Below are 121896 nucleotides of genomic sequence, written 5' to 3' on the forward strand. Positions count from 1 at the left end.
CCACCATCCTCCCCTGAGTCTGAGGCCGGGGAGGAGTTGGCCACGCTCCCGGAGGCCCGGTGGCCCTGGCCAGGTGCCCTGGGCACACCAGCCAGCTTGCACATCACTGAGGAGCCAGAGGACATGGAGACCCTGCTCAGAGAGGCCACGGGCAGCAGGAAGCGCAAATGGTCGCCCCCCGCCCGTGACCTCTTCCATCTCCCAGGAAGGCATGTGCTGCCAGAGGAGCAGGAGCCCATGGAGCTGGGCCTTCGCCGGAGGGTGAGGGCGTCTGTGGCCCACATCTCCCGCCTCCTGAAGGGCAGGCCTGAAGGTGACTCCCCCCCTCCGTCCCCTCAGCCCTGGCAGGTGGCCGGTGTCTGGCTCTGAACCTTGGGGCACCTCACCCCTTGTGCTGACCCAGAAGCCATTCTCTAGGGTGGGGGTTCCCTGGGCCACACACATCACCTGCACACAGGTACTTCTGTTCCTGAGGTCACCATATGGCCCAGCGTGGGAACAGAGAGCCCTGCCTGACCTGCCCTGACCCTGGGGCCCATGGCCAGGCCTCCCCAGACACCAGTGGCCCGAGAGTTCCCCATCCCCTGCCCCTGGTGCCCTTGCCCAAGATAGACTGACCCTGACAGGGTGGGAAGGGTGTGGTGTCAGCAGCGGGTTGGACCCCTGGGCTCTGTGCTCTGTGGCCATGCAGGAATCCCACTGTGGGGGGTGGGGGTCCGGGTTCCTCCTCCCCTGCTCCCACACCAATGCCAATAGAGTCAGCATCAGGGGAGCTGACCCCACAGCTGTGACTTCCAGAGGCCTCTTCCTCCCTTCAGGCCCAGAGAAAGAGAGCCCCCCAAGGAAGAAGGCAGGCCTGGCTTCCTTCCGGCTGGGCCTGAAGAGCAGGGACCAAGGTGGGTGTGCTGCCCAGGGGCAGCCATGGGGACCCAACTGCAGGGGGAGGGAGCCCCTCCCTGGTTTCCAGGGCCACTGGAGGGGCCAAGCTTACATCCACAGGGCCTGGGGCCCAGATTAGTGGGGACATGGGGGCGGCTCTGGTGCCCAGCATTGGGGCAGTCCTGGAGGCCTTCCTGGAGGAGGTGCTAGTGTTGAAGGGGAGCTGAGTGGGCATGGGTTTCCCTAGCATCCCCGTCTCGGGGGTGCAGGCCGTGTTTTCAGGTTGGGGGTGGCTTTGAAGGCTTGTCTGGCCCCCTTCCCTAGCGCCATCCTTTCTACGGGAGCTCTCAGACGAAACAGTGGTCCTGGGCCAGTCCGTGACTCTTGCTTGCCAAGTGTCGGCCCAGCCTGCTGCACAGGCCACCTGGACCAAAGGTAAGAAAATGTCCCGGGACAGGTGGCAGGAAGGCAGAGGGTGCCCCCTGGAATAGGGGGAGGCAGGCCCCTGGAGGGCAGGGTACATGTTGGTGCCACTGCCCAGGCCTGCTCTGTCCTGCCGTAGACGGGGCTCTCCTGCAGAGCAGCAGCCACCTCCTCATCTCTGCCACGCTCAAGCACTTCCAGCTGCTCACCATTCTGGTGGTGACTGCTGAGGACCTGGGGGTGTATACGTGCCGTGTGAGCAACACACTGGGGACGGCAGCCACCACGGCTGTCCTCCGGAAGGCAGGTGGGTAGGCCAGGGCCTCTCAGCGGGGTGGGGGTGGGCACTGACCCTGATGGGTGCTTCTAGGGTGCCCGCCGACCACCTCATGCTTTGTGAGTTGGTTTGTGCTGGTCCCCTTCCGGGAGGAGGCCCCTTTAGCATGATGCTCACCACTCGGTCATCTCCCCACCCCAGCACGGCCAGGGCCTGGAGAGTCCGCTCTGCAGACTGGGACGCCCCCAGGTGGGGCATAGCTGTAGGGGATGGTGGGCTCAGGAATCTGGCAGCAGGTGCGGATGGTTGAGGCAGGGCTGGGGGCACTCAGCTGTGGTGGGAAGCCGTGGGGGGCCCACCTCTGACGGCTGCCCATGGGCCCTGCAGAGCGCCCCTCATCTTCTCCACGCCCGGACATTGGGGAGGTGTATGCTGATGCGGTGCTGCTGGTCTGGAAGCCCGTGGAGTCCTACGGACCTGTGACCTACATCGTGCAGTGCAGTCTGGAAGGTAGGAGCCCCCGCTGCCTTGCCTCTTGGGCAGAACCCAGCCACCTCTGTATTCCCTTGGGGAAGGGCCTCTGCACCCCCCGACTCTGGAGTGGGGAGGCCCTGGACTGTCCCTCACCCACTTCCTTGTGGCCCAGGCGGCAGCTGGAGCACCCTGGCTTCCGACATCTTTGACTGCTGCTACCTCACCAGCAAGCTTTCCCCGGGGGGCCTGTATACTTTCCGGACGGCCTGCGTCAGCAAGGCGGGCATGGGACCCTACAGCAGCCCCTCAGAGCAGGTCCTCCTGGGAGGGCCCAGCCACCTGGGTGAGGTGCTTGTCAAGCCTGCTGGCGTGGGGCGGTAGTCCTATCCATTGGCCCTGCCCCTTCACTCAGACCCACCCACTCACTGGTAGGCCTCTGCCCCCAAAGGGCCTGAGGAATGAGAGAAAAAAGTGTGGGGCTTCACAGATGGGGCCCCTGCTAGGGGGCCTGGGAAGGGGTACAGGAGACCAGGTGGGGCGAGCTGGGGCTGTAGGGGTGCCTCCCACTCACTGGCTCCTTCTCCCACAGCCTCGGAGGAAGAGAGCAGCATCCCGCGGCCCACGCAGCCCCTCCCCAGCACGCAGACCTTCACCTTCCAGACACAGATCCGAAGGTGCTGCAGCCCCCCGTCCCCCTCCCCGCTTTCCCTGCTCCCATCCCAGCCTCAGCGTCTCTCCCTGCTTCTCATGCCCACACAGTGCGGTTCCGAGAGCCTCAGCCCCCTCCCCAAGGCTCCAGTCATCTCCCGCTGCCCAGCTTTCCAGCCCCTTCTGGGAAGGAGGGCGTGGGGGTCCTCACCAGCCAGTCCGGTGCTTGCTCGCCCAGGGGCCGCTTCAGCGTCGTGCGGCAGTGCCAGGAGAAGGCCAGCGGGCGCGCACTGGCCGCCAAGATCATCCCCTACCGCCTCGAGGACAGGCCTGACGTGCTGCGGGAATACGAAGCCCTCAAGAGCCTGCGCCACCCGCACCTGGCCCAGCTACAGGCCGCCTACCTCAGCCCCCGGCACCTGGTTCTTATCTTGGAGTTGTGCTTGGGACCGGAGCTGCTCCCCTGCCTGGCGGAGAGGTGAGGCCTCGCCTGGATGCAGGGCCCAGGGGGATGCTCAGCACGTCGGGGCATGGAGGGGCACCCGACACACAGGCGCACCGCCTCTCACCTCGCCGCCCACCTGCTGCCCGGCCTCCACCGCCCGCCAGAGCCAGGGAGCTGTGGGGGGGCGCCCCTCCCAAGCCCACCAGAAGGGCTGGTGTCCCCGCGCACCTTCCGCGGCGTGGACAGGGCTGAGCCCCCTCCCCGTGCCACTCCAGGGTCTCCTACTCAGAATCAGAGGTGAAGGACTACCTGTGGCAGATGTTGAGTGCGGCCCAGTACCTGCACGCGCAGCGCATCCTGCACCTGGACCTCAGGTCGGAGAACATGATCGTCACCGAGTACAACTTACTCAAGGTCGTGGACCTGGGCAATGCTCAGAGTCTCACCCAGGAGAGGATCCTGCCCTCCGAGGGCTTCAAGGACTACGTGGAGACCATGGGTGCGCGGGGAGCAGATGCCAACCTGACCCGGGTGTTGAGAGGGGGAAAAGGGGAGGGGGCAGGAGGAAGCCCCGCCCCCAGACCTGCCCCCCCCCCCCCCCCCCCCGCCCCATTGCCCTGCAAACAGCCAGCCTCTCACCTGTGCTGTCCCCCAGCTCCTGAGCTCCTGGAGGGCCAGAGTGCTCTCCCGCAGACCGACATCTGGGCCATAGGCGTCACAGCCTTCATCATGTAAGTCCCCCAAGCGCAGGGGCTGGGAGACTGGGGATCCATCGAGGTGTCCCGGGAGCCCCCTGTGTGTCCTCCAAATGAGGGTGGCCTCAGACCTCGTGTCCCCCATCCATCTGAGGGTGATCTCAGTTCCCTATGATTCCCTATCCATCGAGGGTGACCCCGGAGCTCCCTGTGGCCCCATCCACCTGAGAGTGACCTGGGTGCCCTGACACCCCGCGTGCAGGCTGAGTGCCGAGTACCCTGTGAACAGTGAAGGGACACGCGACCTGCAGAAAAGCCTGCGCAAGGGGCTGATCCATCTGAGCCGCTGCTACGCAGGGCTGTCTGGCGGCGCTGTGGCTTTTCTCCGGAGCACATTGTGTGCTCACCCGTGGTAAGGTGGACCCGCCAGGGCCAACCCCCTCCGCCTTGCCCCACGTCCACCAATGCCCGCTCCCCCACCTTGCCTACCCACTTCCCGCCTCCCTTCCCTGCCCCACCTCAGCTCCAAGGGCTCAGCAGACACCTTCACCCTCTATCTAGGGGCCGGCCTTGTGCATCAAGCTGCTTGCAGTGCCCGTGGCTAACTGAGGAGGGCCCTGCCGGCTCCCAGCCAGCTGCTGTGACCTTCCCCACAGTGCGCCTGCGTGCTTTCCTGCGTGAGCGAGAGAAGAGGCGGGCACTGCTGTATAAGAAGCACAATCTGGCGCAGGTGCACTGAGCACTGGGCCAGGTGGAATTGGGGGGGGCGAGGAGATCACCTGCTGGGCTTCACCCCCTAGTCTTGCTTCTAGAACTTGCTGTATATGCACAGCATGCCAATAAAAAGCAGAACCAGATGAGGTGTAATCTGTGTCTTTGTTCAGTTTAGTTCGAGGAAAGAAGTCAGGGTCCTGCCACCTCACCTGGGACTTGGGGGGATGACTAAGGAGCGGAACTGCGCTTCCCCATGGAATGAGTGGAAGCGAGGCATCTGGCCCCTAGAATGGAAGAACCAGAGTTGCCAGTGCAGCCTCACCTAGGGTGATCCGATCCTGCGGGTCCCCAGCCTAGCCCCACCCGGGGCCTCCAAGGCACCTCTCCTGGGGCTCCTGGGTGCTGGGAGGTACACAGATCCCAACCAGCTTGGTCTCCACGGTCGCGTCCCTGGCCTGGTGTGGCCTCCAGGACTGGCCACAGCAGCCCTCTGTGGGAAGCAGAAAGGGGCCTGGTGAGTGACCAGCCAGGCCACCCACAGGGGAAGCAGGGGCAGACTCCTGAACCGGGAGGCTTCAGAAGCTGCAGAAAAATCTGAAACCTCACCTCCCTCCAGCCCTCTTACCCCTGCCTCCCACTCCTGCTAGATGTTCTGGACACAAGGGAAATCTCATTTGGAAAGAATGTGTGGGTCTGGCGTTGCATAAGTGCTGGCTGCCTTGTTTTGCCTTGACTGATTCTAATTCTAGTTTCAGCTAGGAATGGCGTCCTGCCAGTATTCTCTTCTGGGGCAGGTCCACTGTGCCCAGGGACTACCTCTGAGCATTCTGCCAAGAGTCCCTCAACAGTCCTATAGCTCCGACCACTCTTGTTCAGACACACAGTGAACACACCTCTGCTCTTAGCCCTCACGGTCTGCATCTGAGCCCACCCCTTCTGCTCCGTCCCATGCTCACCCAGCCGCAGCTGGCCATGTCCACATCAACCCTGGCTCTGTGCATAGGGACCCAGGTGAGACTGAGCAACTTTTCTGAGGCTGCATTTCTTTGGTAACCTCCTCTGTGCTGTGTGTTGGGATGACATATCCTCATCTAAGCCTGTTTAGATCAGATTCTGCAGGGTGGGCCCAGCTTCAGCTTGGTATGTTGAGAGACACTCACCAGGGCTGCACAGAGGCAATGTCTCCTCCAGGATCCCAGCTTCCCTCAGTCCTTGCTGGTGGCTAGCCCAGCTTCCCAAGCCCAGCTTTCCTTTTGAGCTCTGCCTTGTTACTCCGCTTCCTGCGCTTCGTACACAGTGGCTCGCCTCTCCTAATGTCATGTGGCATGATCCATGTCCCTCTTCCCAGGCTGAACTCTGCCAGGTGAACTCACTGGGTCCCAGAGTCCCTGCATTTATCAGGAGTCTTTAGTTGGCAGGTTGTTTCTAAAGATCAAATCTGATGTACTATATCTTGTTTTCTACATTTGTGTTGTATTTTATTTTATTTATTATTATTTTTAAAACAATAGATATTTATTATCTCCCAATTCTGGATGTTAGAAATCCAAAGTCAAGGTGATGGCCAGGTTGGTTCCATCCTGAGGCTGTGAGGGAGAATCTGCTCTGCACCTCCCTTCTAGCATCTGCTGCTTGCCAGCAGTCTTTGCTGTTCCCGGGCATATAGACACAAGGCCCCAATGCCTGTCTCCTTCCCATGGCATTCTCCCTGTGACTTCTGTGTCTGTATTTCTGTCCAAATTTCCCTTTTCTTTTTTTCTTTTTTTTAATTGGAGTTCAATTTGCCAACATATAGCATTATATGGTCTCCTTCATTTGGGGAATAGAAAAAATAGTGAAAGGGAATAAAGGGGAAAGGAGAAAAAATGAGTGGGAAATATCAGAAAGGGAGACAGAACATGAGAGACTCCTTACTCTGGGAAACGAACAAGGGGTGGTGGAAAGGGAGGTGGGCGGGGGGTGGGGATGACTAGGTGTGTTGTATTTTATTATATGGTAACCTTTTTCAGTTAAGTTTTATCTTCTGAGATCATTCTTGAATCACAATGCAGTGAAAGAAACTATATAGAAAGCTCAGGCATCATTTACCCAATTTCCCCCAATAGTAGTATCTCACAAAACTATAGTGTGATGACAACCAGGAAATTGAAATTGATGACACTGATACAGGCTAGCTACAAAATGTTTCTATCACAAGGATTCTTCATGTTACCCCCCTTTTTTGGGTTCAGCCAGATCCACTTCCCTCCCATCTTAACACTTCAACCATGACAACTTATATTTGTTACTTTTGTGATTTTAAGAATGGAGCAACCTGCATGAAACCTTTTGAGATTGGCTCTTTTTCACTTTGCATAATTCTTTGGCAATTCATGAATAGAGTTGCAACTGTTGGTAGTCCATTCCTTTTTACGGGTGAGTAATGTTCCATGGCCTAGACGTACCACAACCTGTGGAGCCACTCACCCACTGATGGCTATTTAGATCCCTCCCAGTTTGGGGCTGTTTCAGATAAGCCTGCTTCATTCAGGTACAGATTTCTGTGTGATTATCATCTTCATTATTCTAGGATAAATGCCTAGCAGTGTGATTGCTGCAGAATGGTTTCATTTGCCATCTGATTATCTTGAGTGGAATATCTGTCCAGGTCTTCTGTCCATTTTCTGATAGGATTGTTTACTTTTGAAATTTGGGGGTTCTGTATGTATCCTGGAGACTAGTCATTTGTCAGATATGTGGTTTACAAATATTTTCTCTCACTTGGCAGCTTATCTTTTCATCATCCTCTTACCAAAGTCTTCCAAAGAGCAAGTCCTAATTTTTTAGAACATTGTAAAGGGCACAACACGGAGGACATAAAATATATCATTTTTAAGCGTATAGTTCAGTGTTGTTATATGTACATTTTTGTGTATCCATCAATGCTAATTATCTCTACAACCCTTTCATCCTGTAAAACTGAAACTGTCCCCATTGAAAACTCCGTTTCCTCTTCTCCCCAGCCCCCAGTAACCACTGCTCTACTTCCTGTTTCTATGAATTTGACTGCTCTAGGGACCTAATATAAATGGAATCATACTGTATCTTTCTTGTGTCTGGCTTATTTCATTCACATAATGTCCTTAAAGTTCATCCATGTTGAGCAGGTGTGAGAATCTCCTTCATTTTAAGTCACTATTTCTTTGAGTACTTTTCCAGCCCGACTGCTGTTCTTCTCTCTTTCCAGGACTTCGATGATACTAATGTTAAATCTTTTGTAATAGTACCACAGGTCCTCGTTCACATTTTTTCACTCTATTCTATGTTACTACAGATTGGGTAAGGTTTTTTTATTTTTAAAGATTTTATTTATTAATGAGAGAGAGAGAGAGAGAGGCAGAGACACAGGCAGAGGGAGAAGCAGGCTCCATGCATGCAGGGAGCCCGATGTGGGACTCGATCCTGGGACTCCAGGATCATGACCTGGGCCAAAGGCAGGCGCCAAACCGCTGAGCCACCCAGAGATCCCTGGATTGGGTAAGTTCTATTGTCCTATCTTCAGGTTCACTGATTCCTTTCTCTGCCCCTTCCATTCCCCAGTTGGACTTTTAGCTTGGTTATTGTATTGTTTAGTCCCCAAAATTTCCATTTGGTTATCCTTTATATCTCTATTCCTTTTTTAAATAATAAATTCATTTTTATTGGGGTTCAATTTGCCAACATACAGAATAACACCTAGTGCTCATCCCATCAAGTGCCCACCTCAGTGCCCGCCACCCAGTCACCCCCACAACCAGCCCTCCTCCCCTTCCACCGCCCCCAGGTCGTTTCCCAGAGTTAGGAGTCTTTCATGTTCTGTCTCCCTTTCGGATATTTCCCACTTATTTTTCTCCTTTCCCCTTTATTCCCTTTCACTATTATTTATATTCCCCAAATGAAAGAGAATATATGTTTGTCCTTCTCCGATTGACTTATTTCACTCAGCATAATACCCTCCAGTTCCATCCACGTCAAAGCAAATGGTGGGTATTTGTCATTTCTAATGGCTGAGTAATATCCCATTGAATACATAGATCACATCTTCTTCATCCATTCATCTTTTGATGGACACCGAGGCTCCTTCCACAATGTGGATATTGTGGACATTGCTGCTACAAACATCAGGGTGCAGGTGTCCCGGCATTTCATTGCATCTGTATCTTTGGGGTAAATCCCCAGCAGTGCAATTGCTGGGTCATAGGGCAGATCTATTTTTAACTCTTTGAGAAACCTCCACACAGTTTTCCAGAGTGGCTGCACCATTTCACATTCCCACCAACAGTGCAAGAGGGTTCCCTTTTCTCCGCATCCTCTCCAACATTTGTGGCTAGGAAGCAGGAGCCTTGTTAATTTTCCCCATTCTCACTGGTGTGAGGTGGAATCTCATTGTGGTTTTGATTCATACAAGGAATTCTAAATAAAATCATAAGTCAATTTTTCTTTGTTTTTCAGTTCTTTTTTTAAATAAATTTATTTTTTATTGGTGTTCAATTTACCAACATACAGAATAACACCCAGTGCTCATCCTGTCAAGTGCCCCCCTCAGTGCCCGTCACCCATTCACCCCCACCCCCTGCCTTCCCCTCCCCTTCCACCACCCCTAGTTCGTTTCCCAGAGTTAGGAGTCTTTATGTTCTGTCTCCCTTTCTGATATTTCCCACACATTTCTTCTCCCTTCCCTTATATTCCCTTTCACTATGATTTATATTCCCCAAATGAATGAGAACATATAATGTGTCCTTCTCTGATTGACTTACTTCACTCAGCATAATACTCTCCAGTTCCATCCACGTTGAAGCAAATGGCGGGTATTTGTCATTTCTAATGGCTGAGTAATATTCCATTGTATACATAAACCACATCTTCTTTATCCATTCATCTTTCGATGGACACCGAGGCTCCTTCCACAGTTTGGCTATTGTGGACATTGCTGCTATAAACATAGGGGTGCAGGTGTCCTGACGTTTCATTGCATCCGTATCTTTGGGGTAAATCCCCAACAGTGCAATTGCTGGGTTGTAGGGCAGGTCTATTTTTAACTCTTTGAGGCACCTCCACACAGTTTTCCAGAGTGGCTGCACCAGTTCACATTCCCACCAACACTGCAAGAGGGTTCCCTTTTCTCTGCATCCTCTCCAACATTTGTGGTTTCCTGCCTTGTTAATTTTCCCCATTCTCATTGGTGTGAGGTGGTATCTCATTGTGGTTTTGATTTGTATTTCCCTGATGGCAAGTGATGCAGAGCATTTTCTCATGTGCTTTTTGGCCATGTCTATGTCTTCCTCTGTGAGAGTTCTCTTCATGTCTTTTGCCCATTTCATGACTGGATTGTTTGTTTCTTTGGTGTTGAGTTTAAGAAGTTCTTGATAGATCTTGGAAACTAGCCCTTTATCTGATACGTCATTTGCAAATATCTTCTCCCATTCTGTAGGTTGTCTTTTAGTTTTGTTGACTGTATCCTTTGCTGTGCAAAAGCTTCTCATAAGTCAATTTTTCATTAGAAAACTTGTAGGTCATTGTAAAAGAAAAGAAAACTGTCAACTAAGCATTCGGTAGCTGACTAAACTGTCCTTCAAAAATGAGGGATAGGGGCACCTGGGTGGCTCAATCAGTTAAGCATCAACTCTTGATTTTGGCTCAGGTCACAATCTCAGGGTCATGAGATTGTTCCCCACATCGGGCTCCATGCTGGGTTTGGAACCTGCTTAAGATTCTCTCTCTTCAAGGGGAACCATCTTGCACTGTTGGTGGGAAGGGGAACTGGTACAGCCACTCTGGAAAGGGAATAAAGGGGAAAGGAGAGAAAATGAGTGGAAATATCAGTGAAGGTGACAAAGCATGAGAGACACCTAACTCTGGAAAGCGAACAAGGGGTAGTGGAAAGGGAGGTGGGCAGGGTGTTGGGGTGACTGGGTGACGGGTAATGAGGGGGGCACTTGGCAGGATGAGCACTGCATGTTATGCTATATGTTGGCAAATTGAACTCCAATAAAATATATAAAAAATAAAAAAAAATAAAAAATCAAGAATAAAAAAAAAAGACTCTCTTCTCTCCCTCTGACACTCCCATCCAAGAAGTGAGAGAGCAATTAAGACATCTCCAGATAAACAAAAGGTTTAGATGAGGTGATGAGTGTAAAGCCTCCACCAGGGGGTTAGTGTCCTAATAAGAAGAGGAAGAGACCAGAGCTCTCCCCATCATGTGAGGACATAGTAAGAAACTGGCTGTCTGTAAGCCAGGAACCAAATCAGTTGGCACCTTGATCTTAGACTTCTCAACCCATAAAAATATGAAAAATAAATGTCTGCTGTGTAGACGCCCCGGTCTATGGTTTGTTGTTATGGTGGCCCAAGCAGACTAAAATAGATACTCAATGGAGAGTTGCTGGCTGGAAGAGGAAATGGGTTATTTTTTGGACAGTCACAATTTAGAATTAAAACCAAGGATTTTAAAGGAGTTTACTGGGCCAGCTTATTAATAATAGCATTTTATTTATTTTTCAAAAAAATTTGAAGTATTTTTTCTTAATATTTATGTAATCTCTACACCTAACATGAGGCTTGAACTCATGACCCTGAGATCAAGAGTTGCATGCTCCACTGACAGCCAGCAAGGCACCTTTAATGATAACATTTTTAAAAATTAAATAACCTATAAATGAGATACGTAGTGTTCTTATTGTAGATCTTGAGCTATTCACTATGTCTTTATAGTCATACAATTAGAGAATCTCAAATAATATTAATTTAGAAATAAAAAGCTGACTGTCTCACAGTACTTTTGTTATACCTACTTCTTATATAGGCAATTATTAATCCAGGATGCTTATGCAAAAATATCTTTTAAAATTAGTTTAGAGAATCATACAGGACCATCCATAGATAAAATTTGAGTAAAATTCACTTTATGCCAAATGAGACAGGAAATATTGAGAAAGTAACTGTCTCCAATGCTCATTATTTTCCGTCCCATCACAAGAAGTTTGAAATCAGGTTGCAGGTGTCTAGAAGTGCTAGGGACTTGGCCAGAGGGTGCAATGGAGACTCTGAGGCAAGGGCATTGAGCTGATGGCTCCAATGTCTGTGACACATCATCCTGATGCCTGAATGGATCCTGGGAGGGCTGTGTGTTGGAAGGGGCAGGGTTCCAGCACAAGTTATGCTGTAGGACACATTTCTCTTCCCAGGTCCATGAAATCTACCTTCTAGTGCCTCTTTCCATGTATGAATAAGGGGAGGAGTGGGGAGACTACACAACCCTTTAAAAATGGCTGACTGAGGAATTCAACAAACCCTCTTCCTGAAAGCTAACAGCAAAATGGGACAAAGTTGTCAAAACAAGTATATAAAGACTGGAAATTGACCAAAAGCATACAAAAAATTGAAAGCATTTATTCAAAAGAGTATTCTGAACCTTGACAAGGAGGGGAGTGCCTGTGGCATGTTAGCCTGGGGTGGCTCCACTCTCCATCTCCACAGGAGAGCACCCACATATGTGAGGCAGACACTGATAGATCTGAAGGGGGATATAGTAATCCAATTACAGTAGGAAATTTCAACATCTCATTTTCAGCAACAGACCAAACAACCAGACTGAACATCTGTAAGGAAACAGAGTACGTGAATAACACTACTGATTAAACTGTGCCCAACAGAAATATACAGAACATTCTACCCAAAAGAAGCAGTGTAGTACCTGCTTCTCAAGTGCACACAGAACATTCTCCAGGATAGATCACATGTTGGGCCACAAAACAAGTCTTAACAAATTTAAAAAGACTGAGTCATACCAACTCACTTTTCTGACCACAGTGGAATGAAACTAGAGATCAACAGCAAAACAAAACAAAACAAAACAACACATATATAGGTAAAAATTACACAAACACTATTTAAAAAAAAAGATTTTTTTTTGAGAGAGATAGTACACAGAGGGAGAGGGAGAAGCAGACTCTCCACTGACCAGAGAGCCTGATGCAGGGCTCGATCCCAGGATACTGGGATGATGAACACTGGGAATATAGCACAAGCAGTGCTAAGAAGGAGGTTTATAGTGGTACATACCTACAAAAGAAATAAAGAAAGAAAGAGAGAGAGAGAGAAAGGAAGAAAGGAGGATCTTAAATCAATAACCTAACTTTACAGCTTAAGGAACTAGAGAAAAAAATAATGAACTAACTCAAAGTTACTAGAAGAAAGGTAACATTTAGAGAAAAAATTAATGAAACAGAATAGAAAACCATTGAAAAAGTATTGAAACTAAGAGCTAATTTTATGAAAAGATCAACAAACTTGACAAACTTGTAGCTAGAATAACTGAGAAAAAAGGAGAGGATTCAAAAAACAAAAATGAAATGGATAAACATTACAATCGATGCCACAGGAATAAAAAGGATCAGCGACACCTGGGTGGCTCAGCGGGTTGGGCGTCTGCCTTTGGCTCAGGGTGTGATCCTGGAGTCCAGGGATCGAGTCCCATGTCAGGCTTCCTGCATGGAGCCTGCTTCTCCCTCTGCCTGTCTCTCTCTCTCTCTCTCTCTGTGTCTCTCATGAATAAATAATTTCAAGAAACTTAAAAAAAATAAAAAGGATCAGAAGAGCCTATTTTGAACAATGAATACCAAAATAAATTGGATAATGCAGAAGAAATGTATAAATTCCTACAGCCATAAAACCTAGCAAGACTGAATCATAAAGAAATAAAAATTCTGAGCAGATCTATAACTCAAAGATATTTAACCAGGAATCAAAACCATCCCAACAAAGAAAAGCTTGAACCAGATGGTTTCAATGGAGGATTTCATCAAACTTTTTAAAAAAGATTTTATTTATTTATTCACAAGACTGGTCTTCAGGATCACGCACTGGGCTGAAGGCGCCACTAAACTGCTGATTCACCTGGGCTGCCCATATTTCATCAAACATTTAAAGAAAAATTAACCCAAACTTTCTCAAAATATTCCAAAAAATTAAAGAGGAAAGAATCCTCCTAAACTCATTTTATGAAGCAGCATGACCCTATTACCAAGGCCAGACAAGAACATGACAAGAAAGGAAAACTAGCAGCCAATATCCTTTATGAATGTTGATGCAGAAATCCTCAACAAAATAAGAGGAAACTAAATTCAACAACACACTAAATTGGATTTATATCTGCAGTGTGAAGATAGTTCAAAATATGAACATTTTAAATAGCATTAAAAAGAACAAAATATTTATGAATAAACTTATCCAGGTAAGTGAAAGACTTGTGTACTATAAAAACTGCAAAATGTTGCTGAAAGTAATTAAAGAAAACCCTAAAATAAATGGAAAGATATCCCATGATCATGGATTGGAAGAATTAATATTGTTAAAATGCCCATTCTACCCAAAGAGATCCCCAGATTCAAGGATATTGCAGAAGGAGAAAAAAATCCTAAAATTCATGCAGAAGCCCAAAGGACCCCAAATAGCCAATGCAATCTTGAGAAAGAAAAGCTGATGGGCTCAAACCTCCTAATTTCAAAACATACCGCAAAGCTACAGTAATCAAAGCCATGAAGTGTTGGCATAAAGACAGACATAGACCAAAGGCACAGGGTAGAAAGCCCAGAAATAAGCTCTTGGATATGTGGCCAAACAATCCTTGATAAGGATGTCAATGGGAAAGTATTTTCTCTTCATTAAATGGTCCTGGGAAAACTGGATATCCACATGTAAAAGAAAGAAGTTGGACTCTTACTTTATACCATATACAGAAAACAACTCAAATGGATGAAATTTCTAAACTAACTCCTAGAATAAAACACATGGGAAATGCTTCCAGACAATGGATTTGGAGGTGGGGCAAGATGGTGGAAGAGTAGGGCAAGTCACCTGTCCCCACCAACTTACTTAGATAATTTTCAAATCATCCTGAAAAGCTACGAATTCAACCTGAGATTTAAAGAGAGAACAACTGGAATGCTACAGTGAGAAGAGTTAGCGCTTCTATCAAGGCAGGAAGATGGAAAAAAATAAAGAAATAAAAACGCATACAAGGGGGAGGGCCCCCATGAGGAGCCGGGCTAAGGCTGGGCCGTGAGTGCCCCCAGGACAGGAAAGCCCAGTCCCTAGGAAGCAGGAGCTTTCCCAATCTTCCCGGATGAAAAGGCGCTCACAGGGAGCTCAGTGGATCCCAGGAGGGGCAGGGATGCCCTCAGGCTCCCAGGGGCACTAACAGAGGAACTGCAACCCGGGGAGAGCCCGCCACACACTGTGGGCTGAGCTCCCTAAGGTGCTGCAGGGTGCACCCCGTTGGGGCCCCAGGAGCAGCTAGGGCAGTGGCTCTGGTGGCAGCTCCACGCAGAGGGGGCTGCGTGGCTCCAGGAGCCCGATTCTAGTGGTGCAGGCCCGGGAGCCCAGGGCGCTGGGGGACATAGCCCAGGATCCGGTGCTCCCCCAGGGACAGGCAGAGGCCAGGAGGACACAGGGCAGCAAGGACGTGCTCCTGCCGCCGGGCGGCTGGAGCTGTGCAGAGCCCCCCCCCTCCCCCCGCCCCCGGAGCATCCAGGCCTCTGTGGGCTGGGAGCTGCAGTAGTTACTGCGGGACCTGACTCCAGAGTTGGGAGAGCTGGCCGCCGCCACTGTTGTTCCTCCTGGTGTAACCTTGTACCTGGGATTGGGCAGGGCCGCCAGGGAGCTGGGGCCTCACAGGATAAACAGCTCCCACTGAGCCATACACCTAGATGGGGGCTGTGCAGTTCCACCAGGTACACACACCTGAGAATCAGCACAGCAGGCCCCTCCCCCAGAAAACCAGCTGGAAGGACAGGGGAAGAGCAAGTTCTTGACCAAGCAGCACTGGAAAGTTCCAGGGGAAGTTGAGGGATTTACAGTATATACAATCAAAGGATACCCCTACTTGTTTTTTTGTTTTGTTTGTCCCCCCCTCTTTTTCCTCTATTTTTCTTCTTTTTCCAGTACAACTTGTTTTTAACTACTCTGCACTGAGCAAAATGACAAGAAAGAACTCACCACAAAAGAAAGAATCAGAAACAGTACTCGCTCCCACAGAGTTACAGAATATAGATTACAATTCCATGTGAGAAAGCCAGTTCGGGGGGATCCTGGGTGGCTTAGCGGTTTGGTGCCTGCCTGGGGCACAATCCTGAAGTCCTGCTATGGAGTCCCGCGTCCGGCTCCCGGCATGGAGCCTGCTTCTCCCTCTGCCTGTGTCTCTCTCTCTCTCTCTATCATGAATAAATAAATTAATTAATTAAAAAAAAGAAAGCCAATTCAGGAGCACAATTATAAAGCTACTTGTGGCTCTAAAAAAAAAAAAAAAAAAAAAAAAAAAAACATAAGGATTCAAGAGACTCCATGACTGCAGAATTTAGATCTAATCAGGCCGAAATTAAAAATCAATTGAATGAGACGCAATCCAAACTGGAGGTCCTAATGACAAGGGTTAATGAGGTAGAAGAATGAGTGAGTGACATAGAAGACAAGTTGATGGCAAGAAAGGAAGCTGAGGAAAAAGAGAAAGAAAACTAAAAGATCATGAGGAAAGGTTAGGGGAAATAAATGACAGTGTCAGAAGGAAAAATCTATGTTTAATTGGGGTTCCAGAGGGCGCCGAAAGGGACAGAGGACGAGAAAGTGTATTTGAACAAATCATAGCTGAGAACTTCCCAACTTGGGAAGGGAAACAGGCATTCAGATTAAGAGGATAGAGAGATCCTCCCCCCCTAAAATCAATAAAAACTGTTTAACACTCCAACATTTCATAGTGAAACTTGCAAATTCCAAAGATAAAGAGAAGATCCTTAAGGCAGCAAGAGACAAGAGATCCCTAACCTTTATGGGGAGAGGTATTAGACTAACAGCAGACCTCTCCACAGGGACCTGGCAGGCCAGAAAGGGCTGGAAGGATATATTCAGGGTCCTAAATAAGAAGAACATTCAGCCAGGAATACTTTATCCAGCAAGGCTCTCATTCAGAATAGAAGGAGAGATAAAGAGCTTCCAAGATAGGCAGAAACTGAAAGAATATGTGACCACCAAACCAGCTCTGCAAGAAATATTAAGGGGGACTCTTTTTTAAAATAAATTTATTTTTTAGTGGTGTTCAATTTGTCAACGTATAGAATAACACCCATTGCTCATCCCGTCAAGCGCCCACCTCAGTGCCTGTCACCCAGTCACCCCCACCCCCTGCCCATCTCCCCTTCCACCACTAAGGGGGAACTCTCTTAAAGAAAGAAGAAGTCCAAGGAAACAATCCAAAAAAACAGGGACTAAATAGGTATTATCATGACACTAAATTCATATCTTTCAATAGTATCTCTGAACGTGAATGGGCTTAATGATCCCATCAGAATGCACAGGGTTTCAGACTGGATAAAAAAAAAAACAAAAAAAAAACAAAAAAAAAAAACACAACATCTATTTGCCGTCTACAAGAGACTCATTTTAGACCTAAGGACACCTCCAGCCTGAAAATAAAAAGTTGGAGAACCATTTATCATTCGAATGGTCCTCAAAATAAAGCAGAGGTAGCCATCCTCATATCAGATAAGTTAAAATTTATCCCAAAGATTGTAGTAAGAGATGAAGAGGGACACTCTATCATACTTAAAGGATCTATCCAACAAGAGGACCTAACAATCATCAATATTTATGCCCCTAATGTGGGAGCTGCCAAGTATATCAATCAATTAATAACCAAAGTTAAGACATACTTGGATAATAATACACTTATACTGGGAGACACGAACATGGCACTTTATGCAATTGATAGATCTTCTAAGCACAACATCTCAAAAGAAACAAGAGCTTTAAATGATACACTGGACCAGATGGATTTCACAGATATTTACAGAACTTTACATCCAAACACAACTGAATACACATTCTTCTCAAGTGCACATGGAACTTTCTCCAGAATAGACCGCATACTGGGTCACAAATCAGGTCGCAACCGGTACCAAAAGATTGGGATCATCCCCTGCATATTTTCAGACCATAATGCTTTGAAATTAGAACTAAATCACAAGAAGAAGTATGGAAGGATTTCAAATACGTGGAGGTTAAAGACCATCCTGCTAAAAGATGAAAGGGTTAACCAGGAAATTAAGGAAGAATTAAAAAGATTCATGGCAACTAATGAGAATGAAGATACAACCGTTCAAAATCTTTGGGATGCAGCAAAAGCAGTCCTAAGGGGGAAATATATCGCAATACAAGCATCCATCCAAAAACTGGAAAGAACTCAAATACAAAAGCTAACCTTACACCTAAGAAAACCAGAGCTGGGGGCATCACCATGCCAGATTTCAGGTTTTACTACAAAGCTGTGGTCATCAAGACAGTGTGGTACTGGCACAAAAACAGACCCATAGATCAATGGAACAGAATAGAGAATCCAGAAGTGGACCCTCAACTCTATGGTCAACTAATATTCGACAAAGCAGGAAGACTATCCACTGGAAAAAAGACAGTGTCTTCAATAAATGCTGCTGGGAAAATTGTCCATCCACATGCAGAAGAATGAAACTAGACCACTCTCTTACACCAGACACAAAGATAAACTCAAAATGGATGAAAGATGTGAGACAAGATTCCATCAAAATCCTAGAGGAGAACACAGGCAACACCCTTTTTGAACTCGGCCACAGTAACTTCTTGCAAGATACATCCATGAAGGCAAAAGAAACAAAAGCAAAAATGAACTATTGGGACTTCATCAAGATAAGAAGCTTTTGCACAGCAAAGGATACAGTCAACAAAACTCAAAGACAACCTACAGGATGGGAGAAGATATTTGCAAATGACGTATCAGATAAAGGGCTAGTTTCCAAGATCTATAAAGAACTTATTAAACTCAACACCAAAGAAACAAACAATCCAATCATGAAATGGGCAAAAGACATGAAGAGAAATCTCACAGAGGAAGACCTAGACATGGCCAACATGCACATGAGAAAATGCTCTGCATCACTTGCCATCAGGGAAGTACAAATCAAAACCACAATGAGATACCACCTCACGCCAGTGAGAATGGGGAAAATTAACAAGACAAGAAACAATAAATGTCGGAGAGGATGTGGAGAAAGGGGAACCCTCTTACACTGTTGGTGGGAATGTGAACTGGTGCAGCCACTCTGGAAAACTGTGTGGAGGTTCCTCAAGGAGTTAAAAATAGACCTGCCCTACCACCCAGCAATTGCACTGCTGGGGATTTATCCCAAAGATTCAGATGCAATGAAACGCCGGGACACCTGCACCCCGATGTTTATAGCAGCAATGGCCACGATAGCCAAACTGTGGAAGGAGCCTCGGTGTCCATGGAAAGATGAATGGATAAAGAAGATGTGGTTTATGTATACAATGGAATATTCCTCAGCCATTAGAAACAACAAATACCCACCATTTGCTTCGACGTGGGTGGAACTGGAAGGTATTATGCTGAGTGAAATAAGTCAATCGGAGAAGGACAAACATTGTATGGTCTCATTTATTTGGGGAATATAAATAATAATGAAAGGGAATAGAGGGGAAGGGAGATGAAATGTGTGGGAAATATCAGAAAGGGAGACAGAACATAAAGACTCCTAACTCTGGGAAACGAACTAGGGGTGGTGGAAGGGGAGGAGGGCAGGGGTGGGGGTGACTGGATGACGAGCACTGAGGGGGGCACTTGACGGGATGAGCACTGGGTGTTATTCTGTATGTTGGTAAATTGAACACCAATAAAAAGTAAATTTGTTATTAAAAAAAACTAGACCTGCCCTATGACCCAGCAATTACACTGCTGGGGATTTACCCCAAAGATACAGATAAAGTGAAACGCCAGGACACCTGCACCCCGATATTTCTAGCAGGAATGTCCACAATAGCCAAACTGTGGAAGGAGCCTCGGTGTCTATCGAAAGATGAATGGATAAAGAAGATGTGATTTATGTACACAATGGAATATTACTCAGCCATTAGAAAGGAGAAATACCCACCATTTGCTTTGACGTGGATGGAACTGGAAGGTATTATGGGGAGAGAGATAAGTTAATCAGAGAAGGACAAACATTGTATGTTCTCATTCATTTGGGGAATATAAATAATAGTGAAAGGGAATAGAGGGGAAAGGAGAAAAAATGAGTGGGAAATATCAGAAAGGGAGACAGAACATGAAAGACCCCTAACTCTGGGAAACGAACTAGGGGTGGTAGAAAGGGAGTTGGGTGGGGGGTGGGGGTGACTGGGTGACGGGCACTGAGTGGGGCACTTGATGGGATGAGTACTGGGCATTATGGTATGTGTTGCCAAATTCAACTCCAACAATAAGTAAATAAAGAAATAACCAGAATGCAAAAGGAAGAGGAGAAAGACAAATATGATTGAACGTTACTTACCAAATGGGAGACTGAACAGATGGCAAGGAGCAAAGGCACAGAAATGGTAATGGAAATTGGAAGAGCTGAGCCTGGGATCGGAAGGCTTCTCTGGAAAATCCCAGAAAACCAGAGGCCAGAGCACAGTCCCGAGTGAGCTGTTGGAGAATTGAGCTGGGCGGGGAACCCGACCAGCAGCACGGAGCACGAGGGTCTTGCGTCCCGGAAAACCGCATCAGGCAACCCCAGGACACCTGGCTGGGACGCGCCTCGCCCGGATTGTAAAATCGTGGATTTAGTAAAAATCCTTGAAAGGTTAACTGAAAACAGCTGGATCCTAGATGTGAAGGTGAGGTGGGGTACTAAGGTCCTCGGGAGGGGTTTTGGGCTGCTCGGCGGGGCAGGGCTGGTGCAGGGGTGCAAGCGGAGGACCCAGGTGGGCAGGGGCATGAGGAGTAGGGTGTGGGGTACTTATGGGGGGGGTCCCAGGGGGATGCGGGCAGGGCAGGAGGAGGTGCAGGGGGTCTTGGGGCTCGGGGGTGGGGTGCATAGGGATGTGTGCGTGGGATGGAATGTGGGGGTGACTGGGGGTTGCACACAGTGGAGGTGGGGCTGAGGGGTCCTCTACCCAGACTCTCCAGCTCCAGGCGCCCCTGGGGCCCCCAGAACGACTCTGGGGTGGTGCAACCTCGGGGGGGGGGTGCTGTGTCGCTGTGGCAGGTGCAGCTGAAGGCGTGGGGGGGGGAGGGAGTGCACCCCTACCAGAGTTTACCCAAACCACCCAACTCTCCGTGTGCAGCAGGTGAAGTTGGGGTACACGCAGGTCTCAGTGGAAGACTTAAAAATCCAGGCAGTGCTCCTTCGACGCCTGGAGGTGAATGGGCACCGCTTCCCCCCACCCCCCCCGCAGACCTGACGCTGGGTCAGAGGCAGCAGTTGTCTCATGAAGGGCGGTAAACCGAGTGAAGATGGTCACTTTGTCTATTGAGTCCATCTCGTGGGTACTTACCTGACCAGGGGAGGTGCAGGATGGCAGGAGGGATGGCAGGGACTGACCACCGGCCAGCACCCCCACAGATGGCTTTAGGTTTTAATTTTTTTTTTTTTTTTTTATTGAACTCATCAACTGGTGCCAGGAGGTTAGCCCGGACACTCAGCTCCTATTTTCTTCACTCCGCCTATCACACCCCATGAGCAGAGAATGTCTGCTTTACTTTCCTACCTGCTCCCTCTCCCATGTCCCCTCGGGACTATGGAGCCAACAGAGAGCAAGGCTTTCGGGCACCAGAAGTGGCAGGCTGACCACACCCCACACGCCCTGGCTCCCTCCATCCTTGCTGTGTCTGCCCCTGGAGCTTTCACCAACTGAGGGCTGAAAGAACCAGTGGAGTGCACCTGCAGCTAGCAGGACATGCCCTGCAGGCCATCACCCGCCCCTCCCCGGGCAGCAGCTCCACAGAGCGGCCCATTGCTGGGCCTAGCCACCGTCACCAGACAGCACCCTTGGGCCCCTGAAGCCAAGCATGTAGGACGTGTGCAAAGGGTGAACAGGTGCATTCAGGCTGCATGCTTGTGAACTGGCATCACTGAGGCTTAGTCACCTGCTGGACTGGATCAAGAGACGCCACCTGGAAATACCCCACTTTGCAAGAGGATTATTTCCAGTTGGAGGCAGTTGAGAGCAGGAAAATTGCCGAGGTAGGTGTGTGAAATGCACATGCAGGAGTGCGCCCCAGATCTCGCCCCTGGGGGCCCTGCCTCCCTCCCCCTACCCAGACTGTCCCCACCCCAGCTGCTGACAGTGGATTACAGACAATGCTTAGTTTATTTACTGAGAACAGTCCTTACAATAAATAAAATCTGGGGCCACAAATGAGCTGCAGCACACCTTCCAGAAAGGTGCCAGTAAGTCGGAACAAAGCAAAGACGACTCCAGACTATGGCAGCGAGGGGGGGGGGCCCTTTAAGGCCTCCCCCCCCCCCCCAGGCAGGGCGGGAAGCGCCCAGGCCAGCAGGGAGAAAACCGCAAAGGGAAGGGCAGGGTACTCTGGCAAGGGGTTCTGAGCGTGGCTCCAGGACAGACACCGGCCGGCCTGCACACCTGTCGCATCTGAACATCTGCACCTGGAGCCAGGGAGGAGCCTTTTCCAGAAGAGAGTCTATGCCCAGGGGGTCCTGGCCTCTGGGCCCCACAACCTCTGCTGCTGGCTTCTCAGGGCTTTTCTATCACAGGGGACCTGGCTACTCCAGGGCAAGCACACCCTGCCCCATGGACAGGTGTAGACACAGGTGAGTGGCCTTGGAGCAGCCTCCTGAGCATGGCTTTCTGGAGGTGCCGGGCCCCAAGCCCAAGGCCTGGCACTGGCGAGTGGGAGTGTCTCTGCGCCCCATGGCCGGACATAGGATGAAGCACAACCCGCATGTGCGGGCACATGCTCCCAGCAATGAAAACAGTCAGTTTTTTAGCACATGCGTATGTCTGCCAGGCGCTGGGAGTGCTGCCTTTGCCCAGAAGACAGCACTACCTGCCCAGGTGCACAAACAGCTGGAAGGCCCCTCACTGGGGGGCCAGTGCGTCCCCAGGCCCGCCTTTCAGCCTACAGATGGTCATGGGGGTGGGGCTGCTAGACAGAGGTGAGAAGAGAGCCCGCAGGGTCCCTGAGAAGGGGGTCTCAGGGAAGGCATATAAGAGGGACCCGTCAGAGGCACTGTAGAAGGACAGGTGTCCAGCCTCATAGTCCAGGAAGATGCCCACACGCTGTGGCGGGTCCCGCAGGGGGGCGAAGGCCCGCTCCGAGGAGTTGTAGTAGCTGCCCAGGAACACCAGGATCCAGAAGCCGTTGCCCGCGAACAGCTCGCCCTTCTCCTTGCGGTTGGCATCCTCCCTGCAGACACCCAGTGCCCAGCTGGCCCGCTCGCCCACCTCCACCTCCCAGTAGTGGCGGCCCGATGTGAGGGGCTCCCGGCCCAGTACGCAGGGCCCTGGGTCAAATCGCTCGGGGCTGTCAGGCAGGGCCTGCCGCAGGTCCCCCCGGCGCACGCTCCTCCTATCCTCCGACAGCACCAGCTCAGGGTTGGCGGTGTCAGGATCCAGGGTCACGTCCCCTGCAGAGAAGCGAGGTCACCCTGTGAGCTGGCAGGCCTGCCGTGCCCCCCCGTGGTCAGGGCACCCCCCCTGCGATGGGCTGAAGCACTTGCCTGTGAGCCTACTGTGCCCTACGCTGCTCCTACTTGGAAAACATCACCTCACAGCTTGTCCCTGCACCTCAGAATGTTCTAAAAAGCAGTCCCTGTTCTGCTGCAAAGCAGCCTCCTTTGGAGGACTGAGGAAACCGCAGGTGCTTCCTACATGTTTCCACTCCTGGAGCCAGGTGTACTCCCTATGCCTGGGGCCCGTGGGGGTATGGTCTCGCCTCTGCTGTTCGCACCCATGTCCACCAAGAGCCCTGGCTGGTGCCCGACAGCCTGGACCCCCAGGGTCCGCTCCCACTGCAGACCTACCACCCCCCGCTGCGTGTCAGCAGGTGCCCCGAGACCAGAGCGCACCCACCTCGAAACCTGCGCAGTGCCTCCACCAGCCCCGGGACCCTGCACACCGTCTTCATCTCCATGGGCACCACCTCAGGCAGCTGCAGCTTCACGTCCTGTACCCTGCAGGGGCAGTGCAGGCGTCACCCCCCATGGCAGCCCACCTTGTACCCCGCCCGCCTTCCCTGGGGAGGGGCTGGGGCTCCTACCTGCGCAGGGTGTCCCTGATATCCTGTGGAGAGACACACGCGGCATCAGCGCCCATCCCCTGACCCTCCCTGTGCCCCAGTCACCAGTGCCCCCCAAACTTTGCTCTGCCCACTGTCAGACACACACGTGATCAGAAAGCACGGAGAAGGGGTGGGCGATCCCTCCTGTGCAGCTCAGACACAGGGACCCTGGAGACACTGTGGGCACAGCCAGCCCTGCGGACCTGGCCTCACTTCCTGCACATGCTTGGAGGATGTGTGGTGTTGCCTACTGGCTTATGCACTCAGAGCCCCCAGGCCCCCTGGTGGTGGGACAGGTCTGCGGTACATCCAGGCAACCATGTATGTAGGGGGGGCGGGGGGGCGCCTGCACCTACAGCCTGTGTTCCCAAGGCCTCTGACGGTGTATGCCCGCCTCCCAGGAGACACTTGTCCCTTGGATGCTCCACGCTCCTGTAAGGGCACATACTTGCACTTCACGGCACCATGGGCTGTGTCCCTGGGCTGCAGATCTTGGAGCCTGATCCCCAGGACCTCAGAAGGGGGCTGTGTTTGGAGATGGGGTCTTTACAGAGGTGGCTGAGGTACACAAGTTCACTAGAGTGGCCCTGATCCCACATGACCCGAGTCCTTATGAGAACAGGGGTCTGGGGCTCCAACACGCACACGCGGGTGACCGTGTGAGGACATGGGCAGGGACGCAGGGACTCACCAGGGAGAGAGGCCTCGGGAAGAGGCAGCCCTGCCCAGGCCTGGCTCTGGGGCCAGGAGACAACCAGCTTGTGTTATGCAGACCTCCCAGCCTATGGTGTTCGTTCCACAGCTGGAGCTGATGGGGACACTTGACAATGGCTGCTGAGGGAAGTCTTTGGTCTTTTGAGAACGGCAGGGACCTGGCTCACCTCACCAATCACATCAGTTTACCCGTAGCGAGTCTAACCACGCACCAGCTATCAGGCCAGACCCCAGATGCACACGGTGCCTCACCAGCTTTCCCCTGATGTGGGAGTGGTGGTCCGACAAGGCACAGAGGCCTGAAAACGGAAAGGGAGACTGCGGGCTTCTCAAGATACTGTGCAAGCCTGGAAGTGATGTGTGCAAAGGGCCCAGGGCACAAGAAGCTTGGTGTGTGCAGCAGGCAAAGCAGAAACAACCTGTCCTTGCTAGTTCTGCTGGGTGGGTAGCCCACCTCGCAGCCCTGGGAAGCCAAGGGGGTCATCCTGGTCGCCACAAGGCCCAACCCACTCAGGAACAGCGTGGGTGGACACACTGTACCAGGCCCTCCCTGCCCCAAGGGTCATGTGGGGGTCGTGATCTTAAGGAAGGGAGTTGGCATCCATGCAGACCACCTGGCCCTCAGACACACATGTCCCTGGAGGAAACGGCTCTACACCGATACAGGATGGCTACGGGCAAGCCCGGGGCGGGGAGGCTGGGACCTGGGGTCGTGGGCTCCTGGAAGTCACCGGACCCTCACTTCCTCTGTCCACAAGGGTACCCCTGAACCTGCGAGGGCACCCACCCCCCCAACCCAAGTGTAGGCACCTGGCCTGGCCCCAGCCTGGCATTGAGGTTCCAGTGAACAGGTGCTGCAGGTGCCACCGCAGACCCCACCCCCACCCCGTGCTTGGGCAGGGGGGCTCCTCCCAGCAGCTGGTCACCCAGGCCAAGACCCGGGGCTGGAAGGTGTGAGCAGGTGAGGGCAGGGGCACGGTGGGCAGGTGGGGGCACAGGTGGCCACTTGGTAGTGTGAGATGCAGGAGTGTGGCAGGCCGGCTGAGACCACCCATGCACTTAGACATGTCAGCGGAGACCCGCGACGACCTTTCATACAGGCCTGGGGATGTCATCTCACTCCTGGGGCCCACCTCGCCTCCTTCCAGAACCCCCACTTCCTCTGCCTTCCCCCAATACCCCTGGCTGGCTGCCCAGATCCCACTTCACTGACCACAGCCACTGCTTCTGTGACCTATCTCAGTCCTCGTCAGACACTCCCGTCGTACTTCCTGTTTCCCACACTTGAAACCGCCTGGCGTCTGAGCAGTGGCAGGAGGGGCGAGTTCACACCCCTAGAGGGCAGCCAGGACCTCTGCCTGGCCCCTGAGGGACGGCTCACCCTCTGAGGCAGTGCCCTGGGCTGTGCACAAAGCGGCCTCTCGCCGGCCCAGGGGCCAGGAGTCCTGCAGATTGTCGGGCGACTAGGGGCTGACGCGGGACTCCTGTGGGACGTCTGGTAGCCTTCCCTCCCCATACAGTGGACCCGGCCCTCTGCAGCCAACCTGGTGGCCCCACGGACCCTGGACGTGCCCCATGGACCCCCACACAGCCCTGCCACAGCACAACCACGCTCCAGGACGGCACGGCAGCCACTCTGCGTGGCTCCCCAGGGGCCCCTACACACCTGGCTGGGCACACTTGCCCGAACTACCCCCCCCTCCAGGGAGGGTAGCTCACCTGCAGCAGCCCCAGCGCCGGCAGCTGGCAGCGCCCCTCCAGCTCTGCGATGAGCTCGGCCAGCTGCGCGCTCTGCTGCCCTAGGCGGGTGGCGCTGTCCCGCAGGGGCGGGAGCACCTCTAGCTCCTCCTCCTCCAGACGCTGCAGCAGGCGCTGCTCCTCCTCTGCCAGCAGCCGGCGCAGCCGCTCAAACTCTGCCAGCACGTTCTGCCGCTGGCTCTCCACCATCTTCTGCAGGGGGAGGGGACAGCTGAGGCCTGGGCACCCCCGGCCCCACCCTTCCCCCAGGGCCAGAGCAGGGTCCCTCCGAGGGGGGGCTCCGGGCCGCCACGCCCTTCCCGACCTAGGGCCCCGGCCACCTGCCTGCCACAGGGCACAGGTCTCCTCAGCCTGTGCCTGGAACAGCAGCGCATCCTCCATCTGCTTCCGCAGATGCTCCAGGGATTTCTCCAGCTTTCCCTGCGGGACAGAGGCAAGCGTGACCTGGGCTGAGCTAGTCCTGTCCCCCTCGCGGCCAGCGCCTACATCCCAGGCCCCCTGCCAGTGCTCCCGACCTCTCTCCCTGCGTCTGGGACCCCCACTGCGCCAAGCCCGCTCTGGGCCCCCGCAGGCCCTGGCCAGGGTCCTCGGCCATCTGACCCTCCACCCCACATCTAGCCGGGTAAAGCCTGCGAAGTGGCGCTGTGGGGACCCCGTGCCCCTGGGTGTGCAAGTGTCGGGCACAGCCTGTGAGACACAGGCAGATTCGCTGGTGTCCTCAGGACAAAGGCCGGCTGGGGGTCAGCAGATGCCACCCGGAGTCGGCCACTTTGACACAAGCACCATCTGGAGTCCAGGAGACAGGGAGCAGCACTTAGGAAGAGCACTCTGCCCTCCTCCTGTCTGCCTCCCTGGGGTTGCACCAGAGAGGGGAGATGACTGTCACAGATGAGTTTGCCTGAATGGGCGTCATGACTCATAACCCACATCTTCATCAGTTTCCCCCATGTGCCTCCTTGTTCTTAGTGGCCCTAGAAGCCCAAATCGTGTTCCCTGTTTCTGGCCACTTCTCCCCAATTTATCAATCTATGTTAAAATGGAACATAAACTCAGTCTAACTAGGTTTTTTCACCTTTTCTCTGTGAAGCCCTTGTGCCATATGAAATTTAAGTGACTCAAAATTATCCATCTTTTCACTTATTACTCTGCCTTTGTTAGTTTAATTTGCAAGCCTCCTGCACAGCACCTAACAGGTTAGATCAAGGTTTTCTCTCCCTTATAACAGGAGAGAGGTAAGTGCTTCCCCAAGGGTCTTTATCAGGCCAGCTGGGAGGGGCCTCTGGAGGGCTGCCAGTCACTCTCTGCTTGGTGGCAGCAGTACACACTTGCTGGGCTGACACATAGGATGGGGTATCCAGCATGTGTTGTGCCTCAGAGTGAGAGGCAAGAGTACAGAGATCTGTGTGAGGACGAGCCCACCTAGGCACAGTGGGCACAAGCTTGTTCTGGTGCCCCAGGGCTTGTTCCGGAACAGCGACAGACCAGCTGAGTACTGGACCAGCCCAGCCGACCCACGCTGCTGGCACGAAATGCAGCACAGACCCTGGTGTGAAGGCTGGAAGGGTGCCACCCATGTCCTCGGTACCTGGGTCCCCGAGGAGCCAATGACAGCAGCCAGCTGAGCATCTACCCTGAGGCTCCTTAGCAGAGGGCTGAGGCTGGTTTGGATTTTAAAGGAATGCATTTCCAGAACAGATGGGGGCATCCCAGCCTTCAACGCGGTGGATCCCTGCCGTGTCAGATGGCAGAGGAGCCCCAGGACCCCACTCACAAAGCCAGGCGGCCACGCTGCCCGGTCTGCACTCCACTCACCCCAGCTTGGCCCACCCGGCCCATCCATCCCTTGTCCACCCCGCAGCCCGGCCTGGCCCACAGCCTCTGAGGGCTGAGTCCCTGTGCGTCTGCGTCCCTGCGAGGCCAGCTGCCTCCAAGCTTCCATCCCCGCCACGGTCACCCACGCCTGCCCGGGGCGCTCCAGACTCGCCAGGTGCGGTCACAGCAGGACCCGCTCCTCCCGGAGGCCACGCCTACCCTGATCTCCAGGCTGGGGCCTCACGGGTGACTGCCGTCGGGGTCCGGGAGGTGCGCCTGCGGGACTGGGTGCACGCGCATCTGGGCCCCTGCACCGGGCAGAGGCGCCCCACCCCGCGCACCTTGAGGTCCTCGGCGGCGTCCTGCAGCGGGCGCACGCGGTGCGTCCAGTGCTCCCCCGAGCGCTCGCAGGCGGCGCACAGCAGGCGCAGCTCGTCGCCGCAGAAGGCGGCCAGGGGCTCGCGGTGCGCGGCGCACACGCCCTGCGGGACCGGGGACGGCGGGTGCAGGCGCCGCGCCATCTCGGCCATCTTGGCGAGCGGGCGGTTGGGCCGCAGGTTCCTCTGCGGGGACAGCTCGCGGCACTCGGGGCAGGCGTACGGGCCCTCGGGCTGGCCCCAGCAGCGCCGGATGCACTCGCGGCAGAAGTTGTGGCCGCAGTCGGTCATCACCGGGTCGGTGAAGTAGTCGAGGCAGATGGCGCAGGTGGCCTCCTCCTGGAGGTTGGTGGACAGGTCGGGGGCGGCCATGGCTCGGGGGGGCGGCGGCGGCGGGCGCGGGCGCGGGGCTCCCGGGCGCGACAGGAAGAGGCGCCGCAGCGGAAGCAGGAAGCAGCCAGTTTTTTTTTTTTTTTTTTTTTTGGAACAACCCGCTTTCCCCTCGGATTGGCCGCGGCCTGTCACGCGGCCCGCGGGCCCCGGAATCGGAGGCAGTTCGCCCGCGGGCCGGCGGTGGCGCGCGCTGCAGCCCCGGACGCCTGTGCTCGCGTCCCCGCAGGGCCGCTCCCTGGAGGGAGGGGCGGGCGCAGAACCCTGGCCCCCGGGGCGCCCCGCACGCCCCTGGGTTCCACGCGCGGCTCAGCCACTGCGAGGACGAGGGGCCCTGAGGCCGCGGCGCGCGCTCCCGGGCACCCCCGGGCCGGGCACGCTGGTGCCAAGTGGACGGAGGGGCTCCGTCCTTGGGGGGGGTACAGGGTGGAATTCGGGGTGTCCAGACCGCCCCAGGGCTGCGAATGGGCCTGAAGCTGCAGGGAGCGCCGCGTGGGAAGGAGTCTCTCCCACCCGTGATCCTCACCCTTTGCGCCCTGGCTTGCGGAACATCAGGGCTGGACAGCTTGGAGGTTTTTAGCTGGATTCAATTTGAAAGGTTTCATTTTACCGTGACACCCTCCCCCGCCCCCAACACCCAGCCCAAAGGTGCAAACATGGGATTTACGGAGCACAAGGTGGGTCCCGAGGTCGTGGAGGAGGGCGGACCACAGCGGCACCGGTGCGCTTGCAGCATCCCTCACGTGGCCTGTGAGACCACAGGGGGCTAAGGGCAAGTGCACCTCACCGCCTGCTCTGGGTGGCCCTGTTAGAATCGGTGCTCTCTGGAGCCCAGTGCTTTCAGAGTTTCCTTTATGAAGTATGTGTGAACACGGCCTTCTTAACATTTAAACTGCTTTAATCACAATGATATCTCAGCTTTGTGAAATCACCCTGCCTGCTGGTGGCTCCCAAAGACTCCGCCAGAGATAAGCCTGGCAGGTGGCCTGTGCTGAGCTGGACCACCTCACCTTCCGGAGGGATCAGGGCTGACCCTTCCCCTCCCAGCCTGGGCCCCTAACCCTTCACCCACAGGGTCACTGTAGAGATGACCATCTGGCCTGATTTGGGGGCCCCCAGGCAGAAAAACGGTTGCAGGGGGCCAGAGAACTTGGGCTCGGCATAGGTGTGCAAGTGGGACCCATCCTTCACGTTGTAGAAGGACACCTCCCCTGCTTCGAAGTCCAGGAAGATGCCTACGTGGCTGGGGGGCTCCGCTAGTGTGATGGGGGTCAGGCTGGGCATGGTGGGCATGTACTTCTTCCCCTTGCACAGCTGCACCACCCAGAACCCATTCTCAGGGCACTTGGGGACCCTGTCCCTCCGGCTCACGTTGTCCCTGCACACACCCAGGGCCCAGAGTGCATCGCCAGTGAGGTTCATGCCCACCTCCCAGTAGTGCCTTCCGGAGGAGAAGGCCTCCTGGCCCACAGCACAAGGGTAGGCCAGGAATCTGTCTTTGCCATGGGGCATGGACTCCAGCGGGGGCGTGAGGTAGCGCCTCTGGCGGCTCTCGTACAAGAGGAGGTAGGGGTACGCAGTGGCAGGGTCCGGCACCACGTCCTCTGCAGACAGGCCGGGGGCCAAGGGAGAGGGGGGCTGAATCATCCCTGGTCTCCCTAACCATCCCCAAGGCAGAGTCCAGGGAACCTGGGTCACTGCTTTGGTCCCTACCCCACCTGCCCATGTTGGTGGTGCTACGGAGACGGGAGCTAGGCGGCCCTTGGGCATCTCAACACGTGTTCCAATGGGGACAGAAAGGGGAGCATCGCCCTGGAGTGCCAGGTCAGGGTACTGTTTGTGAATGTCCAGTAGAGGACAGTCGCTCCAACTGGTGGCTCACTGAGCGACTAGGGGAGGGATGGGCACAACCCAGAGCACTGGGGCCCCCGCTTACCTTGAAAGTTCTTGAGCACCTCTATCTGCCCGGGAACCTTGCAGACAGTCCTCAGAATGGTAGGGGTGGCCTCTGGATACTGCACTCTCAGGCTGTTCTTCCTCCAGTGGACACAGGTTTCACTGTCCCCACCAGTCCCGTGCGGAGCCCTCCCTGCGCCCATCACCGCCTCCCCGGCAGGTGGCCCCATACCGGCTCAGGAGATCCTTCATGTCCTGGGAGACACGGGGAGGGGTGGGGGGGGAAGGAGAGATGGGGCTTCATGTTTGCACGTCCAGTCTGCAGAGCTAGAAGGGCTTTATGACGTCTTCCTGTGGCCCCGTGCCCACTTTCCAGAGCCTACCCCTGCCCCGGCCACACACGGGGATCCTGCTCTCCCCGGTATGACACTGAGGACACTAGAAGCTATCCTGCTCAGGAGGGGCGGTGAAGGGGGGAAATGGTGGCCCAGGGATGGGACCGACAACCATCCAGTGGGGCCTTTTTCACTCCACCCTGGCCTTGAGTGAGGCAGAGGTCAGTGTACTAGCAGACCAGTTGCTTTTTATTTTTTATTTTATTTTTATTTTTTATTTTTATTTTTTTTTTTACCAGTTGCTTTTTAATAGAAGAAAGAAGGTTCCCCAAAGTCTGGGCAGCTGTCTCACTTACCACCTACAGCAGGCCGCTTCCTGGGCACAAAACCCAGAGGAGGTCAGGACAACAGACCAGACCCGGGGACAGACCCTGGCTGGCAGGGCATATGGCAGCCTGCACGGGGCATCTGCTTCTGCTGTGTAAACGTGCCCGTGTGTGTGTGATCTGTATTGCTGTGGATCCCACCACTCCATGTGCTTGACAGATCTCCCACACTTGGCCACCTCAACCCCTGCTCTCAGGGCCTCGGGGGCCAGCCCGTCCCTGGCAGGCCAGCTGGGCCCTCTTGACTTTCTCTTTGGGGGCAGTGACAGTGAAGCTCATCCTGCCCGGGAAGTCATGGGTACCTATCTGGGCCACCTCCCTGGGCTGCACAGGCCTGGAGCCTGTCATAGGTGGACTGTCCCTCCAGAGTCATCGCCGGAGTCCCCACCCCCAGGACCTCAGTAGGTGAGAGGTAGTTACAGTACAGTGAGGTCACTAAGGTGGGCCCAATCCCGTAGGATCCGTGTCCTTGAGGCAAGAGGAGTTTAGGATGCAGACACACAGAGAAACGGCCAGGTGAGGACATGGGGAGCAAATGGCCATGTACACGCCCAGGGAGGGAGGCCTCAGGAGGAACCAGCGCTGCCCACGCCCGGAGCACAGACTCTCAGCCTCTGGGACCCGGAGACAATAAAGTCTGTTGTTAGGGCCTCGTCTACAAGGAGGCGGTCTTCCCTACCCAGCCTCAGCTGACTGGAGTCCGAGCTTCCCTTGTTTGAATCAGTTCCTGCAGTTGGCCCACCCTGACCACACCTGCGCCTGAGCTCCTCCCCCACCAGCCAGGTGAGCAGGGGTGCTGAGGCCCCTCCCAGGTGAGCAGGGTGCTGAGCTCCTCCCCTCCCCCCCAGGTGAGCAGGGGTGTCGAGGCCTCCTCCCAGGTGAGCAGGGGCACCTGCTTCACCTGCAGCATCTGTAGCGGTGTGTGCTGGTTCTTGTCTTCCAACTGCAGCAGGAGCATCTCCAGGGCGTGGCCCTGCTTCTCAAGTGCTGCGGAGCTCTCCCGTAACTTGGCCACTACCTCGTCCTCCTCCTCCTTCAGGGCCTGGAGGAGGCGCTGCTCCTCCTCCACCAGGAGGAGGCCCATCTTCTCAAACTCCATCAGGATGCGCTGCCTCTGCTCCTTTACCTTCTCCTGCAGGGTCCCGTGGAGGGCAGTGGGCAGAGGTGTGCTCAGGCCCTGGCCTGGGGATCTGCTGCCCCAGTGTCCCCCATCTCTCTGGCCGGCTGCACCCACCAGCTTGAATGCTGGCAGTGCCCCCACTGCAGGGCCCTGGTGACCCACAGAAAAGGAGCCACCCAGGCAGGAGTGCAAGCATTTCTGTGGGGTGACCTGCTGAGCCCCAAACAGCAGTGTGCCGGCACCTGTGCACCCTCATCCACTGTGTCTGGACACAGCCAGCCTGGGCTGAGCACACATTCTGGATCCTGCTTCTGGTGGGAATCTGGGCTCTGTGTGTGTGCGTGTGTGTGTGTGTGCATGTGCGCACACGCTTATCCACACAGGACAGCAAGCCCCCGCCCCCTGAGGGCCTTCTGCAGGCTCTCCCACCCTGGCCACCGGCACCTGCCTGCCACTCCGCCAAGGTCTGTTTCTCCCTGGCCTGCATCTCTCTTGTCTTCATCATCTCCTCCCGAAGGGACCCAATGTCCGCCTCCAACTTCAGCTGTGGGGCACACAGACCACAGGATGTGGGGTCTGAGGCCCCCCCCTAGCCTGGCCAACAGATGCACCTGCTAACACCCTTCTGCGTAACTGTCCCTGTATCTACTCTGTGCTGTGGTTTGCATGTATCCTCCCAAGGTTGTGGCTGAGTCCTAACCCCAGCACCTCGGAGGGAGGAGCTAGGGCCTCTTGGGGGGCCATGAAATCATGAGGGTGGGCCCCCGGGACAGGGCCCCTCGCCCCTCCCTTCGAGTGAAGACAGGGAAAAGGATGAGCTCTCCCCCAGTGGCGCCGGAGCCCTGGCTGGCTGGGACCCCTCAACAACTGTGGCCCAACCACTGCATCACCATGGAGGGTGCAGACACGAGGGCCGTGGGTGCCGGCAGTCGCCCCCCCGACCTGTCTGCTGAGGCTTGTGCCTGGCCTCCTTGTGCCCCCCCCACCTCCGGCCGTCCATCCCCGGCCCTGGCCGCACCTTGTACTCCTGCACAGCCTCCTCGATGGGGACCACCGTGTGGGGCCGGTGCTCCCGCGACTCCCTGCACATGACACAGATGGGGCTCTGGTCGTCCTCACAGAAGAGCTTGAGGAGCTCCTGGTGCGCCTTGCACAGGTCCCTGCTCTGGAAGGCCGGGTGCTGGCGTGCCATCTCCGCCACCTTGGTCAGCAGGCGGTTGGGCCGCAAGTTCCTCTGGGGGGACAGCTCGCGACACTCGGGGCAGGGGAAGGAGCCCCTCCGCTTCCTGCCCCCCTTCCTACTTTTGGCCTTCTCCCACATTAGGCGGATGCACTCCCGGCAGAAGTTGTGGCCACAGGCGGTCATCATGGGGTCCGTGAAGTAGTCAAGGCAGATGGAGCAGGTGGCTTCCTCCTGCAGCTTTCTGGCGAGTTCCAAGGCATCCATGTCTCCTGGGGCAGGAACAGAAAGAACGTCCCTCACACCCTCTGCCCGGGAGCCCTGGGCTCTCCACGGCCAAGCCCTGTCTTTGGCCAGCCCCGCTACTTTAGGGGGGATCATCGTGCCAAGTTGGCTGAGAGTGCCCCCCCATGACGTCAGATCTAGCTCCTCAGGTCCCCGCTGCCCTGTCTAGAAGCCTTTAGGCCAGTCTGGAAAGAATCCCCCTCCCTATGTCCCCTCTTAGTGATTTTCCATGGCTGACCACCCCCTCTGCTCTTTAGCCTTAAGTCCCCCACCCCATCCTGCGAGCCGGTTCTGCGGGATCCCTCTCCCTGAATGGCAATAACCCTGAATAAATCTGTGTCTCCTGTTCCAACTATGGAGCGGCTCTGGTCCTGGACAACGTGCCTGCACATGTGCACAGAGCATACAGACAAGCACAAGTGCAGCTGCAGGCCTACACGTTGAGGCACATGCACACATGCACAGACATAGTATACACACACATGCTCACACACAGCACACGTGCACACAGTACACACACATGTACACAGTATACACACATGAACACAGCACATGCACACACAGGATACACATGCAGTACACACAGATGCACATATAGTATACACACAGGCACGGACACAGTATATGCACATGCACAGACACAGTATATATACACACATGCGCACACAGTATACACACATGTGCACACATAGTATACACACGTGCACCTGATATACACATGTGCACATGATATACACATACAATATACACATATGCACACAGTACACACACATATACACAGTATACGCATGTGCACAAACACTATACATGTGCACACAATATATACACACATGTGCACACACATGCCCAGAGGCACACATGCGCACACACACAAACATATACACATGCACAGAGGCACCTACACGTGCACACACATAGTTCGGGTGGATTTACCCCTGACCTCATGTTGTGACCTTAGGCATCCCATTCCCTGACAAGGGTTCCATTTCTCTGGTGCTGTCTCTGCAGAGACTTTGTAGTCAGTCTCTCCCTTGGCTCTCAGCCACAGGAAGGGGGGGGGCTGCCTACCTGCAGAAGCCGGGGAAGGGGGGCAGTCTGGTGAACTGGGGTCTGGCTCAGAATCCAGGGGCAGCAACTGGGGCCAGTGGAGATGACTGGCTGCCCTGCTTGCGGGAATGCTCCTTTGTAGACTGGGAGGGGGGCTACGTGTCTATAACCAGCTTCAACGCGGGATCTGCTCCCCGGGTAGCAGGGCAGGCGGTTGGACCTGAGCCTCCCCGCCCACTGGGTGGCCACCTGCTGCCCCGCGGGTCTATGGGGATGTACTCACAGGGAGGGGCCGCAGGCCGCACCTTGCCGGGTGCCCCCAGCCACGCGCGCCCCCGGCACCCCCAGAAAGCCTGCGTCTGTGTGCTGAACGCCATCTGGGTGACGGCTGCGGGGGCGCAGGGGCCGCGGAGGGTGCAGGGCTTTGTGGCGTCAGCAGGGGCGGGGGCGGTCAAAGGGCAGGGGCGGGGGAGGCTAGTTCCGGGTTGTGGGCTGAAGATGGGGTGGAGAGGGCTGGGGGGGCCAGCAGCCTGAGGGTGGGGGCGGAGGGGGGGCCAGCGCAGAGTGGGCCAGGGGTGGGAGGGACGGAGGGGGCTCTGGCCGTCCCCGCGGGGAGGGGGAGAAGGTATGGTAGAGAGTGGATGGGGAGGGGGTTGTGAGCCGTGGGGCAGGAGGTAGATTTCTTGTGGGGAAGAGAGGGGAGCAGAAGAGAGAGCAGGTGTGGGAGCCCGGTTGGGGGAGGTGAAGGGGTGTCTGGGGGGGCAGTGAGGGGGGTCACTGGGGGAAGGCAGGAGGGGTTGCCCGGTTGCTGGAAGTGAAGGAGTCTCTGTGGGGGAGGTGAAGGGGGACCATGGGGTGGGGGGAGGTATGGGGGTGCCCCATTGTGGGAGGTGAGGGGCTTCTCAGCCCTGCCTGCAGGCGGCCCACGTCTATGGTGTGGCTTTAATGGTGGTTAGCATGGGGAGGAGGGTGGAGAGTGGAGCCGGGGGGTCCAGATCCCAGGTTCGGGAAGGAGGACTGGACCCCAGGGGCATGGGCAGGGCGGACCCCGGTGTGTGCTGCACGTGCCCCGCTGGTTTGTCTCAGCAGAGGAACGTGTGATGTGAAGCAAACCCTGCACACGGCCGCACTCACCTCCACCTGCTGTTTTTTTGCTTGGGAGGAAATGTCTGGAGCCTGTCAGTTAAGCCGCCAGCAGACCGAGTAACAGGAAACCCCTGCATTTATTCTGTACGCACTGGGGAGGCAGCAACGGAAGAAGCTGGCTTGTTAAGGGGTTGGGACTCTTAGGAACCCTGCCTCGTGGAAGGGAGGGAGACGGCCTCTGTGAGGCCAACAAGCAGGCTCCTTTAGGAAACGCAAGTGGGTCTTGAGAACAGGAGGCAAGAAAGCTTGCGACCCAGTTCGTCTACACAGCTGAGCAGTCCTTCCATGTCTTTCTGGTGGGAACCGCTCTGGCAGGGCCCAGCTGTGCATAGTCCTCAGGAGCAGCTCCCAGGAGGCTCTGATTTGCATCTGCAGAGTCTTAAGTGACTTTATCTTAAAATACGATGGCAACTCTGGGGTCTGCAGTGGCCCCCACACTGCCCATGCCTCTCCAGACCTGGGTTCCTCACGTGAGAGGCACGCACCAGGATTCAGGGCTTTCTCTGCCCGTGGCTCCCTCCTCTGATCCCACCTATTCTCCCAACGCTGTCTCTTAGAGAATTTGGTTTGAATGAGGATCCAAAGGAGGCGACGAGGTCTTAAGGCCTTTACATTTGCTTCCTCTTCTCCAGTATTTTCCCTCCTCCTCCACCATCTGCAGGACAGTGACTGTAGACGTCGGCAGGGCGCCCTCTGGGCCTGTCGCCTGCTTCCACAGAGCATTCCTGAGCTTGACGCTTCCTCCTGGGAATGCCCTTGCCACTTGTGGTGGGAGATTTGCTTCAGAGCCGAGTTGTGCAAAGGGCCACATACTAGGATCCCTTCCTTTCCCTCCAGGGAGGTGGTCAGTGCCGGGCTGGAATTTATAACCCTGACATCAAGAGTTAGATGCCCAACCAACCGGGCCACACAGGAGGCCCCTATTATGTTGTTTGCTCCACACCTGTCTGCCTGGCCTCTCTCTACCAGATTGTAGCGCCAGTACCTGCACTGCTGTCACATGTCTTCCAGACCCTGGTTTCCAAATTTCTTGCTAATGTGATTGTTTCTGATATGTCATTACCATAAAAATTGCTGTATCTGTCAGGATTTTGTGTCAGAAACAAACAGTCCTGCATCCTGGATGCAGCATATTGCCACTGCATAGGTGATTTCTCATACTTACTGCATGTGCCCCATGGGCCTTAACCGGGGTGGGGAGGGGGGAAATCTTCCCTTCTACCCTCTTAGATCCTATACCTGAGGTCTGTGAATTAAACAGATAAGTGCCAGATTAATAGGCAAGAAGGCATACATATTTTATCTTAGGTTCTTAGTATGTATGGGACAGAAAAGAAGTAAAAACACAAATTGGCTTTTATTCCATTTTATTTTATTGTTTTAAAGATTTTATTTGTTCATGAGAGACACACAGAGAGAGAGGCAGAGACACAGGCAGAGGGAGAAGCAGGCTCCATGCAGGGAGCTTGATGCAGGACTCGATCCCAGGACCCTGGGGTCATGACCTGAGCCCAAGGCAGACGCTCAACCACTGAGTCTCCCAGGTGTCCCAACTTCCATACCATTTTAACAAAGGGTGATAAGTTGTGGAGAAGCACCTCAACAGAGGAAACGGGGTATGGGCATCAGGGGGTGAATTGTGGGAAGGTGACTGGGGGGAATTAAAGATAGGTAAGAGTTGTTTATCTCAGGCCCATCTGGTGATGAGACTTACTGTCCTCTTTCTGTCACAGGAGACGGGCACCTTTGCAAATGGAAATTTTTGTACAAATGGGAATTTCTGCTTTGCTTTTAGGCAGAACAGGTGGAAGGGCAGAGAGCTCCTCCTGTGTGTGCTGTTTGTTGATCGCCTTCAGCTCAAAGTCATCAGTATGCCACGGTGGTGTATTTCGACATTGCACATCCTGATCCCCTCCAGCCTCTGGGTAATCACACTGCAGCATGTCCTCACTCAGAAGGCCAGTTCAGGCCTCTACTGTAGGATGGGGCTCACCGGCTCAAAGCTAGCTATTCTGGAAAATGCAGGAAGGCTGCTCCTCTGGTTTCATGAGGCCCTCACTTCATCTGAGGCACTGGGACCAGAGCCACTGGGCTCTGCAGAGATGGCGGCATCTGTTTGGGCTTAGCAGGTGGTGGCAGCCTCTGCAGGCCACGTCTCTGCTCCTTCCCGCATCCTGGTCCCGGCAGCTGAGAGCATGAGGGCTTTTGTGCTTTGGGGTCTTATGTTAGCCTTTTCCAGGTGACCCTCTTCATAGCAACGAACTGCACATGGCCCTCAGTCCAGTTTGCACCCTCTCCCCTTGGACAGTGGTGGGTGTGGGTCAAAGCTCTGAAGCGTCCAGGGTTGCGTCCCCTGGCCACCTGCCCCCATCCTGAGGGGCTGCCCAAGGTCACCTCATCAACACACAGGTGTGGTGGGCAGGGCCTTGCTATAATAACAGCCATGAAATCACTTAGAAACTTCCAAAGGTTTTGAGCCCAAATGTATATTTCTTATCGTAAACTACAGGATCACGGCTGCCTTCTCCCCATGTGCTCACATGGCCATCCCTCTGCACGTGTCTGTGTCCTAACCTCCTCCTCTCAGAACAGCGGTCCTATGGGATCAAGACTTACCATATTGACCTCATTTCCTCTTGCTATCACATCAAAGGCCCTGTCTCCAAATTCAGTCTCATTCTGAGGTCCTGTGAGTTGGGGAGCAGCAAGGGATTTTGCAGGGTCTGGGGGTACACACAATTCGGCCCATCACAGACAGTGACACACTGAGCGTCCCCTTGGCTGGCCTGTCTGATGTGATTCTCTGACGATCCTCTGGGCCAGGTGTCGACACTCTTATGCCCGAGGGCTCATGGCCTAACTTGGAGCAGGTGTGTACACCTGGCCACATACTCAGGTAAGAAGGCCTGCAGGACAGGCTGAGTGGGAAAGGGGGGATGGGGGACAGGGGCTGGCAAGTGACCAGGAGTCCTCTGCTGGTCTGAAAGCCCCCTGGGAACTCCCTGGGTGCAATGTGAAAGTGGCCCCTGTGCTCAGGGGCCAGGGAGAGATCCCAGAGACTGGCTGGCGAAGGGCCGTTGTAATAAAGCAAAGGCATGTACACACAAGCCTTGGGTTGGGTGCCTGCAGGACCGGCGGACCCCACACCGCCTGCCAGATCTTATGAGCTTGGAGAGGCCTTACCTGGGCTCAGGCACGTATGCCAGGCAGGCGTTGCACGTCAGCATCTCAAGGCTCTGTCCTTGGAGCGGCCCCTGGGAGCAGGAAAGACAAGTAGGGCCCATGTGCCTAGGTAAAGGGATAGCAGTGGGGAGCCTTGGAGTGCCCTGATCCAGCTCTAAGGTTGCCAGGTGATCACGTCTCTTTGATGTCCTTCCCCAAAATTGTCCCATAAGAAGGGTCGGGGTTGAGGACAAGAAGAAAGTCCTCTGATTTCTCCTGACTCCCCAGTCGGGAAGCTGAGCCTGGTCTCTGCTGTGCTCCTGTCATAGGGCAGCCCCAGCCACTTATCCCCAAGGAGAGCACCGGCCCCCTGGGGAATCCCCTCTAATGCAGCAGTGGTGCCCTCCCCTCCCTGATGGCCTGTCAGGGGCTCTGAACAAGGACTGTTTGCTGTGTGAGGAAGTCGCTGGAGTCCCTGCGGCCCATCTGTTCCTTCAGTGTGGCCTGGAATGGTTTACGGGATGCAAATGGGTCCACAGCCCATGAGGAGCAGGATCAGAAACACACAATTCATTGTATTAAATAGGAAGCTCACCTACCAGACTATAGTAGGCCTGCACTATGGAGAAGAGAAGGAGCTTCCTGGGGAGCCTGGGAGGCTCAGTCGGTTCAATATCTGGCTTCCTGCCTAGGTCGAGATCCCAACCCCTGCCCAGTGTCCCAGGATCCAGTGCTCCAGCTCAGTGCTCCTGCTTGAGTGAACCTGCTTCTCCCTGTCTGCCTGCCACTCCTCCTCTTGGTGCTCTCTCAAATAAAATCTAAAAACCCCAGGAAAGTAGCAATCCCTGGCCCGTGGGACACAGCTGAGCCACCACATACTCCTCCCACCCTCTCCCTCCCTCCCATTAACCAGTGTGGACTCAGTGTAGCTGGTCTCATCAATTCCATGTGTGTCTGACCTCCAGCCAGTGATCATGTGCTGGCCTGGTCTGCCTTCATTTACATTAAGAACTTCCATTCTTGGGGCACCGGGTGGCTCCGTGGAGGATTGTCTGCCTTGGGCTCAGGGCATGATCCCAGGGTCCTGGGATCGAGTCCCACATTGCGCTCCCCACGGGGGGCCTGCTTCTCCCTCTGCCTGTGTCTCTGGGTCTTATAAATACATAAAATCTTGAAAGAGCTCCCACTCTTGATGTCCTCATGGAGGGTCCTCTCCGCCCGCCACACTGCACTCAGCCCATCCCCTCAGGGCACACATGGCCTGGCGACCTGGGCTCAGGACCAACCATGTCTAGCTAACTGCAGTGTGCCCATATGCCAGGGACGGGCAGACACAGGTGCAGGTCCTGACAGGTCTATAAAACTAATCAGGCCTTCCAGGGGCTGGGGTCTTCTCAGACCTCAAAGCTACCAGCGACACCCAGCAGCCCTGCTGTTGGGCTGCACCTGCTCTGCTGGGGAGCTCGGCTATACCCGGCGCAGGGAACCACGTGCTTCCTGCCCTGCTGCCGTCTGCGTCCCTGTGGTTGTCTCACTTGGGCTCTGCCGTGTCTGCAGGGTGCTAGAACATTCTCCAGAGAGCAAGGCTGTGGCTGTGCACACATCTCTGAGGGCCAGAGGCCCCAGAAGGGACAGGGCTGTGGGCTCAGACACCTGTCAGAGGGGCTTCCTTGACCCTCCAAGCATGTGCCCAGAGGGACCGGTTTTCTCCTGGTCCACCTGGTCTCCTGTTCTTCCCATTGCTCCTGCCTCAGCCCTCAGGTGGACACGCAATGCCAGGGTCACGACAGTCCGGATCATCTGCCATAGGTCATCTGCAGGTCCTCCAAGCATAGCTCACCTCCTTACCCAAGGCCATAGGACATGGGGTTGCAGCCAGCACCCGCCAGGAAGAGCCCTCCACACCCACCCTCCATCTCAGCCTTACAGCGGCCTGGGTCAGCCCTGGGTTCATGGCCGACTCACTCCCGGTCCCAGGTGGGAGGCTTCCTGCTGCCTGCCAGCACTCCCCACGGAGCTGGGAGGTAGGTTCCCACGGGCGTGCCCCGGGGCCTGCCTCTGCCCAGCTAACTTCCCAGACCAGGGACCCTCCTGGAGGGCTCACAAACCGCGGGCGGGGTGCTCCAGTTCCCGCTCTAGCCCCCTAACCAGAGCCGGAAACAAGAACCAGTCGGAAGACACGGGTTGGCACAGCCCCCTTTGTGGGTCGGTGGTGGCTCTGAAAAGAGCCTTTGGGGGGAGTTCTGCAGGGCGGCATGGGGATGCGCGCGGGGCCTAGGCGCGCTCCCCGCGGATGCGGCGCGCCGGCTGGCTGGCCTGGGGCGTGACGGTGACGCGCTTGGCGTGGATGGCGCACAGGTTGGTGTCCTCGAAGAGCCCCACCAGGTAGGCCTCGCACGCCTCCTGCAGCGCCATGGCGGCCGAGCTCTGGAAGCGCAGGTCGGTCTTGAAGTCCTGCGCGATCTTGCGCGGATCAGCAGCTCCGTGGACTTGTGGTAGCGCCGGATCTCGCGCGGGGCCACCGGGCCGGGCCGGTAGCGGTAGCGGTGCGGCTTCTTGACGGCGCCGGTGGCCGGTGCGCTCTTGCGGGCCGCCTTGGGGGCCAGCTGCTTGCGCGGGGCCTTGCCGCCCGTCGACTTGCGCGCCGCCCGCCTCGCGCGAGCCCCGGCTCCCGGCATTGGCTACTGTCGTGGCGTGGCAGGGCCCGTTTTTTATAGAGGCTGCTGCTTTCCTATTGGTCGGCCCCGGGGTGGCGCCATGTCAGGCTGCACTCTGATTGGTCCGCGCCAGCTCCACCCCCGCGGCCCGCTCCTAATTTGCACACGGCTCGCGTGTGACCACCTGTTCCCACGCCTGCTGCCTGGCGGGTCAGGGGTCAGGGGCAGGTCACCTTGCAAGGGCTCCTGGGCCGGGTGGATAAGGGGCCTATGAGACAGGGGTCGGGGGCCAGGGGTTTGGGGTCTGTTGGGTCAGAGGTCAGGGACGGGTCATTTCCCCGGGAGTGCTGGGCCGGTCGGTCAGTCAGGGTCCTGTGGGTCATGGGTCGGGGTCTGGTCACCTCCCCATGGGCATTGCCCCTGCCCACATAGCTCCTCCCTTTCCCCCCCCAGCACTCCTCTTGGCTCACCAACGCTCTAGCTCCAGAGAGGGAAGAACCTTTTAGAAGGCTGCATTCTGAGTTGGCCTTTCTGTGGTGATAATGTTGAGTTTCCCCACCAGTGTCGACAGGGGTCCCTTCGCTCTGGTGGCCTGCCTAGAGCCCCTGTCTGCTGGCTTCATCGGGGATGCCTTCTTGCTAGGTCACGATAGGTGGCACACCCTCAGTGTCCCCATCCTTCCCTCCTGGGAGATGAGCACACTGCCTCTCCCCACAGGGGGATCCCAACACGATGCTCGTGTGCACCGATCGCGTGCCGACCCCTGGCACCCCCTGATGCTTGGCCTGCCCCAGGGTCCAGCCTCCCCATGCTCCCCCTTCAGCCCTCAGCATTTCTAGTCCTGTTCGTGCTCTCTGGGGAGAAGTGTCCTTGTTGCCTGACCCTCAGGGCCCTTGCACACTTTGAGGTTGTGGCTCAAGGGTGGCCAGGTGCACCATCCCAAGACATGCACCTTCCATGTAAGAGCTTTCTGAGCTAAAGGTACGTGGAAGACAGTAGGTGAGAGGGGAGGGCACGGAACCCCCTTTTCTGCCTGGAAACAGAGCTGACTCCCCTGTGAAAGGTGACGGGTCTATGCTCAGGGAGAGGAAACGTTGCCATCATGGACGGGAAGCGAGAACCACTGGGGACCACGCTCTCAGACCTCGTGGATTGGCTCTTACCTACCTTTGGTCTTGCAGATGTCTCCACTGATGTCCACAAGTGCCCTGCTTTTGAACCTCGTGGAGGAGCATGTGGCTTCAACAACTTCTGTGGGTCCTCATTTCCTTCTGAAGGCTCCTGAGTCACAATAAAACTGAAATGCTTGGGGCCTCGGGGTGGCTTGCATGGTTAAGCCTCAGACTTTTTTTTTTTTTTTTTTAAGATTTTATTTATTCATGAGACACACAGAGAGAGGCAGAGACTCAGGCAGAGGGAGAAGCAGGCTCCCCATCGAGCAGAGAGCCCGATGTGGGACTCGACCTCAGGACCCCGGGATCATGACCTGAACTGAAGACAGATGCTCAACCACTGAGCCACCCAGGCATCCCTAAGCAGCAGACTCTTGATTTCGGCTCAGGCTACAGTCTTGGGGTTCCGGAACAAGCCACATGTGGGACTAGGTGCTCGGTGTGGAGTCCGCTGGAGATTCCCCCTCTCCCTCTGCCCTTCCCCCCACTCACACTTACTTTCTCCCTAAGATAAATCCATAAAATCTTAAAACAGAAAACTTAAATGCTTCCGTCTTGTTAATCTGTTTTTTGTACAGAGCCCCTGCCAAGACCTAAGGAGAATAAGGAGTTCTCCTGCCCTGCAAGTCTCTGGGGGGATGATGGCAGATGGATGAAGGGTTCGTGGCATTGGCTGTGCCTTCCACAGGAGAACCCAGGAAGCCGGCCCTGGGGCTCAGGCTGCATGGCTCTGCAGGACCCCTCGGTTCCTCCAGAGCATTTGGGTGCCTTGTCTGAGGGCCCACTTTTCTGACCACAAGAGCTTTTTGTTCTGTTTTTAAGTTTTTGTTTCTAGATTCTCAGGGGACTCGAGTCCACTACCTGGGCACGTGGTGGAATGTCACCTGGTTCCCTTTGAACACAATACATGGACTTGGGGGCCACCTCGTGTGCGCCCACCCCTGCCCCCCACCAGATTGGAAACCAGAATCTGTATTCCTTGCATGTGTTGATGCAAACTGAGCAAGCCCTTTTAAAATTGTTTTTAAAGATTTTATTTAGTTATGTTAGAGAGACAGAGTGCTCGGGTAGGGGGTGGTGTTGGTGCAGAAGGAGACACTCAAGCAGACTCTGTGCTGACCTCAGAGCTGACATGGGGTTTGATCCCACAACCTTGAGCTGAAGGCAAGAGTGGGATGCTTCTTCACTAACTGGGCCACACACCCAGGTGCCCCTGTCTTTTTTTATTATTATTATTATTATTATTATAAAAAAGGAAAAGAGTTCTGCTGGAGGAGTCAGGCAGCTGCTTCCAAAAGAAGTGCATGCTCCAAGGAGGGGACACTGGCCACAGGGTTAGGTCTGTTTTCTTTGTTGTTGTTGTTGTTGTTGTTGTTGTTGTTGTAGGTCTGTTTTCTTACATAGATTACAAGGTACCGTGATGAAGGACATCCAGAAAGTCAGACTTTATCTCATGTGTTTAGCGTGTGCAAGGCTGTGGGCCTTTAACATGGGAGCCCCCGACGATTTCTGTTTTTCTTTCCAATGGGTATGCTCTGTTTTGGTTACATATATATTAATGAAGCAGGCGTACTCTGAGTCGGTTCGACCTTGGTAAAGGTCAAAGTATAGCTTCCCGGGAGCCAGGAGCAGGGCCCACACACATGAAAAGCTGAGTTTCTTCATCACCTGTAAAACTGCTTTTTAGTTGGTGCAGTTGACAGTTTTCATGATCTCAGCAACTGAGTTCCCTGTGCTTCCGACTCCCTCAGGGGTGCCAAGGTCCAGGGAACAATCACCCCCTAAGGAAACTTCCTGAGGGCGCCTGGGGGGTTCTGTCAGTGAGGTATCTGCCTTGGGCTCAGGTCATGATCCTGGGGTCCTGGGATGGAGCCCCACATGGAGTCCCACATGGAGTCCTTAGTCAGCGGGAGCCTGCTTCTCTGTATCCCTCTGCACGTTCTTTCTCAAATAAATGGATAAAGTCTTTAAAAAACCCCAAAAACAAAACAAAAAGAACCTTCCCAAGAGGAGAGATATCCTCTCTCTAAAGACACTTTCAGATGCAAACAGTCCCTCCCGGAAGTTTTGGCTTGTCTGGGACGCGTGCATTTTATGGATGCGGTTGTGTTTGCTCTGTGCATACATTTGGTGCCAATCACTGTGATGAGAACAAAGGCAAGTGTCATGTAGCTACGGTGATACTCCCTTATGATGTGCAGCGAGCAGCGTGCCATCCCTCAAGGAACTTGAGGCTGCCTTAAGGTTGATGTTTTATTACAGGCTGAACTGGACCTCTGGGGTCCCTGAGACCTCACTTTCAGCCTCCAGAAATCCCCTAGAAATTAGATTGTCTCCACGCTCCCTGCACAACCTTAGAAGGATGTCAAGAGCCACCCTCCGAAACACTGGGCAGCATTCTCTGCCTGCAGGTCCAGTCCCCGTGCTCTAATATAAACACCTTTTCTGCAGCAAAGACTTCTCCACAATTCTTCCTAGACAGTTGCATTCAGTGGCTCTGCCTCAACTACACAGCCTCTAGCCTGTGGTGGAGGAAAGCCCTCCCCAGTCTGGAAAGTTCTTTCCTTGCTCTCCACCACTCACGGTGTTGGGAGTTGCACGTACAACTCAGGAAATGCAGGGCCTTGTGTAGCACTTTGTGGTGGATCCTTTGGGCCCTGGAGGTCACGGGGTTTGACCTTGCATATCTTCTCTGTGGGGTGTTCCCATAAGCCCGCAACACGTGGGGCTTCCCTGGGTAGGAACTCCCTGTTGTGGCTCAGAGTGGGGTCTCCCAGCAGCAGATGGCCCTGGATTAGCAGGTACACAGGCTTTTCAGGACCTCACAGGTGTGGTGGACGTGTGGGCTTCCAGCTATCCCTGGAACCTTCCTGTACCCCAACTGATACCCTGTGGCCCGGCCCCTCGTGGGAGACACCTGCTGACCGTTGGCCAGCCCTGCCTTCCCATGCTCCGGGTCTGGAGCACAATGGGCACTCAGTTCCCTTGCCTAGTACCCCACAAGGAGACCGTATTCGGTGCCAGGGGCCTGGGGTGTGTCCCACTGTCCCAGCGTCACCCACCGTCACCCACTGTGCCACCAAAGTACCTCCAAACCTGCACACAGACCCTGCCTGGTTGTCTAGCCGTGACAAGGTTCCCATAACAGGGTCTGTTCCCTGTGAAGACCCATTTCATAAGAGGGTCTGCTTGGAATTGTCTCCATAGTGCTGATTCCCCTCGGCCCCACAGTAGGAAAGAATTCAGGCTCAGGGTTCAAAACATTTTCCATGATGTTTTGTAACTTTTTCCTTTTTAGGAGGTATTGTTTTTCTGTGTTGGTGAATAGGTGACAAGAATTTAATTCTTCTTGGATTTTTGGGGGCCTCATGAACCCCTCTGGCAGTTCGGTGACATTTAAAAATGCATACAATGAAATATCTCAGAATGTTTTGAAATGCATAACATTTTTCAAAACTGCAAAGCAAATCAGTGATACTGAATTAAATTGTCAAAATATATACTAAATTGGGGCACCTGGATGGCTCCGTGGTGAGAGTCTCCCTTGGGCTCAGGGTGTGATCCTGGGGTCCCAGGATCGAGTCCCACATCGGGCTCCCTGCATAGAGCCTGCTTCTCCCTCTGCCTCTCTGTGTCTCTCATGAATAAATAAATAAATAAATAAATGCGTTCACAAAATTAATTTCTGATATACTCACATGCGTAATATATGTGTGGTTGTATGGATACATATATAAATGCGCATCTTTATCACTGCGGTAAATGCCAAGTACTACTAGGGAAGGAGTAGTAACTACTGTCACCTGGAAGTGGTTGTAGGCATTAAGGATGGTTGGAGATCTCTGCCATGCTGTGGTGTGAGGAGCCCATCTGCGGTCCTCCGTTTAGCATATCCATTATGATTCTTTTATTTTTATATAAATTTATTTTTTATTGGTGTTCAATTTGCCAACATATAGAACAACACCCAGTGCTCATCCCGTCAAGTGCCCACCTCAGTGCCCGTCACCCAGTCACCACCACCTCCCCTTCCACCACCCCTGGCTCGTTTCCCAGAGTTAGGAGTCTTTCATGTTCCATCTCTCTTTCTGATATTTCCCACTCATTTTTTCTCCTTTCCCCTTTATTCCCTTTCATTATTTTTTATATTTCCCAAATGAATTAGACCATATGTTTGTCCTTCTCCGATTGACTTATTTCACTCAGCATAATACCCTCCAGTTCCATCCACGTCGAAGCAAATGGTGGGTATTTGTCATTTCTAATGGCTGAGTAATATTCCATTGTATACATAAACCACATCTTCTTTATCCATTCATCTTTCCATGGACACCGAGGCTCCTTCCACAGTTTGGCTATTGTGGACATTGCTGCTAGAAACATCGGGGTGCAGTGTCCCGGCGTTTCATTGGAGAAAGGGGAACCTTCCTGCACTGTTGGTGGGAATGTGAACTGGTGCAGCCACTCTGGAAAACTGTGAGGAGGTTCCTCAAAGAGTTAAAAATAGACCTGCCCTACGACCCAGCAATTGCACTGCTGGGGATTTACCCCAAATTTACTCCATTATGATTCTACGTACACTTCTTTTTAAGTTACTTCCCTAGAGTTTGAAATATACATTTATAACCAATCTAAGTCCCCTTTACTTTTTTGGGTATTTATGTTATTTTTTATTTAAAAAATATTTTGTTTATTTATTTATTTAGAGGGTGCATCAGCATGGGGGAGGGGCAGAGGGGAAGAGAGAGAGAATCTCAAGCAGATGATGCAATAAGCATGGAGCCCCATGTGAGGCTCGATCTCATAACCCTGGGATCTCCACCTGAGCCAAAGGCAGGTGCTTCACCCACTGAGCCACCCAGGTGCCCCTGAATGTTTGTTTTTTGCTTACTTTTATTTGAGTATGGATACATAGTACTGCATGAGTTTCAGGTGTCCTAGGTCCACTGTAAATAACACTACTTTGCTTCCTGGCAGTTCAGACAACTCACAGGTGGACGTGCTGAAGCACCCCCATCCCCCCACCTCCCTGAGAGCTCTGGGCCCCTCCTCCAGAGGCTCTTGTCCGCACATTGTTGCTGTTCCTTCTCTGCACAGTTGTAAGACCATTCAAGAACGGAGAAGTAGATTTTTTTTAAAAGATTTTATTTATTCATGAGAGATACAGAGAGAGAGAGACAGAGACACAGGCAGAGGGAGAAGCAGGCCCATGAGGGGAGCCCGATGTGTGACTTGATCTTGGGACCCCGGTGTCACGCCCTGAGTGGAAGGCAGATGCTCAACCACTGAGCCCCCCAGGGGCCCCAATCACAGTTATTTTAAATTCCAGTCTGATCATTCCAATACGTGAGTCAACCTGCGTCTAGTTCTGACGCCTGTTTTTCTCTTCAGACTGTGTTTTGCTTGCCTTTGGGTGTGTCTGGTGATTTCTGGTTGAAAGGCAGACATGACACATGTAACCGGTGATAAGAGCCATACTGAATCAGCTCTGAGGGTGAGGATCTGTGGTGTTCTAGTTGTGGGGTTGGGCTGTGCTTTGTGTCTACTGTGGCGACAGGCCCCAGTAGCTTCTAATACCCCTGGAGTTCTTTTTGTCCCTAAAACCTCAGTGTGAGATGGAGTGGCTCTCTGGCTCTCCTGCTGTGACCTGCTGCCATGAGCTGCAGCCCTGCTGAGTGCTGGTAGGCTGTGGGCAGGGGCAGCATGCTAGAACACTCTGATTCATTCTCAGTGTCTTTGTGGACCTGTGTTGCTGGGCTGTGACCTTCACAGTGCATCATAGCTGATTTGCCTTCTGCAGGTAAGGCAGGGTGGCCAGGGGGCTTGGGTTGGATGAATGCCCTGCCCTGGGGGGCTGATGCTCTGCTGGATCTGAGGTGGAGTGGGGGATCTTTCTCGTATTTTATCCAGAAAACATGGGGGGACTCCTGGAGGTAAAACCCAGCTAATGTGTGTGATGTTGTGATTCACAATAAGAAATACACATTTGGTCCTAGCACCCAGTACTAGAAAAACCTCCTAAAATACCTGGAATTTCCAAGAACCATACAAGTGTCTTTGTTAAGTACTGAGGTGACCTTGGGGAGCCCCTCAGGATGGGGGCGGGTGGCCAGGGGACCCAACCCTGGGAGCAGAGGGTTGGATGCTTCAGTCCCACCCCTTGACCTCTGGGAGGGAAGAGGGGATCAGTCACCAATGCCCAGTGACGTAACCAATCACACCCACATCATGAGGCCCCATGAAAACCTGGGAGGTCGGACTTGGGGAGCTTGGAGCTGGTGAGCATGTGGAGACGTGAGGAGAGTGACCTGCCCCAGGGCTGGCCCCGGGTCACAGCCTTGGATAATAAGCTGGTAACATGGGGTGTTTCTCTGAGATCTGAACCACTCGAGCAAGTTCAGTAACCCGAGGAGGGGCCGTGGGAGCCTCTGGTCTGTAGCCAGGGGGTCACGGGGGCGACCCCTGGACTTTTGGCTGGAGTCTGCTGTGAGGTGGCCTGTGGGGTGTGACTCCACGTGGATGGGGCCAGAGCGGAGTTAATTGCCTGGTGTTGGGCACAGCACAGCCGTCGGACCTGGACATAGCGCGGTGGCAGGAGTCCGTGCTGAAGACCCTGCAGACTGCTGCTCTGGGCTCGTCCAACACTCAGCCTCTGGGCGTCATCGAGAATGACCTGGAGTGCTGGTACTTGTGGGTGGCTCCAGCTCCCCTGCCCCATGTAAGCAGATCTCACCTGTGACATTCTGCCTGTACCTGTGTCTCCTGATGTTGGAGGCACTCTGTGACCACAGTTCTCTGGGGAGTCCACAGAGTTGTTAATTTTCAGTTTCATGCAAAGATGGGAAAGACAACTTTCCAGCTTTCTAGTGTTGAGCTGAAACGTGGGCTCTGCAATGAGACGTGGATACCTGTGTTTATCCTGGGGACCCAGCTGCACATTACCAGCCCCACCCAGCATGCAGCGTGGCTTTGTCCTGCTAAGGGAGGGACATGCCAGCCATGGTTAGATGGTCAGCTTATAGCCAGGTTCACCTTAGGGTTGCCGTCCCGGCCCCGTCCAGGTGACGACCCCCTGGACCTGAGGATGCTTTCTTCTCTTTGCTGACATTCACCTTAAGGAAGACCACGGAGTCCAACATTGGCACAGGGCCCAGGAGAGGTGGGGTGGGCCTGACCAGAGCACATGGACCCTAATTCTGCTCATCACTGGGCCACCTAGAAAAATTCGGGAATGCAGAAAGCACCTGGTGTCGCTTCATTTTATGGGGAGGCTTGATGTTCTGTAGGGTGCCTGGATTGCACATGATTCTGGGTGCGTCTATGTTTCTGCATGAGATTCACTGGTGAATGGGTGGCCTCGGAATAGCACATGGCTCACCCCAATGCGGGGGTAGAGGGGCACCACCCAGGCCGCTGAGGGCCTGGAGAGAAGGAGGAAGCAGGAGCTGGCCCCCTTTGTCTGGCTGAGGAGCCAGGACATCCTTGTTGTCTTTGGTGCTCCTCGATCTCTGACCTTCAGACTCAGAGCCAATAATTATATATGTGTAATACATGTATCTATTTTTTATTAAATGGCTTCATAAAAGGAACATACCTATATGTGCATATCTATATATCTTATTAATTCTATTTCTAGGCAGCAGCCTAACTAATACATACCTTTTCAGACAAATGTGAAAATAAATGAAACAAAAGCCTCCTTGAACATGGGGCTGGTGCATTTGAGAGCATGCTAGAAGAAATGAATGCAGCTTTCTTAGTAGGGGTGGTGGTGAGCTGGAGGAGGGGCCAGGGCACATCAGTGAAGTCAGGAAAACTGGGTTGGATCGTATAGGGTACAGGCCATTGAATTTTTAAGTATTTTAGGAGAGATGAATGCTTCTATGGATGGCACCTCCTTTAGAGCATGCTCCCCCAGGCCATTCCACTGTCTCATCCTTTGAGGGGCAGATGAGCTGGCCAGGCACACTGGATCCAGGGTCCAAGCCTGTCACCAAGTACACCAGCTCCAAGTGAGGTTTCAGAACGGCCGAACATGTGTCAGAACCAGCGGCTCTCTCCAGAGATCCCTCCAGCTTTCATTCTGGTGTCTGATGACACAGGACCTTCGACTGCTCCTTTTTTTTTTTTTTTTAATTTTATTTTTAAGTCGTCTCTACACTCAGCATGGGGCTTGAGCCCCCAACCCTGAGATCAAGAGTCACACGCTCCACCAACTGACCCATCTTCTGTTTCTTTCAATCGTGTTTAACCATCTATAGACTTACAGACATTTCTTCATTCCATTCTGCACACATTTTCATCAAGGTTATTTGTAGGTTTAAATTTTTTAAAAATATTTTAATTTTGATGTATTTATGTATTTATTTGGCTATATTGAATTGGTTTCCTTTTAAAAAAATATTTTATTTATTTATTCATGAGAGACACAGAGAGAGGGTCAGAGATAGGCAGAAGGAGAAGCAGTCTCCCTTCAGGGAGTCTGTCCTGGGACTTGATCCCAGGATTCCAGGATAATGCCCTGGGCCGAAGGCAGGCGCTAAATCGCTGAGCCACCCAGGGATCCCCGAATGGGTTTCCTTATTACATTTTCTGTTCCTTGCTCGTAGTTGACTACTGCATTGGCGCAGTTGACTTGTATTTGTGTAACTGTAATCTGTCATTCCTTGTTGTTTCTGCATGTTGGGTACCTGTTAGAAGTCGGTTCTTCACTCAGTACTGAATGACAGAGGACATTTCCAGAATGCAGGTGAATAGAGATGAAATGAGGGGCTTCTCTGATTTGTTTCCAGCTCTAACAGTAGCCATACTAAAGGAACTTCCCGGCAAAATGATTCTGGGCTTCCACTGATCCTAACTTACAGATGATTAATTTTTAAAAAAATGATAAAAGATTAATGATACTCATAAGCCTTTTCTCTTTGGATCTAAGTGAGGTGACTTATATTCCCGATAATACTGAACCATTCTATCATTCTTTCAAGAAATTCAAATTTGCCGTTGTCATTCTTTCACGATCCTGGAATCAATCAGCTAATATTTAAGGTAGAATCTTTCTGTCCTTATTTATAAGTGATGCTAGTCTGTACTTTTGGGTGGGGGGTGCTGTCGGTGGGTCATCTTTATCCATTGTAATAACAGCATTCTACTTTTTTTTTCAGAAGGAAAAAATGAGGTTTTCCTGCATTCTTTATTTTGTGGAATTTATCAGTAGTATTTTATGTTTCTTACTAGTTTAACAGTAATTTGCCAGGAGGCCTGGCATTTTTTTTTTCAATACTTCAGCCCTTTAAAAATCCCCACTGTGTTTGAAATGATTACCAGCAATTTAGCTATGAGCACATATTAGAGCTGTACTACGGTCTTACTGCAAGACGTACACTCAATCTCAGTCCAAAGGAGAACTTTCTTTTAGGAGAGATATTTACAAGAAAAAAATGTTAGAAAACCATTGTTAACCTAGATTAAAAACAGTTCGGTGACATCCCTGAGATCTTAAGTATAAAGAACATCCATTTTGGAAAGGAAGAAAATCAAACTTCCCCTGTTTGCAGATAGTATGGTCTTTTTAAAAAATATTTTAAAAAATGTATTCATGAAAGACAGAGAGAGAGAGAGGCAGAGACATAAGCAGAGGGAGAAGCAGGCTCCATGCAAGGAGCCCAATGTGGGACTCAATCCCAGGACCCCAGGGTCAGGACCTGAGCCAAAGGCAGACACTCAACTGCTGAGCCATCCAGGCATCCCAATATGGTCTTGTATATAGAAAAGTCTTATTCTTTTAAAGAATTTATCTGTTGTCTCTCTATTTCCTTGTATAGGATCTTCACAACTTTTATCCCCTTTCCAAATGACAGATAAAATCCTAATGGGATTATGTTGAATTTATAGATCAGTTTAGGAGAAAATAGATTTTTTTTTCAAATTTATTTTAATAGCCAAGGAAGCAGGTCTCTTTCTATCAACCTCTCAGTGAGCTTTCTATTTTCATGAAAAGAATCCCACTTTTTCCAAGAGTATCCTTGTTTATCTTATTTAATATAATGAGAGAAATTTTTGCCATTCGATTTTTTTACTGACTCATTTGCAGACAGGACAGATAATTTAGTACGTGGCTCAATTTCTGAGTGAGCCCGTTCAATCTAGTTTGTTTGGCTCTCAAACATTAACATGCATCTGAGCAGAGAGCTGGGCCTCATTCCCTTGGTGACTCAATGGGTCTGGAGTGACCCGAGTTTGCATTCCTAACGAATCCCCAGGTGACCTGATGTTGGCCCAAGACCACACTCTGCAAACACTGCTCTGGGATGCCCAGGTATTTGATATTCTCATATACGTTGAAGTGTATATCGTTTCCCTAAAAATACTAACAAACAACAACAACAACAACAACAACGAAAAACCACGAAAACACGCCCAAACCCTCTTCCTCTCCATTCTCTGATATTCCGGAATAAAGATGATACTGGATTTCTTTGTCAGTCGGAAGGTGATGGATTTCACCACTGCCGTCCTACTGGGGCTTCATCACCATAAGGCCCCGTGAATTCATCAGCACCAGGTGACGGGCACTTAGGCGGGCGCGTGATGGGATGAGCACTGGGCGTTATACTATATATTGGCAAATTGAACTTAAATTAAAAAATTTTTTTTTAAAACAAAACAATAAAAACCATCAGGAATCCCAGCTACAGCCTCCACTTCCCCCAGTCAAGCGCCCGGCTCTCCGGGGAGGGCCCGGAGCAGCGCTTCTTGGAGGGTGTCTAGGGCCATCTCTGCTCTGGTTGGCTGACTTCCCCAGCAATCTTATCCAATCAGAGAGCAGAGCTGCCTCTGGCTATTTACATATGCTCTGTAACCCAATCACATGCTGGGTTTCCCCAAGTCCTCGTTTGCATACAGGCCGTATAAATAGAACCACGGGGGGCCGGCCCACCGCAGGACCTGCTCTGTCAGCTCAGCGAGTGTGTCTGCGCGGGAGAAGCTTGGCGGTGGGAAGGGTGGGCATCCCAGGGGGCTTTGCTTCTTTCCACGGTGAGCTCGGGGACCCCCTGTAGGAACCCCAAGCCTCCAGCTCCTTGCCACCCAGACTGCATGCTGCTCCCATAGCATCTGTCCTCCCAGAGAGCAGCTTAAAGCAAAGCCCATGTATTCTGCCGCTATGCAGGCGGGAAGTCCAGGCTCAACTGGGCTCATGTCAAGGTGACTTGAAGGTTGCTCTCCTGTCTGAGGGCTCTGGATGACTGAGCGCGGGCTCACTGAGTTGCTGGCTGGGAGGAGGTCCCTTTGCAGCTGACCGGGTGTGAGCCCAGCAGACCCTGGTGGTCCCCCCAGTGGTGGCGAGCTGACCCCTCCTGCTTCAGGTGTGCCTGATCTCTGTGCTGGGTCTGTCACTCCAGCTGAATCAAGCTTTCTGCTGTTAAGCCTCCTGTAATTAGATGGGGGAATCTAGGATGATCTCCTTATCTCCAGATCTGTGGCCTTAAGACTCCTGCCAAGTCCCTTGGGGGTGGGGGCTGCAGTCTGCCCCCCAGAGACCCTGTCAGATTTCCCCTTAGCACTTGTGCCATCATCCATTTCTCAAATCAGTGAGGTTCCGCAGTAGAAACAGAGCTCATTCCTCCCTAGGTGGGCTCACACGAGTTAGCAGGACTCATACCAGCGTGTGAACATTTCCAGATGGCTTGACCACTCGGAGCGTGATAGAGCTGGAAGGTATGTTTGCTTTGGGAAATGGCCCAATGAAGCAGGGGTGTGTTGGGGAGCCCCAACACTGAAAGAAAGGCATGTCATGTCTGAGTTTTCCCGGGGTGGGAATACTTGCCTGCCAGAATGAACGAACACAACAGTCATGGGGGATGCATGGGATGTTGGTGTGAGACCACATTACGGTTGCACACAGATGCAGAATGTGTTCACAGCAGAATTCGTCTGCTCCCTGTGGAAAGAAATGAGAGGACTCGTGGGATGTATGCCACACACGTCTATGGCTGTGGCTCTGGTGATGACCCTACAATGATGAGGGTCTTGCTAAATTAGGTGGTCTCAAGTCTTTGTGGTTCACACTCAAAACAAACAAAAACACAGTTGACCCCAGGACAATGCAGGGTTAGGGTGTTGATCCCCTGAGCCGTTCACAATCCGTGTATGACTTGATTCCTCCAAGACTTACTCACTAAGAGCCTACCGTTAACAGGAAGCCTTACCGAAAACATCAACAATTGATTAACAGGTATTTTGTACATTATATGTATTATATACAGGATTCTTACAATAAAGTAAGCTAGAGAAAAGAAACTGTTATTAAGAAAAATGTAAGAGAAAATACATTTGCTGTTGTACTGTACTGTGTTTATAAAAATAATTGGTGTATAAATGTACCTGCACAGTTCAAACCTGTGTTTTTCAAGGATCAACTCTGATGTGTTACATAACTGTTTTTTTTTTTCCTTTAAAACCTGGGAAGTTTCAAACACAAAGGTAAACACAATAGTAAAATGGACTGGATTTCAGCAATTAGCAGCCAAAGAGCAATTTCGACTCATTTATATCTCTACCCTTCTCTTGCTCAGATTATTTTGAAAAATAACATCCAAAATATTGTATCATTTCATGCATAAATACTTGCCCGAGCTCCTAGGTCCTCCCAGTACATTGAAAGGATTTTGTTTAATAATTCAAGGAAATGATTAATCACACTCCTCAACAGATGTCGGATCCTACCTTCCACTGTTTATCAGTAACAAACCTTCTCAACAGTACATTACACAGAGCTTATTCACATTGATAAAGGAAAAAATTCAGCTTCTAACATGTGTGGGCCCTTCTCCTGGGCTCCTGGGGAAGCTATACTTTAACATTTACGGAGGTAAATATGATTTGGTGAAACCTCAAAGCATGGGCTCTATTTCTGTATGTCTGCTTCATATAAAAACAAAAACCAAAAAACCAAAAAAGGAGCATTCCAAACATAAAAATTAGGAAAACAAAATCCTCCCTGGTTCTCATGTTAAAGGCACACAGTCTTAAACAGAGTAAAAGCACAGGACAAAGTCTGTGACTTTCTGGATGTCCTTCATCATGGTGCCTTGTACTCTACGTAAGAAAACAGACCTAACCCTGCAGCCAGTGTCCCTTTCTTGGAGCGGACGACTGAGTACCAGGTGGCCACCCTGACTTGGGCTGCAATAAAACTCTTTTCCTTTCTCTTTAACATTTTTTTAAAAGGGTTGTTCCTTTTGGGTTGACAGCATGACTATTTTCAGAAGGCAGTAGCAAAGCAATCTTATAAAGCCATTAACATTAACATGAGCAAAGCATTTAGCCAGACTCCTGGTGTACTGATTTGTTAGAGTTGATGTAACAAATCCCGCACCCAGGGCAGCTTGGACCACAGGCATGTATTGTCTCTGGGTCCCGGAGGCTGGAAGTCTGCACTCCAGGCGTGGGCAGGGCTGGTTCCTCCTGAGGCCTCCCTCCCTGGGCGTGTAGATGGCCATCTGCTCCCTGTGTCCTCACCTGGCCGTCCCTCTGCATGTCCCCATCCTACACCTCTTGCTGCAAGGACACGGATCCTATGGGATCGGGTCCACCCTAGTGACCTCAGACTTCCTTTAGACAGACCCGCACTGTCAACTCTTTCCTGGGTCCCTAGCCTGCCAGAGGATGTCAGATTTACCAGCGCCACAGTCAGGGGAACCAGTTCCTTGAAATGCCTCTCCCTCTGTATATTCTATTGCCTCTGTTTCTCTGGAGAAGCCCAGCTGATAAAACTTGGAATTACCTACCATTGTCTCTCATCTTTCACCCCTGGTTATAAATAGGCCAAGGTCTTTTCTGAGCTTATTATTATTACTATGATTATTACTATTTTGGTAATACTTTGGCCTGGGCAGCGAATAGCACCTACTTATGCTACTCACGCTCCATATTAAAACGGACGAAGGGCTTGTTACACGAGAAGATGAGCAGGTTTCCTGCCATGGGATGTATGGACCCCTTTTGCCATCCATCGTTTCTTCTGTGATAATGCTGCCTAGAAACAGCTCCAAACCTCGGGCTCCGTGGCTGCTGGCTCCAGGCTGCCCTCCGACGCGCGTCTTCTCTCACTGGGCTCAGGGAGCAGGAACTCCCTGGACGTGCAGGTGTCCCATGCAGGGCAGGAGGGAACGAACGACTGGCAGTAGCTCGCTGCACCTGAAGTTCTTGCTCCAGAAACGAGGTCCCGTCCCTTCCACTCACCTGCCATCAGCCAGTGGCACACACAAACTGGCGGGGGCTTATGACAGGGGTTAACGATCTTCCCATCCCCCACCCAGTTCCTGAGCAGGAGGCCACAATTCCAAGGTCAGGTGTCACAGGGCCATGCTCCCTCCTCCGAAGGCTTTGGGGCAAATCTCTTCCTGCCTTTTCCAGCTCCGGGGCCTCAGGTGTCTCCTGGCTTGTGGCCACATCACCCCAGTCTCTACCTGCATGTTCACCTCCTTCTCATTGTGCGTCCACACTCCCTCTGCCTTCCTTCAACAGATGAGTGATTTGGGCCCAGGATAATCCAGGAGAAGCTCCTCCTCTCAGGATGCTGGATTTCCTCTCTTCCCCCACAGGGATTAATAGTCACAGGCTCTGGGATGAGTAAGAGATTATGTTGCTGAGTGGCAGTCTTAAGAGCCAGCCACACACTGCCACACCCAAGGTCAGCGCAGCAGGTGGCTGGGGGTGAGGCCTGGGGCTCTCCACAAGGGGACATTTGCTGAACTCCAAGCAGCACACAGAGATTTAGTGCAGGGCAAACCCACCTCCTCTCAGGGAGCGGAAACGAAGCAAGCAGCACATTGGTGACCTTTCTTAAACTTGTATTGGTAAATGGAGTGACCCTGATGGGAAAGCTGTCCAGGTGGCCCAGCTGGCTCTGCCACAGAGAACGGCCACAGAAGAAAGGAATGTTACCATTGGCGGTGGCTCCAAAGAAAATGTGTCCTTACCCATTGTTGGTTGTGGAAACCGCAGAGGACCAGCCATGATCAGAGGACTCTATAGATCGGTCTGTGTGCACAGGAGGGACACACACCTGTGTCACCCTGAGGAGAGAACAGTGGACAAGAAGAGCAGACAACACTTACTCCTTGCCCTGTCCCCCATGGCCACTGCCAGGCCTGTGCCCAGCTCACCCAGCTCTTCAATGATGGTGAATACTAATTTCCACCAAGAGCGAAACAAGCCCTGTGGAGTGTGGTTGCATTCACACCCTGAATGCAAAAACCAAAACCAAAATAGCCAAATTCATGTTTTTTTTTTTTTTGTTTGTTTGTTTTTTAAAGATTGTACTTATTTACAAGAGACACACAGGGAGAGGCAGAGGGAGAAGCAGCTCTCCACAGGGAGCCCGATGTGGGACTTGATCCCAGGACCCTGGGATCGCCCTGAGCCTAAGGCAGATGCTTAGCCGCTGAACCACCCAGGCGTCCCACCAAAATCATGTTTTGAGTAAAAAACAACAAAAAAAACCCCACCCTCAATCCAATGTGTTTGGCAAGGTCACTAAACATTTCTCCAGGCCTCAGAGGACATTGCATGTCCCACTGGTTTAAGTCAGTTGTGACCCCATCTACATGGAGACAGCGTCAGACCCCACAGGCTTGGGGCTCAGTCCCCTAAGAGCACCTCCACCTGCCCCCCATCAGTCATCAACGGCAAGTCCAGGCCCAGGGGTAATTAGAATGTTCAGTTTCTACAAAGAGGAAATAAGGTTGTGTTACATTTTCACATATTTTGTTTGACATATTTGGCTATTTGGTTCTTAAGCACGCCCACCTGGACCCGCACGTACCCCGGTATGCAGGGAGGATGGAAACAGCGTGTCCGGTGATGGGAGGCGCCCCGAGTGGAGGGCAGGGGCGAGGGGAGAGCCCGCAGCTCCGGGGTCATCGCTCGCCACACCGCTGCATGCCAGAGCCAAGGCCCGGGTGGGCTGCCAGGGCGCAGAACACGGCAGGTGCCCCAGATTCTTAGCCAGGGCAGTAGTGGGGAGGCGGGGTGCCACGGGAGCCCCTCGGTCGCCCTAGGAGCCTGCGGGGCAGTGGCTTGCATTCTGGGTCCCCGATTTCCTTGCCTTGGTGACTCCTTCCCAAGCACACCTGGAGTTGGCCGTTCGCAGCCCCTGGGCAGTTTCCGGGCAGGGACCTGACAGCTAGAGCTGCTCCAGCCAGGCATGCGCGGGCCTGTGAAGACGGCAGGTCACAGTGTCAGCCAAGTGTCGATCACGTGGACGCACACCTCGAGTCCTGCACACTGGTACGGTCGCTTGCCCGGCCGCACCTCTGTGAATGCACAGCTGTCCTCGGGCATCAGGGTGGATTGGGCTTGTCTTGCCGTGTGTGTGTGTGGGGGGGGGGGTAGGGGGGTGGAATTGAGAGTCCCGCATAGCATCCCTCACCATGAGGGGCGGGGAGCAGAGCGGTGCCATGGGGAGCAGCCTGTCGGGCTTGCCTGCATAAGGGGGCCTCCAACTGCCTGATGGAGGGCATGCTGGAGGCTGATGCGCCCTCCAAGGTCACGATAGGCCTTGGCCGGGAGGGGCTCATAGGCCCATCAAGCCCAAACCAGGTGGTTTATTAAATCCATTTAAGACTCAGGGCAGGAGCAAGGTGGAAGAGATGGGGTGAGCTGCCAAATAGGACAGGGCTCTCTGCGGAGTAGATCCCATGCACACCTGTGTCCAGTCCTCCCAGCTGCCTCAAGCCTTCCCGCTGACGGTGGGGCCTCCCATGCATGTTTGAGTCCAGTCAGTCTTCACCCCAGAATGACCTCCTCATCTCAAGATCCTTTAGTTAGCCCACATACGATCACACTCACAAGTTCTAGGCATTAGGACAGGGCCATGTGTATTTGGGGTGGGGAGCACATTGCAGGTGGGAGCCAGAACTAGGATGTCTCCAGTGACCCAGAGAGGATCTGCACCCCGACACTCCCGATTTGCTGATGGTCTCCTGGTGGGTGTCCCTGGCTAGGGGAGGACCAGGAGGTGCTGCTGTGGGGGTGTGCCTGGGATGCAGGGGGCAGCCTGGCACTGGGAGAAAGGAGAGCTCCCAGGTGGAGTGGAGACATGGCTGCCGTGGGCCACATCAGGCCCCACTGATGGGCCGGCTGGAAGGAGAGCAGGAGGACAGAGGAAGCCTCTTGTTGCAGCACAGGACCTGTGTGCACCACAGCGTGGCTCTCACGGCTGCCCCATGTGGAGGTTTCCCCATCAGGGGACCCATGAGCCCCAGCATGGGGCATGAGTCCTGGTGTGCAGGCTGACCCTCAGCGGTCCTGGGGACTTTTTTTTCCCCCAGAAGGTGTAAGGAAGCCTGAATTTTCCTTGGAGAGACACTATATGTCAGAAGAAACAAGGTGCCCAGCCGCGGGAAGGAGGCCCCCAGACCAGTGCCTTCCCGGCTGACTCCACACTGACCCACCAGGTTAATCCACCCCCCTCCCACCTTCCAGCTGCCCCCCTAGGTCATCCCCCTCAGTGAACCCCCCCCCCCCCAGCTGATCCCCAATACCCACGAGCCAGCTTCCAGCATGGTCGGCAGCCACCAGCTTTCCTGGGGAGGCTGGCTCCAACCACTGACCCTGAGACCCAGCACTTGGAACATTTTGGGCTGATCCATCATCCCTCAGGAGGAAACAGTCAAGACAGAACCCCAGAAGGGCTGCCCCCTCTGGGACAAGCTGAGGACAGGGCAGTGGGTAAGAGAGGGCGTCCTGGAGGCCTGGGGGCAGTGTTGACAGGAGGGGAGATCACAGCGCCAGGATGCTGATTCCCCGGAGAGCACTGCAGCCAAGCCACCTGTGGGGAGGGAAGTGGGCATGGGGCGGGGGTTGGGGGGAGTGGGATTTTAAAGCTTTCGCTGGGTGGGCATGGGAGAAAAGCAGAGCCTTGGTGAGGCTTGGTCAGAAATGCAGGGAAACAGACCCTGCTGGGAGCACGAGGTCAATTGTGATGACCAGGCCTAGGACCTCCAGGCGACAGAGTTCCTCAGCGCAGCCCACACCTGACAGCCCTCAAGCTGGCTGGCCCAGTCCTCCTCAAGGCGTGTCCCCTAATGGCCTAATTCAGGGTCTAAGCGAACACAGGGGTTCAGGGAGTCCTTTATGCTTGCCCACTTGGGAGATTTATTTTTTATTTTTATTTTTATTTTATTTATTTATTCAAGAGAGACACAGAAAGAGAGAGGCAAAGACACAGGCAGATGGAGAAGCAGATACCTCAGGGGGAGCCTGATGCGGACTCAATCCCAGGACCCCGGGGATCATGACCTGAGCTTTATGGTATCATAAAGGTATGACTTTATTGACTGAGCCCGCCAGGTGCCCCACTTGGGAAATTCTTAAACATGTTGGTAAAAAGATGAGACTGAACGGAGCAAGGAGGAGAGAGCAAATGTTGGGCTGGGGCAGGGTACAGACCCAGGCCCAGGGCAGGAGCCAGTCAGAGTGGCGGAGAGTTCTGGAAGCTGGGACCACTTTCCAGGCAATGGGCCTGGGTGGTTCTGCATTCTTGCTGTGGGGCTTTGTACCTGTTTGGCTCACCTCTCACAGGGATGGGGGCAGAACAGTGGCAATAATCCCAGGATAGGGGAGGGAGTGTGTCCTGCCACAGCAGTGTGCCCCCCTCTTCGCCCAGCCCCTGACAACTGAGGGAGCTGCCTCCACCTCTGTGGAGCTGCCCATTCCAGCTGTTTCTTATAAGGGGAGTCACCCCTACATGGCCTCTTTGTCAGGTTGTCTCACCAACGCATTTGTCAGGCTCAACCATGGCTGACAGGCACTCTGTTTGGACAGACCACACGTTTGTGCGTTCACCTGCGGGGACATCGGGGCTGCTCCCACCTTTGGGATGCATGGCATCGTGCTGCTCAGACTGTGACTGGCCCCTGCGTACACCTGGGGGTAGACTTGCTGGGCCAGGTGGTGCCTTCCCACTGAAGCCAGGGTCTGCTGGCCTTTGTCTCACAGCGGTGGGCTGGCTCTGATGTTTCTTCACCTTTCGGAACCAGGTAACCCCTGACAGATGATGAGATGGCAGGCCAGAGCTGTCCAGTGGAACCTTCCCGGTGGCGGAGCTGTTCTGTACCCGTGCCGTACCACGTGCTGTCAGCTGGCCACCTGTGGCGATGGCAGCTGAAAACCTGTGTCCCTGCCTTCAGTGCTTAATCACGGAAAACCGAATGTCCCTTGGTGTTTGGTGCTCTGTATGGGGAACAGCTCAGCTGTGGAGACAACAAAAGAAGGCTGCCTCTAAGGGCAGTGTCAGCCACCTCCCTGCCCCACTCTCAGAGTCTCGAGGAATGAGGAAATTGGGAGCTCTGCGGAGATACCCTGGCATCCCAAAGCCCCCTGCACCCTGGAAAGTGTTTCTTAAACACCACTGAGGGGAGTGAAGACATTCAATGACCTACATTAATACTGATGCTTAGACACAAATGTGGGCCAGAGTTGAAGACTGTCACTGGGAACCTAATGGCCAGCTTGATTTCCAGAGGCTCCATGGTCTCCTGGACAGTCCTTGCGGCTGCACAGAGATGGGGCTTGCTGGGTTGTATGCTCTGGACCTACCTCACTGTGGGGAGTCCTGTGCTTGGGTCCACGCGGACAGAGCATGCGTGCACATCCCTGGTGTGAACTACTTTCACACCACTAAGATATTTTTTTAGGCCCAGCAGATGTGCGGTTAGCCCTAGATGGTGTCTGGGGAGCCCTGGTTTGAGTAGACCTAATTTTAGTAAGTCAAATACAAATTACATAATATTCCTGAATTCACTTACTGGCCTCTCTTTATTGCTATAAAATTAACAAAAACAATGACATTGATAACAGGAGTAACAAACAGTTATCAGGCCTTTTCTGTGGCAGACATTGTTTTAAAGGAATTATCACGAATGAAACACTTAACCCCTCCTGCCCCGTGAGGTGGGTGCTAATTCTCCAGACTTTGCCAGAACCCTGGGAACTGTCCCACTCCCCCTTTATTGCAGAATGTAGAGCTCATGAACAGGCGTCCTCCTAAATAGCCACACGTGTATTACATAATCCGATCCTCAGTGTTGACTTTCCACGCACTAAATTCACAAACCTGGTTTTCCTGACCAAACTCCATGGACAAAATTATCTTACTCTGATTTTAGCCATAGGGTTAAGGGATTCGGATTTACGTGTGACCAACCCAGATTGAACAGTTGAATGGCTTTGAACATTTTACTTACATTAAGATTTAAAAGTCTACGCTTTTCTTTTTTTTAATGTTTATTTATTTATGATAGTTACACAGAGAGAAAGAGAGAGAGGCAGAAACACAGGCAGAGGGAGAAGCAGGCTCCATGCACCGGGAGCCCGACGTGGGATTCGATCCCAGGTCTCCAGGATCGCGCCCTGGGCCAAAGGCAGGCACCAAACCCCTGCGCCACCCAGGGATCCCAAGTCTACGCTTTTTAAAAATAGGATTTTTAAAATGCTGCAAATGGTTTTCGAACACAAACCCTTTGCAAGACATTCACACCCAGACTAGATCATAACTCGGTTGGACCTCACGTTTCTAGTTTGCAATGTCCACTCGCTCAGTCAAGCATCTTTATGTTTGAAAGTGTAAGTCGTTAAGGTTTATGGAGGGGCCCCCCAAAAGCAGATGCTCTGCATAAGCTGCCCATCTGCAACACCAGGTGCGTGGGAAGCGGACAGCCTGTATTGAAGTCTACAGGAGCCAGAGGACCACTCTGCGCATCCATCCAGAGGCAGTGATCTCCAGCCATGGCTGACCCTTCCCGAAACTACCCGGGGCGCGGAGGAGGGAGGAGGCTGGGTGGAAGGCCAAGGCCGCCCACGTGTCCGGCGCAAACCCGCACAGGCGCCCACCAGGTGCGCGGGCGCACCCAGGTCTTGCCCAGCTTCCCCGTGCGCCTCGCAGGAGGCGGCGGCGCTTGGACAGGCTCAGGCTGCGTGCTCAGTGCGGCTCTTTTGCGGAGACTGTGGGTGGCTCTTAAAAGAGCCTTTGGTGTCAAGGGGCCCTTGGGGCGCACAGCCGTGGCCGGCCCGCCTCTGCGGCCTCACTTGCTCTTGGCCTTGTGGTGGCTCTCGGTCTTCTTGGGCAGCAGCACGGCCTGGATGTTGGGCAGGACGCCGCCCTGCGCGATGGTCACGCGGCCCAGCAGCTTGTTGAGCTCCTCGTCGTTGCGGATGGCCAGCTGCAGGTGGCGCGGGATGATGCGCGTCTTCTTGTTGTCGCGGGCCGCGTTGCCCGCCAGCTCCAGGATCTCGGCCGTCAGGTACTCCAGCACGGCCGCCAGGTACACCGGCGCGCCCGCCCCGACCCGCTCCGAGTAGTTGCCCTTGCGGAGGAGACGGTGCACGCGACCCACCGGGAACTGCAGCCCCGCCCGGGACGAGCGGGACTTGGCCTTGGCGCGCGCCTTGCCGCCCTGCTTGCCTCGGCCAGACATCTCCGCGAGGGGCACGAAGAGAGAGGGAACCGGGAGAGAACGCCCACAGAAACCGCGCTGGCAGGCCCGCCGAGCGCTTATATCTGGTCCGGGGGTAGTGGCGCGGGCTTCCTCCCATTGGACAGCGCCGGTCACCAATCAGAAGCGCAGGCCGCCATCCCCTGATTTGCATGCGCCTGTCCGGGGATGACGTTGAGCAGCATCCAAGCCTATCAGGAACGAGCAGCTTTGGATCCTTCATTTGCATACGGGATGTATAAATGCCGGCTGCAGAGCTCTGCTCTTTTTGTTTGGAGAGGTTTGCGACCATGCCTGATCCGTCTAAGTCGGCCCCCGCGCCCAAGAAGGGCTCCAAAAAGGCCGTCACCAAGGCGCAGAAGAAGGACGGCAAGAAGCGCAAGCGCAGCCGCAAGGAGAGCTACTCCATCTACGTGTACAAGGTGCTGAAGCAGGTGCACCCCGACACCGGCATCTCGTCCAAGGCCATGGGCATCATGAACTCGTTCGTCAACGACATCTTTGAGCGCATCGCCAGCGAGGCCTCCCGCCTGGCGCATTACAACAAGCGCTCGACCATCACGTCCCGCGAGGTGCAGACGGCCGTGCGCCTGCTGCTGCCCGGCGAGCTGGCCAAGCACGCGGTGTCCGAGGGCACCAAGGCCGTCACCAAGTACACCAGCTCCAAGTGAGGCGCACCGGCCACCCCGGAACACAAAGGCTCTTTTCAGAGCCACCCACACGATCGGAAAAAGGGTTTCGAACACGGTGAAGGGTTGTCCTGTGAACCCGTTCGGTTCCGGGACCCCAGGTGGTTGTCCTGGGTCTGCGCGCGCCTAGGTGTCTGAGAGCGGGATGAGGGAGTGCGGATCTGCGCTCCCCGAGGTGTGCGGTGTTAACAGCCCCCCCCCCCCCCCCCAGTGGCCAGGGCTGTTGACGCACCGCCAGTCCAAGCGGGCGTCTCTCGCTCCACGTCCCTTGCTGACCTCCGAGTGCGCCTGCGCGCGGGAACCGCCCCCCCTGGCCCCCCGCCCTGGCCTGTTCGCGCGTGGACCGCCTGAGGCTCTCGCTTGCCTGCGCAGGCAGTGCGCCCGTGGGGGAGGGGCGCGGGTCACCTTTTTCAGGAGGACATCGTGCCAGTTCCCCCTCCCACCTGCCACGTTCCTGATGAATGAAACCCGGAGATGAGAACTTGGTTGCTGCGCAGCCCCGGGGGGCGGGGAGGGGGCGAGGGGGGCGGGGGCGGGACCTGCATCCGCCGAGACCCGCGTCCCCCACTGGACCAGAGACCTCCGTCCTCACGCAGTGAACATTTCCCGGAGGATATGTTAGTGGCTGGATCGTGCAACTGGCAAAATATAATCCGAAAAAGAGATGGAAGCGTTCCTAGAGTAGGAGGCAGATGTGCTAAGCCAACCCCTGCTGCGGCAGCTTTAGACTAAATGGGGCCGGGGTAAGTCGGTTCTAGAGGAAAATTATTCCTTCTGTAATTCCTCCCATTCTGGGCGGGGGGAGGGAGCTCTCTCCCGTATCAGCCACATTGTTATTTTCTGGGAAGCGTTAGTGACGCAGAATTCTCTCTCTCTTTAAAGATCTTATTTATTTATTCATGAGAGACCGAGAGAGGCAGAGACAGGCAGAGGGAGAAGCAGGCTCCATGCAGGGAGCCCGACGTGGGTTCTTGATCCTGAGCCTCCAGGATCACGCCCTGGGCTGAAGTCAGCGCTAAACCGCCGAGCCACCCGGGCTGCCACCCTCTCTCTTTGAAAGAATTTACGGCATTTATTTGGAAAGTGTCGCCTTGCCTTTGGCGCGAAGAGTCTTCAATTGGGAAAGGACGTCGCTTTGCCTTTTCCTTTGGTTTTGTTACGTGTAAATCAGCGGTTTGCTATCAATCACTCTCTTGAGCCGTTCTGAGACTCCTGTATTGAGAGGCCATGTCCTCGTCCCAAGCGGGGGACAGAAGCTCAATGAAAAAGGGTAAATCCTCTCTCTGAAGGAAGCCGGTTGGGTGGTGGATGCCAGGCTGGGCAGGAGGTCTGGGCGGGAATGTCCCACCGAGCCCTTCCTTCGCCCAGTGGCTGGAAGCCCAGCCACCCATTCCTTTTCCCACCTGAATCCAGTCTAAAGGGATGTAAAACCTCACATTTTTCATCTAAAATATTTTTATCCTTAGTTCTGATAGTTACAAGGACACAAATCCCAACAGGACGTTTTAAGAAAGCAAAATGGCCCACAGCAATTTTTAAAGAGAATTTGGAATATTTTAAAAGTTCTTGATCTTTTATACATTTTCAAAGTCCTTTTTATTGAGAGGTGGTTGACACACGATCACATCAATCTTTTCAAGGTATATATTGTAATAGCAATTTGATACCATAATCAATTCATAAAACATGATCAGATTTCTTCATTAACAGTGAGATGGTGTAGATGACCCTTTTTTTCTCTCGGAACTCATTCTCATTGCACTTGTCTCAGAATTTCACCCAAATGTAAGATATATTTTGACAGTGTCTTATCTACTACTTATCAAAAAAATTTTAAAAAACGTATGTAAATTGAAATTTAAAAATACTTGTAGGGGGGCAAAAAGTGTTTAAAAAATCATCTGAACAGTATGCGATCATGAAAACATACGTTTTGGTAGGTAGCAAAGATAGACAATTGTAAGTAATTGTCAATTAGAATTTTAGGGAGACCTAGGTCTTCAGTGAGATTGATGGTGGTTCTCTACCCTATTGGCTGTTTATGCATCCATGGGCACGGATGGTATTGTTATGATTACAGTGATAGCGGTGTGCATCATTGCTTTCCCTTTCTTTTTTAGATACATGCTCTGAAACAATATTTACCAAAAAGAAAAACAAAACAAAACCCAAACAAAACCATAGATACAGAAATTTTGGCATGGGTATTTTACTCAATTCTTTCCTTTCTAGTTATAATCCCCAAATTTGGAAACAGTGATGTATCATCAAAATCAACGCCTTGAATCCTAAGAGATGTCTAATTCATATGGAACACCTAGAATCCAGTCTTCCACTATGAAGCAGGGGCCTCCTGATGGGCCTGAGCCCCCAGCCTTGTACCCAGGTTGATCAGGAGTCAGTCTCTTCATGAGCACTTCTGGTCACAGGAATGTAGTCTCCCAGAGCCACCTAATTCTCTGCTTGGCTTAATTTCACTATAATGAGACTGGTCTCCAGCAATGTGTGACTGTGCTAGCAGTAGGCAACAATACTGTTTATTTAGTTCCAAAAATGAAATCAAGAAGCAAAATAAAGAGTTCCCAAATACAATAGTATGAACATGTTTCATTGTGGATGAAGCAAAATGTTAATTTCTCAGTCCTTTGGCTGCTCTGGCACACAGAAGTTAAAAAAATAAAAATAAAGACTGCCTCTGTTTACAGTATGGTGGAGGCTGCAGAGGCAGCCAGCAGCAGCCCCAGGCACAGAACGGACCTGGCTGGCCCTCTCCGACCAAGGAACCCATTCAGGGAGATGCAGGGTGACACAGTCTCTGCTGTTGAGAATTTATCATCAGGAAGATGGAAGGACACTGAATGCTGAGCCCACCTCTAAATCTGCTGCGACAGAGGGACACGTGATTTACGATTGGCTGGAGGCTGCTGAACGGGTATGCCACGTACTGGCAGTGCACAGGCTTGGAGAGTGAGGACCCAACACAGCTGCAGAAACCTCTGGGTTTGAGATAACGCGGAATCACTCAGATCTGGAAGCCCCGAGGGATTTTGCAGGGATCCCATGTGAGCCTCTCCCCACCCACCTCAGCTAAAAATCTCAAGTCAAATTTGCTAACTGCTCTGTGGTAAACCAAAGATGCAGAGGGAGGGCTGTCCCTTTCATAAAAGCTACAAAAGCAAAGAAAGAACTGACTATAAGTGGTGAAATGTTTTTGGAGATGGGGGAGTCCCTGAGGTACAGGACTGGCTCGGCCCAGCCCACCGCGGGCACCCAGGCGCACCCAAACCCAGGGAGGTCAGAACACTCTGGGTGGTGTTCTCAGAGATGTGGCAGTCTGAGGCACAGGGGGAGGTTTTCAGGGTGACGGCAGCCTGGCCCAGCCTGTCAGGCCTGCCCTTATGCAGCAGGCTGATTGCACCCACTTTGCATGTGCTTGACCTGTTTTTTTTTCTTTTTTTTCTTTCCTTAAAAGCCCTCCATTCCTTTCCTGAAAAAGGCTTTTGCCCTTTGGTGGGTTTATAATAAAAGTATTCACGATTTTCGGGGGGGAAAAAAAAAGCAAACAACCATGATCTAATAGGAAGAATTCTAGGGGACCAAGAGGATGGAGCCACTATGCTCCCACAGTCCTCTTTCCAACAGAAGCGCACAACGCCGAGAATAGCTGCTTCAATTCATCGCCGGGTTAGGGGCCACGGCCACACGACAGCACTCAGGGCCTAGCGGAGGTGGCGCGCAGCGAACCTCGGTCTCACCCACGAAGGGACACGGGGGGGCTGGTGGGGAGGTCGCCCGAGGCCTTCCTGGAGGTGGTGCGCATCCTCACCTCACCGGGTCCCCGTCTCCGGGGTCTGGCTCGGGGGGACACCCCTGTACAGGAGCTCTGCTTCGGGCCAGGTCCCGCCGTCCGCTCCCCCAGGCCGTCACAACCAGCCCGGGTGGCACGCTCCTTTGTGAGCACAGGTGGCTCTGAAAAGAGCCTTTGTGTTCCGGGGTGGCCGGTGCGCCTCACTTGGAGCTGGTGTACTTGGTGACGGCCTTGGTGCCCTCGGACACCGCGTGCTTGGCCAGCTCGCCGGGCAGCAGCAGGCGCACGGCCGTCTGCACCTCGCGGGACGTGATGGTCGAGCGCTTGTTGTAATGCGCCAGGCGGGAGGCCTCGCTGGCGATGCGCTCAAAGATGTCGTTGACGAACGAGTTCATGATGCCCATGGCCTTGGACGAGATGCCGGTGTCGGGGTGCACCTGCTTCAGCACCTTGTACACGTAGATGGAGTAGCTCTCCTTGCGGCTGCGCTTGCGCTTCTTGCCATCCTTCTTCTGCGCCTTGGTGACGGCCTTCTTGGAGCCCTTCTTGGGCGCGGGGGCCGATCGGGAGGGCTCGGCAGGGCAGGGAGGCGCGGAGGCGGCGGGGGTCGGGGGAACGGCGCGGCGGGGACACCGGCCCTGGAGGCGGCGGGGAGATGCTAGCAGCTACGCCGGCAGCGATATTTATCTATCGTCTCCATATTCAAATGAAGGCTCCAAACTCTGGGATCCGATTGGCCGGCCGGCCGCGCGCGTGGGCGGCCAGGGATTTATGTAAATAGCGGACGCCGGCTCTTCTTTCCTATTGGACGGTAACCCAACCAATCCGGAGGCGCTTGTGCGGCGCGCAGGGAGGTGGCTGGAGCATCTTTGTTAGAGCCGGGAAAGCTGGGGCCTTTGTTCAGCGTAGGTCCTGCGTGGGGCAAAATACGAATAGGGACACGGATGCTGAAACAAGGGATTAGAAGCCGGTGTAATCCCGCGCCTGCATCTCCTCTGGGCGAGGGGCAGACACATTTCTGAGGCCGAGGGCTAGGGAGGAGAAGCTGAAGCTTATTGAGCAGAATGATGCTAACTTCTTTATTTTCCATCATCTCCGCCCCCCCCCCCCCCCCCCCCGCCGAGCTATGTCAGAATTCGTGAGTAAATCCTAATAACTTTTTAGGAAACGCAAGATTACGTTAAGGTACTCGGATTGGAAGTGCAGCATGGGAGCCAATTCTCAGCTGGAGGCAGGAAACAAGTGGGATTCAAGGGCAACAGTCGTCCTTGGTGTTGTGTTTCAGCTCTGACTACCCCCCTTTGAAGGGGCACATGATATCACCTACTCTACTGAAATAGCCTCGGCTAGGGGCACCTGCCTGGCACAGAGGGTTGCCTGGCACAGGGTTGCACTCCACTCTTGGTTTCTGCTCAGGTGCTGATCTGGGGTCGTGACCCCAGGTCATGACCTCGGTTGGTGGGGTTGAATCATCTGGCTCCTCGCTCAGCAGGGACTCTGCTTGAAGAATCTCTCCCTCTGCCCCTCCCTCACCACTTGCGGGCATGCTTAGGCTCTATTTCAATCAATCAATATAAATACATAATACATACATACTTACTACACTTAAATAGTATTACTCGCTAACCAGGCATCAGAACACCGGCTCATTGATCTGTTATACGAAAAGTGGAGGCCTATTCAAAATATTAAGAATTTATCAGTCAAAATTGATTCAAATCGGGCAGCACCTCATTTAACAGATAGGAGCTCCAAGGAGCTGAACAAAATGAAAATCTTATATAAGAAGAACTGAGCATGAACTGAGCTTCCAACAAAGCAAAGAAAGTGTTACTGAAAGGTCACCTTCCTTTACCTGGACAGCAGGAGCCCATCAGGCCAATGACCTCACTAGTGCTGATGAGGGGACTCCTGACTGACTCCATTTCTGGGACAGCTGACACTTTGAGTAAATTAAGTCTTGGCGCTTAGCATAAGGCACTCCATTTTGGACCTGTTGTCTTGTTTTTATCAGAAGTCATCAGTTGCTTTCTCATTAAATTAATTCCTATAAACACGGGTTAAGTTTTCCTATATGTTAAATGACAAGAGAGAAAAAAAGGGGGTTAGGCATTCACATTTCTAACTTGTTTCAGCATCACCTGGGAAGTTTGTTAGAAATGCAGAATCCTGGGGTATTAACTCAGACTCTATATTTTAAACAGCTCTGGTCTGGGGGTCCTTCCCCCGGCCACTTTAACCATCCAGGGCATTATCCAAGCAGACCAGGAGACTTGGTGATGCCCACAAGTCGAGATGGCTCTCAGCTTCAGAGAGTTAACAAGATGCCTTCAAGATACCAACACAAATGCCCTCCACATGCAAATATGTCTTCTGAGATCCCTGGGCCTCTTGGCATTGTGGGTGCCCTGAGAGGCTTTGCACATACTCAGCATTAACCATTTTATGTTTACCTTAAAAATAGGTAGTTGATTTAACAAACATTTCTATAGAGCTCATTACAAGCCAGGAAGCACTTAATAAATCCTTAATTCAATGTAGGGCCCATAACAGCCTTTTCAGGCATGCACTATTATCAACTCTGTTTTATAGATGATTAATAAAAGGCTGAGGAAAACATGTCCCAAGTTAAACAGCCTGTCAGGGGTCAACAGCCTTTCTAGGGGTCAACCCCTAGAAATCAGGCAGATTGGCACCAAGAACCAAGACAAGTGCAACATAGAATTTTTAAATATTTGGATAGTGAATTTCATTTCATTTTGAACAAGGAAAGACCACCATTTATGATGTGGTGTGTAGAAGAAAAATATTAAAACACAAATGCGTTGCTCTGTGTTCAAGTTTCTGGCAAGAAAAAATCAGAGGGGCATCTGAGTGGCTCAGTGGTTGAGCGTCTGCCTCAGGCTCAGGGCATGATCTCAGGGTCCTGGGATCGAGTCCCACATCGGGCTCCCGTAGGGAGCCTGCTTCTCCCTTTGCCTATGTCTCTGCCTCTCTCTGTGTGTGTCTCTCATGAATAAATAAATAAAACCTAAAAATAAATAAATAAATAAATAAATAAATAAATAAATAAATAAAACCTTTTTTAAAAAGTCAGAAATCTTATAACTTCTAATGCCGTAGAAAGGTGGAAGTGCTATAGATGAAATTGCACTCACTTCCACAATTGCTGACTCCATTAAAAAAAAAAAGAGAGAGTCTTTGAATATACGCGCCTTAAGACAATAGATGAGCTTGTTTCTGGATCATTTATCCAAAGCACTTTTGTGGACATCATTATTTTGTTCCCTGGGAGACTTAATGAGTAATGTATAGAAATGATTCATCTTGCCTCCTGGCAGCCTTGGAAGATGTCTGAAGCCTGATCTTGCACAGGAGGTGCAGTCCAAGTAGGAATCACTTCCCTTTCACCTATGGATTTAGTTGGCACAAATTTCTCTGACATTCTCGAAACAACGTTCAGAAGCAGTCTTTCGGTGTCAGCTGAGGTTCGCTGGCAGCAGACGTGAATGCGTTTGCGATGTTGGGGAGGGGACAGTTTACCTCCACCCTCCTAGGCTTCGATAGCTGGTTCCATGAAGTGAGCCGACAACAGGCAGAGTAACAGGAGAAAAGGTACATGAATTTACTACTTTTTAATATTACCTGCGTGGAGGCATCATAGGGGTAGAAAGTGAGGTTGGAGAGCTTATCCACCATCTTCACAGGGGAGGTGGGTGCGGGCCTCTGAGAGGCAGTGACCAGTTTGCAGGAAAGACGACTGGGCTCTTTGGAGACCAGATGGCAGGTGTGCTGGTTTGTAATAAAGTCTGTGGTTGTGGCCTGGACCTCTTTCTTGTCTCCTGTGATGATTGCGGGAGGGGATTGATGCCCGTTAGGGACTTTTGGGAGGAACTGTCTTTAGGCAGATAAGGGGGGTTCAGAGAAAGGCTCTACCAGCCTGTGTTATTTTTCGAGCATCCTCAGGCCCAAGTAATCAGTATCCCAAAGGCATGTGCTTTGGGGTGGCACATCCTGAACATCTTCAGTCCCAGACATGTGGCTCAGAGAACCTGTGACCAAGGAGTGGGAGTTCTGGGGATGACGTGCTTTGAGTATGTCACAGCACCAGTGACATGATTTGCAGGGTCTGGTGCAAAATGAGAATTTTGGCATCTTGGGCCAGGACTGTTGAGGATTTTAGGAGGGGTCCAGCAGAGCATTGGAGCAAGCATGGGACGCTTCTCAGGGCAGCCCTGGTGTTGGCCCACATTGCTGGCCCTTGAAGGTGGCCATGTGCCCCTAGGCCTGCAGGCCCCATGTAGGGGGGAGTTCCTAGCCACATGTGCCCCTCGCAGTCCCCTCACCCGCCCTGGTCCTCGCAACCCTGGGAACGCTGGTCCTCCCACCAGGTCCGGCTGGGGTTTCTTGGCTTCCTTGTGGTTTGGGAAGCCTTGGAGGAAGACTTGCAGTGGGATAGGAGGGGAACATTTGTAGAAATGGCCTTGAGTAAGAAGCTGTGTTTCTGTGTTGGTGCTAAGATTTGGGAGTTGCTCTACCCCCACAGAGTGGCTGGAAAATCAGGACCTGACTCTCTTGGGTTGCTACCATGGAATGAATGTGTGTCTTCCCCAAATTTGTATTCAAAACCCTAATCCCCAGTGGCATGGCATCAGGAGGCAGGGCCTTTGGGAGGAGAGTAGGGTTATGTGGGGTCCTGGTGCTGGGGGCCCCTGTGGTGGGATTAGTGTCCTTATAAGAAGAGGCAGGACAGCCCTTGCTTCTCTCCGTGTGTGTTCCATGTGAGGACATGGTGAGAAGGGAACCCTCTGCATGCCTGGGAGAGAGACCGCATCAGGAACCCAACTGGCTGATCTTGGATTTTCAGCCCCTGGAACCAGGATGAGTAAATAGATGCCTGTTGGTTCAGTGGCCTGGTCGGTGCTGTTTGTCACAGCAGCCTGTGCTGACTGGGAGAGCTGGCTTGGGGTCAGGAGCCACGGCATATTGGCAGATGGAACACAGGAGGGCAAGCTGAGATTTCCCAAGAAGAAATGGAGGGAGGAGGGAAGGGGAGGGAGGCAGAGTGATGAGAGAAAAACCCTCCACCATCCGGACTTACAAGTCCAGGTCCGATGTCTGCTCAGACCAAGCATGCACTGTGCACCTGCTTCATGGATGAGTGGCCTAAAGAGAACTTTATTTCTGTCCTGAAGCTGTGGATCAATGCTCTCACTCCCAGCACTCCTGGATGTTAAAACGTGTGATTTCTGTCTGCGTGTTAGTTTATGACTTTCGTGAAGTCTTACAAAGGAGTCCTTCTGACTTGCTGACTTGCGGCTCTGTGTGCAAGCTCTACGCCCTATGGATGCTGTCCACTTGCAGGAGCCCCTCCTTCCCTGTGTGTGCCGGGCAGCCATCCTAACCTGGGCCTGCATACCACTCTGGTCCCTTGTTGAGAGTCTAAAACATTGGTTGATTTTGTGCTGATGAAAAAGGCCAAAAGGAACACAGAAAAAGAAAGACAAGCAATGAAACGGTGGCCTGAAGCTTAGCCATTAGGGTCAGACAGCTGTGCTTGGGAGGAACGACCTAGAAGAAAAATTTACAAAGGGGTTTAGGGTGCCTGCGGGGCTCAGGCAGTGAGGTGTCCAACTCTTGGTTTCAGCTCAGGTCATGGTCTTGGGGTCATGAGAGCCCGAGACCCCACACTGGGCTCTGAGCTCAGTGCAGATTCCTTGTTTGTCTCCTTTCCCCTCTATCCCTCACCCCTTGTTCACTCTCTCTCTCTGTCAATTTAAATAAATAATATCTTTAAAATAAAATAAAAGAAAATAAATGGGGTTTGGATGATTTAAAAAAATCGAAACTTTTTTCTGTTAGCAATTCTAGTGTATAGTGCCTGGTGCTGGTAGCCGTTCCATAAATATGTTGAATAAATGATTGAATAAAATAATTATGTTTATTATTGTAAATTATCATCGTGTATTTTTTTTTTTTTTTTAGAGAAGGAGAGAGGGAGAAGGAGAGGGAGAGGGCAAGTCTCAAGCCGACTCCATGCCCGGCTCAGAGCCCTATTCAGGGCCAGATCTCACGACCCTGAGATCATGACCTGAGCTGAAATCTGGAGCCTGATGCTTGACCACTTGTTTTCTCTGCCTACCATCCTGTTTTCTCCCCTGGGGTGGGGCTAGTGAGTGGCCAGCTTTCTCCCCACTGCAGCCAGGAAGACTGCTTGCTAAAACATTCTCACAAACGAGAATTTGCCATAGATGAAACATTGCAATAGCAAACACAGAGGCGTTTGCTTTTCCTCCCTTTCTCTCCAAACTGGAAGAGCCTGCAGAGGGGCAGGGGGAGGGCTCTGTCAGGAGGCAGCACCCTGGGTTCAAAAAAGATACGAGTAGGGAGAAGATTTCACTGTGGGGTTGGGAGCTGCAGGGCGGCGTGTGGGGGCAATTCCAGTGCAGGGCGTCAGATCCCAGAGGGCGGGTAGACCTCACTAAATGCTTGTAGGTTTGCAAAGGAAGCCAGCTTAGCCAGCCTGGGTGCTACTGCCAGTAGACGGAGCCTGTTCTGCCCCCCCCCCCCCCGTGGCTGGGAGTGCTGGGGGGCCCTGCCTCCACATGAGAAGGACCCCAGGTGAGACGTGTGCTGCTCGCATCCTGTGCAAGGAGACTGGCAGAGCTGCCTTTGTGCTCCCTTCCACGTTATTTCAGCAAGCAGAAGAGGCGGGTCTGCAGTCAACCCCAGTGCCTGATGTGGACCCTGGCTCAGGGGTGTGACAGGATCAGGGACAGGCAGCAGGAGCTGTGTTGGATGAGCACCTGTGGGAGGTCTGATGCCCACCCCAGGACAGACTGTGGTTGTCCCCAGCTGGGGTCAGGGGCATAATGGGCTCTGGAGGCCACCCTGTCCCACAGGCCTTTTGGTTCTTCGCTGCTCTTTCACAGGACCAAGCTCTGCTCCTCGTGTGCATATGGCATATTTTTCTTACTTTCTCTGCACGACCCACACAAGTCAATGACCAAGTTGGCTCTCCCAGAATGGACTCTTAAACCAGTGGATCAGGAATCACATGGTTGGCACTGGAGAGGAAATCTGCTGGTGGATCCCTGCCATCTTCTCCCTAGAGAAAAGTGACCGTGTAGTAACCACTGGTTTTTTGCATGTATGACTTCCTTGTCTCCATTCCCTTCTGCCTACAGAAGTCCTGCATTTTGTACGGCTCCTCCAAATGGCTTCCCATGTGCAGGATTGCATGCTGCCTGAGTTGAATCCATCTGTGCTCAAATACACTCTTACGATGTTTATCTTTCCACGGTGCTAGTGTCAGAAATGGGACCCCCCCCACCCCAGGAAGGCCCTGATGGCTGGCAGAGCAGCAGGCAACCAGGTGTGGGTCCCTGCTGAGCCCCTCTGACCCTGCTGCCCTCTTGCCACCTCTGCTGGCCATGGCTGAGGCCCACTCAGGTCCTGGTCTGAGCTTCCGGATGGGAAATGGCTGAAAATCAGATGGGCTCCGACGTGAGGCCTCAGGTGAGTCAGATTTTGTTTAAAGGCTGAAAAAACAGTAAACGTCACCAAAGACAGTCTTATTTCTTTTTTAAAGTTTTTATTTTAATCCCAGTTAGTTAGCACACAGTGTGATAATCGTGTCAGGTGCACAATGTAGTGAGTCAGCACTTCCACACGTCACCTGGTGCTCACGATGACAGGTGCCCTCCCTCATCCCCATCACCTGTTTCCCTATCGCCCTGCCCACCTCCCCTCAGGTGCCCATCATTGTGTTCTCTGTAGTTCAGAGTCTGTTTCTTGGTTTGTTTATCTCTCTCTTATTTGCCCTTTGCTCCTTTGTTTTGTTTCCTAAATTCCACCTATGAGTGAGGTCATATGGTATTTGTCTTTCTCCGATTGACTTATGTCAGTCACAGCATCACACACTCTAGCTCCATCCACGTTGTTGCAAATAGCAGGATCTCACCTTTTGTTTATGTCTAAGTAATATTCCCTTGTGTGTGTGTGCTTTCTTCATTCATCAGCCCATGGATGTCTGGGCTGAATAGTCTAATTGTTGTTGATAACATTGCTCAGGGTGCAATGTGCCTTCACATCTGTATTTTTGTATCCTCGGGTAAATGCCCAGTAGTTCAATTGCTGCGTTGTACGGTAGTTCAATTTTTAACTTTGTAGGAACTTTCATCCTGTTTTCAAGTGGCTGCACCAGTTCACATTCCCACCAACAGTGCAAGAGGGTTCCCCTTCCCCCACATCATCGCCACACCTGTTGTTTCTTGATTTGTTAATTTTAGCCATCCTGACAGGTATGAGGTGGTATCTTGTGGTTTGGATGTGTATTTCCCAGGTTATGGGTGTTGTTGATCATCTTCTCATGTGCCTGTTGGCCACCTGGATCTCCAAAGATAATCTTGAGACACAGAACTTTTATCCTGGATGAGCTTGTCCATTATGAGGTGTCCCAGAGCAAAAGGGGTCTCAGTGAAGTACTCACCACAAAGGCTAGACAGAAAATTATTTTTCCTCCTTTACAGCTTCTGGTGACCAGGATGAGGCTGCTGGGACACTCGGCTCACTCCAGAACCTGCTGATGAGGTCCCAGGAGCAAAGGTAGAAGCTGGCCCAGGGTGAGAAGACTTACCAGATCTCTGTGATGCCTGGTCCAGGGAGGAAGGTAAAATCTCACATTGTTCCTTACTTCCCAAACTCACATTGAGGAGAAAACATTTGTAAAAATTAGAACTCTGAATGGTGACTTATGGGTTTCCTTCTGGGTACCCAGGGGTTGGTTGTTGATCCTTTCTCTCCCCAGGGACAGCTGTTGCCTTATTTTTGGCTTCTGTTGTGCCCTGGGAACTTAGTTTGGCAACTGGCAGGTTGGGGACCCCAAAAATGGCCTCCCAGAAATGTGGGTTGTGTCCCACTTACAGCTGGGGTACTGCCCACTGTCCGCAGCTTCCAGAAACATTGTCCAAATCTTCCTTTCGTTGGGAGTGGCAGTGCATCTCGGGAGGGCAGCATATTTCGCCTATTTTCGGGGAAGCATCTTCAATCCCAAGGGTTGCTTAATATCACCAAGAAAACCTATTCTTTGGCCCACCTGGAACCTGACAAGATATTTATTTTTTAATTATTATATTTAATAAATTTATTTATATTGGTGTTCAATTTGTCAACATACAGAATAACACCCAGTGCTCATCCCGTCAAGTGCCCACTTCAGTGCCCGCCACCCATTCACCCCCACCCCCCGCCCTCCTCCCCTTCCACCACCCCTAGTTCGTTTCCCAGAGTTAGGAGTCTTTATGTTCTGTCTCCCTTTCTGATATTTCCCACTTATTTTTTCTCCTTTCCCCTTTATTCCCTTTCACTATTTTTTATATTCCCCAAAAGAATGAGACTATATAATGTTTGTCCTTCTCCAATTGACTTACTTCACTCAGCATAATACCCTCCAGTTCCATCCATGTTGAAGCAAATGGTGGGTATTTGTCATTTCTAATAGCTGAGTAATATTCCATTGTATACAAAAACCACATCTTCTTTATCCATTCATCTTTCCATGGACACCGAGGCTCCTTCCACAGTTTGGCTATTGTGGACATTGCTGCTAGAAACATCGGGGTGCAGGTGTCCCGGTTTCATTGCATCTGTATCTTTGGGGTAAATCCCCAGCAGTGCAATTGCTGGGTGGTAGGGCAGGTCTATTTTTAACTCTTTGAGGAACCTCCACACAGTTTTCCAGAGTGGCTGCACCAGTTCACATTCCCACCAACAGTGTAAGAGGGTTCCCTTTTCTCCGCATCCTCTCCAACATTTGTGGTTTCCTGCCTTGTTAATTTTCCCCATTCTCACTGGTGTGAGGTGATATCTCATTGTGGTTTTGATTTGTATTTCCCTGATGGCAAGTGATGCAGAGCATTTCCTCATGTGCTTGTTGGCCATGTCTAGGTCTTCCTCTGTGAGATTTCTCTTCATGGCTTTTACCCATTTCATGACTGGATTGTTTGTTTCTTTGCTGTTGAGTTTAATAAGTTCTTTATAGATCTTGGAAACTAGCCCTTTATCTGATACGTCATTTGCAAATATCTGCTCCCATTCTGTAGGTTGTCTTTGAGTTTTGTTGACTGTATCCTTTGCTGTGCAAAAGCTTCTTATCTTGATGAAGTCCCAATAGTTCATTTTTGCTTTTGTTTCTTTTGCCTTCGTGGATGTATCTTGCAAGAAGTTACTGTGGCTGAGTTCAAAAAGGGTGTTGCCTGTGTTCTCCTCTAGGATTTTGACGGAATCTTGTCTCACATTTAGATCTTACATCCATTTTGAGTTTATCTTTGTGTATGGTGAAAGAGAGTGGTCTAGTTTCATTCCTCTGCATGTGAATGTCCAATTTTCCCAGCACCATTTATTGAAAATACTGCCTTTTTTCCAGTGGATAGTCTTTCCTCATTTTTCGAATATTAGTTGACCATAAAGTTCAGGGTCCACTTCTGGGTTCTCTATTCTATTCTCTATTCCATTGATCGATGTGTCTGTTTTTGTGCCAGTACCACACTGTTTTGATGACCACAGCTTTGTAGTACAACCTGAAATCTGGCATTGTGATGCTCCCAGCTATGGTTTTCTTTTTTAAAATTCCCCTGGCTATTCAGGGTCTTTTCTGATTCCACACAAATCTTAAAACAATTTGTTCTAACTCTCTGAAGAAAGTCCATGGTATTTTGATAGGGATTGCATCGAACGTGTAAATTGCCCTGGGTAAGATTGACATTTTCACAATATTAATTCTGCCAATCCATGAGCATGGAATATTTTTCCATCTCTTTGTGTCTTCCTCAATTTCTTTCAGAAGCGTTCTATAGTTTTTAGGGTAGAGATACTGTACCTCTTTGGTGAGGTTTATTCCTAGGTATCTTATGCTTTTGGGTGCAATTGTAAATGGGATTGAATCCTTAATTTCTCTTTCTTCCGTCTGATTGTTAGTGTATAGAAATGCCACTGACTGCTGGGCATTGATTTTGTATCCTGCCACACTGCCGAATTGCTGTATGAGTTCTAGCAATCTTGGGGTGGAGGCTTTTGGATTTTCTACGTAGAGTATCATGTCATCGGCGATGAGGGAGAGTTTGACTTCTTCTTTGCCAATTTGAATGCCTTTAATGTCTTTTTGTTGTCTGATTGCTGAGGCTAGGACTTCCAGTACTATGTTGAATAGCAGTGGTGAGAGTGGACATCCCTGTCTTGTTCCTGATCTTAAGGGAAAGGCTCCCAGTGCTTCCCCATTGAGAATGATATTTGCTGTGGGCTTTTCGTAGATGGCTTTTAAGATGTTGAGGAATGTTCCCTCTATCCCTCCACTCTAAAGAGTTTTGAGCAGGAATGGATGCTGTATTTTGTCAAATGCTTTCTCTGCATCTAATGAGAGGATCCTATGATTCTTGGTTTTTCTCTTGCTGATATGATGAATCACATGGATTGCTTTACGAGTGTTGAACCAGCTTTGTTTCCTGGGGATAAATCCTACTTGGTCGTGGTGAATAATTTTCTTAATGTACTGTTGGCTCCTATTGGCTAGTATCTTGTTGAGAATTTTTGCATCCATGTTCATCAGGGATATTGGTCTGTAATTCTCCTTTTTGGCGGGGTCTTTGTCTGGTTTTCGAATTAAGGTGATACTGGCTTCATAGAACAAGTTTGGAAGTACTCCATCTCTTTCTATCTTTCCAAACAGCTTTAGTAGAATAGGTATGGTCTTCTTTAACCGTTTGATAGAATTCCCCAGGGAAGCCATCTGGCCCTGGACTTTTGTGTCTTGGGAGGTTGTTGATGACTGCTTCAATTTCCTCCCTGGTTATTGCCCTTTCAGGTTTTCTATTTCTTCCTGTTCCAGTTTTGGTACTTTGTGTCTTTCCAGAAATGCATCCATTTCTTCTAGATTGCCTAATTTATTGGCGTATAGCTGTTCATAATATGTTTTTAAAATCGTTTGTATTTCCTTGGTGTTGGTAGTGATCTCTCCTTTCTCATTCATGATTTTATTAATTTGAGTCTTCTCTCTCTTCTTGTTAATAAGGCTGGCTAATGGTTTATCTACCTTATTAATTCTTTCAAAGAACCAACTCCCGGTTTTGTTGATCTGTTCCACAGTTCTTCTGGTCTTGATTTCATTGATTTCTGCTCGAATCTTTATTAACTCTCTTCTTCTGCTGGGTGTAGAATCTATTTGCTGTTTTTTTCTCTAGCTCCTTTATGTGTAAGGTTAGCTTTTGTATTTGAGTTCTTTCCAGTTTTTGGATAAAAAAATAATTTGTATTGCGATGTATTTCCCCCTCAGGTCTGCTTTTGCTGTATCCCAAAGATTTTGAACGGTTGTATCTTCATTCTCATTAGTTTCCATGAATTTTTTTAATTCTTCCTTAATTTCCTGGTTGACCCTTTCATCTTTTAGCAGGATGGACCTTAAGCTCCTCGTGTTTGAAGTCCTTCACAACTTCCTGTTGTGATTTAGTTCTAATTTCAAAGCATTATGGTCTGAGAATACGCAGGGGACAATCCCAATCTTTTGGTATCAGTTCAGACCCGATTTGTGACCCAGTATGTGGTCTATTCTGGAGAAAGTTCCATGTGCACTTGAGAAGAATGTGTATTCAGTTGCATTTGGATGTAAAGTTCTGTAGATATCTGTGAAATCCATCTGGTCCAGTGTATCATTTAAAGCTCTTTTTTTCTTTGGAGATGTTGTGCTTCAAAGACCTATCGAGTGTAGAAAGCGCTAGATTGAAGTCACCAAGTATAAGTGTATTATTATCTAAGTATGTCTTAACTTTGGTTATTAATTGATTGATATATATAAGGCAGCTCCCACATTCAGGGTATATATATTGATGATTGTTAGGTCCTCTTTTGGATAGATCCTTTAAGTATGATATAGCTGACAAGATATTTTAAAAGATTTTTCTTTTTCGCATGGCTCTGTGGTCCCAGGTTGGCAAACTGGAAGCTGATATTTGGAGTCTGGGAGGAAGTTTTGTTTAAGACTTCTGTCTGTTAAGTTAAAATAAAACCACATACCCAGAGAGAAAGAAGATCATCTGGAGGCCTTTTTTTTTTTTAAATGTTTGTATATATTACCAATGATCACAATAAGTCTAGATATCATCTGTCACCGCACAGTTACAATTTTTTTTTCTTTTGATGAGAACTTACAACATCTCTCTTAGCAACTTTCAAATATGCTCTACTGGGACGCCTGGGTAGCTCAGTCGTTTAGCATCTGCCTTCAGCCCAGGGCATGATCCCGGAGTCCTGGGGTAGAGTCTCATGTTGGGCTCCCTGCATGGTGCCTGCCTCTCCCACTGCCCACGTCTCCGCCTCTCTCTCTCTGTGTCTCTCATGAACAAACAAACAAAATCTTAAAAAAACAAAGCAAATATGCTCTACTGTGTTGTTAACTGTAGTTCATCATATTATATATTGTCTCCATGATTTATTTTATAACTGGCTTAAAAAGTTGTTTTGGGTTTTTTGTTTTTGTTTTTTTTTTTACAGATTTATTTATTTTAGAGAATGCACTAGTGGCGGGGGGGGGGGGCAGACCCCCTGCTGAGCAGGGTTTTTTTTTTTCCCAACAAGGGGCTCTATCCCAGGACCCTGAGCTCATGACCTGAGCTGAACCCAGGAGTTGGACAATTAGCTCAGAGTGATGTTCCTGTTTAAATGGCCCTTTGATCCTTGGAGCGTCAGAGCGGGAGAGAAGAGGTGGAGGGTCAGAGATAGTAAAATTTGGAATATGAATTAGATTTAGATGTAAAATATTTACAAATTTGGTCATTACCGTGGGGGTTTTAGTTTCCATAATAAAGGTCCTAAAAGCAGCAAGGAAGAATAATCAAAAGTTGGCTTTGGTAACATCTAGATGACCTTCCTGCCATTGATCCTTTTTCTTCCCATTTTAGTCCATTGCTAGCTGGGCTAACCTTTAAATGCCTTCCTTTATTGTTATATAACTGTACAGGCAAATGCAAAGATTTTCAAATTTGACCTTGTTTAGTTTTTCCAAATGTATTTTACTACTACCTAGTCTAAACCCTTATGCCAGCCTGGGAAATCTTTGTCAAGCAAATAGTTGAAATAGTGAGACTAGTTGAATTCTCATTGGGAGGATAGGACTATAGAGAAATGAACTTTAGGGGCACCTGGCTGGCTCAGTTGGTTGGGTGACCAATTCTTGATTCAGGCTCAAGTCACAATCTTGGGGTCCTGAGATCAAGTCCCGCATTGGGCTTGAGCTCAGCTTGGAGTCTATTTGTCTGGAGGCCTTTTAGGGAAGGATTTGCTGAAATGTTCCAAAGACTCACAGCTGTAAATCCTGAACATAGGGGTCTGTTGCTTCCCATTGTAGTTGGGGGATCTCCCTGACATCAATAAGCAAACTGAGGGTAGTGCAGTTGCTTGCATGGCTGGGGCAGCCCCTTGATGTCACTCAGGCTGTAACACACCTCTTTGGGGAACTAAAAACCACTCTCCTTATCTGACAAGTCTTTGCAAAACCAGAAATACAGCTCTAGAAACAATTCAGGAACCACCTGCCTTTATGATTCCCGAATGTCCTCTATTCATCTCAAGAAGCCTGCAGACACTGTAAAAGATCAGGACTTTGGAAGCAGAACTGTCCTGCTCTGAAGGAAAAATTAAAATAATCATTACCCTAGAGTTCTGATAATAGGCAAACACACCCCAAACTCCTAGGAGGAAACTTCCTTTCTGTCTTCTGTCCCTTGAGATGATAGTCTTACCTTGTCCTTGAAACAGAGACACCCCAGGAGGTTATCCAAACGCTGCCTACAGAACCCCAGAGACTCAAAGGGAAAGAGGGGAAGGGAGCTGTTTAAAAAACATAAAAAACAGTGAAAGGGAATAAAGGTGTAAGGAGAAAAAATGAGTGGAAATATCAGAAAGGGAGACAGAACATGAAAGACTCCTAACTCTGGGAAACGAACAGGGGTGGTGGAAGGGGAGGTGGGCGGGGGGTGGGGGTGAATGGGTGATGGGCACTGAGGGGGGCACTTGACGGGATGAACACTGGGTGTTATTCTAAATGTTGGCAAATTGAACACCAATAAAAAATAAATTTATAAAAAAAATAAAACACAAACCGTTATAAACATTCTTTTGCCCCAAACCAAGTCCACAGCTGCCCTGAGATTACTTGTCCAGGGCAAATATAAACCTTGGCAGTCTCTCCCGCAGGTGTTAGTGTAAAGTATTGGCAATCTGCCCTCCGAGCCCACAATCCCAACATCTGCCAGAAACACCTGTTCCCTTATCAACTAGTGAGTTTACATGATCCTACCTACTTCATGGTTAAAATTTTAAGTTGAAAACCATAAGATCTGTTTGTATATGTGTGTGCATTTATGTACGTCTGTGTATGCGTGTTACAAACATGTGATGGATCTCTACTTCTGGAGAGTGGTGCCAAAGTCAGTTTATAAGCCGCTCTGGTTAATGGGCCGAAAAGCAAACAAGCGTTGATAGAGATGAAGTACACTCTCAAAAATATACAAACTAAGCCATGTATTTTTCAACTTCATGCGATCCAGGATCATCATTGGTAATTACAAGCCAGCTTAAGTTTTATTGCTTTCACTTAAAAAGGCATTTCTTTAGAGTTGACGGCATTAAATATGATACTTTTACTCTACCTCGGTTTACTAAATACGCTCATGTTATTTCTTTTACAGAATTTAGATAATGGGGAGCTGCTGAATATCTTGTAAGGTTGTCATGGCTAATCCAACCATAATGCTTAAGAGCAAGTGGATGCAAATAAGACAAGGCTTTATAAATGAGCTTTTCAACACTTATTACACTTTATGGTACATCTACTTAAAAATAGCTTCCAAGTCCTTTTTGGCAGTCAGAAACCTTACAGTGATACTGAGATAAGTTGAATGATGGGTGTTCACTGAAAATCCAGATCATTTCTAAATATGAGAAACCACAGGGCAACCCCAGGTGGCTCAGCAGTTTAGCGCCGCCTTCAGCCTAGGGCGTGATCCTGGAAACCCGGGATCGAGTCCCATGTTGAGCTCCCTGCATGGAGCCTGCTTCTCCCTCTGCTTGTGTCTTTGCCTCTCTCCTTCTCTGTGTCTCTCATGAATAAATAAGTAAAATCTTTTTTTTTTTTTTAAAGAGAAACCACAGAGATGTGAATTACTGAACATAGATTTGTCTACTTCTGGCTTCTCTTTACAGAAGGATGAAGGCTATTTGGGTCTCGTAGTAAACATGTTTGGTGCCACATGGGAAAGCTGATATGAGGAGAATACATGTCTACTAACTATGAAACAGGGATGCCTGGGCGGCTCAGCGGTTGAGCATCTGCCTTCGGCTCAGGGCATGACCCTGGGGTCCTGGGATCGTGTCCCACATTGGGCTCCCTATGGGGACCCTGCTTCTCCCTCTGCCTATGTCTCTGCTTCATTCTGTGTCTCTCATGAATAAATACATAAAATTTTTTTTTTTAATGTCAGAAAAGGACAAAGAGAATGAGCAATTTAAAAAAATGTGAGCCCAGAATAGTGGCCTGGGAATATCACAGAGGAAAAAACAAACAAAACCCCAACACAAGACACCTTCTGGAATGGAGAGTGGTGCTCCTGCCCCGCATTCTGACTGGGTCTCTCAGTTAAGCTGGGGTCTGGGGGGGTTGATTGTGAAAACAAGACAGCAGGCCTCAGGTGGAGTCCCTTATGCCCAGCCCCAGGTCACCAAACTGAGACTTAAAGATAGGCCACACAGGTCCCTCTCCAGAGGAAGATGTCCTTGTAATGTCCTGCTTTCTGCCCCAGGATGACTTCCTAGTTCCCACCCCATTGTCCTCTGAGTCCTTGATCTTCTAGGGCTCTCTGCTAGACTGGATACCCCCCAGTTCCAATCAGTGTTTTCTCAAGTAAATTCTATTTTCTTTTTCCTAAGATTTTATTTATTTATTCATGAGAGACATGGAGAGAGGCAGAGACACCGGCACAGGGAGAAGCAGGCTCCCCATGGGGAGCCCGATGTGGGACTCAATCCTAGGACCCCAGGATCACGCCTGGAGCCACCCAGGTGTCCCTGCTCAAGTAAATTCTTAACATTTTCAGTAGGCCTCAATTTACCTTTTAACAGAGGACAAATAGAAAACAGAACACACGTGTGTCAATTCACAAAACTTGAGATTTTATGAGAATGATTTTTCCATACGTTATATATTTATACATTTGAGATTTTGGTAGATGTGGTCTGGATCAGGGAAGGGAAAGCTGTGGAGGGATGGGCAGGAGGGGTAGGAAAGGGAGATGGGGGCATGGGAGGGGACCTGGGGGTGCGGGGTCGGGAGGATGGGTGGTGGATGGGTGGGGGGGTCTAGGAGGGGAGGGCGGAGGGTGGGAGGGTCATAAGGGAGATTGGGTGGGGGAGGCCAGGATGGTGCAGGGAGGGGTCTGGGCACGCCCCAGCTTCCCCCACAAGACCTCCCTGAGGACCCCAGGCCCGCACAGCTCAGTCCTAGGTCCCCCCTTACCTCCTGGACAGCCACATAGCCCATGTCACCCACTGCCTGGGAATCACGAGAGGATCCAAAGATGGGGTGAAAACATTACGGAGCAAAGGTGAATAACATACAAACAATTCGAAGCTCAGAAACCAAACTGGGTGGGGGGAGGGGGTGCAGCAAAGGCAATGGCATCAAGGGAAGATTCGGAAAGCACCAGAAGGCGCCTTGGCCAATCCAGGAGGAGGAAGTTTGCATTCATCGATGGAGATGGGCTGTTCCAATGAATCTCCTGCTCCGGAGAGGGGTGGGGGGCTCCCGGGACTGCATGAACTGGGGGGGCCGTGAGGGGGTCCTCTGCTCCCCACCTCTGCGCCTCCTGCCCCACCTGCACACCTGCCCCCAACCTCTGCGCCTCCTGCCCCGCCTGCACTTCTGAGGCCTGTGCCGGGTAGCCCTGCAAGCCCACACCTCTGCACCCCTGCATCGCCGCCCAGAGGGTCCCTGTCCCCCCAGGGGCCCCCAGCATGTGCCGCACCCATGGGTGGCCAGCTGGAGAGGGTCACCCGGGTTGGAACTCTCTTCTGAGAGCTACTGGTGGCACCAATTAAGTGACTTGTATGGTTTTCCCAACGATCTTGGCTCTTCTTTCATCGTCTTGGGAGAGATGGAGCTTCTCAGACACATTTGGGAGTGGGTGCCGATGGAGGTTCAGGATTGGAATTCTGGATGCTAGGTCAGCCTGGACTGGGCACCGGGCTGCCACCAGGTAGCCCTCAGAGGCTCGGGTCGTGTCCTGCATCCATGGTCAGCCCTCTGCTGGAATACCCAGTAAATTCTCATACCGAACAGAACCTTCTGTCACTTCTCCGCAGTGGGAACGGTCTCCCCAAGTGGCTTTTCAGGGGCACTGGGAACATAGGGGCCCGGTTGCTGTCGGCTACTGCCTTGGTTGCCTTCGGGTCCCTGCTGCCATGCCACCTGTATGGGTCCAGCAGGTACCTGCCCACATCCTGTGCCCCCTCCGGGCCTGGACTGCCCGCCCACCTGTAGAACCCCCATGGTTTCTTCCCCCTTAGGCAGGCAGGCTTTCCTTTTCGTTGGTTGCTTGGCCACTGTTCCCACCCGTGATTCTAACACCACCAGCAGCTCTAGCTTTCCTGGTACCTCTTCACGGAAAACTCCAGTTCTTTCCCAAGGACACCAATGCTCTGTTGATTCCAACTTGCCTCTGTCTGCAGGTTGATACTCATTTTCTTTCAATGGCTTGTTTCTTCCCCCAACCAGTCACTGTCTTTACAGGTAAGAGGTTTTAATGCCTTTTGCAACTTCCTCCGATCACACAAAGGGGCTGCATTCTGCTGCCACAGCCAGAAAGGTAGAAAAACCTGTCCTCTGGCCTCCCTGCCACCTCGTGTTCAGAGCCTGCTCACACCCCCCTCCTGTGTGAGCCCTGCCTATCTCCATGGCCCTTGGACATCCGCCCAAAATCCTGAGCTGAAAAAAAAAAAAAAAAATCCTGACCTGGCAGCCAGTTGTGGTCTCTGCTGACTCTTGCCGGGCCTCTCCTTGCTGCTTGAACATACAGGGGTCTTACTACTGTCACTCAGGTGTGCCCAGGTCAGCAGAGGCAGAGGAAGGTGCCCAAGGCACATGTAGGGCCACACAGTGGAGCAGCTCTGGGCCCAGGAGGCAGAGGGCTGGGGAAGTGTAGGCAAGGCCTTCCCTGTGGTTTCTACCAGGATGGTGAAAGCAGGCAGAGCTGGCCAGCTGGCGGGTGGCCAGCTTGGTATGTCAGGGGCTCTGGGGAGCACGGCTGCCCCACCGTCCAGCACCTGTCTGCGGCGACGCGGGCCGAGGTGGCAGCCGGTGAGCATGTGGGCTCTGCGTGGGTGAGTGTGCAGGCCGAAGGCATGGTCCTGGATTTAGGTTTCCAGTCTGGAGGACTGGCCAGCCCCACCCAGCAGTCCTTGCAGATGTCAGGGCACCAGGCTGCGGGCACTAGGGGCGCTGTGATTCCTGGTACCTGCGGTGTTCTTCCTTCCAGGGCTCCCTGTCCTCCTTCTCCTGCAATGGGGGCTACTTCTGGGGGTTTCCAGGGTCTAGTCCACCCTGGGTGTCCCTCTTCTCTTCACGTTTGTCCAGGAGTCCTTGTGCTCTGGGAACGTGACCCAGGAGGTCAAGCCTGTGCTGGACGGTGGTGGTAAGAGATGGGTGGTCTGGGGCATGCAGCCCAGGGCCTGGTTCTTGAGGAACAGATCAGAACTGGAGGCCTGTGCTCGTGACCCACCGCTCCTCGGGTCTCCCGGTCTACAGCTGAGCTGTCCACCTGCGTGTCCCTCAGGTGTGCTGTCTCTGGAGATATAACTGTTATCCACATGGGTCAGCATGTTATCCTTGGAGTAAGAATCCCCCTTTCCCAAATGGAGCTGGGAAGGAAGTATGTTGGTATTCTTGCCCGCCATCAGGGCTGGAGTGTGACAGCAGCTGATTCTGTTCCCCCCAAATCCCCCCGCCCACCCCCAGGACCTTGGAGTGACTATGCTTGGTAAGTGGATCCTGAAACATGTGATGAAGGTAAAACGAGCTCACTATGGTAGGTCCTAACCTACAGGACTGGTGTCCTTATGAGATCAGGATGCAGACGCGCATAGGGATGGCAGGTGAGGACACTGGGAGCAGAGGGCCATCTACATGTCGAGGGAGGGAGGCTTCGAGAGGAATGAGCCCTGCCCATGCCCAGAGCGCAGACTCCCAGCCGCCGGGAACCGGAGACAATAAATGTCTGTTTTGACCTACACAGGCCATTGTATTTGTGCGTGAGACAAAATTTTAGGAGTTTTAGAAGAAATTTGGCAGGTGGATCTGAGTCTGGAGGAGGAGCGAGGTCCAAGGCAGCACCTTTTGGGTTCAGTCCATATGCTTGTCAGCATGCAGGTTACAGCAGTGACGTGCCCCGAGAGGCACGGGAGCTCTGCGCCCCTACCCCCTAGCCTAGCCCTTGTGTCTCCTCCATCTGGCTGTCCCCGAGTCACACTTTTTAAAATAATAAACCAGGAAGCTAGCAAGTGAAATATTTCCCTGAGCTCTGTGAACCACTCCAGCAAATGACTGGAGCCCGAGGAGGGGGCCGTGGGAGCCTCTGCCCATTGGTCAGAAGCACTTGTGACACTTGGACTTGCCATTTGGAATGGGGATGGCCTTGGGGGACTAGCCCCGAACCTGTGGAGTCCATATAGACAGCGTCAGAATTGAGTGTGCGGTAGGAGCTCCAGCTGGTGTTGCAGCCTTGCTTGAAGCCAGGGAAGCCACACATTCTCAGAAGCGTGTGTCACTGTCATGTGAGACTCAGGGGGACCCGGGAGGAAGCACTGTCCCAGGCTATCCTCTCTCCTCCATCCACATAGCCTTGCCAATCCTGACATCATACAGTTTCTCTATTTTTGTTGGTCTTATCAAGGTACAAGCTGGTCTCTCATTGTCGCATAAATCTGCATTTCTCTGGTGACTTCAGTACCGGAGCAAGCATGACCATCTGCACCCACTTCCTTTAGAGTATCCTAGTCTGCAAACCAAAGTCCTGCCCTTGGCTTATTTTTTCGCTCTTGTTCCCATTTTGTTGATTTGCAAGAGTTTCTGGCATTCTCTCCATGTTAATCCCTTCTCGAGGATTTGGCCTGAGATTTGCCTTTCATCTGTCTCCAGTTTGTCAACTTTGTCAAAGTATCCTCAATGGGACAGACTTTTATTATTCTTTCTCACTGAGGTATATTCGACAGAAACACTGTCGGTCTCGGTGTACAACATCGTGCTTCAGTGTTTGGATAGACTGCGAAATGATGACCACGGGATGTCTGGCTAACATGCATCTGCCCATATGGTGACAGATTTTATCTTCTTGTGATGAGAACTTTGAAAATCTATTCTCTTAGCAACTTTCAGATACTCAATATAGAATCACTAAGAGGATGAATGTCCTTAATTCTCCTGTCATTTGTTCCAGTTTTTGCCTTCATTCTGTGCTTTCCGAGTTTGTTGAAGTTATTCTGTGCCTCTGGGTAACAAGCATACCGTCCTACATTTTTGTCTGTGAATTTCATGGTATTTGGTCCTGCGACCGGTGACTGCTTCATCTTGAGTTATATCCACTTAGGACAGGACCTTTACATCACTAAGTTTTCTCTGTATCTCAGTACTGACTTCTTCCTTGTTAAAAAAAAAAAAAAATCACAATTAATGCAGAACTTCATTCCTCCTCCATTAGGTGAATATAATCATAGATTTAAAGAGTTTGCATTGTAATGCGTTGCTTTATTTTTTCTGCTTAATGATTTCTGCATTTATATCTATTTTTCTCTTCATGTTTACTTCAGTGTACTCTTCCTTCAAGACTGAGTTGGATGGTATGTTCAGTGTCCACAACAAATTACCACAAAGCAGGTGCCTTGAAGTAGCACATGTTGACTGTCATGGTTCTGGAGGCCTGCAGTCTGAGATCAGGGTGGTGCTGCAGGTTCCCTGTGCATATTCTGTGCCTCTTGTAGCGTCTCCTGGCTGCCATCACAGCAAGCTCTGTCTCCACCATCACGTGGCCTCCCCACCCCACCCCCTGGTGTTTGGTCCAAGTTCCCCTCTTAAAAGGACACCAGTTATTGGCTTAGGGCCACATGAGTCCAGTAGGACACCATCTTAACCTGGTTGTGTCTACCAAGAACTTCTTTCCAAGTGAGGTCACAATGACAGGTTCCAGGGGTAGGACTTCTACATTTCAGGTTATCTTTTTGTTGGATACAACAAACCCATAACAAATGGGTAGTTCCTCCCTCTGCCCCATGTATGAGTTTAAAGAAACATTTCCTTTTAAGTAAAGCTCATCTGGGTCCCACATGTTAACATGCAGTAACTTCAGTATAAATTACTTCTAGGTGCTTCCAGTATCTCTCACTCTCTACCATTTTTTTTTAAAAAAGATCTTATCTATTTATTTGATAGAGAGCGAGAGGGCACAAGCAGGGGGAGCAGCAGAGGGAGAGGGAGAAGCAGGGTCCTGCTAAGAGGGAGCCTGATGGAGGACTCAGACCTGAGCTGAAGGCAGATGCTCCACTCACAGAGCCACCAAGGCTCTCCTTCTCCCATGTTTTTATCTTAAGCTCTGGCAACAAAGAATTTAAGGTAAAACTTGGTTAAAAAAATATCAAAGAAGGACATCACATTCTAGCACAATGAACACTATAATCTTCAGCACAGAGGCACCTCATTCCATCATGAAATATACCAGCTGCTCAAAATTTGGTGGAATGGGTAAATCCAAATCCACATTGTTGCAGATTTGAACACCTGTTGCTCAGACACTAATATATCAGATACAAAGCAAGCTTAGAAATCCAAGGGCTGAATGATATAGCAAAGGGCCTCTAGCTTTTAGAACTGCAGCTAGCAAGCAGGGAACTCACTTCATTTGTGCACATGGGGAGTTTTACCATCTGTTTAGTCATGTGAAACAGCTTGTTAAATTCCCAGATACCATGTTCTGCGTCCCTACTGTGGTGAAGTTACAGTCACCAACCAAAGGTTAGTGGCAAATTCTATATACTTGGACACTAGATAATATATGGCTAGATAATATTTCAGTTAAAAACAAAATCATATTGGAGTTAAAAAATATTTAGATTCCAGGGCACTTGGGTGGCTGAGTCAGCTAAACACCTGCATTGGGCTTAGGTCGTGATCCCAGCGGGGAGCCTGCTTCTCCCTCCCCCTCTGCCTGCTGCTCCCCTGCTTGTGCTGTCAAATAAATAAATAATCTTTTAAAAATATTTAGATTCTAATAAAAAGAAATACTACTTATAGGACGTGATTGGGCTTACCTGAGCTTATCAGTGAATGCAACTTTATTTATTTATTTATTTATTATTTTTTTGAATGCAACTTTAAACACACACAGGAAATGAGTTTTCAAGTGGATGCTTCTGAAAACTTAAGAGAATTCTGCAGCAGGACTCCCACAGATAATACCATGATTGCAATTTACATTGGTTACCTACGCACCTTTTTCTTTTATCAGTACTTGCAATTTGTTTGATTGCTAATAAATTCCTATCCTCATTTTTTCCCTCTTTGATCCCAGTGTGGGGCAATAATTATTCTTGAAGTAGAAAGATCCAAAGGGAAATAAGGCGATATTTATTTAAGGTAGTCTTCCACTTTTGTGGAGGCCATCACCTGGATGGCCTTGATTTTCAGTGTCTCTTCTGAACCCAGAGAAACATTCTGCTTGGGATGAGCACTGGGTGTTATACGTTGCCAAACTGAAATTAAATAAAAAAAAACATTAAATTTTATGTACACTTAAAAAAAGAAACATTTTGCTTACTTGATTATCAGTTTATTATAAAAGAATATAACTCAGGAGCAGCCAGAAGATTTTACCCACTTACTGAGGGCACTTGAGATGCCCTGTGGAAGTAGAGAGGACATGGAGGTAATATACCAAGCAGCAAAACCACAGGAATAAACAGCTGTCCACTCGCAGGATTGGTGGTTCATTGGCAGTTATAGAGCTCTTCTGAAGAGCACATAATCTGAGTACTGACAGCCCGGTGACACAGACTACAAGGACCAGAGGAAGGGGCTCCATATCCAACAGACAATTATGTCCTAGTGGCCACTTTGGGTTCCATCCCTGGGATGGTGAAGCCATGTGAGGGAGCTAGGAGGGGCTCAGGGTTCTCATCACTCCAGGGCCCGCGATGGAGAAGGGGCGGCGGGGTCCCTTCTGCCCCAAAGGAGGTTCCCTCCTCATGTCCCATCTCTTTGCACAGGGGGCAGAGAGTGGATGGCTTCTCCCCTTGGGGATGTGCGTTTCTCCAGCATCTGGGTCTCCCAAAGTGTAAGTGGCTTCCAGTGGGGGACTTTCCCCAAAGGACCTGGGCCAGGGAGGCCAGTGGCCAGGCTGTAGGGCTGCTGGCCTGTGTCTGTCCTCCCATTGCTCCTATCTCTCCAGCCCTTTCCTCCTCCAAATCCCTGCTAGAAGGCACGGAAGAGGCTACCTCTAGATGAGGCAGGGGAGCTTCTGAAGTTGCCTTCTGACGTGTGGGGTGGATTGTGTGAGGAATGGTTGGCCATTCCAAGCCGGCCAGCCTCACATTCTGGGTTCAAACTGGTATGGGCACTTAGCACTTCCTGGGAGCCTTCCTCGGGTTTTGTTTCATGCCGTCCAGTAGGGTGATGGAATTGTGACCTCTTGCCCATCTAGAGGCAAGAGACAGTAACAATCCTTTGGGGCGAGAGGTGTCCCTGCTGAACCCTGAAAGTTGCCCTGAAGAGCCTGGGACCCAGAGATGTCTCTATGGAACCCTCCACTATAGTTTCTGATCAGACAAGCAACCCTAACCTGTAAACCTCTTTGGCCTGGCAAGCCTCCCCAAGATGGACCCCAGTCCACTGATGTGTATCCTTGGAAGAGGGGGAACCCTATTTCCTGTTCTAAGATAGCACCTAGTTTGGCAAACCACCGCTTCTTTCTCCTTCCCAAACTCCCCCCCAGGCCAATGATTAGGTCTCCCCACCAATGCCTGAAGGGGCAATGGAGGCAATCCCTTTGTCCTCAGGCAAAATACAGAATCAAATATAAGTGATCAGAGATTTCAGACTTGAAAATTATGGTGTCTCCATGCACAGGGTTTGGGAAGATGCATAGGAGGCGCCTCAAGGGACACGGCAGCTAGACTACCTGGACATGAGAAGTCGGCTTGCAGGGGATGTCACCCTCAGAACAGTGCAGACCCCTAGGGAAGGGCTGAAGGCTTCTTCTTGGGAAGCTGCACAGGACCTCCCCAGGCTCCCAAAGCCAAGGTCTATTACAAAGGGTAAGTGGGGGGAAGAGAGGGGTTGGGTGAGCGTGAGAGGGAGAGAGAGGGAGGGAGGGAGACAGAGAGCCCACCACAAGCTCCGGATCCACAGGGCCTCTTGCCAGAGAATGCAGGGATTCCGATGCCCACCCAAGGACCCGGACTGAGAGCCCAACAGGGGACTTCAAGGAGACCCGCTGAAGACCTGACTGGGCAGGAGCACACAGCCTGCCCAGCGGCCGCGGGGGAGCCCAGGGCTGCGGCAGAGGGGCGCTCGGTGCGGGAACCCCCAATCCCGAGGACCCGGGCCCCACCGACCACAGGCCAGCGGACGTCCCCTGTCGCCCTCGGGAGAACTCGGAGCCACCGTCTTAGGAAAGCAGGCGTTTCGTAGCAGTCGTAGGTCCACTCCCGCGCTGTTCCAGCCCCGCCGCTGTCGCCCCAGCGCCGCCCGCGCCGCTCCCTCCGCTGCGCCATTCTCGCCCTTTCCGGGCCGCGGGAAGCCGCTCGGTAAACGGATTCTAAGGAGGCCGCGGAGCTGCGGGGCAGTGGTCCGGGGAGAGCGCGGGCGCGGCCCCAGGGCTCTCCAGTCTCGGGCCGCTGGAAACTCCCCCTCGCCTCGGGCTCGCGTCTACCGCGCCCCGCCCCGCCCCGCCCTGCCCCGCCCCGCCCCGCCGCGGCCCGCAGCTCCCCTCCGTGCGCCCCGCGCCCCCGCAGCCTGCTGCACCAAGGAGGTATCCTGACAGTGAAAAATTAATTTCCGATTCCTTTTCCGCAGGCCTACTGTGGGGTTTGCCCCGAGTCAGATTTTTGTTTTAAAGTAAATTGTCCCCCAGACGTGAGGTGGACCTCAGGACCGCGGGGCGGCGCTCCTCCAGCAGCCTGCCGCCTCGGGGCAGCCCCGCCAGCCGAGCGGACAGGGCCTCTCCCGGGCTCCGGACGGTCTGGGCTCCGGACGGTCTGGGCTCTGGACAGGCCAGCTCACAAACAGATGCCTTTACTTCTGTTCTCATGGTCTATTTTTGTTGTTGCTTAAAAAACGAACTACTTTGGCACAGTCTTATGGACAATGCTGTTTTTTTTTCATCACTGCCAATTTAATCCCAACACATTTCATGTTAATCCATTGAGAACATGACCTCAAGAGAATGGAAGGTGGTTCAGAACCCAGCCAGCTGAATTGGGACCTCTGCCCTTTGGTGGGGAGGTGTGGGGGGGGGGGGGAATCCAAGACCCCCCCAAGCCCAGCAACTGTCCTGCTGTCCTGGGGGTGTTTATGGAATGTCATTCTGAGCAATACTTCAGATCATCACTCTGCTTCTGCCTCTGACCTGGAAGTGGGAGTCTTCCATATTCTGGATGGTTCTAGAGGAAGATGAGGGAGAGCCCACAGAGCTGCTTTGCCCTGTCATACAGCAACCCTGAATCTCTCACCTGGAGGGTGCAGAGGGAGGGGGACAAATACCAGGTGATACCTTTGAGCCTGTCTTGGGGAGTCAGGATCCCATACAACACAATTTGAATTCTGCTACTACGATTGTTAAATTTTAGAGCATGCAGTTGATGTCACAGAATTGCTTGATGGCAAAAAGCCCACGTTGGAATTTGGAGCAGATCTAGGGGCTATGAAGCAACATTTGCTACTCCTTATTTCCAGAAGTCTCTCATGCACACATTCTCTTTCTCTTTTTCATGTATCAGTTTCAGAGGTAGAATTCTGAGATGCATCAGTTGCAAATAATACCCAGTGCTCATCACATCCTGTACTCTCCTTAATGCCTGTCACCCAGGTACCCCATCACTCACCCATCTCCCCTCCAGCGACCCTCAGTTTGTTTCCCAAAGTTAAGAGTCTCTTATGGTTTGTCTCTCAATTTTCATCTGATTTTATTTTTCCTTCCCTTCTCCTATGTTCATCTGTTTTCTTTCTTAAATTCCACATGAGTGAAATCATGGTATTTGTCTTTCTCTGACTTATTTCACTTAACATAATACACTATAGTTTCACCCAAGTCATTGCAAATGACAGGATTTCATTCTTTTTGATGGCTGAGTAATACCCCACTGTGTATATAGACCACATCTTCTTTATCCAGTCATCTGTTGATGGACATCTGGGCTCTTTCCATTGTTTGGCTGTTGTGGACATTGCTGCTATAAACATTGGGATGCAACTCATGCACACATTTTCGGATGGATGACTACTACAACTTGTTCATTCTCTATTACTGGAAATTTGAGGTTTTTGGTTTTTTCCCCAAATAGTGATGTGACAAACATTTCTCAAAACCAAACCAAGCCAAATCAGGAAAGGTTTTATTTCCATTTGGGTTTATTTTAATAGATCATATTTTGGAAAAAGAAATTGCAAAGGTTATTAAAATTCTGAAGGTCCTGACTACATATTGCTACCTTGTCTCCCAGAAGCAATATTTGCAAAATCCAGGTTTTTTTTTTTTGGGGGGGGTGTCTGCTAACTTAATGGTGAAGAAAAATCTTATTTTATGTTCCTATTTCTTAACCTGGCCAGAGTGTATTTTTCCCCCACATCTATGATCTGAACAAAAGGTTCATAACAGCTGTGATTTGGTTTCAAAAAGGAAAGAAAACATATAGAAACCTAATAGAAGATTGCTCGCTTTGGCAGCACATATAGAAACCTAATAGAAGAGGAAAGGAAGCTACACATAGACGAAGGTGATAGTAGGCAACAAATGCGAATAAGACAGAACTACATCAAGTCAGGTACCAGAACATCCAACCTCACTAGCTGAGGAAGCCCGCTGGAGACAGCCAGGCTGGAGTCCACACTGAGAGCCCTGGGTGGCGTGTCCTCCCCTGAGGTAAGACTTCTAACTGACCGTCTCCAAAGGGCTGTGTTTATAGGGCAAATGTCGGGGTCTGAAGCTAGGCATCTGTTCCCCTAGGAAGAGCGAGCTGCATTTTCACTGCAATATGTACTATATTTTCAAGGATCCTGGGCTAGGTGTGTCTGCCTACCCTCCTGGAACCCATCCTGGAGGGCCAGCCCTGCCTGCAGCAGGACAGGATGCAAGACAAGATTTGAGGCTCTATGTGTCCAGACCAGAAGGGCCGGTGCCGACCTGGAGGCCAGATGACATATTTTAAATAACCAGTCTCTCAAGATCATGCACACAGCCTGAGTCTCACAAACCACATCTTAGCCTGCCTGTGCATGTGCAGGTGCAGGTGGTCAGTCCCGCTGAGCAGATCACAGAAACCTCTATCCATACACAACAATCTATTCAGTAATTGTTTTTTTCTGTGAACTGACACATCCTATGGGGGGGGAGGGGCTATTTCTCAATTATATTTTTTCTGTACCAAATTTTATGAACTTTTGTATGTTTGTAGTTCAAACTTTGCAAGTTTGGCTTTTGACCATTCCTGTTCCTATTTACTGTTCTACTCACTGAATATCATGGAATTTGTTGAACTCCTTCCTTCCTCTCTCTGTTCTCTTCACTAGGTTCTTTTTGTTGTTGTTGTTGTTTAGGGTTTTATTTATTTATTCATGAGAGACAGAGAGAAAGAGAGGCAGAGACACAGGCAGAGGGAGAAGCTCCATGCAGGGAGCCCAATGCAGGACTCCATCCCAGGACATGGGGATAATGCTCTGAGCGGGAGGCAGAAGCTGAACAGCTGAGCCACCCAGGCATCTCATCTCCATTAGGTTCTTAGTTTACCCAACTAATTGGGTGCGCTGGGTTTGAAGCCTTCTTCTGACCATTATGGAACAGAACTAACCTTACTTCGCTAGTTACACTTTCCATGCATTCTCAGGTCTATGCCAAATTTTAATAACACAAAACTGGAAGCAATGTAACACAATCTGCATCTGTATGGAATAACAAACTAATTTTTTAACACTTAAAAATTATGTAGTGCTAAGTTACAGTAATTTTTTATTTCAACTGCATGCTTGCTTGTTTTGAAAATAACTGTGGAGGCTGAGAAAATTAGGGCCATTCAAGTTTAACATTGGCACAAGCACACTGTAGCTTTGGTAGCAGTCTCAGACCACTGCGACCAGGCTACTGTGACCAGGTACTGAACTCTACCTTTCCCTGGCTACAGAAAAAAACAAAAACAACAACAACAACAAATCGCGCCCTTATTAGAATAAGGAAGCAAGAGCTTGTGAGACCTCTTTACTGGAGACTCTCACACCCCCACCATTACTGAAAAATCCCACCTTCCTCCTAGACCAGCCCATAAAAACCCAGTTGGAGCCCACCTCGGGGTCCAAGTCCCTGCTCCGCTGTGTCGGGTGTACTTGGACCCAAGCTCGAGCTGGTTAATAAACCCTCATGTGTTTGCATCGGTGTCGGCTCCTTGGTGGTTTCTCGGATTCGCAACCTTGGGCACAATACAACCAACCAGATTGCTCCTCTCTCCAAATTTTTCCCCCTAAAGAAATGCTAACAAATGTCTGGGATCCTGGAGCTTTGGGTCTCATGGGACATACTCATTCCCTGCCTCCGGATTCCTCCGCTAGGGACGCGCGGGACAGTGGGCTGGAGGCCTGTTATGCCCGGGGACAGGACCGGTCCCGTGCGGGGCGGTTCACGCGAGGAGGCGCGTGCAGAGCGGATGCAGCAGGAGAGGGAACACTCGGGGAACCGCATGCAGAGAGGATGCGCCGGGAGAGGGCCCACGCGTCGAGGGGATGCACCGGGAGCGGGCCCAGGCGGGGCGGCGCGTGCAGAACCGGTGCACACGCGGGGGTCCCACGTCAGCCGTTTTCAGCCCGGCCCCAGCCCAGCCCCAGCCCCAGCCCCAGCCCCAGCCCCAGCCCCAGCCCAGCGTGGGCGGGGAGCTCGCAGCTCAGGTCCTAGCAGCTTACAAAAACACTTTTATAATGAAATCTTCGTAAAAAAAAATAGGGGCAGCCCGGCTGGCTCAGCGGTTTAGCGCCTGCCTTTGGCCCACGGCCGATCGGGTCCCACGTCGGGCTCCCTGCGTGGAGCCTGCTTCTCCCTCTGCCTCTCTCTCTCGCTCTCCCCTCCCCCTCCCGCCGTGTCTCTCATGAATAAATACATAAAGTCTTAAATAAAAATAAAACGGCTTCCCTCTCGTCCAGGTGTCATTTCCGGGCTAAGCGATAACCCTGGGAAGATTTCGGCCCGTGAGAAGGCGGGCAGGCGGGCCGGCCCGCGGACTGGAGAGCGACCCGCGGGAGGCGGGAGGCGGGAGGCGGGAGCACCGCTGCCAGGACCCCGGAGCGCGGCGCGCACCCCTGCCAGGACCTCGTGCGGAGGCGCGGCCGGCCGGGCTCCGCGAGCGTCAGGCACACCGCTGCCAGGACCCTGCGTGCGGCGCCCCTCCGTCACCGCCCGCGCGTCCCCGCCGCCGTCCGCGTCCCGGCCTGCGCCGCGCCGTGCCCTGCGGCCGCGCTCCCCAGCGCCCTTCTCGGTCCGTGCCCGCCGCCTCTCCGCCGGCCGCGCCCGCCCGCAGGGCCCCCGCCGCCGCCGCCCTGGCGCTCCCCGCGGGCCCAGCCGAGGCCGCCTGCGCCCTGTGCCAGCGCGCGCCCCGAGAGCCGGTGCGCGCCGACTGCGGCCACCGCTTCTGCCGGGCGTGCGTGGTGCGCTTTTGGGCCGAGGAGGACGGGCCCTTCCCGTGCCCCGAGTGCGCCGACGACTGCTGGCAGCGCGCGGTGGAGCCCGGCCGCCCGCCCCTCAGCCGCCGGCTGCTGGCGCTCGAGGAGGCGGCCGCGGCGCCCGCGCGCGACGGCCCGGCCTCCGAGGCGGCCCTGCAGCTGCTGTGCCGCGCCGACGGGGGCCCGCTGTGCGCCGCCTGCCGCATGGCCGCGGGGCCCGAGCCGCCCGAGTGGGAGCCGCGCTGGAGGAAGGCGCTGCGCGGCAAGGTGCGCGCGGGCGGGACCGGCCGCCGCCCCGGACAGGGCCCCGGACGGGGCCCCGTTTCCCTCTCCTCCGCCCTCAGACGGTGGCCCGCACCCCCTCCCCACCCCGGCCCCTGCCCCGCGCCCCCCGCCCCCCGCCCGGTGCTCTGACCCCCGGCATCCTCGGATGGCGCCCGGCCCCTCCTCCCCAGCCGTTCACCCCTCACCCTTAGACGTTGTCCTGTCCCCGCTCTCCAACCCGGGTCCGCGCCCCAGACTGCTCTGCTCCCTGTCCCCTGCCCTGCCTCCCAGTCCCCACCCTCCGCTGGCTTCCCTTCCCCCATTCCGAACCTGGGTCCCTGTCTCCAGATGGCATCCTGCCACCCGCCCCCAGGGTTCCCTGTCTCCCCATCCGGAACCCAGGCCCCTCTCCCGGAGGGACGGTATCCTGTCTCCCCTCTCAATCTTCAGAATGGTGTCCGATCCTCCGTCCAAGCCCCGCCCCGCCCCGCCCGGTCGGAAGGTGCCGGGTCCTCTCTCCAACCAGGGTCCCTTCCCCAGGACGTGCTTTGTTCCCCCTCGCCCATCCCCGGACATCGCCCCCTCGCCTTATCCCGCACCCCTGAAGGGCGTTCTGTGCACGCTCCCGTCCCTGGACCATTCTCCTCCTCCACCTCGCACACGCAGCCCCTGTTCCATTTTCGGAGGGTTCTACCACTACCCCCGTCCGAGGTGGGCGTTCATCTGTTGGCCCCGCCTCCACGTGTGATGTCACCCCGCAGCAGCCCCACCCCCGCGGGCTGGACCGGGCGGCAAGCGTGGGCTGGCAGCTGCTGTGGTCCAGGTGCCCCCTCCCTTCACCCAGATGCTTCCCCACTCCATCCTGAAAGCTTGGCTGTTGCAGTCGACCAGTGCATGGGGCACCTGACCCTAGGTAGAAACCCACAGTGGAAGAGTCTGGCTGTAGCTGGGGGCCTGGGGACACCCCCTAAAGGGGGGTCACATTATGTCATTAAAGACAGCCTGGGCTCCCCTGAGCACCCTGGGGGTGGATTGGAGCTGGGCTATGCTCCTGCTGGGGGAACCCACAGGTGTAGGGTCTGGGGACCCTAGGTGACAGGAACGCTAGGGAGCCCACGGGATAGTCTCATATCCAGTTGCCTGATTGTATTCCTAGCAGGTGCATTTGTCAGGCTTCTTTCTGCAGAGAGCTTAATGGGCCTGCAGAGACCCCCCTCTGGTACCTGCAGCCCCTTTCTGTGGAGTCTGACAGGTCAAGATCACACACTGAGCCTGTCCCCAGACTGGCTGGGGGACCCTGGGCCTTCTGACTGTGTGTCCACCAGCGACCCGCGTGTCTTTTTAGGAGAACAAGGGGTCGGTGGAGATCATGAGAAAAGACCTGAACGATGCACGGGACCTGCATGGCCAGGCCGAGTCTGCTGCAGCCGTGTGGAAGGCAAGTGGCGTAGGCCTGGGGCGCACCCAAGGAGGGGATGTGGGTGTGGGCCCTGACCCGGATCGGTGGGGGTGCGGCTGGGTGCTGCACACTGCAGCAAACCCCCCTCCCCGGGGTGGGTAGCAGTGGGGCGGGAGGCCCCAGGGTGGATCCCGGGGCACAGGTGTCCCTGCCGTCTGCTTCCTGCCCTGCAGGGACATGTGATGGACCGCCGGAAGAAAGCCCTCACCGACTACAAGAAGCTGCGGGCCTTCTTTGCCGAGGAAGAGGCGCGTTTTCTGCAGGAGGCGGATAAAGACGAGGGGTCCTTGGAGGATGAGGACTCAGACCCGGCTGAGCGCTTTGGGTCCCTGCTGCAGGCTGTGTCGGAGCTGGAGCATAGGCACCGCAACCTGGGCCTCAGCATGCTGCTCCAGGTGGGCACCCCCTTACTGCAGACCCCAAGGGAGGGCGAGGAGGCAACTCACTAGGGCACAGGGCTTCCCACCAGCCAGGCAGCTCCTGCTCAAGGTTGGATGGGAGGACTGACTCTGGGACTCTGGCCTGTAAACACCCCTTGTCTATGGCAGGTCTGGCAGCCCCTGCCCTTTTGTCTTCAGGTCCCTGGGGTGCTGTTCCAATTCTGGAACGGCTGAGTAATCAGCTCCCAGGGGTGGAGTGGCTGCACTGAGGCTCCAGCCTGGGGGAGATGCCAGAAGCTGGGGGCGCCTCAAGGCCTGGGTCTCTCCTCCCCCCTCCTTCCCCTCCCCCTGCAGTGAGCTCCTGCCCCCTCTGCTGGCTCCAGGCCCCAGAAGCTGCACCCACCGTGGCCTGGCCCGCCATTGCTGCCTCCTGGACCCACAGCATCCTTCACCTTCGAGGGTCTGCTCCTAGGTGTACACGCAGGATGTGTACCACAGGTGCCCACCATGGGTTGTGCCAGAGAGTATCCCTGTTCCCTCTTCCTCTGGGCATTCATGTTCCCCAGGCTCCACACATGTGACCCTAGAGACCTATAGCCGGGGCACCGTTCACCCCAGTGTATCATGACTCTTCATAAAGCTCTTGTCGCTGCCGCCGAGTCTCATTGGCCTGGGGTCTCCGTGGCCGGCAGTGTCTTGGGCAGCCTGGGTCGTCCACCCCATTGAAAAGCCACCCACCATGGGGCCGTTCCACTGGATGTGCAGACCTGCTAGGGGTACATATGAGGTGTATGTGCAGGGAAAGAGGCTCAGGGCATCAGGGTGGGGAGGGCAGGCAGGCGGCTCAGACCTGCTTCTGGCTTGAGCCCCCAACAGCATGGGTCCCACAGAGCCTATACCTCTAGCGCCAGCTCTGTCTTCAGGAACTTTGTGGGGTCCGTGTCTGGGGCACTGTGTCCTTGAAGCTGTCACCCCTCTGCCTCCCAGTGTCCACATGGCTGTGCTCATTTCTCTGCACCACCTGCCCCTGGGTGACCTGGACCTGCCTCAACCTCACCCTCCTTTCCCCGACCCCTGCCAACCTGCCTGTCCTTGGCTGACCCGAGTGTTTTTCCTGGGGCAGAGGAACCGTTCAGGGCGCTGGTCACCCCCAGGCCTGGATAAGGTGTCTCATCTCCCTCTGCTCCTGGCCTCCTCTGCTTCAGTTTCCTTCCGTAGATGAATGTAGTGGGAACACGACTTGTGGGAGCAGCACGATGTAAATTCATGCAAGTGACAGTGAGGCAGTGGGGACGAGGGATCCCGGAATGTTGACTCAGAGCCATTAAAGACGGTGGAGGCTGGGTGTCCTACGCGATGGCTCGGAGTTAGGGTCAGCAGGTGCATTTCCAGAGGAGGCCTCCCATCACCGTCCCTGTGCGGCCGTCTGGTTTCTGTGATGTTGGGGGTGGCATGCCCGGCACTGGTCTGCAGTCAGGGAGCCCAGTAAAGAGGGCTTGCTATAGCCAGTTTGCCTGGCGCCCCTCCTTTCTGTCTCCTCCACAGCCCAGCCAGTGTCCAGGGAGGCCCTGTGTCCATGCTGGGGCCTAAAGGGGGCCCCCGTGATGGGCCCCGTGCCTCTGCTATGACGTCAGGGGGAGACCTGCTTATGTCTAGTCCAGCTGCCCACCCAGTTTGTGCTTGGAGACCTGCTGGAAGGCCTGCCTGTGCTCTGTGGGCAGAGCCTAAGACCATGGCCATGAAATCCTGATAAATAATCCTGACTCCTCTGAACAGGGGCAGTGCTAGAGGTGATCCTGTTCTAGACCCTGGTCGGGGAGAGGAGGGCGGGCACCAGAGGTAGCCACCTGGCCTGGGCCTAGCAGGCCAGGAACATTCCAATGCAGATGGCCCTTGACTCCGCCAGGCCCACTGTCCCCTCAGTAGCTCCTCTGGGCACTGGGGGTGAAGGCTCCCAGCTGGCCCTCACATGCCCCTCTGCCGCGGGCCCCTAGTCCCCGTGAAATAGTACTGCTCTTCTGGGGGCCAGCACTGCCAGCTAGCTTCATCACCTTCCAGCCTGCACACAAACTGCACCGTACAGGAGCCGTGTGGTGGGCTGCGCAAGCTCTGCCTGAGGATGCAGGTGCATGTGCTTCCCTGTGGCTTTCTGCCTGACTGGGCATGCGGCCTGCTGCATGTTCCAGCTGGGCGCAGGAGCACGACATGGTGGCAAACCAGGCTGGGCTCTGCCTGGAGGAGGAGCAACAAGACCAGGGGTCTCTCTGGCTCCTTCATTCAGGGCCTATTGCTTTTCCCTCCACCTCCTGTTACTGTCCCAGTGCAGGTGGCAGGGACCTGTGGCCTGTTTCGGGGTTCCCAGTCCAGGGGAGCAGGGCATCACCTGGAGGGTCCTTTCACAGGGAGTGGAGGAGCTATGTGGTCACACGGTGGAGCACAGTGGCACAGGGAGAGATGCCCCCCCGCCTTGTGGTTCTCAGATGCTAGGGTAGGGCCGGTGATCTGACCCTCCACCAGCCTTAGGCCGCAAGTGAGAAACCCAGGGGCTGGGAGTCAAGATGTGGTGAGGGGCTGTGGACTAAAGAGTCAGGTCAGCTGGGAGGTCGGGGGGGACCCCATGCCAAGGACCCCACCCCTAAGTAGCTCCCAGAGCCTGTGGAAGGTGCTGTGCTCACCGTGATGGTTTATCTGGGGGAGGATAGGGGTTAGCGTGAGCTGAAGGGCGAGGTAGGAGGCAGAGTCCAGGAAGGGTGCCAGGCATGGAGTTGGGACAGTGTTGCTTTCCTGGGGTTGGCACATGACCCCACCTGTGGAGCATGGCCCACCAGGAAAGCCCTGGGGCCTTGGGGTGCAGAGCCCTGATGGGGTCCATGGCGTCCACACTGCAGACTCTGCACTGACCTTAGGAGATCTAGCAGAGGACCAAAGAAAGCCCCACCCCACCTCACATGGGCAGAGCACCTGGAGTGGCTTCTGGCTCTTGGGACCCCAGGGCTCCAGTTCAGAGGTCACCTCCCAGCAGCAATTCCTTGATGGACCCTGTGCTCCTCTGTGACACTGTGCTTCAGCCCCACTCTGATGTGCCACAGATGCCAGCATGGTTTTGGGGGGTGGTGTGCCCAGGACTGGGACTGACCCTTGTTGAGAGGTTGGATGGGACCAGGGTCCCTGTTACGGGTGGGGCCAGATGGGGCCAAGTACCACTGGGTGCCAGCGTGGGAGGCTGGGCTGTGGAGCTGGTTCTGCTGATATGTGCACACATGGTGCCCTGACCAGATGTGCTTGCCCGAGGCTGGTGGAGATGTCCCTGGAGAGGCCAATCTGGGGATGCCATGGTGGATGGAAGCACAGCTCCTCACAGGCGGCAGGTCAAGGGACTGGGATTGCTGGGGCCCAGCTCTGCAGACCTGTGTGCTCACCCCACCCCCAATGCATCCATGGTGGGTGTGCAAGCCATGGTGGGGCAGGGTCACATCACTTTCATGCCTTGGACAGGCAGGCTGGAGCCACCCAGCTCTTGGAGAGGTTCCCTCAGGCTTCCAAAGAATGCCCCTGAGCCGCCCCCCACCCCCACCCCCACCCCCGGCCCCTGCACTGCTGCTGGGTTCTGTAGCACCAGCTGCCAGATGTCCTGGGATTTAAGTCATAACGATTGGTGGCCCAGTGACCCCACCAGCATGTGTTGCATTCCCAAGATGTCCTCTCCAGGCCACAGGGCAATGCACGCGTGGGTGTTCTATGCACCGTCCTGGTGGGGGGCAGGTGGGGGCAGGGCAGACACCAGTGCCCCTCACTGGGGATGGAGGCCATGGAGTAGTCCACAGCCCTGGTGACACAGAGGAGTGGCTTAGGGCACTGTGGTGAGTCACGAAAATAAAGTGACGTATAAGACCAAGCCCTGTTTGCCTAGATTTCAAATGCATGCACACACGACAATTCGTGGTTGCATGACCACTCCAGACAGACCATTGGAAGCTGTTGTCGGTGGCAGACAGACAGAATGAGGACAAGAGGAATAAGAGTGAAGCAGGAGAAAAGGAACCAAGGGGACGCAGTAGGAAAGGGAAATGGGGGTCCCTAGCTCAGAACTGCGCACCAGGGAAGACAGTGGGGGTCAGGGCAGTTTAGGGCACTCTGGGGTTTCTGTAACCTGGGGCTAGTTAGGCATGTAATGGGCACACTGTGTGTGTGGGTGGGTCGGTGGGTGGGTGGGTGGGTGGGTGTAAGGAGCCTGGTCCCTGGAGAAGGTGGGTGGCTTCCATAAATGAACAAAGAATACTGGTTCCAGTGAACGAGTCTGGTGGCTCAGTGCTGCAGCTTCCTTGGAGCTCTGGCTCCACACCATTCAGATTTCTGGGGACCATCCTCTGGACTCCCCACTGTGACATTCCTTGGGAGGCTGTGCACTTCCACTTTGGAAGGACTTTTCTTTTTCCTTCTTCTCGTCTTTAGACTCTAGCCAGGCAGGGACCCCCAGTGGCTGCAGCGTCCAAAAGCCCCCTGCCCTGGGCCTCCCTTCCCAGGCTGTCCTCAGTGTGGCACAGCCCAGTGGCTATTCCAAGAGCATCCGAAGACCTGCAGCAGTGCCTGCCTAGCATTTTCTCAGGCAAGGCCCCAGACAAACCTGACTACAGAAAGTGAGGTTCTTTTGGGCAGAAGAAAGCAGAAAAGCAGCTCTGTAGGCACCAGGGTCCCTGTGTTGGGGCTCACCAAAGTTGAGGCGCTTCATTTCTTAATGCTGAAGACCTCATTTAAATGAGACCAAGACTAAGTTTCCCCCCCGCCCCACACACCCCTTCGCCTTACTTTCGGACTCCGGTCCATTATGAAGAGGGACATGCTAGTGAACCACTCTAGTTGACAAGTATGAAATCATTTAGAATGAAGAAATGTCGGTTAAAACATCAGCACAACAGATAACTGAGTAGGTCAACTAGTTGGATGCGGCGGCCACCTTCAAAGTCTAGTTTCTATGGGGCACTTCTGCGCAAGTGGGAGGGTAAAGTTAAATACAAGGTCACGGAGGACGGGGCGCATTGGCTACAGGTACAGACGGGGGACAGCGGGATCTTGGAAATATTCTCAGTCCCAACGCGAACCCCGGAGTTTGTCCTGTGGCCAGGGATGGTGTCTTCCTCTGCATAGACAACCTCTCCGGGTTGCCTCGCGCACAGACTTCTTTTTTTCCCTTGGTTTTAGGGACTTTATTTTGAGGGCTAGGCCCCGGAGTGCCACCCCTTAGCTCCCGAGGCCGGGCTGGGCGCCAGGCGTCCGTGGCACGGCGACCAGCAGAAAGGCGGCCTCCCCACCGGGGCAGGACAGGACCGTCCCTTCGCCTGACACGCCGACGGCGGCCTCCGGGAGGCTCCGGGTTGGCCCGCACAGCCCGAGCTCACAGCCCGAGCTCCCTCAGCACCGGAGGGACGCGGCTCCGGGGCTGTATGCAAATTAAGCGACTGCCCAGGTCTCGTCTGATTGGAAGGGCTGCGGGGCGGAGCAGCCAATGGGGCTCCCGGACTGCGCGGAGCCCGCGCCCCATTGGTGAGCGCAGCATGCCGCGGGCGCTCCCGGTATATATATTTTCTCGCCGGCGCCCGGCTCGCGTTAGTGCGGCCGCGGGGAGCAGGGAGGCGGGGCGTGCGCCCGGTGAGGGTGTCCTGGTCCTTCCGCTACGGCCGGGAGCCCAGCCTGCAGCCCGCCTTCCGCGGCCGCCAGGGGCCCAGCCTGCAGCTCGCTTTTCGCTCTGGATGCTCAGCCTGCGCGCGGGGCGGAGACCTGCGCAACATCCAGGCAGTGCCGCTGCTAGAGGTCTCCCGGCCTCATCCCCTCTTGTCCTGCCTTTGTGCAGCCAAAGTCTGAGGGCCAGGGCTGGCGCAAGAGCTAACAACCGCCCTGGGCCCGGACCTCTTGTCTCGGAGCAGGGGCCGCGGCTCGCTGAGCTCCCGACCCCACCCCACCCCTACCCCCACCCCCGGTACAAGCCCTACGGAATCCACCCTGGTCCTCCACGGCCGGCCGCCGCCCCTCTTCAGCAAGACTCCTCCGGGGCTTCCTCTTCTTGGGAACTTTGCCGGTCCCGTAAAACTTAGGTTACGTGTTTGTCGGTTTTTGTCCTGTGACTGTCTCTGGCAGTTTCATTTTGAGACGCAGCCAGGGACTCGGGAGGAGTGCTTCCAGTTACCCACTTCCTGTGCTTTCGCCTGGTGGTGTCAGCGTCACAGCGGAGAGCCCCGCGCGGGTGGAGTCCGGGTCTTTCCACGTGGCCATGGCCTGGAACGCTCTGGCACAAATGGTCCTAGCGGTGAGACCTACTCTACTCTCCGAGGGGCGAGGGCGAGGGGCCCAGACCACCTGTGCCGTCAGTCCGCACGCCCTGGCTGGCGGGAGGCCGGCCCATGCAACCCCGAAAATGTGTGAGCTTCCAGGATAGATTTTGGTGCCCAAGGGCCACCCCTGGTTTTAGCAGGATGCAGAAATTGCAGGTGACCTTCCTCTGGACTGCCAACCGTCAGGCCGGGTCACACACAGTCTGAGCTCTTCCAGAATCTTCTAGTCACATGGGCCACGGACTGGCCAGTTCTGGATGGAGACAGAGGCTGCGAAATCTATGGGTGCCTGTTGGCTCAGTTCTATAAGAAACCTAGGTCCACAGGTCAACTTGCCAGCCCCCAAAAAGCAGTTTTAAAAGAACCCAAATTGTTCTGGGGCCTTGCTCCTGCCTGGTGCTCCTGGGCGCCTTATGTCCTGGTTGCTGCTATGCCTTCTGCACCTTGCAGGCAGATGCCCAGACCCTAAACTTCCTGAGAAGTTTGTGCTGACCTGTGTGTCTCACCTGCAGGCAGCCAGACTGCCTTGAGTAGGTAGGTTTCAGCTGACTTTCTTTTCTCTTGCAACAATTTCTTCATTTTTTTTAGTCTGCATTTTTTTTCTCCCAGTTGCCACTGGTCCTGCTTTTGTTGCATTCTGTGTTTCCAGAACTATAGTCCATTGCTGCCAGAACACCACTGCAAGTGTTCATGCATTTAAGAAGAGGCTATTGGAGCTTGGAGGCGCTACGTGACCCATCAGAGCAGCAGAGCCTAATGGGTGACGTGCAACAACTAAGCCTGTCTGTCCATGGTGGGTGCGTTGCTGAGTCCTCAGCAGTGCTACGTGTTTGTCACCCTCAGGGATCCCACTGATAATTGCCTTACATGATAGGGTCATGGGACCATGGGCTCTCATCCATCAGAAATGGAATCGAATCCTCACAGGAGATTTTGGCAGAGACCAGACTCTCTGGGAAGGTATCTGGTCTGGATCCAGGGGATAAGAAGCTCCTGCCTGCCACACATGTGTATAGAATCCCAGATGCCTGTGTCTGTCTTCAAACGCCTCATGCCCTGTGAGTCTGGGGGGAAGCACTTTGTAGACACACAGAGGCCCAGTGATGCATCCCGAGTCCCTCTTTGTGGTGGGCCGGGTTCCCAAGAAGACGGGTTGGTTGGAAAGGCTCAGGGCAGGCACAGGCCAGGAGATTGCTGTGAATGACAGCTCCTGCTAGGGCAAAATGCCTCACGGGGAACCCAGACACCCAGTCACAGCATATGGAGAACCTGGACATGTGTGAGATTGGAGCCTGAAGGCATCTACGTTGATGGAACAGGGACTCAGGGGCCATCCTGCAAATGTCCCCACATTGAACTGTAGAGTAAGGGATTGCCATAGTTGTGTGTGTGTGTGTGTGTGCGCGTGTGTGTGTCTTAATTGGGGTGAAACTCATATAAAGTTAATCACTTCACTTTTAAACAATTCAAAGACAGTCTATGGAATAGGAAAAAAATATTTGCAAACCGTGTATCAGATAATGGATTGAATATCCAAAACATACAAAGAAGTCATACAACTCAATAGCAGAAACAGAAACAAACACATAAACAACCTCCCCCCCACCAGTAACCCAATTAAAAAAATGGGCAGAGGACCCAAATAGATGTTTTCAACAGAAGACATCCAGATGGCCAGCAGACACATGAGAAGATGCTCTACATCCCTCACCATCAGGGAAATACAAATCAAAACCACAATGAGATGCCATATCACACCTGTCAGGATGGCTAAAATTAACACGTTGGGAAATGACAGGTGTTGGTGAGGATGTGGAGAAAAGGGAAACTCTTACCTGCTGGTGGGAATGCAGGCTGGTGCAGTACTGTGGAAAACAGTGTGGAGGGTCCCCAAGGAGTTACACATAGAGCTACCCTATGACCTAGCAATGGCAGTTTGGGGAATAGATCCAAAGGTAACAAAAACAATAACAGGAAAGGCTATCTGCACCCCCGTGTTCCTGGCACCATTGTTTATAATGGCCAAGACGAGGAAACAGCCCAGGTGCCCGTGGATGGAGAATAGATAAAGGAGAATGAGGTGTGCATACACACACACACACAACACACACACTCAATGGGATCGTATTCAGCCACAGGGAGACCTCGAGTGCATTACACTAAGTGAGGTAAGTTATGCAAAGACAAATGCCATATGATCTCACTTATGTGTGGGATGTGACAGAAAAGGAAGAAAAAGACTCCAACTCAGAGAGAAAGAGATCAGACTTGTGGTTCCCAGGGGTGGGGTCGGGGGCCGGGTTGGGACGAAGGTGTGATGTGCCCTGTGGTGACTGTGGCTGACACCTATGTGGGAAGATTCAGGCAAGTTAGCTCCCAAGAGGTCCAGTCACGAAGAGAGACATCTTTCCCTTATTATTACTCTTTCTACTGCATCTATAGGAGCAGGTATCTGTGGCTGAACATGTGTAAATGAAGCCGTCATGCCCTGGGTCTTCAACTGACACGGTGATGTATCTCTCAACAACCCTGAAGGAAGTATTTTAGGAAATACACAATGATGTGTCGCACAAGAAGGAAAGATGGCTTGTGTCCTGAGGACATTTGTGTACTATTTGAAATAAAGGGGGAAGCATGTAGAAAAGGTTTAGGAACACGGTGACCTGGAATTAGAACTGTCACACCTTTCTCTAAGGCTGAAAGTAGGTCTCTATTGAATATTAAGCTAATTTCTGGATGTAAATAGGTCTCCCTCTGTGGCCCCTGTCTTGGCTTGCAGGCGACCGTCACCTGGGCGAGCGCTCACAGGATGTCTTTTTTGTTGGAGCGTGGGAGAGAAGAAAGGAGAGTGGGCTCTCTGGTCCATGCCCCTCTTCATAAGGATACCAATCCTGCATAGGGACCCCATCCCATGACCTCATCCACCCCTCATGTCCTCCTGAAGGCCCCACATCCTGAGCCATGCTGCTGAGGGTTAGCGCTGCAGCTGTGCATCCTGTGGGGACACATCCAGTTCTGCACCCTGGCTTTAGGATGTCCAGCTGCTCCTGTGTTTCAGACTTTGCACCACGTGGTCTCCTGGGGTTGGTGCACAGCTGCTAGGGTGGATGGGTGCTGGACCTCACAGACCTGCCCTGGAAGGGGAGTGGGAATCACCAAGTGCCTCGTGTGCTGTGAAGAATCCAAGGCTCCCCGTGTCTGGGGGTGGAAAGAGCCCTCTGCATGTCACCGCATGTGGGCCCGGGAGGCAGGAGGCTGCGGCCCAGCCACAGAGGGGTCCTGGTGCATGGGCCCCGTGCCCCACCTGGGCTCAGCACCCTGAAGCCTTCTCAGGAGGCCTGCACATTTCCAAGCCCCACACGCTGACGGCATGGCCCCCACCCCATCCACCCTGCTGTGTATAATCTCCCTGAGAACTGCATGCTCCATGGCTTCCAGGAACCCCCTGATGCCAAACCCTCTATCAGGCCCTACAGCTGCCCCAAAGCCTGGGTCCTTAAAATCTGCAGACCGGTGTCCTGCAGAGGACGTCCCAAGTGGGAATGTTATCAGTCAGTAGCATTTGCGTGGATGGGGCCTCACCTCTCCTTCAGGGACCAGTCAGAGGAAGCCCTGTTCCCAGAGGAGGAGACATTCCGAGGAGCTGAGTCGCTAGTGAGCGCAGTGTGTTCACGGAAAACCTGGAGCTTCCTGTTTGATCTCAGAGGCTCAGCTGTATTCTCCTTAAGGGTGGAGTGGTTTTCTGTCAATGCCAACGTGCCAAGACGGCACCCTCAGGCCCACCTGAAAGCCAGTGATGACAACAGCAGGACCACTGCCAGAGACATGGTCTCTGCAGTCGGTCAGCATGTGCCAGTGTGGCCAACATCCTGGTTTCATCCTACTCGGGCGAGATCCTGGCGTGACTTGGGCTCAGTCCCTTCCCCAAGTGTCCTGTGCTGGCATTGTCATTCAGGTTGAGGCAGAGCCACCAGACCTGCCAGTTGGTCCTTGCTCCTGGCCCTAGGATGAGGATGTCTGCCCTGGCCTTGTGGAAGGGAGAGGGAGCAGCATGTGCATGGGGGCAGCTCCTTGCACCCAACATCCCACACCCTAGGAGGCCCTCAGAGTGTGTAAGGACCCGCCGGGGGCCAGGCTCTGTGTCCTGCCTCTATGGGACCAGTCCGCTGGTCTGGAGGGGCCACAGCAGGAGGGGCGCACAGTGTACCATGTGTAAGACCTGGAATCCAGATGCACATGAGTCTGTGGAGGCACATGCATGTGTCAGCCTGCGTGGGACACCATGACGGACTCAGGGCGTGAACACAGCACATGTTCCTCCAAGTTCAGGAGGCCAGTGTCCATGACCAAGGTGTGGCCGACACAAGGTTTGGGGGACCTGCCCCAGCATATTCTCAGAGCGGCGCACAGGGTGGTAATGTGGGTGGAGCTCTGAGGGTCCCCGAGGACACTGACCCCATCACAGGGCTCCACCATCAGGACCCTGTCTCCTCCAGAGCCACCACAATCCCATGGCAGTTAGGTTTCAACACGTAGGTGTTTGGAACTACAGACATTCTGTCCTACATGTTTATGTACACAGGTGCGAGTGTACTCCTGAACTCACGCGCCCATGCATGTTGGATCCTTTCAACCGATCCACTAGTGCTGCTCACGGAGCCAAGCGGGCAGCTGTGGCTGGCATAGGGGACTGGCAGGAGGAGAGCAAGGTCGCCTGACATGGAGGTCACAGGAGGGTGAGCCCAGGGATGGGGTGCAGGACGGTTCAGAGCACCAGGCGGAAAGCACCCACAAGAGGCAGGTGCTAGGTGTCGGCTTCACTTCCCCCGGCAGCCACGCTCAGGACTCTGCCACCTGACCCCTGTGACCCACGCTCAGCACTCTGCCACCTGACCCCTGTGGCCCACGCTCAACATTGCGACACCTGCCCCGTGTGACCCACCCTCAGCATTGCGACACCTGCCCCGTAGAAGCCACCCTCAGCACTCTGACACCTGCCCCCTGTGACCCACCCTCAGCACTCTGACACCTGCCCCCTGTGACCCACCCTCAGCACTCTGACACCTGACCCCTGTGACCCACTCTGACACCTGCCTCATGCTTCTCACCCTTCTTGCTGCGATACCAGCCCTATGTGCCCCCACCAGCCCTATGTGGCCCCGTAGGAGCCACCCTCAACACTCTGACACCTGCCCCCTGTGACCCACCCTTAGCACTCCAACATCGGCCCCATGTGACCCACTCTGACACCTGCCTCATGTTTCTCACCCTTCTTGCTGCGATACCAGCCCTATGTGCCCCCACTCAGTACTCTGAAACTGGTTGCTTGTGACCCCCCTCCAGGCAAGGCCCTGGGACACCAGATTGGTGTCTTCCAGGTCACTCTGTTTTGAGCGGAGCTGGAGTAGGCATCACTCTCACAGCTCAAAAGGGACCACCTCCAATTCAGATGCCAATTGCACAGGGAGCAGTTCCTCTGGGGACCCAAAACTACTGCCTGAGTTGACTGCAGGTTGGCGGTCCCCATGGCCCCCACCCCGGATTCCATCACGTGCTGGAGCAGCTCATGGATTCCAGGGACACAGTCATGGGTGCATACCAGTTTCTTGCACAATGAAGGACGTGATGCAGGACACTCATGAGCAGTCATGTGGACAAGCATGCGGGCCAGGTCTGGGAGGCCCAGAGCATGAGAGCATCCTTCCCTGTGGACTCGGGGTGCTCCTCCCTCCCTGCACTGGGAGGTGTGAACCCAGAAGCTCTCCAAATGCCCTGCTCCTGGGATTCCCGTGGGAGCTTTATCAAAGAGGCACAAAGGATGAGGAACCTGCCCCTGGGGTGGACGTGGGACTGGAAGTTCCAGGCTTCTGGTCCAGCTTCACCCTCCTGGTGACCAGCCATCACCCTGGAGCCCACCCAGAGTGGCCTGCTTAGAGTGCAGGCTGCTGCTATTGCCAGGGCCTTCCCAGGGGGCCAGGAGCTCCCTCACATGCTCTGGCCACCTAGGGGCTGCACAGGTCAGCTGCCCAGGATGTGGGGCACAGGCCAGTGCTCACTCCATACTGCTTCACAGCAGGGCAGAGAGGAAGACGGAAGGTCCCTGTAGGGATGCCACTGACAGAAAACCTAGTCTGCTGTGACCTCCAGGATAAGCCCGGAACTTTGCACAAAATCCTGGGATGTTGTTGGCATGTCCCTATGCCAAGGGCTCACCAGGCCTTGTGGAACTTGGAAGCAGAGCCCTGGGCACACACAGAGGCAAGTATCCCATCCCAGCCTTTCCCAGCAGGTCTATGCTGTCCCAGGTCATGTGGGACCACTAGGGCCGAGCGGAGCATTGTCTAGGGTCCCCCGAGATGGTAGCACTAACACGCTGATCCTCAATCTAGCCTTGGGATATGTATGTTGCCTCTAAGAGTGTGTTGCTCTTAGGGGTCCTCCCAAGAAACAGAGCCAGTAGGATGTGTGTGTTACTAAATATAGAAATATATGGAGAGAGATTAATTGTATCTTGAGGGACTGGCTCATTCAGTTGTGGGACTGGTTAAGTCTGAATTCAGCACAAACTAATGGGATGAAGCCCCAGGAAGAGCTGATGTTGGGACTTGAGTCCAAAGAGTATCTGAGGCCGAATTCCCTCTTTCTCAGGAACCTCAGTCTTTGCTCCTGTAGCCTTCGACTGACTGGGTGAGGCCCACCCCCGTTATGGAGGGTAATCTGCTTTACTCAGAGTCTAGTGATTTAGACATTAGTCTAAAAAACCCCAACAACATAACAAATCTCAGCAGTGATATCTAGACTGGGGTTGGGCTTAATTTCTGGGCACTGTGTTGTGGCCAAGCCGACACATGAAATTAGCTATCACAAGGAGTCAAGGAGGTTATAAGGCCTCAGTTGTCGGAAAGCTGGGAAGAGGATGGAAGACGACTAAGGCAAGGGCTGTGCCCAGACTTCCATCGTTGCGAGGTTCTATTGTCTACCCATTGGAAGGAAACAAACAAGTACATTTAGAAAGAATGGGAAGAGCTAAGACCTAGAATCCGAGGGACATGTCACAACAGACCATGTCTGGACCAGGAGCCCAGAAACGAGGTGGAGGCCCCAGCCTGTCCTTGCAGGGGCTGGTGCTGCTCCATGGACAGAGGTGCCTAAGTCTTTTCCAGGATCGTCTCCTGTGTGCCCCAGTGTACCATACTCTGCCACACTTGCTCGGACGGTGGGCCACACCCAACCTTGCATGGCAGTGATGGCAGGCCAGCCTCCTAGGGGGTCCCCAGGTCCACCATTTGTTTAGGGGTGCACGGCATGGTGGGACACAGAGCCGGCCATCCAGCCCACTCCATCCTGTCATCCTGAGCGTCACCCCCCCCTCAGGGGGCCTTCAGGAGACCTACTTGTGCACAGACCCCTCCCCTGCCCCTGCCTCCCACAGACCCAGTGGGTATCATCCTTGCTGTCGTCCTTGGACCTCCCAAGGGACGTCAGGGAGGATGTGGAGGATGGGCCAGCACTGAGCTGGCCTGAAGACTCAGGACATGGGATACAGGTGCTCAGCCTCCTCTGGGCAGAAGACACAGCCCCACGGAGGGGCCCTTGGGGTCTGAGGGTCAGGGCGAGGAAGGGACATTTGGTTCCTCAGGCGCACAGCCTGCCCCATGTGCCAGAAGTGGGGAGAAGGTGCGCTGAGGCTGCAGGATTCAGGAAGTGTCATTATAGTTGATTAGCTGACAAAGCAGTGGGAACATGCGAGCCTTGGTCAGAACCTGCGGCACCTCAGGGAGCCCCTTCCGGCCCTGCGGGAGATCCTGTGGGATTTCAAGCTCTCTCGAGGCTCTCTTATGCTCTACTCCGCCTGGCAGATTTTGGGGTCACCTCTGGCAGGTGTGTGCCCAGCTGCTGCCAGCAAGGCTTCCACTGACCTCCCCGCTGAAAATCAGCCCCTCCCCCTTCTACGGTATTTTCATAGCAGTTACCACCAGAGAACACCTTACTTATGAACAAACTCAATGGTGAAAATTCCCACTTATAGAATAGGGGGTTGGGCTTCAAGGATTTTATTTTTTGTCCTGTTCTGTTTGCTGCTCTGTCCCTGGTGCCTGCCATGCTGACGAGGCTTCATGTACGCAGCACAAAAACGTCATAGTCGTAATTGAAGTGTGCGAGATCCATCTCCTTTACCGATGTGGATGTCAAGGTCCAGGAAGTCATATACTTAGGGTGGGCTCAGGACTCCTGTTTAATGGAGCCTGTTTAGGAGGACACCCAGCTTCATCCCTTTGGCCACACATACCGTGGGAAATAGGCCTCTGAGATTGGGGGGGTCTCCATGCCCACAGCCCACTGCCCCCCAGCTCCTTTCCAGCACACTTCTCGGTCTTGGAAAAGTGGGGACAGTGCTAGCATCCTTTCTGAGCTGTTGTAGGGGAAGCTGCTTTGTGAGGGTCCAGTATGACTTTGCAGGGTGTGGCTTTAGGGCAGGCTTCTGGGGGGCAGGGAGCATCGTAATGCATGGGCAGGAAGTCCCACACTTCACATTGTTAGCAAGGGCTGGAGAGGAAATGACAGGCAGGATTCCACTACAAAACTGTGAAATCACTCCACTCGCCAGCTAAGGATGAAAAGACAGCCTACGCTATATATTAGATGTACATCGCAGTGGATGAGCTAACTTTCTGTCACGCTGCTGATGAGTCCTGGGTGGCCGTGCCAGGGAGGACAGAATTATTTCCAAAGCATGAGCGGGACAAAAGCTGTCTTTTGGACCTTGGTTGGGAGCCCAAGGAGAATTGGCGGCAGTGACTTGCTGGCCTGCACCTGTCTGCTCAGTGGCTCCTGCCTGAAGAAACTGTCCCAGGCTTACTGGGCTGATGGCCTCAGAGGCCACCCTGTCACTCACATGCACACACACGTGTGGCGTGCCGATCCCATCTCCATGGACTCACGTTCAATTTGCCTAAAAATGTTGTTTTTAATCTTCGCAAGTTACCAGGGCCATGCATTCTCAAGAAACTCAGTATCATTTCACATGACCTTCAACCTTACTGCTGCGTGTGTATGATTTACATTATGAGTACACCCACAGTCACAGGAAAGCAGGACAGATGGCCACAGTATGTGTTTGAGAAATCAAGACATTGTAGGAAGCTAGAAACAATGATATAGTATCACTTCACGTGTTTGTTCCAGGGCTCTGCTCTAAATAACTGGGAAGCAGAAGGTGGTTTTAGATTTCCTGCCTACAGAGAGGAGCAACCGTGCAAATGAGGTGTGCTAACTCATTGAGCAGGAAAACCCTGCATGCATGGCTCAGGGAGGCAACTTCAAAGCAGATAAAGCACCCACAAGACCCTCCAGTGCTCGCTGATCCTGCACAGGGCGTGCGTGAGCCAGATGGAGCAGGGGCCCAAGCCAGGGAGGACCTAGTGCTCTTGGGCCACAGTGCTTGCGGGCTTCCCCCCCCCCCGCTCCCCCCCCCCCCCCCCCCCCCGCATACCTTGGGGCGGGAGAATCCTCATCTGCCTCCTGCTAGTCTCCCCGCAGTGGGGGGAAGGAGATGGGGTGGACTGTGAGGTCGCCTGGCAGCAGGCCGGGGACAAGCAATTAAGTCCCACGACGCGGTCTCCAGGGGCCTGTGCACCTCTCTGTGTCCAGAAGAGGCTGTTGGCTTTTTCCTGTCTGCAGGAATGTGGGGAAAGGTCCCTGTGGAGAGTAAAAATAGCTACCTATTGATAACAGGAGGGGTAAAGGAAGGCTGTTCCCGGAATAGAGAAGGGCCTGGGCGCATGTCCAAGTATATGCTTCTTAAGTGATGGGAGTGCACTGGAATCCCACTGTCCAGACAAAAGGGGGCCCTGCAGCTCTGTCTCTCCCTGGTGTGAGCCACACCCTCCCCACACCTTCGTTCCCAGAGGCCAAGGGATGTCTGCAGAACCCACTGTATGGGCCCTTGCCAAGGCACACTGCCGGTTCCCGGAGCCTTCTGAGGTCTTCTTAGCTTCTCACCCAGAGTGGGGCTCGGCCCGCAAGCAGGCCTGGCCTCCTGCAGCCATGCGCCACTGAGGGATGGTGCTCCTAACCTAAGAGGAGCCCTTCACAAATGACTCCCGGATCCCTGGGTGGCTCAGCAGTTGAGTGTCTGCCTTTGGCCCAGGGCGTGATCCTGGAGTCCTGGGATCAAGTCCCACATCAGGCTCCCTGCATGGAGCCTGCTTCTCCCTCTGCCTATGTCTCTGCCCCTCTCTCTCTCTCTGTGTCTCTCATGAATAAATAAATAAAATCTTTAAAAAAAATGAGGACCCCACCAGGTTTTCAGGCAGGAGAGATGGCAAATTGTTGCAGTAGAGACACATGGCATGCTTACTCCCTTCTCTCCTGTACTCCTGGTTAGGGATGGATGCAGCCAGAGCCAGCGTTGGACCCCCCGCCCCCACAGTGGCAGGCAGTTGGATGACCAGCACCTTTGCTTTGATGGATCAGTGAACCCCAGGCCTGATGCCACTGGATGCACTTCTGGTTTGTAGAACCTGTAAGTATTACCTGGAGGAAGAAGCTTGTTTGCGATGGAGTCAGGAAGAGCCCGGGCTATGTTACCTCCTACCTGGAATTCCTTTGAGGTCTGTATCCTGAGTTCTGTGATGAGTTCCAGTCCTTGTGACTTTTGTTTGCTAGCCCATCAATTATTCATCAACCAAGTGAGTTGACTTTGTTGACTTACCGCCCTGCAAAACATGTCATGGTGTTTGATCCCTGAGTCCACTTACTGGCTCGTCCTTAGTTTGTTTTCTTTCTCACAGAAAAGAATTGCCATAAGAAGAAGTCCAACTCTCCCTCTTTGCAGATGATGTGATATTGTACCTAGAAAACCCAAAAGACTCCACCCCAAGATTGCTAGAACTCATACAGCAATTCGGCAGTGCGGCAGGATACAAAATCAATGCCCAGAAATCAGTGGCATTTCTAGACGCTAACAATGAGACTGAAGAAAGAGAAATTAAGGAGTCAATCCCATTTACAATTAGATACCTAGGAATAAACCTAACCAAAGAGGTAAAGGATCTATACCCTAAAAACTATAGAACACTTAGGAAAGAAATTGAGGAAGACACAAAGAGATGCAAAAATATTCCATGCTCATGGATTGGAAGAATTAATATTGTGAAAATGTCAATGCTACCCAGGGCAATTTACACATTTAATGCAATCCCTATCAAAATACCATGGACTCTCTTCAGAGAGTTGGAACAAATCATCTTAAGATTTGTGTGGAATCAGAAGGGACCCCTAATAGCCAGAGGAATATTGAAAAAGAAAACCAGGGGATCCCTGGGTGGCTCAGTGGTTTAGCGCCTACCTTTGGCCCAGGGCGTGATGCTGGCATCCCCAGATAGTGTCCCACATCGGGGTCCTTGCATGGGGCCTGCTTCTCCCTCTGCCTGTGTCTCTGCCTTTCTCTCTCTCTCTCTCTCTGTCTGTCTCTGATGAAAAAATAAATAAAATCTTTAAAAAAATAAAAGAAGAAAAAAGAAAACCATATCTGGGGGCATCACAATGCCAGATTTCAGGTTGTACTACAAAGCTGTGGTCATAAAGACAGTGTGGTACTGGCACAAATACAGACACATAGATCAATGGAACAGAATAGAGAACCCAGAAATGGACCCTGAACTTTATGGTCAACTCATATTCGGTAAAGGAGGAAAGACTATCCACTGGAAGAAAGACAGTCTCTTCAATAGATGGTGCTGGGAAAATTGGACATCCACATGCAGAAGAATGAAACTAGACCACTCTCTTTCACCATACACAAAGAGAAACTCAAAATGGATGAAAGATCTAAATGTGAGACAAGATTCCATCAAAATCCTAGAGGAGAACACAGGCAACACCCTTTTTGAACTCGGCCACAGTAACTTCTTGCAAGATACATCCACGAAGGCAAAAGAAACAAAAGCAAAAATGAACTATTGGGACTTCATCAAGATAAGAAGCTTTTGCACAGCAAAGGATACAGTCAACAAAACTAAAAGACAACCCACAGATGGGAGAAGAGATTTGCAAATGACATATCAGATAAAGGGCTAGTTTCCAAGATCTATAAAGAACTTCTTAAACTCAACAGCAAAGAAACAAACAATCCAATCATGAAATGGGCAAAAGACATGAAGAGAAATCTCACAGAGGAAGACATAGACATGGCCAACATGCACATGAGAAAATGCTCTGCATCACTTGCCATCAGGAAAATGCAAATCAAATTCACAATGAGATACCACCTCAGACCAGTGAGAATGGGGAAAATTAACAAGGCAGGAAACCACAAATGTTGGAGAGGATGCGGAGAAAAGGGAACCCTCTTACACTGTTGGTGGGAATGTGACCTGGTGCAGCCACTCTGGAAAACTGTGTGGAGGTTCCTCAAAGAGTTAAAAATAGACCTGCCCTACGATCCAGCAATTGCACTGCTGGGGATTTACCCCAAAGATTCAGATGCAATGAAACGCCGGGACACCTGCACCCCGATGTTTCTAGCAACAATGTCCAAATAGCCAAACTGTGGAAGGAGCCTCGGTGTCCATCGAAAGATGAATGGATAAAGAAGATGTGGTTTATGTATACAATGGAATATTCCTCAGCCATTAGAAACGACAAATACGGGGATCTCTGGGTGGCGCAGCGGTTTAGCGCCTGCCTTTGGCCCAGGGCGCGATCCTGGAGACCCGGGATCGAGTCCCACGTCGGGCTCCCGGTGCATGGAGCCTGCTTCTCCCTCTGCCTATGTCTCTGCCTCTCTCTCTCTCTGTGACTATCATAAATAAATAAAAATTTAAAAAAATATATTAAAAAAAAAAGAAACGACAAATACCCACCACTTGCTTCCACGTGGATGGAACTGGAGGGTATTATGCTGAGTGAAATAAGTCAATCTGCTCAGCGCAGAGTCTGCTTGAGGAATCTCTTCCACTGCTGTTCCCTCCCTAAAATAAATAAATCTTAAAAAAAAAACCAAAAATACAAGTAGGGATTTACAGTGATAGGTGGGGAGAGGGAGAGGATGGGAATTACTGAATGAGGTCAGTGTTCGCCATGTGCCAACCTCACTAACGATGTCATCATCATGCCCAGGATCCTGCCTGTGGGGAGGGATTCTTATTTAAGTATTTCGATTTCACCATCCCCCAAACTCTTTGAAGAAGAAAGAAAGCCATGGAAGCACAGAGTAGTCTTCATTCTGTACGTCATCATCTGCAGACCAGGGGTTAATACTTGTCATCATGCACACCTTTGCTGTGTCCCTGGCTTTTCCCATGTCATTTACCTGGTATCACTCAGCTGTGCTCTTCTTTGTACACTGGATG

The 121896-nt window shown here is 52.6% G+C and overlaps 8 protein-coding genes and 4 long non-coding RNA genes across 23 annotated transcripts in view; 5 read left to right on the plus strand and 7 right to left on the minus strand.

Moving 5' to 3' along the window:
- The window catches only part of OBSCN (obscurin, cytoskeletal calmodulin and titin-interacting RhoGEF), a 134103-nt gene extending 129405 nt beyond the window's left edge, over positions 1-4698 (plus strand). For all 5 annotated transcript variants that reach the window (XM_072784694.1, XM_072784695.1, XM_072784696.1 and 2 more), the window contains 12 exons: positions 1-313; positions 819-896; positions 1204-1314; positions 1442-1609; positions 1967-2089; positions 2226-2396; positions 2643-2727; positions 2940-3179; positions 3422-3645; positions 3802-3877; positions 4104-4253; positions 4403-4698. The exon at positions 1-313 is cut by the window's left edge and continues 1668 nt beyond it. In XM_072784694.1, coding sequence (XP_072640795.1) covers positions 1-313; positions 819-896; positions 1204-1314; positions 1442-1609; positions 1967-2089; positions 2226-2396; positions 2643-2727; positions 2940-3179; positions 3422-3645; positions 3802-3877; positions 4104-4253; positions 4403-4580 — 1917 coding nt within the window. In that variant the 3' untranslated portion in view covers positions 4581-4698. The remainder of the gene's footprint in view (positions 314-818; positions 897-1203; positions 1315-1441; positions 1610-1966; positions 2090-2225; positions 2397-2642; positions 2728-2939; positions 3180-3421; positions 3646-3801; positions 3878-4103; positions 4254-4402) is intronic.
- A 17031-nt stretch (positions 4699-21729) lies between these two features.
- On the minus strand, positions 21730-28786 carry TRIM11 (tripartite motif containing 11). The gene is made up of 6 exons (XM_072784710.1): positions 28307-28786; positions 26478-26573; positions 26115-26345; positions 23661-23683; positions 23474-23574; positions 21730-23028 (listed from the first exon to the last, which is right to left on the minus strand). Exons 1-6 carry the CDS (start codon positions 28712-28714, stop codon positions 22481-22483), a joined length of 1407 nt encoding a protein of 468 aa, XP_072640811.1. The 5' UTR covers positions 28715-28786; the 3' UTR covers positions 21730-22480.
- LOC140609335 (uncharacterized) lies at positions 28192-34286 on the plus strand. The gene is made up of 3 exons (XR_012011224.1): positions 28192-28687; positions 31263-32132; positions 32299-34286. It is a non-coding gene; the product is annotated as an uncharacterized lncRNA (long non-coding RNA).
- TRIM17 (tripartite motif containing 17) lies at positions 29600-35406 on the minus strand. 6 transcript variants are annotated; one of them, XM_072784707.1, is made up of 8 exons: positions 35265-35406; positions 35003-35124; positions 33488-33921; positions 32918-33013; positions 32251-32481; positions 30861-30883; positions 30669-30769; positions 29601-30336 (listed from the first exon to the last, which is right to left on the minus strand). In XM_072784707.1, exons 3-8 carry the CDS (start codon positions 33914-33916, stop codon positions 29789-29791), a joined length of 1428 nt encoding a protein of 475 aa, XP_072640808.1. In that variant the 5' UTR covers positions 33917-33921; positions 35003-35124; positions 35265-35406; the 3' UTR covers positions 29601-29788. The 6 variants fall into 6 exon arrangements, with proteins under 6 accessions (XP_072640806.1, XP_072640808.1, XP_072640810.1 ...); XM_072784709.1 differs by having other exon boundaries at positions 35003-35097; positions 35265-35404; XM_072784706.1 differs by lacking the exon at positions 35003-35124.
- Positions 35407-40100: 4694 nt separating this feature from the next.
- H3-4 (H3.4 histone, cluster member) lies at positions 40101-41967 on the minus strand. Its single transcript, XM_072784746.1, is given in 2 exon segments — positions 40101-41760; positions 41763-41967. Coding segments are annotated over 2 exon segments (402 nt in total). The 3' UTR covers positions 40101-41563.
- A 21176-nt stretch (positions 41968-63143) lies between these two features.
- Positions 63144-64670, minus strand: H2AC25 (H2A clustered histone 25). Its single transcript, XM_072784714.1, has one exon. It carries the CDS (start codon positions 64595-64597, stop codon positions 64205-64207), a length of 393 nt encoding a protein of 130 aa, XP_072640815.1. The 5' UTR covers positions 64598-64670; the 3' UTR covers positions 63144-64204.
- LOC140609336 (histone H2B type 3-B) lies at positions 63395-95080 on the plus strand. Of its 3 annotated transcripts, XM_072784712.1 has the most exons (5): positions 63395-66047; positions 77644-77783; positions 93464-93531; positions 94323-94510; positions 94605-95080. In XM_072784712.1, exon 1 carries the CDS (start codon positions 64858-64860, stop codon positions 65284-65286), a length of 429 nt encoding a protein of 142 aa, XP_072640813.1. In that variant the 5' UTR covers positions 63395-64857; the 3' UTR covers positions 65287-66047; positions 77644-77783; positions 93464-93531; positions 94323-94510; positions 94605-95080. The 3 variants fall into 3 exon arrangements, with proteins under 3 accessions (XP_072640813.1, XP_072640814.1, XP_072640812.1); XM_072784713.1 differs by lacking the exons at positions 77644-77783; positions 93464-93531; positions 94323-94510; positions 94605-95080 and adding an exon at positions 68010-69626; XM_072784711.1 differs by lacking the exons at positions 77644-77783; positions 93464-93531; positions 94323-94510; positions 94605-95080 and adding an exon at positions 67537-67896.
- LOC140609404 (histone H2B type 1-L-like) lies at positions 66919-72811 on the minus strand. Its single transcript, XM_072784747.1, has 2 exons — positions 72758-72811; positions 66919-69777 (listed from the first exon to the last, which is right to left on the minus strand). Exons 1-2 carry the CDS (start codon positions 72809-72811, stop codon positions 69313-69315), a joined length of 519 nt encoding a protein of 172 aa, XP_072640848.1. The 3' UTR covers positions 66919-69312.
- Positions 92590-95094, minus strand: LOC140609338 (uncharacterized). Its single transcript, XR_012011225.1, has 3 exons — positions 94811-95094; positions 94375-94498; positions 92590-92950 (listed from the first exon to the last, which is right to left on the minus strand). It is a non-coding gene; the product is annotated as an uncharacterized lncRNA (long non-coding RNA).
- A 4088-nt stretch (positions 95095-99182) lies between these two features.
- Positions 99183-102869, plus strand: RNF187 (ring finger protein 187). Its single transcript, XM_072784748.1, has 5 exons — positions 99183-99226; positions 99650-100379; positions 101722-101814; positions 102009-102230; positions 102570-102869. The coding sequence occupies exons 1-5, from the start codon at positions 99183-99185 to the stop codon at positions 102570-102572; spliced, it is 1092 nt and encodes a 363-aa protein (XP_072640849.1). The 3' UTR covers positions 102573-102869.
- Positions 102870-106446: 3577 nt separating this feature from the next.
- On the plus strand, positions 106447-111456 carry LOC140609340 (uncharacterized). The gene is made up of 3 exons (XR_012011226.1): positions 106447-109075; positions 109191-109599; positions 110984-111456. It is a non-coding gene; the product is annotated as an uncharacterized lncRNA (long non-coding RNA).
- Positions 109150-119352, minus strand: LOC140609341 (uncharacterized). The gene is made up of 4 exons (XR_012011227.1): positions 119078-119352; positions 118035-118240; positions 112124-112263; positions 109150-111675 (listed from the first exon to the last, which is right to left on the minus strand). It is a non-coding gene; the product is annotated as an uncharacterized lncRNA (long non-coding RNA).
- Between the last annotated feature and the right edge of the window lie 2544 nt (positions 119353-121896).

Source organism: Canis lupus, chromosome 18 (genome assembly GCF_048164855.1).
Source record: "Canis lupus baileyi chromosome 18, mCanLup2.hap1, whole genome shotgun sequence".
NCBI lineage: Eukaryota > Metazoa > Chordata > Mammalia > Carnivora > Canidae > Canis > Canis lupus.

Coding starts and splice junctions, on each gene's coding strand:
- TRIM11 (XM_072784710.1), bottom strand. CDS start 28,714: ATGGCCGCCCCCGACCTGTCCACCAACCTCCAGGAGGAGGCCACCTGC. Junction 23,684..26,114: donor CGGCGCTGGGGCTGCTGCAG/GTGAGCTACCCT, acceptor GTCTCTCCACAG/GATATCAGGGACACCCTGCG. Junction 23,575..23,660: donor ATCAGGGACACCCTGCGCAG/GTAGGAGCCCCA, acceptor CTGCCCCTGCAG/GGTACAGGACGTGAAGCTGC.
- LOC140609336 (XM_072784712.1), top strand. CDS start 64,858: ATGCCGGCTGCAGAGCTCTGCTCTTTTTGTTTGGAGAGGTTTGCGACC.
- RNF187 (XM_072784748.1), top strand. CDS start 99,183: ATGCACCGGGAGCGGGCCCAGGCGGGGCGGCGCGTGCAGAACCG. Junction 99,227..99,649: donor GGGCGGCGCGTGCAGAACCG/GTGCACACGCGG, acceptor GCCCGTGAGAAG/GCGGGCAGGCGGGCCGGCCC. Junction 100,380..101,721: donor GGAAGGCGCTGCGCGGCAAG/GTGCGCGCGGGC, acceptor GTGTCTTTTTAG/GAGAACAAGGGGTCGGTGGA.
- TRIM17 (XM_072784703.1), bottom strand. CDS start 34,030: ATGATCCCCCCTAAAGTAGCGGGGCTGGCCAAAGACAGGGCTTGGCCG. Junction 33,014..33,487: donor AGGCTGTGCAGGAGTACAAG/GTGCGGCCAGGG, acceptor TGTGCCCCACAG/CTGAAGTTGGAGGCGGACAT. Junction 30,337..30,668: donor GGTGCTCAAGAACTTTCAAG/GTAAGCGGGGGC, acceptor GCCTGTCTGCAG/AGGACGTGGTGCCGGACCCT.
- H2AC25 (XM_072784714.1), bottom strand. CDS start 64,597: ATGTCTGGCCGAGGCAAGCAGGGCGGCAAGGCGCGCGCCAAGGCCAAG.
- LOC140609404 (XM_072784747.1), bottom strand. CDS start 72,811: ATGGTGGATAAGCTCTCCAACCTCACTTTCTACCCCTATGATGCCTCC. Junction 69,778..72,757: donor CCTATGATGCCTCCACGCAG/GTAATATTAAAA, acceptor CTGCCGGCGTAG/CTGCTAGCATCTCCCCGCCG.